The sequence below is a fragment of the Megalops cyprinoides genome, chromosome 10 (assembly GCF_013368585.1).
Source record: "Megalops cyprinoides isolate fMegCyp1 chromosome 10, fMegCyp1.pri, whole genome shotgun sequence".
Classification (NCBI taxonomy): Eukaryota; Metazoa; Chordata; class Actinopteri; order Elopiformes; family Megalopidae; genus Megalops; species Megalops cyprinoides.
In genome coordinates this window covers 23,966,292-24,094,082 of record NC_050592.1, presented here as the reverse complement: position 1 = coordinate 24,094,082, position 127,791 = coordinate 23,966,292, and the positions used below count along the sequence as shown (strand labels likewise).

Below are 127,791 nucleotides of genomic sequence, written 5' to 3'. Positions count from 1 at the left end.
CGGGGACACTTTGGCACTCTCCTTCCGCTCGCTAATTTCAGCAGCAGGAGCCTGCGGTTGTTTGTGTTCCCTGTATCTATCTTGACCTCTGTGTGTGTGTGTGTGTGTGTGTGTGTGTGTGTGTGTGTGTGTCTGTCTGTCTGTCTCTCTGCGCATGTATGTGTGTGAAGGATGCAAGCACTGTCCGCAACAGATAGACGAGGGTGAATTTCAGCCAAACATTTTTCTCAAGTGTGGGTTATGCTGGCAGTGACATTCAGCCACTGAGCTGTTCTGGTCTGAGTCTGTTATTCACATATTTATAAGCTGTCTCCTGCGGTAACTGGAAAAATAACATTCAGCTCATCCTGTGATGGATGTTTATTGTCTTATTTTTTAAGTGAGTACCAGCAATGGAGTAAACACTAGTTAAAAGTAAACACCCAGTGCTCAGTAATAAATTTGTTAGCTAGAAATGATCGCTCCTCAGTCAGGTTGGTATCGCTGCAGACAGATCAGAATGCAGTCCCTGACCATGCAAATGCAGGCTGTATGTGTCAGAATGCAGTCCCTGGCTGTAAATGCAGTCTCTGGCTATATGTCAGAATGCAGACGCTGTATCAGAACATAGCCTCTGTGTATCAGAACAGCAGTAGTGTTGAAATACAGTTATGTTTTCAGGCTCCTAATTAGCTCAATCAGCAAGGCACTCTGGGAGTTTCATCTTCCAATGACCAGATGACCCTGAGTTTGTGGTGCCAGAGCAAATTGGCTTTGTTCTGCCAGGGATAGTGGTAGGTAGGTTGGCCAGGGATTCCTTGTCTCACCACTCCCAGCCACCCGGCAGTTTGTCAAGTGCCTGCAAGCTGCGGCGGTGAAGGTGCATCTATCCATCACTGAGTACCTGTTTCATTACAGCAGCATGTGAGCGTATAGGAGGAATGAATTTGTCACACTTTAGCACTCCTACACAAGAGTAGAGGTTGTCAGGTTGAGACGAGTCTAACGTACAATTGGTAATTCCAGAGCAGGGTTCCATAAAAGGGGAAAAAGCATTGTAAGACGGTCATGTTTTCCACAGATTGTGAGACTAAGCTCCTCCTACCATTTTCTGTCCTCTCTAGATTCCCCTGCAAAGGACTCTGGGAAGGAATCCACAAAGGAATCTGCTAGGGAGTCAGGAAAGCCTTCAAAGGATTCTGGGAAAGTCTCAAAGGAGAAGGAGTCTGGAAAGACCGTAAAGGAATCTGGAAAGGATTCTACACAGGAGTCTACAAAGGAGTCTGCTAAGGAATCTGTAAAGGAGTCTGCAAAGGATTCTACAAAGGAATCTGTAAAGGATTCTGGGAAGGATTCTGCAAAGGAGTCTGGGAAGGCAGCAAAGGTCACAAAGAAGTCCTCTGTGAAGGTCAAGGAGAAGAAGAAGGAACCGGAGGCTACGGACGGCTAACAGGCTTCCGGAGCAAAGCCATGCAGGACCCTGGGAATGTTCTCCACTGTGTGAAGTAGCCTGTCCTCACCCTGGTCCTGGGGGTACCCTGTGCATGCTGGTGGAGGTTCCAGCTGAGCTCTGAATGTGTGTGAATGGGTTTGATTGAGCTGTTAATTTAATACTGGTCTGGATGTGACATCATGCAGCAATTATCTGCTTTTGAGTCCGTTGCTTTGTTACAAATATACATTGTTAGAAGTGTCTTCAGTCTAACAAGATTACAAGTAAAAGCATTCTGATAGGTCATTTCTACTCATTTTAGCCCCTTAAATAAATAAAGACTGGTATTTAACTCAGGTTGTGAAGACAGATATTCATCTCTGTTGATTAAGAGTACAGTAATTATATCTGTGATGGGGCTTATATTAATTAAGCTTAACTGAGTAATTGAGATGGCTGCCCTGAATGTGTTCACGGGGCTAATATTAACAAAAATATCATGGTCAAACAACTTTACATGTAAACAAAATCATCTCTAATAGCACATTACCTTTACAACGAATGTAGAGCACTATCAACATAGAGATGTCAAATGAAGATGAGTATCCAATCAACAGCTCAATCGAACCTAAAACAACCACAGCATGCCCTAAGGACAAGGATTTGGAAACATTGGTCTACATACATATGCACGAACATACACTTTCTCACACACATTCCATCCAGTTCATATGGATCCTCTAATCTGTTTCCTTCTCCCTACCACTCATCTAAACAAAAGACAGACAGTGTTCCTTCCCTCCTCTGCGGGGAAAAACACTGACCACACACATATCTGGATATTTGGGTAAATCGAAGGCCGCTGATGGCAGACGTAGGCCGTTGCCCAATTCCATTCCACTCCACAGAAGTTCACGCAGTGATTCACTCCACCTACCTGCAGTCTGCTCCTGTGCGTGGCTTTTCATTCCACCTGATGTCACTCCAGCCCATTCCACGCTACCTCACTCCATTCCACACCAGAGATCCCCATTTCACCTCACCCATTGTGTTCCACCTCTCTCTGCCCCATCCCACTCCACCACGCCGTACCCCATTCCGTCTGACCTCACTTTACCCCATTCTGCTCTGCCACACACTACCCCACTCCGCTCCACCTCGCTCCATCTCATTCCACTGCAGCTGTGCTTTCCGCTTTCACTGACATCTGTTAACTTACCCTTCACACCTCTCCACTTTCCATTCTACTCCACTCCATTCCGGCAGACTCCACACTGTGCCCCCCCCACCACGTCGCTCCTGTGTGTAGTCTTATCCCTGGCCGTCTAGTCACAGATTCTTTGTTGCGTAACCTGGCGAGGTGTAAAGTAAGAAACACGTAGCGAATACCAGTGTCTCTTAGAGACTTGCTGGATGCGTTAGCAAAAGCTGATGCTTTTGTCGTGACTTTGTTTTTACTCTCAGGTGACTGCCACCATGCACTCTGTTACATGTTTTTGTGTCACAGCTGGAAGGATCCATCTGTAATTGACAGATGGGTGGTGGTGAGGGGACAGCGTGTGTGGTTTTCAGACAGTAACACACAGAGCAATGAACTTGCTGTTCCAATTCGAGGACCTCCCCCTCCTTTCTGGAGTCTCCTTCACTGTGAGTTTATCACCTCTCAACACCCTGTGTTCTCAGCACGTTTCTCTGTGATTAATGACCCCTGCCTCCTCTCTCCCACCGGATAGCAGCGGTCGAAGAGGTACACAGAGCTGTGTCTAATGCACACACACACACATCAGTATACACAGCTGTCTCCGAAATGCTTGCACACTCACACGGGTAATCAAATCATCAACACACAAGCACGTGCGTATGCGCTTATGCATACATCCATACAAAGGCACTCATGCCCACACACTCGCACATAAAAGCTGGCAGACACATGCACACAAAACCAAGCAAAACCAAACCTGAAAGACCCACGCATGGAGTAGAGGGGTGCAGAGAGAAGCCAGAGCACTGATTGGTCCTCCATAGATAGGGGCCGGTGTTTTTTTTTTTTGGGGGGGGGGTTATCGATTAGTACCAGCTAACCGAGCTCTGTGGTTGCCCACTTACAATGCAGCCAGTCTCTCTGTCTTTCTCATTCTCTGTTGCTCTCAAGGGATGGTGTGAACCCCTCTCTCTCGCCCCGCTGAGCTGAGACATCAAAAGCTGTGCCTCTTCCCAGAGACGCGTCGTGAGAGCCCCACGCCGGGAGCTTTATTTTAGATCCGCGCCCGTCTCGGGGCGAAACCCACAGCCTCCCTCTCCGTAGTCTGTCTCCTCTGCTAACCAACCCTTCTCACACACATACATACACACCCGCTGCCTACGTGCCAGCACACTGACGTCTGCCCCAGGCTTGCATGGGGCACCCCCCCCCCCCCCCGCCCCACCACCAGGCTGCTGTGGCTAAGAATATCACCCAGCTCTCCGCCGTGCAGCCTGCCCTCCACCCACTCGGCCACCCCTCTCCGAGGGGTCCCGCAGCCCTGAGCCAATGGGGTGACCCCTCTCCGAGGGGTCCCGCAGCTCTGAGTCAATGGGGTGACCCCTCTCCGAGATGTCCCGCAGCCCTGACCCAATGGGATGACCCCTCTCCGAGATGTCCCGCAGCTCTGAGCCAATGGAGTGACCCATTTCCAAGGGGTCCGGCAGCTCTGAGCCAATGGGGTGACCAGAGTTACCTCCATGGGCCTTCTGTACATACACAGTGCGCTGTTTACCCAGCACCTACAGACTCAGCAGAGGTTGACACCAAACCCCCCCACAGACCCCACAGATCTGCTCAAAGGTGACCTCACATGTCCTTTTGCCAACCTCATACAGGATGGTAGGGTCCATGTTTAACACAGTCTCTGACAGTGTGAGCACCATGCTTCTGACCAACTCGTGCTGAGTGTGTGTATGTGTGTGTGTGTGTGTGTGAGAGAGAGAGAGTGAGAGAGAGAGAGAGCATGTAGCAGTGGAAGGAGAGACTGTCCCTGTCCAGTTTCTGTTCCCCTTAATGTGTGTAATGTACTGCATGGAGATGGCCTACAAACAGCAAAGGAGCCATGTCTGCTGATACTCACAGCTGATCTCTTCAAACCAGGCAAAGAGACAGTGACCACCTTGCTTATGCTCCAACTGCAAGGAGGGAAACAGTGGTGTGTACCATCCCAGAGGTGACACGAATCATGTGACCTCTGTTTTCTCTTACTGTTGCTGCACCCATGAACAGCCAAAGCATTCCTGTTTCCAGTCTCTGGAACAGACCTCAACAGGATCAATCATGTTCTGGCCCCAAAGAGCAAGGAACGTTGTGTGCCAGACCGAGACCAAGGACATTATCTGACTGAGGAACTCTTCTGTGTGTGTGTGTGTGTGTATGTGTCTGTCTGTCCATATTCAATGTTAATGTGTTTAACTTAATTTTTGCATCTTAAGCAGGAAAGACTGTTGTTAGATACGATTATGTAATGTTGCCAGTTAGTCTGAGGTACAACGTACCTGTTAGGTATGTCACAACTTTGAAAACAAAAAGAATGAGTTCCAGGTTTTATTGACATTATTTCTGTAGTTTTGTTCAAGTCTGTTTGTTCAGATTGTTTTCCTGTCAGTGGAAGTAAACATTAAGCTTTTTGAAACCCCTCTAATATATATAAGATATCAGCAGGACAGTGATGGGAGAGATTTTGACGACAGTTGTTTGATTTCAGAATCTTCACTGTCCAGTCAGTTAGATTCCTGCTAGGAGTTAGCCAATGAAAGTCTAATTTACCATAAATGTGGTAATGGTTTTACACATGAATTATTATCAAAACAAATCTTTTGCTGTTATATAAGTTTTCTTTGCCAGTTCGAGTTAATTTGATGTTCAAAATTCCATTACTTATGACCATTATTTTTTTCCTTTTTTTATTCCAAACGATCAGTCGACTCGATGTTTACAGCCACTTTATGTTTCATGTAAAGGATGGGACCAGCTATACTCCAGTGTAAATCGAACCACACTGTGCCACAAAAAGTTTTCAGACCGAGGATTGTTAACAATAAAACACTTTGAATTAGATTTGGAGAAAATAAAAAGCCTTGAGTCTTTTGTTAGAGGTTTTAGGGCAAGACCCCACCAACCCAGCCCCTCCCCCAAAACACACCTTCCAGCTTCGCTTTTAGTGAAATGTAGTATATTTCCTCTAACAGTCCGTCTCAAATGGAGCGTGGTCATTGGTTTATGTGGCCGGGGGCTCAGGGCAGAGCCGTAATGAATATGCCTCCCAGTCACTCACTAGTACTGCTTAAAAGGCTGAACTATAAAGACAAGGTTGACACCACAGCCACCAACTGCAGGCACCGACCTCTCACCTCACGGGGGTCAAAGGTCAGACTCATTTTAGTTCACAGCAAGCGAGGAGTGGCCGGGCCACCTTGTTCTGAGCCAAGAACTGCACAGGAGGCTTGTGTGTGATTAGACAGCTGAAAACCCCCTGACTGCAATGAAGTGCTGCATCTGGCTGGGTGACTGGCAGGCTGTCAGGACTCGGACCATCAGATTCACAATGCTGATAATGCGTAGCAGTGAGACTAGCAATGTTACAGCAACAACATGGACGTGTTGCAGAATTGTTTCGATAATCTGTGCTGGGCAGGGGGAGAGGGAAAACTTTGGGGTAGAGTGATGTACAAATATGGGGCAGATTCTGTGTGATTAAGATAAATATATTTCATAATCTTATTTTTATTTATTATGCCAGATATCAGTGTTGTCCTGACTTCACTCTTTAGGTGGATGAAGACTTAAATAGTTAATTCAAACATGCGCAGATGTAGCACACAACAGCAGCTTTTGATAACTCTAAACTTTAAAACAATATGTACTTCAAGAGTGATGTAATTTTGATGCATTGCAATGAGCACTACTTCAAACTTTTGTAATCGCTACTCGTGCGCCGTGGAATAGTTTTACCCGTAAATGTGCTCTTTGGCGCCATCTAGTGACTGGCGTGATCAAAAACTGATTAATTTTACATCAATGCTTGGTACCAACTTTTTTGGGCGAGTGGCCCGGCGTTACTCGCATATACATAACGCTTACAGTATCTAGCTGCATGTTTCCAGTGTTTAGTAAAAAACACTGCCATGAAGTAAATGAAAGAAAACGTAGTTTGCTTTGTTGACAATTAAATGCCATAAAAATGGGTGGGATCATAATTGCTGCTTTGAAGACTCGCTTTTACTTTCTACAGTTTAACTTAAATGATGGTCTAAAACGTTTTACTGATGGCGAAAAAAAATATTGTAAAACACGGGTGGCAAGTTTTTTTCTCATTGTGTTTAAACTGTGGTAGTAGCTACAACATTGGTGATAAAGTGCAAGACATTTAAATCATATTTACCTTTATATCAGTTCTCAGATACGTTTTCCCATGTGTATGCATACCTTTACTGAAGATGACCTTTAAACCACGAATGATTTTTATTTTTTTGCCTTAAACACATAATTTAACAGAAAACAGAATAGACCATAGTGTGTTTCTGCGAATCTATAAGAGAGCCTACTGTCTGGACGCGTTCAGCGAAGTCCGTGTACGCAGCTGCACGTGGAAACACTCCGTCTTCAAAAAGCTTAACACACTAAAATATATATATTTTTAATACATGGCGATAAAAATAATGAAGCGATCTTTGTGTGTAGTCTCGCCTCTCCAGTTTCTCCGCACTATTGTATTTAACAGACAGATTTACAGTAAAGACACGTGAAGTCCTTGTTGTATATTCAGATTTGTTAGTAGTGAAACGAGATACGACAGCATTAGGTAGGTGGATCTCCCTCGGAGGTATGTATGACTACTTGTGCGGATGGTTTCGTTACAAACGAGCGTCAGACAGTGGGGAGCTATGGGTCAGGTTGATCTCCAAGTGAGTTCGGGTTATTAATCTCGCGGCAACGATTTAAATATTGAGGGGCAGAACTCCTGGGTGGAAGGAGGAGGATCTCCCCCCTGCGGGAATGCTTAACTGGCGCTGCCGCGTTTGTATTACCCTGGCATCGTTCGGTGTTTCGGTTTTTTAAAAGGTAGGACTTCGAGGCTTGTTGCTTGCCATTTCTGCAGCTCCAGCCGAAAGGTTACACGCTCGCTCGATCCGACGGTTCTCTCGCGTCCCATCAGAGTGCGCGGTCCCTGCAGCATCTCCAAGCGGACTGGACTGTACAGTAAAGTTGCACCTGGAACTTGCTGACGCTTGACAACAGATAAAACTTTGCTTTTGGCGCGGCGATGGCATTCCCGACGTTGTCTTTGAGGACATTTGTTTTAATACGTTGACTTCTAATTCATTTGATATAGTTTTACTATTTTGTATGCGTGTGGTTTATAAATAGGCTATACAAACTAATTGATTCTTAGAATTCAGGATTGTGTTTTAAACTTTTTTGCGCTGCTGGGGACATGGACCCAGTAAAAGGACTATTCTCGGAATGAAGATTGTCGCCTGTCGATCCCCGCTGCTTTGTCATTATAATTTCCACGGGTCCGGTCTGTCGTCAGACGCCAGAGAGAGTGCCCTATGTCGCTTTGCATTTTGATAAAGTTAAGGTCAGCAGCTAGAGAGAGAGACGGGGCAGATGAGTTGATGAGAGCACTTTTTTGGAACTTCCCTGCATTTTAAATATTTTTACAACAGCAAATATAACGGAAAAGGACGTGGTTTCGTGGTTTTTCTTCTTTTCGTTTATTTTTCTTTCTTGTCAATACATTTGTTGCCTGGATCGAATTAGGATGCTTTTATTTTGCTGCCTAAACGCATTGGCTATGAGACTTGCCACCAAATTCACCTGCAGTCTGTTCTTCGTGTCTCTGTTGTTCCAAATGCCTCAGTCCATTTCACCTTTAATAACAGGTAAGTTCAAGAAACCTACAGTCTGTGGCATTTATTCTAAAATAAATGTTACATTTTCAGAATGTATTATTGTTGTTGTTGAAATTACTTAGAACGTGAAGGTGTATTTTTCATGCATTCTATGTATGAACTGTTACTCAGTTCTCCTTGTTACTTCGTGCATACCACAAATGACAGAATGCATTCTTAGTACAAGGATGTTTCGATTGTAGTACGCTGTGGTCTTTCACAGGACTGATTTTCGCTCTGCCCGCAGGCTGGGTGAAACGGAGCTCATTGAGCTGAAACATTTACAGCAATTAAACTACCACAAGAACCCGTTGACTACCCGTATTTATTTCAAACTGCCGAGAAGCACTTTGCATCAGTGCGATTGTTAAATTCTGTTTTGGAAACTCAAATAAACTCGCTCACGCTGTGGGGTCAGCGGCTGGTAGCGAACTTTGCCCGTATCAAAAGCCAAACAAGAGCGTTTCTTCCTTGGGGAGGGGGAATTAACTTGATAGCAGTATCAGCTGAATACCATTACAATGGCCATAATCCTTTCGGATCAGATTTCTCTGCAAGCATGTCGCTACCAGGTATTTTAAATATGCGAAGTATCGTTTGTCAATTGTCCTGTTCACCTGCGCCAGATACGTTTGCTGTTTAGTTTACTTTAAAATGTATTTCCGGAGTAATAACAGTAAGAAGTAAAAAAGAAGAAAAAAAAAGAAATGCTCTCAGGCGACATTTACGTCAAAAGCAGGTGGAGGCTAATGTTATACAATATTTATATGCTAACAACCAGGGCATTAAAAGAGGAAAAGTCACCTCAGTTGGAGGCAAAAGTATTAGGTTTCCGACAATCACCAAAGGCTGTGCAGGTTTAATTAGACGCAAAGGCTGTAAATTTAACAGCAGTCTCGGAGTCTACAGGGGGGCAACTGCACCGGTTTTAAATGGCTGTTGCACGAGGGATATGTGAAACGTGGTGAAAAGACAACCTGACGTAATAAAACGTGGACTTTGAATAATTCTAGCATCACGTGTTGACATCGCACAAACACTTGGGTCTGAACCAAGATAAACGAATGCTCTTTCGTAAATAACCCAAATATTTTAAAATAGCGTCACTAATCAAAATGTTGCTTGTCTTCCTCCAACCATTTGTCATTTGTCCCATGGTGATCTGGGTGTGCGCAGTGGACTATTGGTTAACTTGACTGGGGACGATTAGAAAACGTCAAAAAATAGAAATTAAATGATAAGTCCAACCCTCTAAATGTACTGACAAACATCTGAAACATTAAGATATGATAGAGAGATGATGCATATTTAGCAAAACGCACCCAATTTAAAGTTGGTTTTAAACTGCAAGGTGCTCCGGCGTTCAGTTGTCTCCTCAGTAGCTCTGAGACATCGATGTGCCTGGTTTTTTTAGCGCTGGAGCAGCACCGTTCTTTCTGACAGAGAGAGATGAGTTTCAGAAATACAGTCCTTGGAATAACATATTGAAACTCTGCTGCACTTGCGTAAAAAATACCAAAAGATTATTTAAGGTACTGAGGTATCTCCTCGTACTGAGGACACAATGGCAATACATCAATAAAGGTTGCACACGACTGCTGTTCCAGTGTTTTCTTTTTTTAACTTCGTTTTCCTCACAGGTACCGAAGCCAGCTGCGAAAACGAGGGAGAGGTCCTGCACATACCCAACATTACAGACAACCCCTGCATCACCTGCGTTTGTTTGGTGAGACGACATTCCCGTTATCAATCGGTAGAAAGACAAACGCACAGACACAGGCTGTGTTTACACATCGACGCGTTTAACTCGTTTAACAGTGTATGCTCTGAGTACAGAGAATGCTGTCCCCACTGCTATGGCTCTGCAGGTGATGGGTGTGATTAACTGTGCTTTACGGCGCTCTTACAGCAGACTCACTGAAAAATTCCACGGCCGCTGTGTTTAAACTCTGTATCCGCGGTCACAGGGTGAAACGCCAGAATATGCCCTCCGGCTACAGGTTATACGCTCAGTCTACAAATGAAGGGTTACGTTCATTTTGACCGCACGGCACCGCTTCAAAAGACTGAAACGACATCCAGATTTCATTGTCTGTGTCAGTAGGAGGCAGTTAGAAGTCTGAAATATTAACTTCCGCAGCTATATCAAGATTGTACTGTAATATTTTAACAAATCCCCGTACCTACCAATTAATTCATAAATGCACTGCAACCTGTATGGCAATATCAAATATATTTTTTCCCCTGCATATTACGGAACACATTAATGCAGTTTAACACATACGAGTTAAATCCTTTACGAGGATCGATTGAATCAGAACGATTCTGTGGTTAATCTTGACCTTAGGCTGACCTTGGAAGGAAAAGTGACAATTTGTGATATTTGAACTGGGGCATAGCCTTTCTGAGAACAGTGATGATGTTTCCCATCACCTGACACCCGCAGTTAGATTAACTGTTCCTGGTTTTAGTCTGCCATCACTTAAAAAAATCTTGTTTCACAGCGTCGGTGCATGTGTGTCTAACCGATTCAATGCACAGATTCTCATAACCGATTTTGCATGGTGCTTGTTACTGGGATAAGTGAAGGCCTTGTATGGCATTTGGCCCTTGCACCAGTTGACATTGGGTCTTATGGTTTGTGACGTCAGTCACAGTTTGATAACACACTGATACCACGTTAGACGCTATTCCTCTTTACCGCAATGTTTAAACACTCCTCACCTCAGACCGACGTCGGGTCTGGACTGGCAAATACGAACAGTCTTCTGAGAGGTTACAGTTGGCCTGTAATATCATTTTGCTCCAAAATGCTGTCTGAGGGAGGAAAGGGTGAACTGGAAAGTCTCTTCCCCTGTGTGCATGTGTTGCCATGTTTTTGTGGCGGGAACCAGGTGCACCAGGAGCCAAAATGTCACTCATTTGCTGCTGCGCTCCAGCTAATGGCCTCTACTGTCAGAAACTGAGACGCTCAGAGCTATGATCCTGTTTTTACTTTTCCACCCGCTGAAATGTCTTCCACCTTGTTTGACTTTGTACAAAGGCAGCTGAATAGTTATCTTTCCCAGAACTACTGCATTTGCAGTGAGATGTCACATTCTGTATTAGCACTGATCAATACACTCTGCTTTTGTGATTTTGACCTTAATATATATATTTTTAGAATGTATGCTCCTTTAATTAGGTCATTTTTTTTTTACCTCAGATGGATCAAAATCTTGTAATCATATTCTTGAGCCATATTAATTTCATTTATTTTGCACCCTCCCCCTTGCCTTCAGACACCACAAATTGTGTGAGACTGTAGTTTCTCTGCTTCTCACCCTGAGCCGGAGCTAAAGAAAGGTCCCATATCTGTCACTGGCGTTGACTGCACTGCATGCTCCACGGGGGGTGGGTGGTGGGTGAACAGGCCATGGGGGCTGGCTTTTGGGCTTGAGGTATTTGCGGGCGCGAGAGTTTCCTGGCGACAGAACACTCATGGCATTAAAGGGTGTTGCGGTCCGAGTTGTCCGAGAGCTTTTCGGCCGTCCTCTGGACCCCCAGGATTACTTTAATGGAGGGGGCTGGCTCTTTGAATGACCACTCAGGATTATCTCTCCCATCCAGCCGGGGATGGCCAGGACAGTGGCGTCTCTCATTCCAGACTCCCCGGATCAGACAGGTTTTGAGGAGCGCGCTAGCTGAGAACCGCAGATCCCGGAGATTTGACCGTGGGGGGTCGTGACCTGTTTGTTTTTCAGCCTCTGCTAAGGAGGTTTGGAGTGGTGGGGGTTAAGGGTCAGAGGGCAAGGACTTTAGGAGTAAGTGGGTCATACCGCAGAGTGCCTCTTTAGAGTTTTTGTTCTTTCGATCCGCATCCCAGGGACAGAATGTGACTTGGGCAGGAAACCCTTTAAGTCCACTGTGATAACATTCTTAGGTAATACGCAGTAATTCCTCTTATGTTGAGCACCATGGTAACCCTTTATGAAGGCACAGTGGAAACTGACACCCATGCAGTGTCACACAAGCAGACAGTGATAACAGCAAGAGGGAACGAAGAGATAAAAAGGACTGGGCTGTCGCCATCTAGTGATAATAACATATTCACAGCATATGCATTATATATTATGGTCATAATGTACATATGGCCCTGTACGTGACTGCCCTAGGCCGGTTAAGAATAGGATTTATAGCAGGCCTATTGGACACATTCTGCTGAATATCACAGCCTTACATGTTATGGTTACATGACCAATTCGCTGCAGGATTCAATCTGTAGGATCTCCAATAGTCGTGTAAGAGGAGTAGAGGAAGAAACACGCCATCACGCGTACAGTTTGTGTACAGTTTGTGTACAGTTTGTGATGGTTTAGGAGAGCTGTAACTCAGCAGACGGCTCAGAGAACAGACTTGTTGAGATGCCAGGTAATGGTCCTCCGAATACCATACATGCAGAGGACAAGAGCACAGCAAGTGGAGTTACTGTATGATGTCTTATGATGGGGATGGAGATCACACTGACTTGCAAAATGCAGTCAGAGGCAACCAGGCAACCACCTTAATAAGGCTGCTTGGTTGTTATATAGCCCATCTCGTCAGTCAGGTTCCTTCAGTGAAGAAGGATGCCCCGTAGAACATAAGCAATGTTGTGTCCTGCTTACAGCTCGTGGCTGCCTGCTTGACATGTCAATGGAACACAGAACACTGCTAAAATCCCCCCTGCCCACGTCACTCACCAGTCTCCCCTACACAGAACCTGTTTGCATCGCAAATCATCTTCCCCAGTGGGAGATGGATGGGGGGAGTGGCTGGCTCGGCGTTTGACTGGCTCGGCGTTTGACTGACACAGCGTGACGTCACTGCGGGGAGGACTGACACGTTAACACGAAGCCGAGCGGGGCGCTGTTAAAGGTCACCTCTGGGAACGTCACTGTCAGGAATCCGGGACGGGGCGCACAGCAGATGGAGTGAAACCGTAGCCCCCCCACCCTCCTCCCAGCTCTTCCTCTGACCCATTAGGCCGCAGCAGTGCCATTATCAGCCACAGAGAGATTCATGCTCTGACAGGGCTGCTATCATCTGCCTCCTCTGCTGAAATGATGCGCTAATGAAGTCCTTTTATTGACCCGCAGCAGGGCCTTTATGAGGTAAAATCGATGGGCGGGCCGCTTAGTCTGCTGAAAGACGATACCTCCCCTGTCCGTCCGGCCCTATACCCAGCCCTGGCCCTGACCTTGGCAAGATCTGTCAGATGTAGGAGCTGCTGGTGTCAAGCCGCTGCAGAAGGATGCGATTAACATCTGCGCCGGTGGGCCACTTGTGCTGGGGGCAGGGGGGGGGGGGGGGGCAAACGATGCCCCTCTGAGCTCCTCCCTGAGCAAGGAGACGACGGCACCGAGTACGGCAGAGAGAACATACAGTATGGAGAAATGTGACCGGAGCCGCTTTTACCCCTCCCCTAACTTCTTTTTCTTGTCCATCCTTCCAGTGCTGGGATGAGGTCACCCAAACACTTATGGTGCTTTTATATGCGGATTGAGCACCAAACATGCCTCTCACTCAATGAGGCCACCCTGGTTTTTTGTCTGTCTTTAGTCTGATGTGTGACCAAATATGTATGGCTGTAAGGAAATTCACTTCATAAATAGTTGGGGAGTTGTGGCGGTCTATGAACTGAGGATTGCAGTTGTTGTTTTTGCCCTCTGCGCTTGCTGGCCCTGTTTGAGGGGGTGCACGCATAGTTGTGTCCACTCACATAGGCGTGACGCCTCAGTATCTTCCGCCATCTTTTGCAGAGGCTGGTGCCAGGCCGCTCGGTCCACCGCCTCTGTATGGCCCGCGACACAGCTGAGCAGAGCATGTGGCATTCGGGTTAACTGTAACTTTGCTAACTGTATCGTAATAGTGAAGCAGATGCAGTGAAGAATCTGATTGCATTGAGGAACTCCCTTGACGTGCACTGGAGCAGGGAGAGTCAGCCTGAGAGAGGGCGTTGCCAGGAACTGTCATAGACGCCTCCTCGTCAGGCCCGGGCTTCTTCTTATAGATTCTTCCTGATCCCATGAGGTCAAATGAGGTGAACCCCTGCCCTCTGCAGGAATGTTCTACAGGACTTCTGAAAGACCTTCAGTATGCACTAATGGATTAGCCCAGAGAGAACAGACTCCCCTGATAGTGGTCACCATAATAACCCGTGTGGTGTAGAAAAACATCATAAAATGTTGACCACAATACTCCTCCAGTCTTTTCTGCTTTTGTTGCCATCAAGGTGCTAATGTAGTGGTGCTTTTTGATACCTCATCAAACTTAGTTACCTTACTTACTTTGTCAACTAATACATTATTACAACATTATTACAAGTAATAATATACCATTACAACGTTGTTACAAGTAATAGTACATTATTACATTCACTGCAGTGCTTGACCTAATGTAGACATCGCACGCCCCATAAAAATGAGCTTAAGACAGGCGCAACAAAAGTCTTTTAAAATTTGCGTAGCATATGCTACAGGGGAAGCAGAGTAAAAGCTGAAATTTTAATAACATTATGATAATGACGCTTTGCTGGCGAATCAGGGTTGGATTACCAGTGGTGCTCACTGCTCTGTCTTCCTCCTCTGTCAGGATAAGAAGGCAGACTGCAAGCAGGAGAAGTGCCCCCTGGTGGCGGAGGACTGCGCTCTTGTGGTCAAGCAAACTGGAGCCTGCTGTGAGCGATGCAAAGGTGAGAGCCCCGGGGTGAGGTAGGTGTAGCCCCGTATTCAGTGCACGTGGCCTTTATGTGTTGGGTCCGGTCAGCCAGGCGCTGGCACTTTTGCTGCTGGGTCCAGTTGCATGTGTAGCAGAGCTGAAAGTAATAGCTTCTGTACGTTATGGTTAAGCCAATAGTGTTAGGGTAGCAGGTAGCAGAGCACTTTTAGCGCCGATGTCACTCCCTGAGACTTAGGTCAGTTTGTAACCTGACCAGTGGAGACGAGGCATAATATTACTGCACTACTACTGTGTTATGACATTGCTGCCCTGAAAACTTATGTTCAGGCTTCAGACTCATGAGGCAATACTAAACAGCTATTAGCTGTGACAGCAGTAGTTGTGTATCTGTGCCTGGTTTGATTTGTCTGTGGTCAGGCACCGCTCTTGCACTTCATGTAAATGTGTATTTTACCACTACTGCCACCCTGTGGACAAATAATGTAATTAGCATTACATGAATGTCCCTTGGGCTTTGCTCACGTAATCGCTGTGGTGAGTTATTAGCATATTGCTATTTGCTGAAGGTATCTCTAAATTGATTCCTGACCAAGTACACAGTAGTTATGTTGGTGCGCTGTGGTTCGGAGGTGACAGTTTTGATCGGGCATCCATAGCCAGAAGCCACTCGCGCGCAGAGTGGAACTGCGGCGGCATGTCCGGTGTCAGTGCACAGGATGCGGTGTATTAAAACATCAAGCTCAATCCTCACAGCTCTGTGGACCCTTAAGTGTCTGCAGCTGTGAATGGAGGCAGTTACGTCTGAAGCGCCCTTTTCACAGCTGGGAGCAACAGCCGCTTTGTGAGGCGTGGAAATAGACGGCTTTTACGAGCTCCCGCTGGGTCCGCCCCGGGAACGCAGAGAGCCCGGCTTCGGGCTCGGCTGATGCAAGCGTTCAGGTTTGGCCGGGATTAGTCGGGACTCACTTCTTTGTGGGAGCAAGGCCTTTGTTTGCGGTTTGCTTTACGAGTCAAGAGTTTATTAAAAACGCTTGGACTGCACTGCTGCCTTTGAAAGATCCCATCTCACACCCCTCTGTGTTCTATTTGAGTGTTGTTATTGAGTTCAGTCTATCCTCTGTCTCCTGATGTTTCATTAGTTACTACTTGAAAAACAGAAGCAAGTTGTACAACAAAATGTAGTTTGCCCAATTTTTACCTTGAAACTGTAGTAACAATAAGTTTTTATTTATCACATGTGTTTGCTATGAGACTGTATTTCCTGTATTATGTATTCAGTGTGTATGTGTTCAGTATTATTTTTGTTTTGTTTTGTTTTTTGCATATTCCTATTCCTACAGTGTTAGGCTTTATGACTGAACACAGATGGCAATTACTGAATAATAACATCTTGAAAATACATGCAATAATGATAATAACAAATTGTTACTTGCTAGTGTCTTGGTAAATATTAGGTTATAAAATAAAATGCTACCAGAATTTAAATAAAAGCAATAACTGCTGCCCTCACGTGAGAAGCTCCAAGTACATGCAGTTTTACGTCTTAGTTATTCTGGTAGAAAGCTTGAGTGTTGGCTATTTGGAACAATTGAGGTATAGTGCCTTACTCAAAGGAACAGTAGCTGCCCCTCAATGATTGCTGGGATTTGCCAGCAGACATACCACTCTGTAGCCCTCTAGTGCCAAACAGCTGAAGCAAAACAGAGCTTTAGTTAGTAGACTCATGGAAAACCTCCTGAGAAAACCAGGTTTCTGCTAGAAGTGGTGTTGGTGGGCCAGTAGGAGGCCCTCTTCCCTCTTGGCCAGGTAGAAAGCCAGCACACAACTGCAATGATGGGGACACTATGCCACAGGAGGCATTGTCTTTTGAACAGGATGTTAAACTGAGATCCCAAAACACTGTGGACAATGAAGAGCCTATGGCAGCAATGAAAGAGTCTTCAAGGTCAGATGAATCTGGCCACCTAATCACCTGCAGTTGACAAAACCCCCCATCTTCCCTACCTGCCTTGTTCACCCAGGTCCTGGCTGTGAAAGAGAAATGACTTCTCAGTTGACCTTCCTGGTAAAATAAATTAAAAGATAAGACCCACAGCCTTCCCTGCCAGATTCTAGTTTCTTAAATGAATTCTCCACACTCACACAAACACATGCTCATCTCCCTCTGAAACCTGCTTCTTTGTACTGTCAGGCTCCAAAGGCACTACAGGTGATCTCAGGGAAAGGGGGTCTGTGTATTGAGGTTAATCAAAGACCCCCCCCTTCCCCCCTCAGTGAGAGCAAAGAGGCTGTTGGCAGTAGACTGGCCCGCGTGAGAGCGGATGCGAGGCTGCTGAAAGCTTTCGGACAGCCCGCAGGCCCCTGGGGAGGCCCTTTGAAGTCCGTGCATGATGATGGTATCGCCCATGTTCATGCTTCACAGGCAAGGGGGAGGGATCCACTGGGCCCTAAACCCTATCCCCCCACTCCTCCCCCAGGGATGGAGGAGCACTGGGTTTGGGGGGGGGGCACCTTACATCCGTCAGTCTTTTTATGACATCCAAGCACAGAGCAGTGGTGTAGTGCATGGTTTTAGTAGTTCCCCTCTCCTTGTTGTATGCTTGATATGTCCGTACAAAAAGTAATCCTGAATTATTGTTTCATATTTACCGAAATATACATGTGCAAACATGATAAGGTAGAGTTCTATTATTCTTTTTTTGGAACCAGTCCCAGTCTAATGTCAGCCCAGTGATAGCGTCTGTTCTGGCACTGGGATTTTATGGGTTTGATGCCCAGTAGCAGCCAAATGACGAGTATAAAAGAGGACATGTGCATTTGGTTACATACAGGGATTTAACCTGATGGTAAATCTTCTTTACAACAAAAAAGAAAATCAGAATGAGTTCTGATGGAGCAGTTCCTCCAGGTTTGGAAACAATCTCCACTATAACCCTGTTTTAGTAATGAATCCTGGATGATTTCATTTTTAGCACTGCTAGGATTATGTGGAGTTACATGGGATTTAAGAATTTCCTTCTTTTTTCATTTGTATCTCCTGAAGCGTGCGGTCAGTTTGACACAGGGCTGCGTGCAAATGTCACTGTCATAAGTAATTATGAAAAATAGCGGCTGGCACAGTCGCACGAGAGCTGAGGAAAAGCTTGTGAAATCACCATCCCCTGCTCAGAGACAGCTTTTCAACACCTCGCTACATTTAGGATCACTGCACACTTTTAAACAAGAGCCTCATAGAGTCATGTTTGTGGGCAGGAGAGATGGTCTGCAAGACTTTTTTAGGACGCAGCATGTCGTGTGATGATGTCTGCCTGTGAAAACCAATGTTGAGGCAGGACATTTTTCCTGAGCCTTCCTCTGAAGATTTAATCTGAGAATGTGGCTTTCATGTCATACATATCAGTTGTGTCATTGTTGTGGAATTAGGGAAATGGATTCTGCATCTCCCTGCTTTTCCCAGCCATTATGCAAAGGTGTACCAATGATTTTCTTAGAGTAGTATTGGACCCTTGTTTGTAGTCTAAAAACAACAACAGAGTGCCAAATTCACAGGATGATAAAGGGATCACTAATGTATCTGGCTGTGACCAGAGTGAGATTTCTGAGGCATTGCTGATGGGCCCCCAGAGAAAGACCATATCTATCCATGACTTCTGCATGAGAGAAACCACCTGAAATATCTCTAGATCTCCATGTTTGTAGTCTTCTCCAAGCCACTTAAAAAGGAGGTTTCCAGTGATATCCATTGGAATCAGAAAGGTGTGTGTGAGACAGGGCAGTCCTTCACATTGTGGTGTGAAGTGATGAGTCATTATCTCTTAAAAGCTAGCACAGGACCTTACACTGATCTGTCTTTGAGTTTGCAAAGTACTCAAGGGTAGAAGAGGTATTTGGCTTCAATATGTCACCTAAAGGCAAACAGTAAGTGTCAAAGTCATTGTGCTTCTAATAGCAAACATTGTAAACAGTGGACCTTGTATTTCTTCTAACTTCTAACATTTTCTAAGCTGAAACCACTGAAAGCTTGCTTTGCGTGTGGTAGTATGATCACTGGTTTATGGATGCTCACAGTAATACTCAGAGTTAAGACACTATTTCTGAGAGGCAGCAGAAAAATATATGATTTTACAAATGAGTTCAAAGAGCTCCTTGACAGATACACCATCTCATGGAGACAACGGTGATGAATTTGTAAAGGCAGTAAGGGTGTATTGGATGGATAGGGTATGTAAAGGGTTACATTAGTTGCATTCTACATCACCTATCCCACCCTGACTCGGGGCCATTGGAGCGGTAAAGTGAAAATATCTGTAAATTTCTGTGTTGATTGTGATGGTGGGAGTGGGAAGTTGACTAGGGTCCAGCTAGGGTCTTCTTTCATTGTGTAATCATCCACCACAGACACCATTTACATATGTGTGGCATAAAGTGTGAAAATAACTAGATGTTGAGACATTTGTTTATCGCTAGTGGGAGTTTCCCCAGTGTTACTTTAAGCCTTTAGAAATGACTGGTATCATTTTTCACTGAACAGCAAATTCAGACAGACAGGAAAAAACCTTTTTGAAGTACTAACTGATTCCATTGTCTTTGTTTCTCTGCTTCAGGCTGTCAGCTGGAAGGCAAGACCTACAACAGCTCTACGACGTGGAGCACCTCCACCAAACCCTGCATCACCCGCAGGTGTCAGGTACGCCTCCCTCTCATCTCTCTCTCTGTCTCTGTCTCATCTCTCTCTCTTTCATTTAACCCTGCCCTGTAGCAACGATGCATTCATCAACATATATTTGTGAGCTTATAACCAGATATAGTTATCCAGCATAACACAGCAGCCTATGTCCTTCCCCATTGCTGCCTGTTTATAAGGCTAGGTATTTACAGAATGTGTTGAGTACTGAAGTGCCTTTGGCTAGGCACTGAAGAACAGCCACAGTTTCAGTTGTGAACCTAGAACCCTTAAGTCTCCTGTCCAACTTCCCTCTCTACTCTTCCAAGACAGAAAGGGAGAGAGACAGAGGAAAGAACTAGGAGAGAGAGATGAGAAATGAGTAAAAGAGAAAGAGAGATAGAATGGGAGAGAGGAAGGAGAAAAAGTCGGTGGACTGATTTATGACTCAGTGTCACTGGGAGGGGAGCCAGGTGAACCCAGCACTCCTTTCTCCCCGTCTCCCTGGATTTGCCTCTCCCACTGTCCCATCCTGTTCCATTCCTCCTGCCTCCTCCTCTCGGTCTGTGGAGCACTCTGCTGATGGTCCCCGTGTGTTTTCCCCTGATGCAGAGGACCACACCACTCTCTCTCTTGATGTGTTGGGGGGGTGCACAGATGTGGAGTCAGACAGACAGACTGCACGGGGGAGCTGTAGTCTGTAATAAGGCACCCCACGCACACTCCCTACTGACCCTCTGCTCACATAAGCAGAGCCGTAAATTATGGCTTTATATGGAAAGATCAACCCGAGAACAGGAGAAGGGAGAGAATGGAACTGGATGGGATTGTGACATCCAAAATGGGAGTAATTCCAGGAGCAGGAATCCCTTTGTGTTTGCTGTGACTGCCCACACTATAGCCCACCCCACTCTTCACTAACTGCTTGGTGTATCAGGAAATTACAGTCAGGTTAGCCAGGCATTCCTGCAGGTGTGAGTCTAGGGCTGAAGTAGGTCAACCATTGCTCAATGGTGCCATAAGTGACTGAGCGACACCACAAAATCCTCTACGTTCAGTGGTATAGAATTAATAGCTACTGAATCGCTACTATAGAGTGGCACTCTGGTGGAGTCTTATCATGATTGGCTTTGTCAAAAAAAGTGTCTCCTGGCCAGATGTTGGCTGCTGTCAGGATATGGTTCAATCTGACCATACAGCTACATCTCTCACTGTACTCAGTACAGTGTGTCATTCTGCTGCTAAGCGTAAGAGATTGTTCCAGCTAGCACTCTCACTGTTCACAGAAAAGCATGCCACCTATCTGCCTGAGTGAAAGTGAGAGTTATACAGGGCATGCTGTGTGTTGTTTCTCTCACTTACTGTATTCTGAGGTGTACGTGGGCCACTCACTCCCTCATTCTCTTCCTCTCTCTTTTCTACTTTTTCTCGCTGTTTGGAGGGTAATTTCAGCCCAGTCCTGGCCTCTGCAGTTTCTCAGTCTTGGCCAGGTTATCTCAGTGGCTAAGAGTCTGAGCCCCAGCTGTGTGCTGTTGTGTAGGAGGCTGAAGGGGGAGGGAGGGAGTTGCAGCTGTACTCTTTCCCTTTCAGAGCTTCCCGTCATGTTTGAAGCTCATATCTGGCCAACTGGAGCCCTATAGCAGAACCCATAAGTCTGCTTCATCTTCATTCATGCTAGTGAATGAAGATGAACCTGATATGACAGGGGGGTGACACTTTACATTCAGAGGCCTTGTACCTCTGTAATTGTATTTTTTTGTGTTATGGCATGTAACACATGCACACAGTGGTGATCCAGTGATGGTCAATATCAATATGAAATTGTGACAGTGAGCACAGAAGGCCAAGGGTTGGAGACTGGTGTTCAGACACAGATGTATAGGTGCACACACACACACACACACACACACACTGCTGCTGCACTTTAGTGAAAACACAGCTGCGCAAATGGACTCCAGAGCAGTATGAGGTATAATTGGGAGGGGAAAGCCAGCCAATGTGAATATGCTAAGCAGCAGCCGTGGTGTCAGAGGCTTGCGTGCAAAGACCAGTGCTCCAACACGCCAGTCAGCCAGGCAATTACCCCACCCCCAGGACTCACCACTCCCAGGGGGCACCATACAGCACCAGCATCCAGAGCAATGCAATGCACAACAACAAAACATGTTATGGTCTCTTTCTTCACACTTCCACTGGTGTCTGCCTGTTTTTCTCAGAAGAAAAACAGAACAAGGAGTACTGACTCGCATGCGAATGTGTGAGGAGGGGCCGAGCAGACCTGGGGCTGCCGCACAGAGAGAAAGGGAGACATTTTATAGGACTGATTTCTTTAGCAGACACCCTTATCGAGAGTAATGTAGAACTTTATATTCTCTCTGACCCATTTATGTGGCTGGGTTACTCGCAGAAGTCATGAGAGGGCGACGTCGGAGAGAATATGCCTTGTGCAAGTAGCGTTCCGCAAAGAAATCAGACCTACCCGGTTCAGGCCTAGAGACCCGTGTACTTATTTGCTCTCTGCATGTACATGATCTCTCTGTGGAATGGTATGGCTGGCTGTCACACCTCTCTCCATCCCCAAATCAGAGATATCCCGGTCCGCTCCACAATATGTGTGCCATGGGTAGGGTGTGTTATTGCAGACACTGTTCTTAATGTTTGATAAGGCCAAAGGAGCAAGACATAAAACAGCAGGGTCCCTTACTCCCTCTCTCACTCACACACTTGCTCACTCACTTTCACCTTCTCACTCACTGACTAATACAATCACAACATTTTACCACAAGAGCTGTTGAATAGTGCCCTTTCCTTGGGAGTGTCTTCACATGTGCAATGCACATGGCTCAAATGTAGCATTTAGGTGTGACCTTATCGTGGTTGATATGCACAAAACCCAAACCAAGTTGAATTTGATCGTGGCCGGGGTGTCCGTGACGTATCTTCCTTATCTGGCATTATAGCATAGTTATATCATAGCGTAGCGCACAACCTCAGGAAGAATGTGTCTCAGGAAGAGTACTCGGAAAAAGTTAATCACAAGTGACTGTTTATTGTTTTCTTGAGCTGTTGTGTCATGTGATCCAACATGAGGCACTGGTTGGAGCAAAAGTTTTAATTATTTTACTGGTCTCAATAGGCAACAGAGAAGGAGAGAAACCAAAATGGCGCAACTCCATCTGAGCTCATACTCTCTCAGATTATCATGGGAACATTGGGGGAGTGTTGCAGGACTGAGAAAGAACTGTAAATCACCTTTTGCATTGAAGCAAATAGCCCAGAATGTTCTAAAAATCCAATATCTGTTGCTGTCCGCAGAAAATGTAAGTTGCCTGCTAAATAAAGTGAAAAACAAAGAAAAGAAAAAGACTGGTATCACAGGTGATTACTGTGTACCCTGCTTCCTGTGCTCACAGGAAGGTGTCATCACGGAGGCGGAGGTGCAGTGTGTGGTCCACTGCAAGAACCCCAAGATTCACCCTAAGAAGTGCTGCCCATCTTGCCCTGGTGAGTGTGATAAAGCATTAGGCGGTCTAGATTCATTCTGAATAGGAGATGGAATGGGGAGGGATGTGTGGAAGGCCTGTCCATAACTTCCTGTTACTCATTTCAGGCTGCATCTTCGAGGGCCGACTGTACAAAGAGCGGGAGGAGTTTCACCCCGAGGGCCAGCCCTGTATCAAATGCACCTGCACAGTGAGTGCTCTTCCAAACTTCTCACTCTGGTCTCTGTCTTGCTTTCTCTCTCTTGTGTCAACCAGTCATTTCTCTTGTCCACCTAGAGATCCATTCCATCATCTTTCTTAGCACCAAGAGTCATTAATTAATCTGTTACCACCTGTGATTGGACAGATACGTGGACCATATAAATCCAATCACCTTTTTTTCTAGCTAGAGCTGTTACAATATTATAAGGAAACAAATGGATAGAGGAAACATAAGTGTCAGTTCTGGTATTACCCTTACCAGCAGTATAAAACCTAATTTTTCCAGGCATGGAGGAATATTTCAGTATAAATCCCCTGCAGGCCAGACACTCACAAGCTCTCTCACAGACCTCACCCTTCACATATTCCCCCACACCTCTGAAGTACAAATGCTCGAGGAATTCCAAATAAATGTATTAATGACATCACAGGCCTCTACGGGCCCATTTGCAGTGGATTTGTTGGGACAGAAAGCTGTCTAGACAGCTTGATCCCAGCTCATGAATACAGTCCAGATTTCCCTCACGGCCAACACTCCTACACTTGCCTTACGGTAAATGGCGCTCTGTGCACGTTGATAGAGGAGGGTCCCCACTGTGCCAAAACGGCTAGGAAATGAGCCTCCTCCACCCACACCCGCCACACCTGACTTTGGCCTCCTCTTACACCCCACCTAAGAGGGGCCAGGTCTTCTGGTAATGACAGTTGATAGCATGTTGTTTGTTGTAAATATGGATAATGATGGTGATACTGATTACTGCAAGAAAAAACTACCCCCTCTTTTTACTATTCTGTCATTAGGTTTCTGCACAATTTTAGGTATGCTTCAGTCTGTGCCAGATTATTATTAAGGTGCTAGCACGTACCCTCATCTACAGCAACGTGCAAGCCTTCTGTATGCTACAGTCCTGGCCATATCCTTAACTGCATTTTTTTCAAACATAAAATAATAATTTGATGTTCATGTTTAAATTACATTTGTACAGGAATGATTCTGCCCCATTATTTTTGATCACTGTGGTGAATTCTTACATCAGTAATGTAAATAACATGGTAATGTCGCTGCACTGTCGACCAGGGTTGGGTTCTCAGCTTCAGCAGTTGAGCTCGTTGACTCCCCTGGAAATCCCCCGCTTGTCACAATATATATACAACACATACATACACATATAAACACACTTTCTTCTTCTAGATTTATATGGAGGAAAAAAAAGAGGCTGGAAAAGCTGGAAAGAAAATCTCATAATGTCATAAATTTGGTCTGATCGTCTCTGGCAAGCCCATCTCCCTTCCTGCTGCGCTCGGAAAACCCATCCAATCACTTCCAGATTCTGAGCAGCGCAGCTGTGCATACGCGCTGGCCCCGCATTGTTTTCGGCACATTTAGGACTCATTTGTGTGCATGAGAATGTGGCAATCGGAAGAATGTCTTAGCCGCAGAAATATGGATTCCAGGTACGGGCTTTGAATGATGTGCATGTTAATAATGGGAGTTCGCTGGCTGTTATTTGAGGACTCCATCCATCATCTCATCTCTGTTTATTGAATCAGCGGCAGTGGGGGTGGGATGGGATGGCTGTCTCTGGTTGTGCCAGTAAGCCCTCACACAGCGAAAAAATCCTGACATACATCTTCCGTCCCTGGCCCCCCTCCCTTCTATCTGTCCATCCAATAGTGTATTTACAGGTTCCAATTCACAGCCCAAAATACACTGTCAGAAGAGCCTAGCTTCATGTCCAACATCTCAGACTACCCCACCTCGACTCTCTCTATCTCTTTCCACTGTCTCTCTTTCTCCTCTCTGCCTCTCTCTCCTGCTTCACTACCTCTCTGTATCCCTTCTCTTTCTCTCTTTCTCTGTCCCTCTCTTTTCTCTCTTCTTCTTTGCTTCTCCAGCTCTGGCCTTGTTTGACTTGCACAGCTAGCTTTCTTTATCGTAAGCCCTGTGTATGTTAACCGGGAAGATTTACTGTGAGGGAAAACAGAGGCACGGCAGGAAAGGAGGGGGTTAACGCCGCCGCCGTCATCGTGGATCCACTCACGGCTCTCCGGAGCTCTAAATTTGTGGTAGCCGGCGCTGGGAACGGGGTGACCTCCCCTCGCAGGTTAACCCATGGCAAGGCTAAAACTAACAAACGGATTGGTCTCACTCATGGCTCTCTGGCACCGCAGAGTTATGGTATTTTTCTTGCCTGGTTAAAGCCGCCACGGACGTTACGTACTTGTCTCTCCGTCGTAAATCAGGCAAGGTGGTTTCTGCTGCGAGAGCCGGGGCCAAAACGGAGACACACAAAAGTCATATTCCATAATAAATATAAGCTTGTACTACACTGAGCTGATGGACTGTCTGCTCCCCATGTGTCCCCATTTCGTGTTTTCGTGTTTTTCCAACGCTCAGACATGATCTATCATCCATTTGAAAGACATGATGCGTCCAAAGCCCAACATTCCACTAAGCTCATTGGTCCCATTCTTCACTCTTCATCCTCTCCTCTCACCCTCACCCTCTCTCTCTTGCCACAGGGTTGATGGAATCTATGTTGCCCACTGTGGGGAACATGTAATCGGTGCTGCAGTAACTGACAGACAAGGTTGCAGATGTGTCCTAACCTTCTCTTTCTGGTTCTCTTTGAGATTTTGGGCCCGGGTGTGAGGAGTGTGTGTCACCGAGTGTGTAATAAGGGTGTCTTTTGTATTTCTTATCAGGGAGGACGCACCCTGTGCACAAGGGAGGTGTGTCCTGTGCTGTCCTGCCCTTCTCACCTTAGCCACACTCCACCTGGACAGTGCTGCCCCAAGTGTCTAGGTAACCCCCTCTCTGCCTCAGTGTGTCATTGCTCTTTATAAGCTGGGGTCGTTTTTGAAGGGGCTGCTTATGATGAGATATGAAGGTAACAAAAAAAGAAGAGGTAGTTAGTCGTTTAACAAAATGTAAAATATACTCTCAAAATATACAGTACCAGTCAAACGTTTGGACCCACCTACTCATCAAAGGTTTTTTCTTTATTTTTACTATTTGCCACATTTTAGAATAATAGTAAAGACATCAAAACTATGAAATAACAGAAATAGAATTATGCAGTGACCAAAAATCAAAATTATATTTTAGATTCTTCAAAGTAGCCAAATATTTTTTAAGAGAAAGAAATTCATACATCAACTTCATTATTTATATTTGTTGAAGAAACAAATTTCAAGTATTTAAGCATACATCTTTAGATCAAAATGTCTTTGAATGCACGTTCCCATTATCTTAATCAGGTGTGTCCAAACTTTTGACTTTTGACAGCACCTTGAACTTACTGAAGCAATTCTGTATCAGTCCGTCATGGCATTCTGTTTTATTTTGCTTTTGTGGCAGCCCAGAGGAAAGTGTTTGATCTGTCGTTGGGGAACTGTCTGTTCCACAGCGAAGTTTACGAGAATGGAACCTCTTTCAAGTACGACAACTGCACTTCCTGCACTTGCAAGGTAAGAAGCAACCAGAACATGATCAAACAGAAGTGCAGTGGCGAGGTCCCTTTGCATGTGCAGAGCATGCATTTTACCTAACTCAAGCATATTCCATATACATGTCTCTTTCATCAGTTCATTTCTTTTCTTGTAAACAGAGGAGCAACTCTGGTTGGTCAGTTATTTCTGTAGCATAGCCTCCTCTGTGATAGTTCTTACCAGCTTAGCATGTGAGGGCAGTTGAAATTAACCCTTTCGCACATACGGTCACACCGGTGTGATTAGCCCTTTCACGTGTACGGTCAAACTGGTGTGATTACAACACTAGATTAGAAAGATTAGAAATCTAGACTAGAATCTAGATTCTAGACTAGAAAAATTCTAGCTAACGTTAGCTTTGAGGAAACAATGATTTAATGTTACAAAGTGTAGCAAATGCGGCAGTGAAAACTATGATAAGCTTAGTAACACTAATGAAAACATAATGAACCATGTAACGTAACACACACTACATATCATAAAATAAGTCACATGCAAAGGGGTTAATACCTCAAATTTTATTTTTATTCTACTCAAAATGTATTACTGATGTTTTTCACACACAAGGGAAACTGAAGGGTAGACCACCTGACAGAACAGAAATCTGACAAGTTTCCTGTGGAAAAGAATATGCTGACTAAGAAATTATACAGCTGTGGAAATCAGTAAATGCAAACCAAGACCAACAAAGAAAGCAGAACTCTTGCCTGTGTTCACCACCGCCACACACACACTTCACCAACTGTCTCCGTCCTCCTTCTTCCCAGGACTCCACAGTCGTGTGCAAGAAGAAATGCTCACCGCCAGGGAGTTGCCGTGGCAACAGGGAGCAGTGCTGTGATGAGTGCCTGTCGTATGTGAAGGTGGAAGATGTCAAGTACTGTCGGGTCCGGAACAAGATATACAGGGTGAGAGAGGGACCCAGTCCTGACTTAGACTGACCTCGTGTTGGTAATTATGACATGTTGTGTATATGTAATTCTCAATATTGTTGACTTATTGATACTGGGCTTGATTTAAGTTAGTTGCATGCTTACTCTGTATATCATTGTAACCCAAAGACATTTATTTTCCCTTAGTCATTCATATGGAAAAATTGATACTTAGCATTATTTATGTTTAAACAGTATTAAATTGTGTGGTGAAGGAGTCATAATCTTAGTGTTATTAAACACCTCATTACAGAGGAATCTGTGTATAAGTGTACTCTGACCTCTTTCCCCGTGAGTCCAGGTTATATCACATAGCTAGCTGAACTCTTAATGCAGAGAACATTTTTTGGGGTGAGAGACAGCAGGAAGACAGAGGTCAGGGGTCATGAAATAAAGTTAGAGAGGACTGGGGGGGCATGTTAGGCCCTACTGCACCCCTACGCAAGTCCCTTTCATGTTACACACGGAAAGCTCCCGCCACCTGAAGAGAGATTGCTTCCAGCTCTTAATGCACGGTAACCGCGATTGCGCTTGATCTGACATCACGCCAGCCAAGGAACCTCACTGAGAGACACTTAAAACTAAAACCAGAGCCACCTCCATCATCATGTGCTGAGCGCAGAGAGTTATGATCCTTGTGGAATTTTTCTCTATAGCAGGCTTATCTTTTTTATAGCGCGCACTAAAAGATGTTTTAACTTAATAACACCATTATAGAGACAGATGGCCGCTGCCAATTGGATTTAGAATGCTCTTCTGCAACAGTTGGATAATGCTCCTAGGTAAATGCTCCTCTTAGTGTTGATTATGATTCAGACAAATGCTCTTGCTCTTTATTCATGGTTTCAAAATTCATTGCTTAATTCTTTCTTTGTTTAGCAGATATGATTACCTAGTCTTATAATGGCCTACATTATACACATATAATTACCCACTTTAGAGTACCTGAAGCAAGCCATTTGTGTCTCTGTGCTGAGAAATATAACTGCAACGTGCCAAATTTCAAAACTGCAACCTTCTGGTGCATGACAGTTGCTTGATCTCCATTCCATGTTACTTAAGAAGGGTAAGGATTTCTGATTAGGATGATTAATAGGCAGAAAGCTTAGGGAATCACATACAAAATACCAATGACCAATAACATTTTGGAGGAGTGCCCTATTATAAATAAGAAATGAACAGATATGGTCAAAGGGGCTGTGGCCACTTTGCCGTTCACTCCAGAGGGACCCACCGCATCAGTGAGTGAGTGAGGTAATGACTCAGTGAGTGAGTGAGTGAGTTAATTACTCAGTGTGTGAGTGAGTAAGGAGCATTACTGTTTCTAGAGCAGCTTCCTCCACTCACATCTGATAACCTGCAATTACCCCAGTAAAGCAGCCTATCAGGAGGAGTTAGTCGCGGAGGGGTTAACAGCATGCCGCTGTCTCCTTGTCTGTTTCAGGAAGGGGAAATGTGGTCGTCAGTGAACTGCACGCTGTGCGCCTGCATCAAGGGAACTGTGGAGTGCCACCAGAAGCAGTGCGTTCCCATCACAAGCTGTCCTGCGGTGAGCAGCCCCACAAGAAATTGCTCCAAACACTTTCTGTTCTATTACTGTGCTTTTGCCCATTCATTCGCTACATTAGAAATAGTTTTTTTAGAATTGTCTTTCTCATTTACAGACAATAGTCAAATTCACAAAAAACAATCCAAGGAGTTTGTATCGAGAGGAATCAAAAGGGTAATTGCCTCTCTCATACTGGAGTGGTACATACCCCAGTATAGAAAGTCATACCCTGATCTGAAGGTCCAGAATCCAGCTCTCTGACCCCTGGCACACCACACACCGCTGCGATTGTGGTAGCCTCGATGCCCAGTCTCTGTGGCAGACATAACATGGCTGGGCAGGCAGATTGCTAGAGTGGTAGCCAGAGGCCTGCCAGCATTCCTAAAAAAGCGTAAAGCATATTATTTTTAAGTTGTGTTCCTCCAACTTCATCTTTATTGTGCTGCAGCCTGTAAAAAGAAGGAGGGAAACAAATGCAGAGATAAAATTAAAGCTCAGATCCAAAATGTATCAGTGTGACAGAATGTTTCCTCATGAATTTAACAAAAATAAAAATCTGGGAAATATTGTACTATATTGTATGCGCCTAGCTCCCTTCCAACACAAACTGCAAGTACTACTACAGTCTCATTCAATGTGCAGTCAAAAATACACAGGAAATTTTAAGTTTACATTGTGCTTTCTAAGCGGGTGCAGTTCAACAGTAGCTTGGAAAAAGCCCAGCTGTTATTTGTTTCTCGCTTAAAATAAAAAAGATCTGTCTTATTTTGGAGTTATGGGTTGTGACTAACGTACACTTCTCAGCCTACAGATGTGACTTGTTTATGTCATACAAAGCTTTTGTTGCCTTTATGTGATTTATTGATGCCCCGACCAAGAGCATGGTGGGAAACATGTCCCGTCTTTATAAGCGTGCAGACATCTGTGGTAATGTGTAATGTTCCAGACCGGACAATGATAGGATCCAATCCTGCCTTTTTTCCAGCCCTGCTACCTGTAGCATTCTGATATTGACAAAAAAAAAATGTTTTGAGTGACGGATGAAAAGCTGCTTATGTTTTAGATTCTGGGAAGCAATCTCTCGGGGGGGAACTTCAAAGAATGAGGGCTCTTTGTATGTTATGGGGGGATGGGATGTAATACTGGCCTGGGGGGCAGTAGTTTGGGGGTGTCGGGGGGTGTACAAGCCCTCTGATGTACACCTCTGAGGGAAGTTGAAACAAGCTCCCCTCGTCTGAGGACCGTCTCTCGTTTCACAGACTCAGCTCTTTAATGCCCTCCCTCTTATCTGATTGTCCGTCTGTGTGTCTCCCACAGAACAAAATACTCAACCGCACTGGCTGTTGCCCCGTGTGCACTGAAAGTGAGTAAGTTCTTTCTTTACTTTTTAGCCACCTGATTTTCTCCTCTAGTCGAAGGCAGCCTGCGTGTGCATCACCCTCATGCAAGCCACCCAAGGTGTTCAGAGCAGTGCAGGCACCTTGCCCTTAGTAACCAATCCTGCATCAGAATCAATATTTTACATTAAATGGTTGTAGAGTTTGGCAAGTTGATCTAAGATCTCTTGTCAAGGACAGAAACAAGACTTCAATCACCACTACTAAAGCAGGAATTAGCCCTACATCTTCATACTGCTGTGGGGATGAGGTCTCATAAGATCCCGTCCCTCTTACATAGCCATGCCAATCACAGAAGAGGGCTGCGAGTATGTACTTTTGTCCCAGTGGTAGCAGTCTCTGTGAGAGTGTGTGGACAGGGTTAACACCACTGTGAATGTCAACATTAAAGACCAAATCCAGTAACACTGAGACATTTTTTAACAATATGTTATTTGGGCCTAGCCTAAGTATATCCTGTGAAATACATTGTGGGCTTCGTATTTCATTAGTCTCCCAAGAAATCAAAATGTCACCATATTGGTGACCTAGGTAACGGGACCTCCGCCATCAGAACACACCTATAACATGGGTTACCGTTTCAACATGGGAATATTTTAAAAACTTTTTTTGGCTTATAGTATAGTAACGTGTTGGCAAGTACCTGCATATCTCTTTCAAAAAAGGGGGACAAAATTCCATTGCCATTGGACTTTAAGGCACCAGTATGAGTGTTATTGCTACAGATTGACATTCAGATTTAGTGTGATTGTTATTGCTCGGAATAAGCGTAAGCATGGAGCGTGGGTGTGTGATGGTTAAGTGCTGGGAAGAGATTGTGTGTGCTAGTTGTGTCAGAGTTCCTGTGTGAGCGAGTGAGTGAGTGAGTGAGCGAACAAGCGAGCGAGTGAGAGAATGAGTGGTATGTGTTGAACGTGACTCTGCCGTGTTGGACCACATCCTTCAACCTAGCGCGCAGGTCCATCTGTCAGGCTGCCCGCAGACACTTCTCTCCATGATGTAGAGTCTCTGTCACACACACACACTTACATACATGCATGACATATCCCTTTGTCTCTCACAGAACACTCACAAACCATCTGTCTGCTGGGAGATTCCCAACAGCTGCACCGTATTCATTAGTCTGCACTGGTTTAATGTCACACAGCTTGCTAAACCCCCAATATTTCAAAATGAAATAAATCCCCCAAAATTTCAAAAGGAAATAAATATTACTTATAGCGAACCCCTGAATCTGGTATGATATTCAGGTATTGGTAAGGACATCCGTAATTTTAACTCAATTTTCCTGAATATTGCAGTTGGAAACAAGTGAGTGAGATGAACTGTATCTTAAAAAGGGCCTTATGTATATTTGTGTATGTTTGCATGTTTGTGTGTGTGTTTATATGTCTTTGTGTGGGTATGCGTGCATGTTCTCACACGTGTGTATCACTGGCCTCTGACCTCGTCTCTCTCTCTTTCTCCAGAGCCTGGAGTGTGCACTGTCTTTGGGGACCCCCACTACAACACCTTCGACGGGCGCACGTTTAACTTCCAGGGCACATGCCAGTACGTGCTGACCAAAGACTGCTCCCCAGCGGCCAGCTTCCAGGTGCTGGTAAAGAACGACGCCCGCCGTACGCGCTCCTTCTCCTGGACCAAGTCCGTGGAGCTGCTGACACCCGGCCTTAGCATCAGCCTGCACCAGCACCTGACGGTGCGGCAGAACGGCACCCGCATCGCCCTGCCCTACCACGGCCCCGGCGTGCACATAGACCTGGACGGGTACCTGCTGAAGCTCAGCACCTCGGCAGGTGAGCCAGGCCCAGCAGGGGGAGGGACAGAGCTGTCACTGTCTCGTCCTGGAAACAGCTCCACTCTGTAGGCTGCTGGCTTGAGAGACATCATCTTGGTGTGTGTATAACACACACTCAAACTGCCTTGCAGAAAGGATGAATTCTTACAGATTGAAGAGTTTGGTATAAACTGAACTTCATTTAACTTCATTAGTTTAAAGGTTTTAATTATCTTTTAACACTTTGAGGAGTATGATCATACCAGCATGATTGCAACTCTGGAATAGAATGTCTAGCTTCCAATGATGCAACAATCAGTGTTTGAATCTTTTTACAAACATTTTGCAGAAATTGTAATTCTTCACGGTGTGTGGACATGTATGTCTTCAATGCAAGCAGTTCACTTTTGGATGCATACGTTTACACATTAACAGAAGTACCACCACACCGAAGTATTAAAGTATATAAACTGGGAAATATAGGCTAGTGAGCTAATGCCAGAAGCCTAATTTAGCTAATCCTGGGCTGACAAAAACCATTGTATTACTTGACTGATAGCAATCAATTAGTTCTCAGTGTTCAGTGGTCAGTACTTTGTGTTGGGTTCCCACCGTGCTCAGTGATTAGCACTCAGTGTTGGGGGCCCAGTTCATTGATTACTGCTCAGTGTCAGGAATTCAGTATGCATTATTCAGTTTCTGGGTGGTGAGGTAGCCTGTGCTGACACGTCCATGTTTCTAATGACAGGGCTGGAGATCACCTGGGACGGGGACAGTTTCGTGGAGGTGGTGGCTGCTCCCCACCTGAAGGGCAGCCTGTGCGGGTTGTGCGGGAACTACAACGGGCACAAGCGGGATGACACCATCGGTGGCGACGGGCACTTCAAGTTTGACGTGGACGAGTTCGCCGAGACGTGGCGGGTGGAGAGCAATGAGGTGTGCAGCCAGCCCCGCAGGAAGCCCACTTCCTTCCTGTGTCCCGGGACGGTCAAGGTCAAGTTCCGCGCACACAGGGAGTGCCAGAAGCTCAAGTCCTGGGAGTTCCAGAAATGCCACCCTGTCGTGGATTTCACCTCCTTTTACAGGTATGTATTCTCTAGCACATGTACACATGTATGTCTGTATGTGCCTGTTTGCATGTCATGTGTTTGTATACGATCTCAAGAGTGGGATTGCTGGTTATAAAATAGATTTACCCAGCCAATACACAACTTTCTCACAATGTCCCTACTACATTGCAGAAACACAGTCACAGATACTGACGGCTGTGAATTCGCAGTAACATTGAATGTCTTAGCTGGATAGAGGGTAAATTGCACTTGGAAAATTTCAAATGCCTCAGAGTTAGAGGTATGTTAGCTGCTATCAGGGGTGGGCTGTGAGTGGCTCAGCACAAGGGCAGGCTTGCCTGGTCTCTGGTGGAAGATTCTGAGTTATGGAAAGGTACTGGAGAGACGTGGATCTCCAAGGAGATACCAGTGGAACACAACAACAGGGCCTCACCCACGACACGTTCAGCTGGAAAATAAAGTAAGAAAAGAAATTAAACTCAAAACAGATCACTGCGGTTAGGGCGGAGTAGAGAATCTGCGTGACTTTAACACTGACCGAGCGGCTTGTTTTTGTGTTTTTTTCCTGGGGTTTGAGAAATCCATCATTTCACTGTTGAGCAGTGCTGGGCTGTGAACAGGCTTCTGTATTTTTAGACCGGCTGTTTCAGCAGAACTCCAGGCCACGGAGCAGGCCTTCATCCCATATCCCGCTCTGACTGCGTGCAAAGGCCTTCTAAATGCATCTGCTACCCACTGGCTACCCTCTGGGAGGGAGCAGCTCTGTTTCTTAATCTGAACCTCTGGCCTTTGTCTCCCATCATATGGGGAAGTCAGGGCCTACAGTCACGCCACCTAGCCCTGCCAGACCCTCCAGGTGACTGCTGGGTAAACCAGCCTCCATTAAACAGCAGGACGTTACCCTGAAGGGAGCAGCTTCACCAGAATGATGCTAGTGAAAAACACAAGCGAGCTCAATCCAAAGTACCTGAGCCGAAGTCAGTGTTCAGTGGGGTCTGCTTGCACCCCTTACTTATAGGTCCTCTGGCTGACCCCTACCTGCTATATTTGCATTCCTGGTGCATTCCTTCAGCGCTTCCATAGTGAGGCTGGACATTGCTCTGACCCATTCTACTGTGCACAGAAAAAACAACCAGACAGGCAGGAGGAAGAGGTGGGGGCGGGTGCCGGAGACTTTTCGTGTGAAACGGCGGGAGAGGGAGAGAAGGCATGGCTCAGACACCCCAGTGCTTTATCAGAATGACACCGGCAGGAATTCTCTGCATTTTCTGCCGCGCTGGGAAAGGGACAGTTGGCCTTGGACCGGTTTCAGGGAATGTGATGAAATCAAAGCAGCGCCACACGCTTGAAGGGTGATAGGAGTGGAAATCATTAAGGGTGTCTCTGTCTCTCCGTCGGCGGCCTGGAACAACAAAGAGATTCTCAGTGAGCTTACACTGGTGTTCCTTCTCAGCATGTGGCGTTTGACACTGTCTGACTCCCCCACCCACCCACCCACATACACACACACACACACACACACACACACATGCACACACACATATGTGGGTGGTTTGTTGTGGTGAGTAGAGAAATAGAGAGACACAGGAGAGACAGAGAAAAAAGACAGCAAGAAAGACAGGAAATAAAGGAAGAGGGGCAGATGAAGAGAGGTGTGTGCCCTCTGCAGGAAGGGAGAGAAACAGAAGATTGACAGATTGATATGAATATACAGTAAGTATGTGAGCGAGAGAGAGAAAGAGACAGGGAGAAGGAGAGAGAAACCCCTTTTTTAATGGGGTGGAATGGATAGAATCCAGCCTCCTTAAGTCCTGACTCATATTGCATCCAAATGTAAGATATGTATCTGAGCTTTCCTGTAAACTCATAGCTGGTGAGTTTACAGCACTCATTTCTGTTTTCTTTGTGCATTTGTGTGTATTTGTGTGTGCTTGTGTGTGTGCTTGTGTGTGTGTGTGTGTGTGTGTGTATGTTCGGTCACATGCATGTGAACTGCCCAGCATCAGTGATATGCAGGTTTCCTGGTCTAGTGAATGGATCTTTAGGTGCAATAAAATGGAGTGGTTATTTTGCTCTACACACTCAGCAACTGTGCTGCCAATTGTTTTGTCAATTCATGTAGATCCACTAGGTGGAGACACCGCTGCACATTACATGTGGTGGAACACCCTTAGTATGGGCCAGTTAAATTTGGTTTTGACCTACACTGTATGGGTTTTATAACATAGTATCAATTTCATTAATCCCAAATGACAACAGTAGAATTACAGGAAATCCCATCAAATTCCTCCTTCAAGCCACTCCAAGGGGATTGTTTTCAGTATGACCACCAAGATAATTACCCAGTCATCTGGGTGAAGGCACTTTCATTAATTACCTGATAACCATTATCCTGATTAGGGGACAGGAGGCACATTCAGAACCTGGGATTTGCCGACTGCCAAAAGGATGAAGGTTGGTCTGTAGTTTGGCCTGCCTCTCAGTGTTTGTGGTGCCAGGACTCAATCTCTGCTGCTTCTCTCCGCGTTTCACCTCAGGTCCTGTGTGACAGACATGTGTGAGTGTCCCATCCACAAGAACTGCTACTGCGAGTCCTTCATTGCCTACAGCCGCGCCTGCGAGAGGGAGGGCTCACCTGTGCTCTGGAGGCCAGAGCAGACCTGCATGGGTGAGGGGCACCAGACCTAGCCAATCGCACCACTCCACAGAACAAAACCAATCACAACACTCAAAACAACAGACAAAACCAGTCCATCTTGACACTCCATTTAAGAGACGCAGCCAATTATAAACCCGTAGAGGACAGTCATAAGAGAGCCTGTTTGTCTATGTCTGTTCACTGGCTAGTTCCACAACATTAATTTTACAATTATTTGACAACATTCACATCACGTGTAAAATTTTTGGAGAAAACTTTCAAAGTTTAACTTTGAATTATTATGATATTACTTCCTAATAGCAATTATAAAAAGAATTGCTTTAGTTCTGATGTGTTATTGCTGGTTTTGATATATTATTATTATACTCTGTCACTTAAAATGCAGTGGGTGACCACTCTCTATAGGTCACAGCCATTGCTGACCCAGTTTTTCCTTGTATCCCGCATCCAGCCACCCAGTGTAAGCACGGCGCCGTCTATGACACCTGCGGACCGGGCTGCACCAAGACCTGTGACAACTGGAACGAGATCGGACCCTGCCACAAACCCTGCGTGGCAGGCTGCCACTGCCCCGCCAACCTGGTGCTCTTCCAAGGGCGCTGCATCAAACCCACTCTGTGCCCGGGACGGTGACATGAGCTGTCCCGGGGGGCAGGAGGGTGTGGGCTGAGCTAGAGGGGTGGGGGTACATACACACGGGGGAGGGAGGGAGGCCTGGGATTAGGTGTGGAGTCTGCTCAGTCAAATACAGACAATGAAGGACAATAAGACCAAGAGGACTCCAGAGAGTGCATGCAGTAGATGTTTAATGACAACAATTATGTTGGGACTGCGTCACTGAAATGTCACAAATGAGGTGTGCGTCAATTCCTGGGTTGGCACAGCCCCTCCCCTACAGCCCCTGCAGATGTGGGCTGGTGAGAAGCTGCAATACCACTCCCCTCCAGCAGGAGGTACTATGAATTCTTGCTCACTAATAGTGTGAGGAAACGGAAACAGTGCCAAGGAACTCTTCTTCATGGATGATGCAGATGGCCCGTTAGAGAGGACCTGCATGGTGCTGAAGGGGCTGGGGGTCTACAAGAAGGAGGAAACGTTGGCAGCATATTTTAGTTTATATAAAAAAGAGAATAATGAAGGCTGACTAACTGGTAGCCTGCAGTGGTCAAGCCAAAAATATGCACCGGGAATATAAAAACAGACTGTAGAAGGACATTCTAAACCAGAGCTCACAAACATATGAAAATGTAATACTGTAAACTAACAAGATTTGTGTAAAGATTTCCAGACAGCTTCATTTTGTAATAATATTATTTTTGTTGATATTGTTAATTTATATATAGTTAATTTGTCACAATGTAGCAAGAGCCAAAATCATGAATTTAATTTTGTTAAATGATTTAAAGGGAAAAAGATATTTATGTTATTTGTTGTTTGATTGTTTTTTTATTGTGTTCTAAGAGACCCCCTGAATTTGACTCCATTGTTGCAATGGCACAGAGAAATGTACTGTATTTTGGAATGCACAGTGTACAGTGAAGTCATTATTTCCGAGTTGAAGGTGATCTCTTGTATATGTATATGTATATTTCATTTGTCTTTGTAAGTAATTATTTAAGAGCAACATATATTCTTTTCATGAAAATTTACTGTTGTCTGTTTAATGTCTACCATTGTGTTTAAATGAATTTCACACACGTCACTAGCCTGAAGATAAGTCAGGAGGAGATTAAATTAACTTGTCATTTATCATGCATGAATTCCAAATGCAAACACTTATGGACAACTTTACATAGCCAGCTTCTCTCTATCAAGATATCAGCATAATTTCATACACTGTGCAACAACTGAATTCTCGGGAACACTTATGTATACCTAAGCATAATGTAAGTTTGTAAATAAGCCACATACAAGGTCAGACTTTCCACTTATCCTGATTTCTTTAGTCTGGTATTCAAACAAACCCTCTGGACAGAAGGGAGTTCCATCACTACCCCAAATCCATCTTTTCACAAAGCACAATAAAATAATATCAGTAGACTTGAGGCAAACCTCAGTACCCAAGAATAGTTTTGTCCCTCCAGAGTGAATTAAGGACACTAGAGACAGCTGTGACACTAAAGGAAGCACCTGGCTACTGTTTCCTAACGGTAGTTTATTCCAGTTCAATATCTTTCTGCAGACGTCATACCGTGTGTGTAGAGTAACTCTTAGGTGCAGACCTCGTCCCAGTTTCCTTGGATTGAAGCAACTTTCACGAGATCAGGTAAATTCCCTGGACAGTCAAGGCCATTTCACTAATCTGTAATGCTGAGACCACTAAACTGAGGGTCATAAACTGGTCATTTTTAAAGACCGGTGTGGCTTAATCCATGACCTTCTGCTGTCTGAATGTACTCTCAAACTCCATGACATGACAATGTATTAGTCTACAGTGTCTGAGGAGATTGCAACCTTGAAATCTTAGAGGGAAAAGAGACGAAAATACTGATACGCTCAACATTTTAATATTACGTGCTTAGATATCATACATTGCTGTTTTCCAAAGGACGAATTTGGAACGTAGACGTAAAAGACTCTCATCTGAACATCGTATCTATTTCAGCAAAATTCTACTTAAGTGATGCCACTGGTTTTAAGACCTTATTCACACCGTTTAGTTAGGTATTAAAGCCAACATCTTCATTTTAGTGTAATTTTGCTGCACGCAATTACTCAACAACAATCTTATAAACCAGAGACACATCATTGGTTATCCCGAAGTAAACTCACATATTACAGACGTTTGATTTTCATTGACACCGTAGCCGTAGTGTTCCGCAGCCATGTTACAGTCACACTAAAGTTTCGTATCGTAAAATCGTCCAATGACAGGGTTAACGTGCACACAATATTGACTACATTTCCCAGGATGCCTTGCAAGCCGGTAATGGGAAGTGTGCCTCATACAGATTGGACGTGCGTGCTTTTCTACCTCAGCTGAGAAACGCAGGTAAAAATTTATACATTACAAAACGTTAGCTGTCTAATAAATCATTTTCTTGTTTTTTCCTAAATGGAGATTTCGGTTTAGAGACAGATGAGCAAAGCGGTTTCTCCCCTCTTTTTTCAGGGTGTGCTGGAGTGCAATGGAAAGGTCGTGGTTTGCAGAATTTTCGCTATTGTATCTCCAAGCCAGATAGATTAAAAAAATCACTCGACCACATTCTAACGCTCTCTGTCACGCACGGAATGGTTTTCTGATTAACTTGTGTATTGTTTTGTCTTTTAGAAAATGGTGGCAGTTTTCTATCAATAAAGGATTTCTGTCATTGCCTGGAAATAAAATGGCTACGAACTAAGGTCATAATAAACACGGCAAATTACAACGAAAAGCATTGTACCTGTTCAGGATGGTTGCAGTGGGTGGTTTATTTTTAGATTAATAGTAATTCGTAATGTTTAAGAAACATTACAATATGTACACTGTTCTTTAAACAAGCATTCACCTTCTGGTTTTTGTCATTATATGAGGTACCAACACAATCAGGAATGAAACAAGAATATCAAGACCTGATTTTGCAAGCCACAGGCGCTGAGGCATTGTGTATCGGTGATACCATTCAGACCCTGTGGAGCGGCTATGGCCAGATTGTGAGGGTTCACCTGGAAGGCAGTGACCGCCCCTCGGTTGTTGTCAAGCACGTGGTGTTTCCCCACGAGTCGGCTCACCCTGGCGGCTGGAACACAGACCTATCTCACCAGCGGAAGGTGAGGTCATACCAGGTGGAGACGCACTGGTACCAGCACTACTCCACCGACGATGGGTGTCGGGTGCCCGTTTGTTTGGCTGCCCGGTCGTTCGGGGACGAACAGCTGATCGTCCTGGAGGACCTGGACGTGGCAGGGTTCGACCAGCGGAGGACCAGTGTCAACGGCACGGAGATCAGGGCATGCCTCCGCTGGCTCGCCCAATTCCACGCCCGTTTCCTGGGCGCCTCGCCCGAAGGGCTGTGGCCGATTGGGACCTACTGGCACCTGGAGACACGCCCGGACGAGCTGGAGGCCATGGCGGACCGGGACCTGCAGGCAGCCGCGGGCAGAATTGACCAGATCCTCAATGACTGTCGCTTCAAGACCATCGTCCACGGCGACGCGAAGCTGGCCAACTTCTGCTTCTCGACGCAGGGGTCGGAGGTGGCGGCAGTGGACTTCCAGTACGTGGGCGGAGGCTGTGGGATGAAGGACGTGGTCTACTTCCTGGGCAGCTGCATGGACGAGCGGGAGTGTGAGGCGCGAGCGACCGAGCTGCTGGACTACTACTTCGTGGAGCTGAAGGAGGCCGTGAGCGAGGAGGTGACTTTCGCGGAGCTGGAGGCAGAGTGGCGCGAGATGTATGCCTTTGCCTGGACGGACTTCCACCGCTTCCTCCTGGGCTGGATGCCCGGCCACCGCAAGATCAACAAGTACAGCCGTAGGCTGGCCAAGGAGGTCCTGCTCAAGCTCTGAGGTCCCGCTCTGTGTTTCCTGATAGGTTGAAATTGCAGTGAAGGCTTTGATGTTTGTGGGGGGGAAAGCTGGCAGACTAACCAGCTTGAAACCGCTCGTTCTGTGAAGTGTGAACACTGGCTTATGCCATTGTCATGACAACCACTATTTGACCCTGTGGTTACATCATTCCTTCTTGCCTTGTGAACATAGAACTGACACACTTTGAGGTCATTCACCCATGGCACTTTCATCAAAGACCCAGAGACTCAGATGAAGATGTTATTGTTTGTGTGTGTCTGTGTAAATTCTACATGACCTGTCCATCCACATGTAGTCTTTGTCTCCACAGTTACTGCTGATACGAACTGTGTTTGGATCTTGTTGTCTTATTTATTGACAAGTGTTTTGTGTTCATAAAAACAAACCCATTCTTTGGTGTGTTATATATTGGCCCATTGTCTAGTGATTCAGTGTGTTACCATTCAAAAGGAGGTGATACATTGTGTTTATCTCAATGCTGAAATATGCCACTAAACTAATTAAAGAAAGGAACTGTAGAATCTGATGCAGTGAGAAGGGATAGTTGCTTGCTTGCACAGTGTGAATTTGGTGGGTTTGGTCATAACTTGGTCACTGGCTGTGACAGCCTTCTTCCTAAAAACTCTTGTATACAGTGATTGATAAGACAGGTTGTCTCATTGTAGAGAAATTATGTCAACATATCACACAACATACCATAATACTGTCCAAACAGACTTATGGGGCAGTAAAATCAACTTGTAAAAACTGCTGGGGAATCTCACAGCTGGATTGCAGGTTTGATTTTTGCAAGGAGGGCTGTGAGTAAATACATAGTAAAGAAAATAAATTGTATAATGGACCTTTTGCCACTCATTTCTTTTCCAGCAAGAGATCAAGAGTGAATGTCACTGAGAAAACAATTAGAACTTTACAGTTGGAATAAACACATCAGCTGTTGCATCATACAATACCTTATGCAATCACAAATGAAAATGTCATAATCGTGACAAAGCACCATGAGAGATAACCCAGCACAGATAATGACTATGGTTTCTGCTCTGACCTCGAAAAGACCGACTCAGTAAGGAACATTCCCTGGGTCTTTGAAGATGGGTGGATAAGAAAGATTTTGTTTCCTCGTGGCAACACAGAGGGCAGAGAATTTAGCATCTCATAGCCCGAATACTATATTGTATTTCTAAGAAGTAGTTGCAGCTATTTCCGTGGTATCGTGCAATCCGCGGTAACAAATGTAAGCTTTTGCATCATCCTCAGGTCTCAGGGCGTCGTAGCAGAAAGGTGACATCAGACTAGCCAGTTGATTAGAGAGAAGGAGAGGTAAATGGTTAAGACAATCCACTAGTGGAGTTGGGGCAGCAGGTTTAGAATTTCTGAAGTAAAACGCACAGTTCTGCATTTTGTTACCTTCAAGAATCTAACTAGTGAACTGGCTCGTACAATCAGCTGATTGCGGGCGCCCAGTGAGTGTTCGTGGAAAGAACAGAATGACGCTGTTTCCGGTGTTTTTACACCCGACTCCATCTTGCACGAAAACAAGTCGAGGGGGTAGGATGTGGCTGTCAAGGAACTAGAATGAAAATAAAACGAAAGTTTAAAGCTTGACAGGTGAGTATTTGTAGAACCGCTGTGATGACATTTTCTCAATCAACGAATTAACGCCTGTTCCAGGTCAAATGTGTATTGTATTGAGCTATCTAGCGTTAACACGCTGGTTTGCTGGAGTACTGTGTTAGCCAGCTAGCTGTTTGGCTGCCTAGCGAGTGTTTGTGGTTTGCCAGCGTCGATCTGTATCGTGTTAGCTTTTCTGGCTAACCGCCGTATTTTTGAAGATTTAGGCTACTTTGTTGTCAAGACTATTGTATACCTACCACCCGTATAACATCTAAACCGTTGGGAAAGAAACAGCTCGCTACCCGTGCAAGCTGCCTTGCTAATTTCCCTGTTAGTGTTAGCTAACTAGTCTACATAACTGCAAGCCTGCAGTCCGTGAATGTTAGCTTGATAATGTCCTTTTTAGTGTTACTAAAAACTACTACTCTACATAACCAGCAAACTAGCTGTCGTGGAATTGCCAAATTAAATAGCTGCAACGAGCTGAATGTTAGCTGTCGCGGTGCCGAACAAAAATGCGTTATTTTGTTGACATTGTGGATAATGTTTGTTAGCTAGGTAATTATTGCGTTATTGCCTGAATAAACAAACACTCGTAGCTAACTAGCAAGCTACAGTTAGATTTTTATATGTCTATATCTTCTGTAGCAAGGTAGTCTAACTGGGTAGCGATAAAGCCGCATTTCATAGGACAGCTAGGGAACTTGCTTTCTTAGCGAGGTAACAGTCAGCTGATAGGTAACTAGACATGTCAGATGTTTGACAGTGTTCCAGTTTCTTGCTCGTAAGTGGGCCAGGATTCATTTCAAGGAAGCTACCTTGATTCAGTGGCTAAAGTTAGCCTGCTAGACTAGTTCATTAGGAAAATGCCAGGTCCAGAGTAAGTAGCTAGTAACCTTATTTTTAAAAAGGGAAGAGTAAGTGGTCAGCTAACGTTTGCTACCGGTTGCAATCTGAACAATGTAACGCTGATCTTCTGAATTAGCTAGCTTGCGACATAGCGTTAGGTGAAACATTCAGGCTCCACCAATTCATTGGCAATGAGTTGTGTGTCCACATGTACCAAACCGAGGGCTGAACACCCCGTTTTACTTGCAAATTATGGAAACGTAAGATGTTCAGGTTCATCAACCTTTTAAGTAAATTCGTCAACTGTAGATAGCCAAATGATTTCACGTTGCTGTGGAAATGCCCCCCTAATGAGCTGTGTCATTGAACATTCACTATTATTTTAAGTCCTTTTAGTATTGTCTTGTTTCTAACTGTAGTTATATAGAGTTCAGTTTAATATTGTAATGATGCACTTGACCCTTTGATTCTGTGCCTCTCCCTTTCAGATATCTTCACATAGCAGACCAAACTGCTGACAGGAAATAAAAGTCCCGAGTGCTTGTGGTATCAGTGGATATTTTTTTAACCAATGAGAGAACTCTCTACTTCAAGGAGAACCCCAGTCACTTCCCTCTCAGTGTCTGTTGCCACCATTGGCACAGGTCTCTTGCCTGGTCACAGTGACGTTGGAGAAGATCCGAAGGAATCTTCCAAAATACAAGCCCCCACAAGGAAACCAGGGCAGCTGAATAGGACTGTATGCTCTCCCACTGCTGCACGTGGGACCTCTTACTATGAAATATGGACCAAGGTGCAGTTGACAGTCCTGTCACCCTAGTCATCAAGGCACCCAACCAGAAGTATGACGATCAGACCATAAACTGTTTCTTGAACTGGACGGTTGAGAAGCTGAAAGCGCACCTCTCCAATGTATATCCTAGCAAACCGGTGAGTAGTGCTTCGTTCCACAGGGCTGGTGTGAGGGTATGGGTTTCTATGGTGATGTGGAAGGGTGTGACCTCAGGTTTAAGTCTCCCTGTGGATACTCTGTCCTGCAAACATGTCACCTACTCTCTGTGTATCTGTGCGCGCGAGACAGTGCTCTGTGTGCAGGCCAGCACGGTTTTATGTGGCAGTGCACCAGAGCTGTGTGGGCTGTGTGGGCTTTGCAGCTGGTGGCTCTTCCTGCCTCTGCTGCAGTGCTGAACACATATAGAGACGGCAGCAGGTCTGTGAGCATGCACTGCTGTGCTCCGCAGCACTGCTGAGCACGGCACAGTACAGCCCAGCAGGAAACAGAACTGCCAAGTACAGCGCAGCACACGGCAGTGCACTGTGAATAGACAGGTGATCTCCAAGGGAGTAAGTTTACGGCAAGATCTTCACTGGACAATCCTGTTTGTTTGTGTGGGTTGATATTGTAAGTTTTAATGGAGTGCTTCGGTTCCAGAGTTTTCAGGATGGTGTTTCCACTGGATCCTCCTGGGCTGTAAGCCTGCTGTACCCGGCGGGTTCTGAAAGTGTTTCCAGTAGTGTTGTGTTTTATACACATCATCAGTAGTTCACAATAAAAATGAACTACAGATGTTATCTCATACGCTGCACAACGGATATATCACACATGTTAGATATAGTTGCGGTCGCTCCAAAATGGTAAAAGTTGAAGCATGCGCTTAAAGATTTATTCCTTCAACTAAGCTACGGAAACAAATTTGATGAGCAGACACTGTATGTACTAATATATGCAGTATCGGTAGATGCAGGTGATAAAGATTTTCCTTGTGCAGCAAAACTTCAGCAGTGCATGAGTGTCACTCAGTTGAACTACCGTATTAGGCACTTTTCAATGGCAGATATACTGCAAAGGCAGGTCAGTGCAAATCCTGCCTGTGGAAACTAAACTACCAGGCCTTTTTTGCCCATAGAATTTAAAATAAATGTTCAGTAATATTAACTGTATGGTAATTGATTCCTTTATATGAAGTTTAGTTGGTTTGCTGAGATTTTGTGGAGTAGTGAAAATGGTGAAAGAAATGCACTAATGGTGAATGGAATGACCGTGTTCAATTTTGTCCCTCAGTCTTCAGAAGCGCCCACAAGGGAGTTTGAAGTTGAGTGTGGTAATCTGGGTGTCAAACTGTTAAGATCACAAAGGAATGAACATAAAACCTTGTAAATACTGTTCTCCAGCTCGTTATGATGAATGCTTATGATTGCAAAATTACCTTAGTTGGAGTGCATGCTAATTTCATGTCCTCTAATGAATGAGCACTAAGCAGCCGACAGAGTGGGTCCTTTTGTGTGTAATCCCTGATGCCATAATCTCTGTCCAACAGGCAACATGGTTACACAAGCCTTTTAAACATGGAATTACCCATAATATCTCCTGGGATATTCTGGGTAACATTCTTCTCCTGCACTCAACCAAGCCTACACTTTTTCTATTTCTTATTTCTCTAGGAAGTTTATAGTTTAGTGTTTAATAAAGATATATCTAAAGACTATGTAACATAGTACAACACTATACATCTTATATTATGAAATATAAAATGTAAACATTTTACTGTATGTATTAAATTCTGTATTAGTCATTGGCAATGCATAGCTGTTTAGAAAGCTGTTTGAAACAGACTGGTATGATGATATAAAAAGAAAGGCACTTTTGCTGCTGGTCTTTTGCACATCTTCTGTTATTGTACATTAGCACTTAACACCACTAAACTAACAGAGCACTCCAGTGTGGAGAGGGAGGGGGGCTGAGAGCAGAGCTGCCTTACTAGCTCCATTCTCTGTCTAGCTTTGCTTTAGACCCTCAAGCAATTAGTTCTTAAGACCTGTGTCCGATTTCATGTTGATTTTAACCCAGCCCTCCCAAAAGCACATTTTTGAGTGTTTAGAGGGCAAGTCTTTATTCCAGACAAAGTACAAAAAACAATAAGAACAACAGTGTATTGCATTTATGCATGTGGCACCTGTCATTGATTTCAGACCACTTTGCTGTGTTCTGAGGGAGGTGGTAACCCAGCATGTAGCACCTACCAGGATGATGCACAGCTGCCATTTTGGTTTTACTGGTTAAATTATCTGACCAGACTGAGAGAAATGGCCGTCATCTGAAGACAGTGACAGACAGACATCACTGCACTGATGATTCCAGAGACATTTTCTGTTGTTGTCTTTCTTTTTTCTGCCCAAATTCTTAATTACATGATTCACTTATCTATCACATTAAATTAATGCTGGTGATTCAGTCTGAATGGTGAGATGTCGAGTACCTCGAGCATCTGGTCACCTGCGTGAATTTAGCAGAATAAGTAATCCCATTATGTAGTTAAGAGCTCAGATGGAAGAAAGTGCACAAGCATCTCTAGACTTCAGGATCAGGGTGGCCTACCCACAGACCAGAAAGAAGACCGCCCCCCTACTGACCTACTTTCAGCTGCAGTCTGCTTCCCCTGGAGGTCTCCCATCCATATACTTGGCGAACAAAACCTCACCATGGAAGGGCTACAACGCGGTGTGGCTGAAGACACCCTCTGATTCAGACATACTTTGATCCAGAAGGAGAGAAATCCCACATTCTGTTCCAAATGGGGGAGGCAGAGAAAGTAACCTTTAAATCCAAAATGTGAACCAACAGAGAAGAAGCAATGAAGAGTAGAGTGAAGCAATAAACATGGGCTGAGAAAAGGTGTTCTACAGTGGTGTGTGGAAATGTGGTTTAGCTCAGAGAGAGCATAGGCAGCATGTCATACAGCCCTGCTTCTTTCCCTGCTATTTGTCTATAGGTGGTACATCATCATGTTCTTCATAATTGTCACCATCTTCACAGTCATCATCATCATGGCTGTAGCTGCTACAGCTAGAATGACAGAGGATAGACCAGTTTTTGGAATGTGACAGCAGACAAAGATGCTTTTAAAAACAGGCCCCGGACCTTGAAGGTTACAAAATAAATGCACTCCACAAATTCCTCCCCCACCTTTCAAAAATATAAAACAGCCCCCTGAAATGCTGCCATTTTGTAATATCTTTCTGTTCAAGAGGAAATTAGCTGGAACAGTGGAATGTACTCTCATGATAACAGCTAGCTATAGCTGTTTTTTTAGAGAAGCATATTTCACTCCAGGGATAAGTAGTTTTTGTATTTGAAGTATTTCTTCTTCCCATCTTCATTCCACAAACCTGCATTTATATTTATGCTGTTTGAATCTCATCGTACAAAAATAGCATGCAAAAGCACCTTGTGTTATGGAGCAATCAGCGAAGCTTTAGTGTGTCTGTCTTGTGTTTGTGTTACAGTCATCAAAGGATCAGAGACTGGTGTATTCTGGACGGCTTCTCCTGGATCACCTGCAGCTCAGAGACGTCCTAAGAAAGGTATTTTCACTCCTCTCATTTACACTCTTCTTGATCACAGAAGGGTACCAGGACATCATTAGACTACTTGGATAATGATGCTGGGCTCTCATGAGTTACTAAGTGCGATTAGTGACACAGCAGAATGGAGACATAAGAGCTTCACCTGTTTTTAAGGTATTAAATGATTTGTTTCTGGCAGCCATGTCCTTTAAGAGCATGATCTGGCATAGGAAGACCCATGTGTAGACCTGTTAGATGAGTGAGTTAAACACAGCCTCCAGCACAATAGCACTTCTGGCAGACTAAGCACTATAATGAGGTTGGCATTGTTATGGAATTCCAGCTGGTTCTCTTAGACTGACCCCATTATTAGTGCCAACAACGGCATCAACACAATTACAGAAATGTTTACAGCCATGTTGCTCTGTCTTCATAAAGCATTTTCGGGATAGTGAGTGAGTTTTTTCCTGTTAGTAATCCTGATTAGTTATTTAAATGACATACCTACTTAGAGATTGATTAGTAGATGAGTTAATTGTAAGGTCTACAAAAACATTTGGGCAAAATCTTTTTGTAGTCCCCATCCCCTTCCTCCCACAGCTCACAGAATCACAGAACCCTGAAAATTGGGTTCATAAACAGTTAAAAAGTACATTGCGCCTGGCAGTTACCCATTAATCTCCTCCACAGTGGTGTAATGAGACATTTAAAAGCCTCTGGAAATTATGTGATTAGTTCAGAGAACTACAACTGGTTCGTGCTTTCGTAACACCCGTATGAATAGGGGCCTTGTGAGTGAGTGCAGTCAGTGGAATAGCTGTTTCTGATGCCAGCAGCAAATTCACAGGTTGGAGATGGATACACTGATCATCTTTTTTTACATACTGATCCTTTTTTCTATGCCCCTCTCTTCCAATCAAACAGCAAGATGAGTATCACATGGTTCACCTGGTATGTGCGTCCCGGAGCCCTCCAGGGTCCCCCCGTCCCCACGGCAGTGTTCGAACACATGTGACCTCTGACCCCGAGCCTTCAGTGAGTATGGCTTGCGGATCCAAACAGTCATACACACTGTTCTCTGTTTATAAGAATCAACGTTGAGAATCGCTTGCTTATGATGATTACAGTCTATGGGACAAACCCACATGAAATGCTCTCACGAATGATACTGCAATGGATAATTCTGATATTTGAAGTGCATCTTGTTGAAAAGTAACTGTGACGTACTATAGTAGTTAGCGTTACAAAATCCAGTGAAATGGGATGAAATGAAATGCTTGAATTGTAAACCTGTAGTAATGGATGGATGTTGATGCTGCTTGGTTAGATACTCTATTACTGTGGTGTCAAAATCAGTAATCGGTGGGCCATGCATATGCTGTTGTGAATATAGTAATTATCTGAGTGAATCCCTAGAAATATGTTGTTTCAAACTATAAGTAATTGATTGGATTGGATGATTATCTTTGTGTCCTTTGCTCATATAACATTTTGCTGCGTAGTGTTTTGGAAAATGGTAGGTGTCTTTATGGACATGGCAGTGGACATGCCAGTGTAGCATAGTGGTTAAGGAGCAGGACTTCTAAAAGAAATGTTGCCAGTTTGATTCCCCGCTGGGGCACTGCTGTTGTACCCTTGGGCAAGGTACTTAACCCACAATTGGCTCAGTAAATATCGAGCTGTATAAATGAATAACATTGTTAAAAAAAAAACTGTTAACGATGTAGGTTGCCCTGGATAAGAGTGTCTGCTAAATGCCAATAATGTAATGTAATGTAGCTCACAGAACCCACAAGGCCAGTAGGATTGGCTGGAACAAATTCAATGAAATTGAATTTGACATTGACAGTAAACTACTAAGCATCGATGACCACTACATGCAGACATGGCTCTGCATCACTGCTTCTTCTCATTTCCTGGACATGCCAGTGATTGGTGCATTTGATTTGTCACTCAGAGTTCAGACAGCACGGACTCCTCATCCTCAGCCCCGCCCAGCCCAGACAGCCAACCGGCCTCCACAGCAGAGAGCTCTGATGGGCTGAGGCACCGAGGAGGCCACACCCATCACCCAACCTCCCCCGGCTTCATGCAAGGGTGAGTTTCTTTGTCACAACAGTTGCAATGTTCCTGCAAGTAGTGCCCATTTTTGTAAGCCTCTTGGGGCCTTACTTGAACAACAAAACCACCCCTCCTCCGCACCTCACCCTGGACAAAGGTCAAAAACCAGCAAGAACGTGGCATCTCTGTGACAACCATGCGTTGCATCTAGAAGTGCACCCTGGACAATAGTTTTTCCTCATCATAAATGTAATTTTCAGTTTGCCTTTTTTTCAGTAATTTTCAGTTTGCCTTCACTTTGCCAAAATTTCCAATCTGCATGTATAGAGAACGTAACATTGGAATGCAGTTTTAGCTTCAAATTCAACACTGTTCCCCTCCCACTACCACCATGTATTCTCTGACACAGAATATCTCCTCCAAGTAGAGCGCACATATGTTTGCTTGAGAAGGGACATGTATGCGCAGGTGTATGCATGCGTGCGTGCGCTAGAAAGACATCGCTCATTACTGACTGCTCTGTGTGTTTCTCCCTCAGGCACTTGGGGAACCAGCTCCCCCTGCAGGGAGGCATGCCTGCAGGGTTCCCTGCCTACCCCATGTACAACCCCATGCAGGTGCTGTGGTGGCAGCAGATGTACGCACGGCACTACTATATGCAGTAGTAAGTCACACTCTTGCATAACCTTACTCGAGCTGTGTAGTGCAGCAGCTACACAGGGTTTTATCTCTGTCTTGTGCCTTCCACTTGTGTAGCAGAACGGCTCATAGTATTAGTGAAGTCACACCCTTACAAACACACTTTCAGAGAAGCGGCAATGCACATAGTAGTAAACCATTCCTGTACAAACTGTTGATAGCAGTGCACACACAGTGGCGAGTCCTTGGAAATGAACTGGAAGCTCCTGTCTGGCCGGGCCGGCAGTCTGTGTTTTTAATGAGTGCCGAGGGGAGGGGGGAGGACTTAATCAGAGTCAAATGCTTTCATTACAGTAAATCATACTCCATTTGTACCAAGCCCTGCTCTCGCTGGCAGTCCGTTTTGACTTTTTTCACAGCAAGATGATCACTTCTGTTCTATGTGCCCTTCTGGGCGACGACGAGAATACTCCTCGCCTTCCACTTCAAAATTCATTCTGCTGTGCCTCAGAGGGTGTACTTTGTTTTCTTAAAGACGCACTGATGTGACACCTCAGCGTAAGGAAGCATCAGCAATCCTGCCACAAGCCTTTTTGGTTCTCATTAAAATCATTAGACAAAGTATCCCTAAGTTGTTGCATCCTTAACCTGTCCCTGCTGACTTGCAGTTCCTCAGGATAGGAAATGAAACAGACTGTCTTTTAGAGCCGGTAGCATCTTAAAGTAATGGGTTTTAAAATTAACTTTAATCCCCCTTCACGAGTACAGTTATACAGAATAGCCACTGAAGTGCAGCAAGAAATCTCTCACAGATTCTCTCTAACGGGGTCCTTTAGCACAGGGAATTGGTCAGTAACGACAGCAAGTTTTCTTCAGACAAGTAGCTTCATTACAGAACATTATATCCTTTAGTTGTAATTTTTAGAAGATGGCCCTACACAGAGAAGTCTAAACTGCTTACATTTTGCACATTGCTCAAGGGTCCCTCCAGGGGTATGAGCCTGCTGTCATCTGGCTGCAAGCCCGGTTCCCAAACCACTGCTCCACGCTGGCAGTGCTGAGTGCTGCATCTCTGCTCACTGACCAGTATGTCTTTGTACTGCTCAGATCTTGGACCGCGGGGTACTGCCAAGGTGGAACTGGTGTTTAGCTGGAAAAGTGTTTTAAGCTACCACGTAAAAAACGCTGTCTTTCTTTATTTCTCCCTCTTGCTTTGTCTCTTTCCCTCACATTCATTTTCACTCTCCCTACCCCTCCTGTCATCTTTCTGTCTTCATTTCCCATTCTGTCTGTTTTCCCTATCTCCCCATCTCTCATTCTCCACTCCCAGTCAAGCAGCACTAGCCTCCAGCAGCACTCCGAGCCCAACCCTCCCCTCCGCCCACTTCCCGCCTCCGTCACCATCCCCATCCCACCAGCAGCCTCCCCTGCCCAACGAACCACCCCCCGGGGGACCTAACCCTGCCCCTGCCCCAGCCCAAGAGGAGCACCCTGTCAACGCCAACATCCAGATGAACGCCCAGGGCGGCGCTGTGCTGAACGAGGACGAGCTGAACCGGGACTGGCTGGACTGGATGTACACCGTCTCCCGCGCCGCCATCTTGCTCAGCATAGTCTACTTCTACTCCTCCTTCAGCCGCTTCATCATGGTGATAGGCGCCATGCTGCTGGTCTACCTGTGAGTACAGCACACCGGCCCCAGATCCGTGCCAAACACAGCCTGACAGGCAGACAAGGGCCAGAGAGAGAGACGTGGCCTTAAATACTACTTCAGAAGGATCAGGAATGTAATGTTTAGGCAGTGTGATTATAATCTCAGCATTATAGTCATCTTCATAAGATTGTTCATTTCATTTGAGTAGCAGATGTTCTTTTGAAGACTGACGGGCGGCATTTCCCATCTTGTGAATTTCCAGCGCAAAAATGAACATGTAGGTTGTTAATGAAGTTGCCTGATGTTCCTTGATGAGGGATAGCAACAACAAGGGGAGTTCAAACCCACAAACCTCTCTTCACTAAAGAATTAATTTTCGCAAACAAGTTTGATATGAAATCAAGCCTTCGTGTGAGCCATTAGTCAGAACTGACAAATTTGATGCTGACTGCAGTTGTGTTGTAGGGTACTCTTCTCATTGCAAACCTCACTGCTAAGCGCCTGTTACCTAAAGTTCTGCCGTTGGTGTGTCTGTTTTTTATCTTAATTCTCTTTCTCTCTTGTCTCCCCTCTCTGTCCTCTGTCTCTTACTCCCTTTCTGTCTCCCACACAGGCACCAAGCTGGATGGTTCCCCTTCCGGGCAGACCTTCAGAATCCCGGTGGCGGAGAGGGCAACCCCGATGACCTGGATGCAGACCGTCGCAACGACATGCAGGAAATGGTGATGCCTAAAATCCTTTACCCCTTTGGACCTATGCTGCTTCACTGTTCATTCACCAGCACTTTGCCAGAAGAATATAGTGAATCAGGTTCCTTTGTATCCCAGTTTGTGATCCCCTTTAGTCCTCTTATGTAACGCCATCTTTTGGAAGACTGGTTAAACTGGGGACCTCTGTCATTATAGTCAAGACCCCAGTAGCACTTACCGCAAAGAGTAAGATCATTCAGGCTAAATTTCAAAGTTCATCTATCTACAAATAGTCACTAATATTCACCTACCATTCACTGGCTGCATAAACCCTTGTTTCACACTCCCACTTTGACTTCTTGGGTAACTACAGCAGTAGGTATATGCCATGTCAGTTTGACTTACACAGCAGTAGGGACAGATAGTTGATGTAGCACCCTGGTACAGACAGAGTGAGGAAGAGCTTTCAGGCACTGCATATGTGCTGACAGCGCCCTCTGTCTGTGTGCTCTGTGTCCTACACCTCTCAGGAGCGCATCATGGATGAGGGGCTGGAGGACGACGATGGCGACAGTGGAGAGGATGGTCCAGGAGACAATGCGGCTGCCAACTACCCGGGCTTTCTGGCCTCTACCTGGTCCTTCATCACCACCTTCTTCACCTCACTAATTCCCGAGGGGCCCCCCCAGCCTCCTAACTGAAGAAGGGGGGATAGGAGACGCACAAGATGCCAATAACATGCTCATGAGACAAGAAGCAGCAAAAAGAACATAATCTCTAGGCTCTCTTTGTGATAAATTAACTATGCCTTGTCAGTGAAAGGCCATATTTTTCTTTAATCTTGACTGGACATTAAATGTTCCTCAAAAACAGTGGCAGGAGGAACAGATATGGATTAAAGTCCTTGTCTTCCAGTTTAAAATGTGAATCAGGCAGTCATAGTTTGATTAGAGAAAACACACCAAAAAAGACTGAGGAACACACACCGAGAGCTTTGTTGTGTAATGTGTGTGTGCGTGTGTGTGTAAGCGATTCAGTGAACTGAGTATATTTTTCTTCCTCGGTGTGTTTAGATAAAAGTATCTATCTACTTATATAAATATATACATCTCAAGACGTAATGAACCAGGTTGCTTTGATTGAAAGAAGCATTTTTGAATAAAAACCAGCTTTGGTTTTATATTGTGGTAGTGCACATCTGTTTGTGGGATGGGTTAAAAAGGGCATAAGTACCATATTCATTTTGGAATGGTGTGGACAACTAGCCTATCTCAAGGACAGATGCGGTGCCTTACTTGACATCAAGCATATATATGATATGTGGTCAGGGCACAAAACAGTGAACCCAGTCCACTGCATTAAGTCCCTTCCTTTGTGTCCACATCCTGAACACAGCCATATCAAAAGGTTATGCGTTACAGCAGGGTTGTCACAAGATTTTCAGATGTGCCATTATATTACAGCAAGCATGAACAACTCTGTGGTTGCTGTTCTCACCTCAAATTAGTGATACCAAAAATGTGAATTGCAAGAAAACAACTGAAAATGCAATTCAGTATAGTTTCTGTTAATTTCTTCTAACAGAAAATGAACTATCAGTTTGCTAATGCTAATCTGAATGGAGTGCACAGGTCAGGCTTAAGCCCTGTGTCTGTAAGGAACGGTATTCATGGATCAGTATCTAAAATAATACATAATTTGAGAATGTTTAAATGCAAAATATAATTTTCTTCCCAATTGTGTATCATGAAATGCATACAAATGTAGTTAATTGAGTTACATGAACTTGTCTTCCTTGAGATTTAAGCCATTTATAACAGACGTTCATAGTACTATTTAAATACATTTCTTAATTATTTTGCTTGAATATGTGCATTTTCATGAAAACGAAGCTGGAGAAAAACCTATTTTTTATAATGAAATAATTGTCATTCTAAGACTAATAAAGGTTTAGTTGAGATGACCTGGTGAAAATCTACCACAGGGATCTCTGCTAAAAGACAGGATGTCAGACTATCATCAAAGAGAACAACAACTGTTGCGTCCAGTGGCCTGACCATGTATTTGGCATAGAACAGGACCAAATCAGTTGAGTGTCTTGTGCTATCAGTTGGGAATGTCACACCATCAACTCTGTTGAAATTATCCACATAGATCTCATAATGTGTTGTCAAAGTTAATGCTACAAGAATCTTATTTAATTACGAACACCCTTGTTTATGCAGGCTTCTCACTGGTTCTTACTGTAACAATTTTCGCAGTATTCAGTGTGATACAACACGTTCTGCCAAACAGGTCAGGTTACATATTCTAGGTTCAAACACCACCTTAAAACAGTACAGTTTAACAACAAAAAAAAGTAGTTTGGCAACATCATTACTGACAGACCTGACAGCAAAAACATGAAATGTTTGAGTCCCTCAACAAACTCATCACACTGGGCTTTTAGCGCACAATGCAATGTTACATCATGTAGGCCTTCACTTGTACCACTATCCCACCTTTATGTCTGGCACTCTGTAACACACCCTTTTATTAACCAATGTGAAACACACCCCTAAATCAAAACATCACAAAAGTCATTTTGTTGTATTTCGCTTAGTGTAACGTGGCTTAGCTTACAATATTTGGTCAGCACTGTCGTAGCACTGTTTTAAATTTAGCATTCATTATTTCTCTGTCCTCGTCTCCTGAGCTGAGTGTCAGAGCTGATAATATTCAATGTTATTTACATAATATTCTAGTGCAAATGCCCATACTAACCAAATTGTGGTGCCTTATTCAAAACAAAAACATGAATAAGTACACTTGGTTGAGTTTTGTCTGCCAAATAGAAATAAATTAAATTATATATAAAATACTTTATAACAAATATAAAGTCTAATGAGACCATTTATTTACCTGAACATAGTTTGCAAGCAACCTGAGTACTAGCCCATTGTAGAAAAACCCACGCTTTTGCTATTTATGTCATATTCGAAAGCACTTTATAGAGCAACCACTAGATGGCGGAAAAGGTCCATCTCAGTACCAAACAAAAATTGGTTTTCTGCTGTTAAGAGTGAATGTTTTTTTTTTTCTTTTACCAAAGTCCAGTGAAAATCAGTACTGTAAATTACACACATATTACGATGGCATACATTTTAAGGGTTTTAAGCTGATGCCTTGTACGAATGCAAATTGTTGCCATCTAGTCCTCCATATGTACCCCTAGCTGAATAAGAATTACTACTAATAATAATATCCTAAATATATAAGACGCAGAGCAGGTACAAATAGATAATGTTCGCACTGGCTCCTTTTCTATTGTTCCTGATGCAAAAAGAGGGAAAAACATAAAACCATAGAAGTATACTTAAAGTCACTTAAATGGAATTATGTGGAATTTAGTAAGAAAATGCATTATACACAAATGTTTAAACTTTGCCAGGGACATATCTGCCAATATTCCTGTCAATGCTTGTTCTTAAAAATGATTTCCTGCTTCTGTTCTCCTTTCCAAGGCCATTGTTTTCAGGCTTTCATTAGAGAAGGGACAATTTGTGGTGAAAGGAGGGGAATGATGTCAGTGCTGTGTGAGAATGACTGATCATAAATACGCTGCTGTAGGTATGTAAAAGGCATATGGAAGACATACTGTTGCATAAACCCAATGCCTTTGTTCAGTAATCAAAATGTTGATGATTATATATTAAAATATTAAGTGATTTTAAGATGTTAAGTGATTTTGAAATACCACAAAGACTTCACAAAAGTGAAGCCTTTGTGGTATTCTGAAGCCTCCCCTCTCTCAGCTGTGAATCCCATCTCTGAAGAGTCCCTTCGTGAGGGTCACTGTGCCCAATCCAAAGGCCATACAGGTGAGGCAGCCATACTGTAAGCATGGCCTTTTAGATCCACTCAGCAATTAAAAACACAGCTTTTAGAGCAACAACAGCTCTACAAAGATGTCCGATGTCACCAAGGCGACCGTATCACTTTCTCTGCCAGTAAGGTTAAATCTGGGGGAGGTCTGAAGGAGCCTCACTCCCCCTCTCATTCCCCGCCTGATGCGCAGAGATATGGAGGTAAGACGGAAATGGGGGAGACGCAGTGCACTCCAGAGTCTCGAGAAAACCTCTAATCAAATGAGGATGGATTTTGTTTTGTACGTTGTACACGTACAATTAATTATTCATGGCAGTGGCATTATTGGGTTTTCATTTCGTTAAGGGGCCTCTAAGTAACTGAGCAAATCAGGTTACGGCAGTGGTCAAGGTTGGAGGACCTTATCAGAAGTCAGATTTCTATTGACATTTGGGTTTGTACAAGATTTTGACATCGTAATAAACTTCACAGGAGCTCTTTTCTCCTGCTGGGCCTAAGTGTCTACCCCCTGACTCCTCTGTGGACCTTAAACAGCAGGTGAGACATCTGAACTGCCATGACTAATGAAAACCCAACCTGTCTGTGCTGAAGTGAAACCACAGACCCATGATGGAAGTGAGAAATAATGCAAGTAAAATTTGTATATATCTAATGAAGCTGTTTGCATTTAGAGGTAATATAGATCCAAACATATAGTTCTTAACATTTTTATAACTGTGATGATGAATAATAAGAGGAGAGCCCAGATTTATCTCTGAGTGGTAGGTCACTTGACCCTGAGCCTCAGAGTGGCAGGTATGAATCTGTTGGACTGACTGATCCTAGGTGCTATACGTTACATTAGCTCTTATCCAGAGCAACACATATAACTTACTATTTTTACAAGTTATGAATTTACACAGTTGGATATTTACTGAGTCCATTATGGGTAAGTAATTTGCCTGAGAGTACAACAGCAGTACTTCACCTGGGAAACGGCAACCTTTGAGTTAAGATTACTTTAAATGTATGAAGTGTAAATAAAGACAATACATAAAAGTTGAGTTGCCAGTAACTCATATTGATATGACAAGCCATACTTCCTGAAGCCCTCTGTCTATTCAGACAGATAAGCCCCAGTAATGCTGCGATTACGCATTTGAAAGAATTAGCTAGCATCGCACTGTGCCTCTTATCCTAACCATTACAGGAAAGAGCTCTCTTTTCAGAAAGAAACCTTTTTTCTGGGTCATCTGCCGCAAGAATTATTTCAGTCAGCTTCACAGCTACAGCACTGCTGCTGCCTCGTATTGTGATGTATGCCCCATTTCTCTTCCAGACATTTTAAACGACCTTAAAAATGTAAAATTGATGGAAATGACATTACATTCAGTTGGTAATCCTTATTGTGTAAATTAGCCGGTGAATTTCCGAAATGGACTCGGGCTAGCTGTCTTCTCAATTTATTCCACGATACCTCGCGGATGCTGTACAGCCCGTCCCTCTCCTTATAATCCAATCAGAATAGTCTTAGATGTTATTTATTTGATTATTTATTTATTTTCAACGGATGTAAGTGATTTTTATCATGGGCTAAAGACGCCCCTCTTTTCCTGGTGAAACGTTCCGCGATCGATCCGTCAGTACGTCAGTACGCGGCTTGGTTGAGAGCGTATTACCTACATCACTCGGACTTGTCACGACGCCAAGTTCATTGAGACCCGGACCCTTAATTGCGTAATTTGAAATGAACGGGATAGGGCTGACCCTATTTTGCCAAGATTCTCTATTTGGGATCCTGACAACTCATCGGGCATTCCTGAACCAACATATAAGGTTTACTTATTTATTTATTAGCCAATCAGATTGTAAGAACACATTGTGTACCGGTGACGTGCAAATAGCGTTCAAACTTAATGTGAAACAGCACATGCAACAGCAGTGTATTTGGGCGTTTGCTTCATTTGCTTGACTGTGCCATTGTTCTGTGAAGGCAGCCGTTTAAATGCAGGAGGAGGAAGAGTTGGATGAGGTACTGTAGGCTATCTGATTGAAGAAAGCTCAGCGTTACGCAATAAACGCAACAAAGGTTATTTGGATAGAATTGCAAAATCTCATGCTCGGTGAGAGATTTAAGTGGTAGATTAGCGGTAATTGCATAATATCTACCATTTAAAACGGAAAGGCAGCGACTTCAAACGAGTCCTCGGCTATCCCCATGTAAACTGCTGTGCTTCAGTTTTTCAAAATTATCAATAACATTTACTACTCTAACAGAGTGTAACTGTTTAAATTAAAACCCCCGTTTTCCACCCACCAAATTTAACGATTAGTGCTCAGCTCCGTTGAAACCTGTTTAATTGTCGTTCTCTAATTGTGTGCGGAGGCCAGCCACACCGCAGCACATTGGTTAAACCACACCTGTTTAGGCCTGACTAGCCTATGACTAAATAAAAAGGTGTGGCTGGAGACCTGCACGTTTAGAAGTTGGCTATGTTCCGCTGTGTTTCTGCTAGGAGCTGGGTCCCGTTTTGTGTTGATTGTCAAAATTTGTTTTTGTAAAATTTTCCTTCTGCTGCTTTTCTTTGTGGTGCTCAAGCCAGCACTGTGGCAATGGCCGTGAACTAATTTTTAACGCAATTCTTTATAGTTATTGTATGTACAGCAAACCATAATGATGCCAAACCCCTTTTTTATTAACAGCTGTTCCCAGTCTTGCCAAATAAGAATGAGCACATTTGAGCCAGTTACGCATAATATGCATAGTAAGTTACTGCAATCCTCTGTCAGCCTAAATACAGACATTTGTCATGACTGCTTATTTTCATTTGCATTATTTGTCATTATGTATATTATTGACATCACATATTCATAGCCCTTAACAACTAGCATAGCTTACCCTTTTTTTAGATATCCATTTTAACAGCTGGTTACTTACTGAGGTAATTGAGGTTGAGCACCTTGCCCTGCCCCAGCTGGGCACTGAACCTTTAAGCACAGCTCTGGTGCCTGTACACTTTCTGTCCCTTTCTGGATAATGACATGTATGAGGGTTTTGTGTGATGGTGCATTTCGTCCAAAGGGGGCACACCCTCAGAGTCACACAGAGAGTGGATGATGGACATGGTGCTGGTTCCAATTAAGGCTGTAATGGCCTGGTTTTTCGGTGGGGCTGGGGTGAGGACTGTTGTCTCCTTTTGCTGTCGAGAACCACAAGGAGGAAATATGTCTTTGTGTTGTTCCAATTCTCAAGCAGGAGTGACCTTTCAGTTAAGAGGAAAATGTAGGATGTTGACATTTCACAATGCTTCTAATAGCACTTGAGAGGAATGTAAGCTTACCATTTTCTTCAGCTGATATGGAAAACAGTGATTTATCCCATTGCATTATTCTATCTCTTGCTAACACACGAGGGAAATTTTTACTAACCCAATTCAAGTTAAGTACCACAGTTAACAGTACAACAGCAGTGGTTTCAGTTTCCTGGATGAAAGGGAGCTTTAGAAGGAAGAATGATGTATTGGTTAACCATGCTGTCCTAAATCTGTAATGGCCTAAATCGGTAAAATCGCATTGTGATGTGTCAGGATTAAAAAATATCGTAGACGATTAACGTAGAACCCGTCTTCCAATCAACCTGTGCTTGAGTGTGTTTACCACATTCAGCCACAAGAGGGTACTACAACTCCCTTTCTCACCAGTAGTTATATGGCGTTTGAGAAGTATAGGGACAACAACTGTCCTGAGGTCAGTCAGAATCATGTACTTGTATTTTTGTAAATTTCAACAATGAACCGAAACGACATCTCTGAACACACCTGTAAGCATGGCCCATATGCCTCATCAACTTTTTGAGACAGTGGCTTTTGAACTGGCTGGCTTTTGAATAGGAAAAGTGTAATTTATATTTTGATGTATTGATGTTTTTATTGCTTTCATTGTACCACAGGATCCCCTTCAAAAATAAGATGTTTCATTTTGAAGAATTTATCCTGCATACAAAAAATCTAAATAAAAATATAGTTGCATGCTTTGTATTTCAAATTTTATATTACATATATGTTGAATGTGTGTATGTACTGTACATTGTGACCCTCAATGTGGAATAACAAGACTCTCCCACATGTGCCTTAATACTGTGTCTGTGAAATAATTTTAAACAATTTCACATTTGTACAACGTCAGAGCAACATTGAGACAATATTATATGAGGTGTGATGTTCCAGTGTCAGTTCAGTCCATTTGACATAAAATATGGATCCATCATATCCCCTGGATTGGTTGCATAATTGGTTGCAAATCTTTTTTGGTCTGATATTGAGACACATTCACACTGGATCTTTTTAAAGGGGTGATATATTTTTTTCATCGTTTACAAATATCTATTTTTGAATGCCTCAAATATTACATAATGCATTGTCATTTTTTTCAGAGCAGAAATAAATATATTGCACTTAAAAAATCAACAACAACAAAAAAAAACTTTTAGATGATGCTCCATGTTTAGGTTACATTATACAGGATATAAAAAAAATACAAACAAAAAATGGTAATTCTTTGCAGATCTGTTTTCAATGTCATAACTATGTGTAACATGGAGCTTTTTTTTCTCCACAAATGCAGGAAATGCTTTCACACTCAAGCTGGTCCATTCCACCCTGAAAGGAGTCAAATGGCAGTTTGAAACAGGATGTTCTTTGGGGTGGAAGCTCAGCTCAAAAGCAGACCAAGCACCTTCCACTATTGCGCAAAAAAGGAAACACATTTGAATTTAATATATGTGCTATAAAAGGGAAAATTAAATGCATCAAAAAATGTGACGAGGAACTGCAAACACAAAAGTTTATCAAGATGGAAAAAATTCAGTCCAGAGTCTGTTTATTGCGATCGTGATTTGATTTTCAGACTGGTCTAGGGGATGTGAGAAGATTATCTGCTGTTCTATTGCATTTTATGTCTCCGTTTAGTGTCTGGGTAGTTCACACCTCACCGACTGTCCTTGTGATAGTATACAAATAACCAGAGACCAAATTAAAGTTGCTGGAGCTTTTTTTCCTAAAAAAAAAGGGTGAAAAATTTTAACTAAAATCGAAATATACTGAAAATTACATTTGACAACTCAGAATTTACCATCATTAACATGTGCATGTACATGTGACATGTAATGCTTTAAAACTGACTTTTTTGTTTGTTTGACTTTTTTTGTTTAAATGTGTTTATTGACTTTTTTGTTTAAATGTGATGAATTTGAGATCACGATAATATTGTATATAACCAGCACTATATTTTCAAAGGAGGCAGGGCCGTTACCTGTTCTCCCAGTGACTAATTAAAATTCACTGAAACAGCTGCTTCACCATTCTCCCTTTCTACGCTCACCCAGCATAACATCCTCAAAATTTCTACAATGCCACAGCGGTGTATAGAGAAAACATTACGAACGGCAGGATTCAAATGTCTTTCTCAATAGGGCCTTCGTCTCACTGGAGGACCTGCTGCTGCCAGTACAAGCTCCTCACCTCCCATCCCCCTACGCTGCTGTTTGTCCATTACGGCTCTTAGCGTCTGCCATTATTTGGTGATTGGATTGTGACGAATTAGCTTGAATGAAACAGGCAGAGAGTGGGGCAGAACCAGCCGTGAGTCACTGCTGCCCTGGGAGAGGACGGAGATCTCATTATTTACAGGTGTGGACTTCCTCCAAGCTGCCTTGTCAACAGACAGACTGAGGTGATTATGCATTAGTCCTAAGGGGAAGGGGGGGTTATCAACACCCTGTTACAGATGTGCAAGGTGTGACTCAAATCAACACATATTCCCCTCAGCATGCTATCAATCACTCATTGCTTTGCAGGTCACCCAGGGTTAACATTAGCATGGCCATCAGAGGCACATACCAAAGCAGTAAACAGTTGCTCAGCTGAAAGAAAATAAATCCTCATTCTGGTGAGTAATTCTGGAAATTATTAAAATCTGTCTTCACATACTTGATGACAAAATCCCTTCTGCTTGGTACATATCCAAATGGCCAGCTATGGACTAACGCTGGGTTCACAGTTTTTAAACAGAAGTAGTTGGGGACTATAGTACAGAGGACTATAGTTAGTTGAATGCAGTGAAGCGGTTTTGAACAGGGCAATAAATCATAGATTCTATGAAGTGAGTAAAAACCATAATGAGAAATAAGTGTACAACACACTTTCTGCAAAGAGGCTACACTGAAAATAAAAATGGGGACAAAAAAGCTTTAACAACAACCAACTCTTTTTGTTGAAATTTCATTTGGTTTGAAAAAATGTAGATTTTTTGCTGCAGACAATAGACTTGAGCATGCTTCCTAACATATGCCACTAAGACAGCTCCTATGTGCTCTGTAGTGCATCAGTATCACTATCTATTTACTTTTATCATACAGCATTATTATTATTGTTATCGTTTATACACAAGTGGGGCTGGAGGAAGAGGAGGAGGAGGCGGCGGCAGTGCTGTGATGGTCTCTGGTGTCGATGGCTGGCCACGGAGACAGGCTCGGTGAAAACACAAAGCTGGCTCGACCCAAATTCATACTTGGTTCAGTGCCCCCCACCTCAGTCTTGAGGTTTTTAAACAATTTATGGCTGCCTTTAAGTCTGTCCCACACAGTTTGGAAAGACCGGTCTGAGAGGCTGAGGGTTTGACTGTGGGCTGGGCAGGGTTTGAGACTGGCATGCAGTTTGCCCCTCCCCCCCGTGACACATCAGGCGTAGTCAGGAGGACTGAGCTACAGACGTCCCTCCAGTGCCACTGTCCAGGCAGGTAGTGTCCGGTGTGCAGTGAGGGGGCAGACAAGCGCCCCCTGGTGTGTCTCTTTGTCACGACAGGCGATTTTGTCTTTGCATTGCACTACTCCTCTGTTTCAGGAGGAAGGGAAGGAAAGACAGCGGGACATGACCGTTCATGGCAGAGTGAAAGCATGACCCACCAGCAAGACTGCAGAAGAAGCTGCCAGTCGCTCTTACGAGAGGGGATTGTGGGATGGCGGTGGAGTTGTCGGCACAGTCTACATCCTGCCAATCCTGTCAATTCCTCCGAGCACTCCTGTCTGTCTCAGTCCCAGACACAGATTCATATCCCGTTTCTGCTTCTTCTCCAGGAGGCCTTCGAGAGGCAGTGCCCCTGGGTCGTTGAGCTGATTTTTTTTTTTCATCAGACACAGTATTTACAATGATGAGGAAGAGGAAGGGGTGTGATGATGATGCTGCTTGTGATGATGATGATGATGATGATGATGATGGTGGTGGTGGTGGGGTGACTCATACGAAGGGGGTCATGACTGTGGAGGAGTGGCGCAGTCCCTGGATGGCTGCGTAGGGCCCCTGCTGGAAGTAGTGGTGGTAGCGCGGCATGTGGAAGGAGGGGAAGGTGGGTCCGCTGCCCTGCATGGTGCCTGCCAGGGCCGAGGGGGTCAGGGGCATGCCCAGCCGGCTGTAGGGGGGCAGGGAGCCCTGGATGGGGTGCGGCAGCGGGCTGGCCAGGGAGGCCGTGCTCGTCCCGATGGCGGACAGGGACTGCGGGTGCTGGAAGCCCGAAAAGCCGGAGGTGGTGGTCACCCAGGAGCTCAGGGAGAGGTTGTCTGAGGCTGTGAAGGCAGAGCCTGAGGGGGAGACAGGGAGGGAGAGAGAGAATTAGCATCACAGGCTCCTTCCACGGTAAAGTTGTGTAGCAGACACATCAGAAACCCTAAAACACCAACCATGACAGTCATACTGAATAACAGCAAATATATGATCATCAGTACAAATCTGTTTCATTACAAGTCACTAGGTTGGCATTAGTTTAGGGTGGCAGCGTAGCATAGTGGTAAGGAGTAGGACTTGTAACCAAAAGGTTGCCAGTTCTGTTCCCTCCTGGGGGCTTACCTTGGGCAAGGTAATTGGCACAGTAAATATCCAGATGTATAAATGGGACACGTAGAAAATTGTTACCTATGTAAGTCGATTTGGATAAGAGTGTGTGCTAAATGCCAATAATAATAATAATGGCCGAATGAGGACTACGGATGCTGGGTTATTCAGATTACATTCTTAGCTGTTACATCACAGGCAGGTGCTTCTGTTTGACGTTACCGCCCTGAGTCAGAGGGTTGCGTCTCTCACCTCTGCTGTGGGCTGAGTGCCCGTCCTCACCCGAGGACTCCTCTTCTCCCGCGTACGTCCGGATGGGCGACCTGGCGTAGGAGTGCTTGTGGATCAAACTCTCAACACTTTCCCTACAGCAAAAACCACAGAAACATCCACAAATATGAATCTCCTCGAACCATACACAGAAACCCAAACCCGAGATGGAAATAATCCATACAGCACCCAGTAAGAGCCTATGCATGTAAAGCATGTTCATGTTGCAGGTAGTTTTATCTCCCTGCAGTGTGCATTGCCTTTAAAAATGACCAGTGAATTTCAGCAAGCATATAACTACTTTCTGTTAATATTCTGAGCTCAGGTGCCATTGCAATCAACTGAATATTGTGTTATTAATGAAAAAATGCATATCACCTGCTTCATTCCATAAATTAAAGTTAAATATGAAATAAATATGAAGTGCATTGTCCTTATATTTAATCTGGACCTCAGTATCTGCCCCCTTTCCCCACATTGGTACTGATTATGGGAAAGCTTCAGGCTCCCTCTGCTTTCAGCTGTTTCTGAATTTCAGCAACAGAGGACAACCGTCACTTAAAGTAAAAAATGTAAGAGGTTTTAAAAGGATCATTGCTCCAATATTATGGTAGGGCAGTTTTTTCTGTTTTTTTTTTTCCAAATTCGTAATCTGTAATTAGACCAATCATCAGGTTCAATTAACACAAGTAACCATGTGCTCAAAGTGCTTGGTGATGCAATGGTTTTAAAGAATGACCTTTAAAAAAATCAGGGTCGACAGTCTCTGTCAGCAGAGGGCCCAGACAGTATTCAAATATGTCCACACAGGCCCTGCGTGAGTCCGAACATTCCCTTCACTGTAATCACCGACACATCTTTGCGGCCCTTCAAATTGTTGTGAAATTCACGTGAATGCTGTTACACGTGCTATTCACCCTGGACTGTAGACATGAGGTCTGTGAGCAGGCTTAGTGTCAGTAGCCATGTTGAATATTCATTAAGAGCCGTCCCCACCCCCCACCCCCCACCTGCACGCTAACAACCTCCAGTAAATTAAATGGTCTTAAATGGTCTGTGAGAGTCATCCCCTAATGAGGTGACAGATGATGATGGCCTCTGGTCCGTCTGCCCCCGTTAGCCGCGGCTCCGTGACAAGCTACCGAGGGATCCCATCCCGTACGCCTCTCCCACTCTCTCTAAGATGGCTGACACGCTGCGGGAGGTAAAACCCCGAGTCCGCTCGGTGCTCCATACGCGCAGACCCCAGCCGCGCAGCACTCGTACAGCCGCGAATCCGCCTCGCTGGCGTAACAGCATTAGCCCTGCCAGAGAGGCCCTGTCAGACAGCGGACAGGACGAGAGTGGCCCGCATTATCAAAGCCATACATTCATATTAGCCCCCCAATTAGGTTAGGAAAGTGCAATATCTGTCAGCATACAATATAAATATGTGTGTTTTTATCAGAGATCTTCTCCCAGGAAGTGCCTCGCAGGGCCGCAGATAGGAGCTGTTTTCAATCAGTTACTGGGACCAATTGAATTACATCATGTTTTAGTGCAGTAACCGACTCCAGACTAATGCGATTTCTGCAGGTCTCTAAAGATCAATTGATCAGATCTAATTCATAACCCCCAAAGAGAGGGAGAAGGTTTTGCTTTTTTTGTCTGCTTTGTTAGGCGGTCTGACTTTTGGATGTTGGTGGAGAGGGCTGGTATGGTTTCATTAGAGTGTTTATCTATGCAATTGTGTTGAGATTGGCGATTTTAGAGGAGGGTCCCTATCTTGTCTTAAGGTTGTAGAATCCTTTGCACGGCCCCTTTGCTGTGTGCTTTTATTTGTATGTCAAAGGGCACTGTAACAGCGTAAGGCTAGACGTATCTCATATAGGAAAAGCATTTAGAGACAGAAAAATAAATGACTTTGTTTCATACTAATACCACAAATACGAGAGTCACTCCATCAGCCACTGGTCATTAATCATAGACCTGATACTGTTATTGGTTGTCTTAAACGGAATGTGCCAAACTTGCAGGCACATAACAGATTCTTCTAGCTGTTTGGCAATTGTTATGTTAGGTAGTGAGTAATTCATGGTTTTGATCAAATGCAGCCCTTTGATTATTCACAAAACTATTTCTGTGCTTACTTAAAGTGCCATCAGACCTATCCTGTCTCCTGCTCCTACAGTATCTGTATCTGGAACCCCTACTCTCCCTGCCAGTAATAATGAGAGAGAGCCATTTTACTTAAAGGCACATGTTGTGTTTTCACAATACTGGGCACATAAGTGTTTTCATGTTATCGTTATTTAAGATTGCTGCATTACAGTCACACTGCCACACCATCACAGGAAGGCTGAGAAAATGCCTGTCGTGATCTGGGAACACATTCCCTCTCTCACTCTCTGCTTCTCTCCCTCTCTCTGCCTCTCATATGGAAGTCACGGTGGTCGGAGCAGTAGCGCCGATACTCTCAGACCCCGCTAATGAACAGAAATAAATAAACGCTCCCCGGCCCTACACTAATGAGAGTATCAATGTGTCCAGTCCCCCAAAACACACGCACACACACGCTTATCTGGTCTGATGGCGGACAGAAATAAACAGACAGCAGTGGAAACAGCATTCCAAGTACCTCTCAATGTCGGTCAGCCTGGAGGAGTCTCTGAATCCTTTGGCAAAGGGGTTGCTGTCGATTTTCAGCTTGGTTATCTGTGAGGCAGGGGGGGGGACCAAATAGTGTGATTAAGGCCCCCTAACTGATACCACATTCTGACACTAAACACAGACTAAACATTCTGATCAGGGGCTACAAAAGGCCTCCAGCTCTTGCTCAGGGCTGCTGAATTGCAGCAGTAAATATTCAGTTTCATCTGAAAAGACTAAACCGGATAACGGTCGTCAACTCTACTCTGAAAAAAATGGGGTACAGCTAAATTTATTTAGGAATATGTAGTCATCACAGGCATTTTTCTTCATGCTGTAAACACAATATCCTGAAAACAGCATGTGTAATGTATTCAGTCTACAACAGAGTATCTGTTAAGGGCTTAATTCAATCTAGCTTCATAATGGTTTGTCTTTGAAAAACAATACAGCACTAATAGCATACAGTATATTAATATGTAAAGCTCAAATGCACGTTTTAACATTTTTCAAACCCAGTGCTATTGTGTAAATAATATGCAACAGAAGCACTTAGCTTTTCTTATCTTTGAAGTTGCATTTTAAGGACTAACTGTTTTGCAGCTCCTTTGAACCTCCCCCTTAGTAACATTCTTTAAATCTGAATTCAAGCCTCAATCAGATGCTTAATGATGAAACAGCAGCACTCTTAAATGAGAAACATAATGTGTCCATGAAGTTTCTGGCCTGTTCAGACCCTCCATTACAAAGTTTTTCCTTGCTAACAGTTGTGCTCGGACTCACCAGCTGGTTCTGGTAGGCCGTCACAGCAGTGAAGACGGTCTCGGTGAAGACGAAGGTGCGGAACTCTTCGGACTTGAGGTTAAGCAGCGAGGCAGTGTGGTCCTTCTTCTTGATTATGTGAACACGGGGCTGATATTTGTGCATGGAGTTCAGGATGATCTGGGGGAGGGTTAGGAAGTTGGGGAGAGAGCGTGATGAGAGACCAGGCCCTAGGCAAAAGCACTTTCCCACCTCTTTCCCTCCTTCAAAACCACACTACACTTTACTGTACCTTTCTTCAGTGTGATAAGATTAAATGCCATTTTGAAAAATGTCACAGATGTCTATTCAGTATTTTCTGAGAAGTGAAGCAACTCAAAGGTGTAGCAAAGTCTGTCTGTCTTTTAATCTGGGCTCTTACTCCTCAGCCTCAGGCTACCCACGCCCCAGAGTTTTCTGCCTCGAGTTTGTATCTCTGTTCTCCTTTTATTTCATAAATATTTCCCTTTCAGGACAGGGCCTTTGTCCTCTTCTTATTCCAAGTCAAAAGTATCCATTTAAACCAGGCACACACACTGAAGGGTATATTTACTTTATTACTTGGTAAGTTTGGGCCCAAAAAAAACACCACTGTATCCAAGTGTATCGTTGGTTTGCATTTTATTCCCTGGAAGCCGCTGAAATGAAATATAAAAATTCAGTGACGATGTAACGTAGCAGTTTAATGTGCGGATCTCTATGTCATGCTTGCTTGCTCTGCGCCTCGCCTTCCTGACGGCTCATTGGCTCTCGGGGGTGACACAAGCAGGGCTGACAGCACATGCACACTCTGCACAATGTCCGTCTCTTTGATCCTGATCCAAGCTCATCATCTCTCCATCCAGTGGATGTCGTTTTTAAATAGGAATGCTTCTTTCGGAGTGTAGACTCCAGCAGGGTGTTTAATATAAAGTTACATTAAAAAGAAGCACAGCAAGGAAAGAACTCCTTGTGGTTGTTTGTGGTGGGTTTTGGAGGGTGGTATTTAAGGCCCTGTGCTCATTCTCATGACGTTCAGGCCTGGCTGTTTGAATTGCTGCATTTGTATGTGGCCTGAATTCTGATTGGTCTAGAGTGGGGACTCGAGATTTCTCAGGCCACAATTTTTTATTTATTCTTATATTTCACTTCAATGCATGTTTGGCTACTGGCCAGTTTTACACATGGTCTAGGAAAACAGAACTACACAAGAATCATGAAAGGAGAGTGATTTTAAACAGCAAAAGAGAAATCTGAGTAAGCGCAAACCTTTTTTCCCCCACTAAAAAGTTCTCAACTGCACCTGTATTTCCAGGAGTATTTCCTTGGAATATTATCAGTGGAAATTTTATATGACGGCATCAGAAATGGGCCTTGCAAAAGGGCTGCTGTAATCATGTTGTAGTTTTAACTATATTTTATCTAAAATATAATTTTAACAAGAAAATAATTTCACAAAAGGCTTGTTCTACTGATCTCCGTTACCTATGAGCTATTCTTTTTACACTAACTTAATTCTGTGCACGTGACGGAACAAAAATGAACGTTAAAAACAAAACTAGCTGTCATTTATTTGTTGTCATAAAATTTTAGAACGTTTATTGTCTGTTTTTATTTACTTGGAAAAGTAGCCTCTGTCGGCTTGAGGTATTTTATTTTTAATTTATTTTTAACATTTTTTTTTCTAAAAAACAAAAGAAAGAAAGTCAGCCGCAAGTAAAATCTAGACTGTTCTGTCGATTAAATCCTGGTCCATGCTTTTCTAACAAAATAATAATATATTAAAATACTATTTTTAGTTCATACCATTATTTCCGGTCATTTTTCTAGGTTAGAAAAGCAACTGTATCAACTAGAAGGATTCCGGTGTTGAACGTAGATGTCGAACGCCTCATTTTTTTCTCTGCTACATATGTTTCACTCGTGTAAAGGCTACTTCACTCGTGTAAAATACTTATGCAGTATTTGTACAACTGCAAATATAAATCGTCATAAACTGCTGGCAATAAACTAGGTGGATGGATAAAAATGAACATTTCTCCATAGCGTCATTTATATTTGAATCCCTTCACTTTCATACAATAAATACTTAATCACACATGCACACGCTCACGCACACAATAAATAATAAAATCAAAGAGCCAGATTCGTTTCCTTTTTGTATGTGTAGTTCATTATTATTAAGCAGTATAATAATAATAATAATAATAATAATAATCGCTGCGTTAAATTTAATGCATTCTCAGGCAAGCTAAGATTGCAGAAACTTCAAAGAGAAATACGATGACCGAAAATCACAATGGCGAAATGAACAAGTACGTACATGGCCGTGCTGATCTAGTTCGTTGTTCGTAAGCTTGACTTTCTCGAAGGACACCATCTGCTTCAGCAACTGTTCTCCAGTAAACGGGGAATCTGGATGAACGTACAACCTGCAATTATAATAATATAAAATATTAACTTATTTACAATAACTGTGCTCAAGAGACGCCTTTATGGGGGGATACAACACAAATTACTTGTTAATACTGGCAACATGTTACAGCTGAATATATTCACCAAAGAAATTAAGGAAATACGTTGTTCAGGTGTATAACAGCAACTTTTATTTAGAATTTTATGACACCACCAATTTAATTAAAAAATAATTTTAATGGTCAAAATATATAAATATATGTTTAAATGTATTTAAACATAATGGGTTATTCAAACAGCCCTGACAAGGTGACAAGGCACTTAGACTGGGTTTCCAAACGAAAAACGATTAGGTTTAACATGCATCCATTCGGATAGTGCTTTTGGTGTAAGGGTGCGCACGGAAAATATATCATGTCATTCATTTTTCATTCCACTTTTGAATTCATTTGAAGAAAAAAAACATTGTATAAATTAATATTCTAACACCTGACAGCGCCAGTAATAACATATAAAAAATCGCCATACAGCAAGTTTGACACCCAAAGCCTCACTTTTTACGAGATGCTCATTTGTTTTGTATCAGTTTCGGCCCATTCATCTTTGTCTCCATTTTAAACAGGAATATAACGGTATAAATTACGTGCCTAAAGATGCAGCCGTGCTTGTTCAGTGTAATTCCTATGTCAAAGGGTGTATTTATAGCCACCCAAACAAATCTCTGCACATTCTAATGCAGACTCTGTTTTATCAGTTGCTGAAAATATTGGCTTCAGATTACACACTCTGTTATCTTTGTCTAAATTCAAGATTTTGAGCCGTGGCGTCAACCAAATCAGCAACAAATATGTCAATTTGCCAAAACTAAGCCGCTGTCTCTCCGTATTGTTGACGTAAAACACTGTCACAAGGAAACAAAGAGCTCCTACAGAGATAACAAAGGAAATCGAAAGAAACCACACACCGTGCTGGCAGAGGGGGGTCCGCTTTCCCAGCCACGAGCCAAGATGACCTATGGTAGGCGTATCGGTATCTCTTGTTGTCCACGGGAACAATGTCCATCAACACTATATATTTGGCGTCCGGGTCCACCCCGGAGAAAGACACGCGGATAGTTGGGAACATTCTTCTGTTAGGGACGGGAAAGAATGACAAACTTCAAAAGCTGTACAACCAGCAGAATACACTCAAAACAAACGGAAACTAAAGGACTATTATAATCGGAGGGAAAATAATACTCTTATATGAGAATAACATAAGAATATAAAAATGCCACAGTACAGTGTCAAAATACCTTCTGAAATAGAGCAGATAAGAAACTACTCTTAAAATGAGTATCATCACATAAAATGTGTGTATCGTGGAACATGTAAAGAAAATCTCGATTTATATTATTATTATTATTATTATTATTATTATTATTATTATTATTGTACTTCACTCTTGCATTTGTATTTGTGCAATTCATTATCTAATATATTTTTAAAACAATACAGGCATGCCTTTATATGGTATAGATTTATATATTTTTTTTCTTGCTATAAACTCCCATCACAACAGAAAATACACGGTATGTGAATTCGAACATTTCCGTAATTAAAATAACATTTAGCATAAATGAACTGATTTGTAAAATGTTTGCTTTTTAAAGCAAAACTCGTTACTATCGCATTGGGTAATTTAGTCAATATCAAACGGGTGCAATACTTATTATACACCTCAAAGGAAATAAAAATGTACTATCAGAATTGTTCAAATCCATATTATTATTAGTTATAGAAATAAATTATTAGTTATAGATCAGACGATGAATCCAGTACACCTATAATGCATTCGCTCTATTTGTTTTCTTTGAAATGTTTACTTATATGCTATTGTTTTATAATATGATGTAATATTTCACCTGTCTGGGTCAGTTACAGTAATTACTGAAAATCTAATTTCGGACGTAAATGTGAAGCAAATTACTTAAAATAACAGAAAGCTGCAATGCATACTTCAACCACATAAAACTGAATGCAACAAAATAATCTGAAATCACGGGGACAATTCTGCCCAGTAAGTGAAAGTTAAATTAAGATAATAAACAAATCTTGGAGGCGCGAGCCTCAGTGTCTCAAAACGATCCGCGTCGTAAATATTTTCGGTTTCTTTTTTAATGGCGTGACAGCAAATGGTTTTGTTTACCTCCCGGACTTCGTAATGATCATTTCTGTTCCGAGCTCGTGGAATTTATCCCAGAGTTCCTTGGTTTCCAGGCTGCAGCTGATTTTTGCCATCTCTTCGCTGGGCACACTCGGGGTGGTGGGGATGAGAGGCTCCGTGCAGATCGGGGGCGTGTTTCCGCTGAAGTCCCCGTGGGCCTCCAGAGTCGACAGGTCTGCCAGGCTCTGATTGCAAGACGACTTCTCCACAAATTGCTCTGGGAAGGACAACGCCGCACATTTGCCTCTGTGTTATATTATGACAGTTTACGCGCATCGAGCTTTGGAAAAAGGACAGGACATGCTCGTGCTTGATAAAACAGAAATGAGCGTCCAACATAGCAATGACACATTAGTGAGGTAGTAATCATAGGTTTTCAATGAGTCTAATAAACTGAATAGTTCACAGCCAAACAGATAATAATAATAACAATAATAATAATAATAATAATAATATCTCCTAATTAATAGTAGCGCTTAGCACCAGAAATATCTATAGTAGTGATATGAATTGGTTTGTCGTATTGAATTAAAATGAAGTTTAATAAATATTAAATATTCTGAAAACTCCGGTTCCATTTGAAAAAACTTTTTTTTTTTTTACTGAAAATGGAATATGAACTCACAAAATTTGAATATACAAGTACCTACGCAGTGAGATAAAAAAAGTCCAAATACTGTATTTCAACTAGGTCAAGTTAAACTCATTAGCTGAAATTGATTGACTGAACAAGCAAAGACGGTATAAAATTTCACTGCTCACATTTACTGTTAGCTTTTGGAAAACTGCAGATAATTCGGTTAAAGTACGACACCAACATTCCTTTGAAAAAGATGTCAGCGTTATTCAGACCCATTCGTTTATTGAGCCTTGGACGATTTTATGATGTGTAATCAGATGAATGGCGGCCTCAAATATTTTGTCATTCTTTTATTTGGATATTATGCTGTATACTTCACCGTTCAAGTTAACAATCGAAAAGAACCCAATTTTCCACAAGACCATGTTCATGTTCACAATCCAAGAGCCTCTTGAGCGATTTGACAGTGATGCATAGCCTACAACAAATACCGCAATATAATATTTAAGGACTTCCTATTTTATTCTAGAGTAAATTCTGCCTTGATTCTAAGGCCCCAGATTCCATTCAGGATTACAATCGAGAAATGCTATCCTATTTTCTATATAACGTCTAAATAGTTTTATTTAAAGATTAATACTCTTTTCCTCTACAATTGACAACTGAGTAAAATTAGAGAGAATTAGCCCTGCGCATATTGAGGCACGTTGTAAACAAATATTAACGACAGTTAGTAGGCCTGTACCAGCAATGCATTTTCATGGTAGAAACTCAAGAAACAAACAGCATCATAATTAATACTTAACGCATTGAGGACACGAGAGGTTCCTTTTGGCCCTCTTTAACTTAAATATCAATCATCCATTAAATGCGAGATGTGTGATGTATTGAGTTATCTCCTTTTAATAATACAGTTTGTTGTTTTGCATGTAAATGAAGAAGTATGATAGTAGTGATGACATACGTGTGTAAATGCGAACTGTTCTCTCTCCTATACCTACCACATGCGAAAATCTAAACCCAGTGATTTTCAAACCCATTAATTTAAGTCTCTACTTGTTTTAACACTTCTAAATACTTTCCTCACAACAAATTGAAATATTCCGTAAATGTAGCCAAATATGGTCTGTTGTGGTCTGGACTGTTGTGCTTGAAAGTGCCTTTACTGTTTTTTACTTAGATGACACTCACTCTCACACCGCATCTACATCACACATCATCTAGGAATAGACTAGCTAAGTCTGATAAAAATCACTCCAAGTTGTCAAACAACCTGTGTTATGGAGGACATTTGTTGTTTAAATTATTACTGTATTTAATGCAGACTACTTACCCAGTGGTTTGATGGTGTTTTCTTCTGCTTCCTTGTCCTTGGTTTTCCCACTTGACATGAGAGCAGCAATTGAAAACGCGTTCGCCCGAGAGGAGAGCTGGGGCTTCGGGGAGGACGTGTACTCCATGCCGGAAAGATTCTCTTCAGTTGCCGCAGAACGCAAACCGATTTCGTAACGCCAGCTGCAGCGTCAGGCAACCTCTCACCAAAACCGTGTAAGGAATACGAAGACTGCCGAAAATCAATTCAGTTCTTTTTTTAAACTGACACGTACATGATACAAGTTGAGGATATTAAAACTGATTAAAAACACGGTTCAGAGTTTGCCACGGTGAAGTCATAGTTTGAAACGTTTTCCCCTTTTGTCGACGTTGTTCTAGTCCAGGAGCAACCGCTACATTGCAGCTGCCGGACACTTGCACTGCCCTTAATTTTAGTTCCCCCTGGATCGCTATCGCCCACAGCCAATCGGCGTTTTGGACACGACGTCACTGCTATGCTGTCCTGCGAACTAAATCTGAGAACTAAATCGCAGCCATACAGCCTATTAAAAACAGCTTTTCTTCCTATTCCAATAATTAGGTAAAATTTGAGAGCATTCTAACCCTGATCCGACACTTCATGCCACGCTACACAAGGAATCAGATTGTTTATAGTGTAGACAGTACATCGAGTGACAAGGTTTGCGTATGGCAATTAAAGAAACACAGTGCATATCAATGAATCCCTATTTTATTACGTTTACAAACTTTCCTTTTTTATTTGCTCTGAAACTGATAGTGTTTTTTTTTAATATAAGATTTAATTACATCCCATTTAAACATTTAAATCTCATTTCTGTTTGATTGTCATTTTATTCGGTGTGTGTATTAAGATAAAGGCGATCTTTATTCATTGGCACTTCTCTGTGTATTTGGCCATTAGCGCGACGTGTAGTTCAACAATTCCTAGTCTGTTTCATTTTACCGCGCAAGCCCTTCAGTATGTGGAAAAGAGGTGATATCTGCATCTTGCATTTAATGGTGCAAGATATGTCTAGAACAAAAAAAAATGTAGACATAAAAAGCAACATGTCGTCACGTCAAATAATAGAATTGGACAGATCCTGTGTTCACAGTGTTTTTAAAAATATAAGAGAGATTCACAATATACAGACACATTCAACCACGCTAAGACTAACTAAGCTGTGGCCCAGGTTCAGTCTAAACACATAGCGTTTTGCCCTTAGTTTTGAGTAATGGATTTACTCAAATGTTATATTTCTCATACTTGCACGACACAGTTCGACAACCACTGAAACGAACGATGAAATGGGTAAAGTACAAAATAAGCGAATTATAAACGTTACCCAAATTTCAGGGCAAAACACATTCCGGTTATATTGACTGAGGTGAAGCTACATGTCACTTGGTTTCAAAAAATAATTGCAGCAACTAAGATATCTTGGGCAGCCTTAATGCTCAGACATAACTGCGGAAACATTTGTATATGGTGTTATTCAATGCTATGTGAGGAAGACTAGCGCCGGGTTAATCCCTTCTATGATACACACCACTGCACCCTAATCTGGTCGCGCTCCCCTCCCCTCAAGTGATTGCTGGAAAAAGAGAATGGGGCACCGGGTTAAAACTGTAGGCTACGTATTTTAACTGGCTCATGCAGAAAAAAATGGTTCATCTACGCGATGGGGTCCACCGTAAAAACAGTGTTATGGGGGAAATAAAATGAACCAATACTATGGCGTGATAATGCCGTTTAAAAACGCACAATAACTGAACTACTTACAATTATCTACATAAACCGTTTGCAACACCAAACAGCAAAGCGAAAATGCTGCCTACCATTGGTCTATGTATGTATATACGTTTTAGGTTTTGAAGATAACGTAATTGTCTGATATTTCTACTACTGCTGCTGCTGTTGCTAATAATAATAATAATAATAATAATAATACCAATAATAATAATAATATTTAGGAATTAAATCATGTTCAAAGGACCTGATAATCTGGAGGTACTCACAGCGGTAATTGTTTCTAATCGCACCGACGGTTTTATCCAGCATTTTAACATTTTTATTTTCTCTTTCAACTTCCGATAAGACACGAATCCTGTCTAGACGCCACCTCAGGTCTACGTGGGCGTCCTTTGTTTGTCTAATTAATTATCCCGGACCCCACGGATCTGCGGCTGGAGTTCGCGCCACGGGCGGAGGCACGTGCATGTGAGCGTTCGGATGAACTTGCAGCTGACCCAATTTGGCTCAAAGCTCCGCTTTAGATGAGAGCAGGTGTTTCAATAATTTAATATTTTTTTCGAACCGTCCATGGATAACACATCCATAGAACCTAACGTTGGCAAGGTAAATGTTTTGTATTTAGAAGGGATTTATTCCTGTTAGGTAGAATAAAGGGCTCCGGTTAAATATTCGTGAAAATGTTTCCTGACTTTTTTTTTTTTACTTTGACATGGAGGTTCTGGTTTATTTGATACTTGAACTGGTATTTAAAGTTAATAAAGTTTCTATATATGTACAATGCAACCCAAAAGAACAATTCAAACAGCAGTTAAAAGTCTCAAAAAATCAGGACACCCCCCCCCCTCTCTTTCGCACAACACACGGTCATCTTCCCCAGATCCCATTTTCGAATATCCAATTCTACCACTTGTCGCACTTAACGCCGCACGTCTGCTGTATATAAATATATATTTAAAAAGCGCTGACTCCAGTGTTTTCGGGGTGAAGAATCACCTCTCATCCTCAATGTCACTCAGACGGAGAGACGGAGGCTTATATAAACAAGAGCTCGAGATATACAGCTTTTTAAACCCATTAGGTGACTCTGAAATGCAAATCCAATGCCGCAGATATATAATAAGGGACCTGGGTTGACAAATTAGATTACCTTCCAATTGCCAGTGGATAATGTGCTAAAAGCTTTCCCACTTAGTGTAACTCCTTACTGAGAATTATTCACACATTGGGGGCTGCTGTACCGGCGGCTGAAGGCACTTCTTAAAGACACAGCAAACCTTGAAACAAATTAGAACATGAAGGTCACTGTCACGAGCATCGAATGACACGCGGCGCCGCACATTTCACCCAGAATATTCACACGCGGTACACAAAGGTTTGAATATTATATAAAACATAAAAAGACCAGGAAAATGTCGAAAGCATCATAGTGTAACGAAAATGAAGAGCGTGGTTGTATTTTATGTTAGAATGAACAAAAACTAAAACCGAGCAACATCACCCTTGTTTCTAAATAACAGACAGAACTAAAATGAGCTGATCTTTTAATGTAAATCCTATATTTCACTTTACCACTTGATTGCATGCAATTAATAGCATATAAATTGTGGTGTGGATTTTTCTTCTCATTTCAGCTGCGGTTTTGCTGGTGGAATTATTTAAATGTTTATGAAAGTGTTGGTATTATTTTGAAATAATTCACTCCGACAGTTTGTGTCTGGTTAAACTTGTCGGACGCGATGGCGGTTTGAATGTGTCAAATGCCTTTAAGATTAATGGAAACCCACATGGAATATATACTGGACGTGTTAAATTCTCCAACAAGATTATGGTCAGCTGCGCTCGCAGGCCCTCTAAGCTGATTTTAAAAACAATCTATGAAGGTCCAAAGGTGCATCCATTTCTTCTTAAATAAATGCCTCACGCCTACATTCGTTCTGACCACATCACTACGTTCATTCACGCTGTGCTTGAGTATGTTAATCTTCACATTTTACAGACATGTGCAACGTGCATTAAGCCTGCGTTTCAGTCCTCTTAACTACGTGTCCTTCTCTAAGAGCTTGATTAAAACAATAGTGCCAGATTTTTAAATTATTAATTCCAGATAATTTTCCAGATAATTCCAAATAATTTATATCATATTGCTCGAGGGCAAACCGTATACATCAGTTTGATCCTTTTATTAACTGCAGGCCATAATAACAGGTCATAAGTCACTGATCAATGAAAAATAATTTACAGGTGAAATATAGTTTGTATGTAATTAACATCGATTATATTAAAACATAGTTTATATGCTTTCAGAAAATATTAATTTTGTGTAATATTTGCATGCCTGCAGGCATATTTTAACACAACCCCATTCGGCAGAAAGGAAGATATAAAAACATGCTGCACAAGTACATAAATAAATGAAGAAGCCGTCCTGGGCACTTTGCAGACGCTATTTTCAGATAACGTATAATGTAAGATATATTTGGTATGATTTATAGAGCTCAGGCCCTGCCTTGACATGTGGTTGTCTGAAGCTGCTATTGTCATGTAGCTGACCAGAGTGCAGGTGGGTTTGCAGCATATTTGTTGTGGACTGTCTCCTGACTGGGCTCTATCATGACTCTGGTAGGGTCTGCTCCATTTATAACTGGAGTGGACGGACCCTAGGTGTCACACTGAAAACCAAAACAGCATCGTGTTGTCAGTTACACTAATTATCATAATAATACTACAACAATTGTACAGGGACTACTACAGCTACTACAAATATAACATTAAAGGCATTATTATTATTATTATTATTATTATTATTATTATTATTATTATTATTATTATTATCATTATTATTAGACTTCAAGGAACACATTGCCTGCTATATCATGCGGAAAAGAAGCCAGACCTTGGCTCATAGTGTGATGGTACAAAACTGTATTAGCCATTCAGCTTCTAATCACTGCGGTGGCAAAGAGAAGGCGCTAGTAATGTCAGTCCCCAGTGACAACTCTGTAGGGCAAAGAAAAAGGAAGAAGAAATAACGACAAGCTGATTAAATTGAATCTCCAGCTAATGCAGCGGTAATGAAATGGCCGTTGTACTTCTGCCTGACACCTGATCCGATCCGTCCACTGGCGAGTTTTATCAGATTACGGTGCAAGGGTAACTCGCACGTGGTTTGACGATTACCACCGAAGCTCAAATTGAAACACAACGGTCATCTTTAATCGAACACACGCAATGCCATGTAAATCACATTATAAAACGCCACATTTGCACCATTAATGTATTTTAATTTGTTTTATTAACATTCATGAACTTTTTTAGTTATTGTCAATAGTCAAAAGCAACTAAGTGTTATCCGACATAGAGTGATATTTTCCGTGATTAACATGCGTAGGCTATTACTTCAACATAGCATAGGTATTACGATTACTCAAAATACTTTATAGTTATATTTTATACGTACAATCTTAGAATATAAGATAGAATGTGTTTTAATACACTATACCACGCGTAAAACAAGAAAAATAGTCTTAGCCTCATAAATTTCTGTCATTTAGTTCATTTTAAAAACGTGTATATCAGCAGTTAGCTACAAAGCTATCAAAAGCAATCACATTTTTGGAAGACAATAGAGACAATAATAAATAATCTCACCATGTCTAGGCTACCACCTTGCGGCTCAGGTTCGTAATGAGAGGATGTCGCATCAGCCTCCAGCCTTCGCTACCTCAAACCTCTGAAAGGAACCTACTTTCCAGCTAGCGATGGAACAGCCTATCAAATCCATGCAAACTTATGAAGTTGAAAAGCATAGGCTACCTAGGCGAGCATACTATGCCAACCCTGTCCTGCGTAAAAAAGCACCTTTTTTATTTCAAAATCTCTAAAGCTACAGTTTCTACAGCGTCTTGCCAAACATGAAATGGTTTAATAACTTAAAATATTACTTGAACAATGCATTGTATTCTATGCCATATTTGGACTCTTTTTGCACTTTTTCCACCAGAACCTATTAAAACTGTCGCGTTGCTGCGTTGTCTAAGGAAAACCTGTTTGAGAAAGTGTTTTATAACGTGTTGACATATGAGAATTGTTTATTATCCTGAACGTAAGTATGTTCTTAAACAATTATGCGTGTGTTTTGTTCCATATTTTCCTTCCGAAAATAAGCAAGATCCTTATCGTCTGATCAGCATAATTCTCGGAGTTCTAACTGGAGTGGCCCTGCAGCAAATTTCAGTACATTTAATGAAGTTAGTTTGTAATACATCATTTATAAGGGAACAGAAGCCGTGGTCAGAAAATTCATGTTGAAAATTCAAAAATGTCATTTGGCTCTATTGTCCCATGCATTTATTTAGTCCTATCGACGAACATGACATGTGCGCTTATTTGACCTATGTGAAGCAACATTGAAATTTACGCGACGAGACCCACTGGGCGTCATTCACAACTTGTGATGCTTGTGAAACAACGGCGATATTTTAGCGCCGTTTTTTTTTTCCTAAAGGGTATTGTCTTGTTCAAGAACAATACAGTTATATAGCCTATAGACGTAGTGTTTAATAAATCCACGAATTAGCGTTCTACATGTTTACAGTAATATTGTCAACTTGTGCGAGGTTTAAATCAAAATTATGTTTAATTACGTAATTTTGATTTAAAGACGTAAACGCAGGTCCTCAGGCCTCGCGGAGCTGACAGGCATATGGTGACGCGGCAGCAGCGGCAGAGCCAGCGGCCTCGCTCATATGACTAATTAGACGAGCTTCACGCTGGGCTGTTCTTTTTGATGCTGATCCCTAGTGCTAATTGCCACGTCCGTCCTGGGCAGAACAAGGTTAAGTTCAAATGCAACACCGTGTAAACGTCCCACTCCCTCCCCCCGCCCTGACCCAGGGAATTTCAGGGGCCCACAGCGGACAGGTCGGGAGGGCCGCTCATTCGCCTTCATTGAGGAATTAACGTTCAACAGGTCAAACCGTTCAGAGGGAGAACAGGGTAGGGGGGAAGTCACCCTTTCCTCAGATTAGACTCATTAAGGACAGAAATCATAACAAGGGGGCAGGTCTGGTCCAGCCAGCACCCCCTCCCCCCCAACCAGCAAAAAGTATGACTTGCCTCCTCCTTGGTTTCATATTTCAGAATTAACTTTGTTGTCCTTCCAAGAGGAAATTTGTCCTGTTGTCCCATGGCAGTTGCTTTACTAAAATGTAAGTGTGGATACAATGACCAATACATGCCAGTAATAGCGGGAGACTATTAAAGAGTACAGCTATTGTATAAGTACAGCAATACATGAACATATACAGTTAAGGGATTTGCATCAAGAGGGTTTGTTCAGGGATTGGAGGGCCAGCTCTTACTCTTTTCTTCTCCATCTATGCACTCTTGGCTTGGCTGAAGCAAATGAAATTGCCTTCAGTTTGTAAACTGGTATTTGTTTGTAAGTCTTAAGGCTGCCATTGCTGAAAGCCACAAAAATACAGAATACAGCTGTGGTCACACATCTTGCTCAAGCTGGCCTTTCCAAGTGGGAAGACTTGCTGGTAGTTAGGCTGCAGGAACACCAAGGTTGGTATTTTTCAACAATTAATTGAAAATGGCCATGAATGTAAAACCACCAAAGTAATGCATGACACTAAAGGGTTATCTCGGTTTCATGTCATCAGGCAAACCGGGGAGCCAGGACAGCAAGGATAGTGGCTTAGTGATGATTTCTTCTTTATTTTATTTACCCAAACAACAAGCCAAAAAAAAGTAAAAAAGGAGATAAACCAAAATAAGAGAAAAGGTAGGCGTAAGTAGTCTGTAGGCCCCTGTCATAACAAGGACTGCCTACTAAAATATGTCCTTCACTCAAACCCGTCTCCACCCCCGTCTAAAGCAATGGGGTTTTAAACGCATCGGTTTAAGCGTAACATAAGTTTTCGTAAGTAGCGTTAGTCCATCTACAAAAAAACAATAAACTAATACAACTCCAATAACTTGTGGATGACAGATAACCCGTGTGTAGTTAAATAAATTGTATTAAATTTCCACATTTGAAATTTCATATTGAGGATGGTTGCCACCCCCCATAATCAATTGTGGAATGTGCCAGAAGAACCGTGCAGCTGCGTAGCGGCCACGCTCCCTAAACATGGCTTAGCGCAGTTACCCAGCACCCTTTCATCCGTCGCACCAGTAAGTAGCAAGTTATTCAGTTAAATATTCCCGCAATGCATGAATTTTTTAGAGCAGAACATATCTGGGAACAAGTTCGTTATCGCGTATTAAAAGAAAGCAAAGCTCTGCACTCGTGTTAACAGCAATACACCTGAATATAACATATAAGTGAAAACGCAACACTGTGCCTTTACAGGTAACTTTGCAACTCATTTGTTTTTCACGAGAAGCATTCCTAACGATTTTAACACATTCTGTCGCAGTTTCAAAACAACGTCCGTGATTCACAGGTGTTCCGATAATTTATGTGTAAATGTAAATACGTGTAATCCATTTGACCACGTGAGCGCGTGAACGCATGATGGAGGGAAACGACACCATCACACGGTATTTTCCATCTTCTTGAAATGAACATGTCTGCATACAGTTTATATATAATTATGGGAAATTATACATCAGACAACATGTAGCATGACATTATCAGTGCTCAACTATAAGGTATTTATGGATTATAACATAATAACATAAAATATTTTATGTGTCAGTTTGCAGTATGCATAATCCTTGACACAAAAAACATTGCTTTGAGTGACACCTGAGTAATATATTTTAAACCCTTGTCGAGTTATTGACCCTAAGAAGAGCTTTGTGAAGGAGTATAGCACAGATGCACCCAGTTCTACACAGCAGAAAGCAGTGACCTTCAGGGTTCCCGTAGGAGAGCTGAGTGGGGCAAGGCCTCTGCTTCTCCTTCTCTTGCACTGGCCCATCTGTGCTCAGACTGTGAGACTGTGTCTGAGGATGGGACGTCCGACCTTGTCCCCTTCTTCCTCCGTCCCAGCCTTTCAGGCCCCTTCTGTCCGTACATGAATATTGGACATTCTTCTGGTTGAACAAGTGTAAAATCTTTAAATGGGAATGTTTGACTTGACACGTCCCATGAATAATTGAGAAGCTTGGTGGTAAAAAAGTGTACTAATGTGGTTTAACAGGCGTTCAGTCGGATGGACCCAGGGCACTCCCCAGGGGTCGCACCCCCCCTCCCGGCCCCTCCAACCGAAGTGTGGCAGACAGGCGAGGGAAGAGGCCGGTACGTGCAAACCCTTTTCGCAGCATCACACAGGCCCGTTCCCCGTTTTAGCAGCGCTGCCTCGGTGATAAAAGCTACATGGAATGTGGTGAACAGGAAACGAACAAGGAAGTAAATCTCTGTTGGTTTCGACCTCGCCAACATCTTTTTAAAATGTGGCTTAATTGTGTTTTGGTCCCCCGACGCCACCCCCTTGGTGCCCTGCCTTCAGCATCCCAGGTGATCACATCTTAAAATGTGTCAAATGTGGAATGTCACCCCCACATGCTAAGTTGTTTGGTTCAACTCTGTGTCCTTTGACTTTTTTTTTACTTTGACTTCTGATTCTTTACTCCACACTTAACTTCAACAGCTTTTCACATTTTTTGGACTCAAAGATGAAGGGCTTGCAGAAATAATATGAGGTTGTTTATTTGTCTGTATTTGGCTGTGTTCTGTATTTGTGACTTTTGAAGAGTAGCCTCTAGTTTGGACAGGCATTGTAAGCAGTGTTTCCACATAGGATCACTCTTTGATGTCTTACAGCTATGTGCATTACTTTATAGTGGTGTAGTTAACCAGGTGAACAACCTGGACACTCTCTAAGAAGCCAGCATCTTTCAGACACCGTAGTTCCTCACAGGAGATGCACTCAGCAAAATGAAACAACTTTTGAAAGGGGACCAGCAAGATATTTTATTCCATTTTTCATTGTTTCTTGTTCTTCTTTATTATTATTATTAATAATATTATTACTATTGCTATTATTATTATATGCGAGTAAGAGTCCGCCCCATTGGATGTTGTCTTTTTGCGCTTGGGGAGAGGGTCGGCAGGACGTGCAGCCAGGGTTGCTGATGGTGAGGGGTGAACCAGCTGGGGCCCATGCAGGACTTGAAGGGTTATTCAAATACTTTGGGGGGGGGGGGGGCTAAATGCAAGCGGGGAGTCAGAGTGCTAACAGCCATCCCAGCAAGAAAAAGCCAAAGAGCCTCATGTGCAAAGAGCTCAATTAGTACTGCTGACTTGAACCTTTATTCACTCCCAGATCCCCCCCAACCCTTCCCACTGCTCAGTCAGAGCTGTGTAAAGGAAGCTTTGGGGGGCTGGGGTCCGAGAGCAGCAGCCTCTGATCTGTTTACCTGCACTCCCGCCCTCAAGGCCCCGGTGGTGCAGAGAGGGCGTCAGCACCTCTCCAAGCCACACCACAGCCTGTTTTTGTTTATTGTTGCTGTTCTTGAGGACGATTTCGGAGGAGGGGTTTGCGCTGCGGTGCTCACAAAGAGCGAAACCTCACAGTGGAGCTACAGTGCATTAGATAATACGTGAAGACTAGTTAGAAGTGCAGCTGTGTTACGGACTGTATTTTTTTCATTCTTACACTTTTTTTAATTTGAGCAGCCACCAAACTCACAATGTTCAATAAGTATCAGAAAAATGTAGCAGTTGTTTTACGTCCTTACTTAACGTTAAAGACAAAAAACAATGCAGTTATTTGAAGGGCTCAGGTGCTAATGTCTTTTACACCTGTTAGAGCTATAAGGAGCTCCAGCATTAGCTGCCCCAGACCTGTGATTACGTCACTGAAACACAACCTACGCCCTAGACGTCTTTTGAGAGAGATGCACAGTAAATGCCATATTAGACCTCGCACTTCCCAAGCAGAGATCAGCTGTCCTGTTTATGGGGAATGTTTTTGACCCTGTACTCCTTCTACACAGGGCTGACAGTGTCTGAGTGGGAAGATGAGATCCTGTCTATCTTTTTCTCTCTTTCCCTTGCACAGGCATGCACACACACACACACACACAAACACACTGTGGAATTATGGGGGTTGCTGGTTTAATGGCTTGCTTGGTTTAGGTCGCATGGAGTTAATTTCCTTCAGGCAGGATTTGAGCTTATGGATCAGGAGGTAGGACCACTTCATGGGTAACAAAAGCAGGATTAAAAACGTCGCTAAAATAACATTGTTGAAACCGGCCGCATGAAAGGGGCATTGTTTCCTCCCTTGTTGTTGACGTTTGCTTCTCTAAGTCTTGCCTTGGCTGCTGTGGGTGCCTTGGTCATGTCAGACACTGCTGTGCTTGATTGATTGATTGATTGATTGACTGATTGATTGATTGACACAAGGATGAGAGAACGTCATCTAACGAATGATCAGATCAAAATCTGTCTACTTTTGTGAGGTGTTTTCTTAGTTGAACTTTATTTTTCCGAAGTCTTGTTTGCTAAAAGTTGGGAGGGATGACTGTAAACTCCTGTCTCCTCCCAGTTAAAGTTCTGCCTTTACATGTTTCCTGTTCACTCCAGCATCATTTGGTCTCTATGAGCTATTTTTTTCTCTTCCTTTTCAACAGTTGTAATATCTGATATTGGTTGATTAGGGTGGTATAATTAATCTTTATTCCCTTTCATCGCCTTTTCAACCACCATATAAAAATATGTATCTACTTGTCATCAGCACTGATGTACATGATGATCGATTGTGCTCTGTTGCCCTAATATTCATTGGATTTAGAAATTCCGTTTCTTGTTCCTGAAGGGTCAATTCCAAGACGTGTGTTTCCGCCCAAACATTTAGGCAATTGGGTAATCTAATTACTGAACTGAACCAATTTAACCAGTCCTGCCACTTCAGAGATTGTTAATAATTTAGCTGAAACACCTGTTAGCCTGCAGCTGTTCTGCTCTAAGATTTACCCATAGTCACTCTTCTTTTTGCATGCTTATTTATTTATTTATGTATTTTGCCATATAATGAAGAAGCCACTCTTTGGTAGAATATATTCAAACACTGGACAGTTATCCCATGTCAGTCAACATAAATTTTGAAAATAAGATTTAGTTCCCTTAAAATCACACAGAGACAGCAGGTGCTTTTTATGGGTAGAACAGCATTGACCCACAGGATTCAGACCCCACGCCTTCGTGCTTTAACCCCTTCGTCACTGTGCTGCCCATAAAGTTCAAAGCCAAATGCTACTTAGAAGTTTCCAGTGGTAACAAGGCTGTCGTTATTGTCCCGCAAGTGTGGTGAAACTGGCGGAAAGTTCTGGAACGCAGTCAGCATGTGACTGTGGGAGAGATGCTTGAGGGGACGGAGCAAGCGCCAAGGTTCGTGCGAGTCACAGCGGACGTCCCACCCATGTCACTTCGCCGCTGATACGCGGGACATTGAACCCGTGTAAACGTTCCCCTTTGTCGGTATTTGCCAAATTAAAACCGTGCCGGTGGTTATGGATCGGGAGGTGAGGAAGGGGGGCGTGTGTGTGGTTTTTCAACAGCCTGACTCTTCCCAAATTCCCCCGATGAAGTGCAAGGGAGTGATCAGTCAGGCATATTAGGGCTCGGCTGAGGGGCGGGAGGGTTGAGCGGCTGGCCTGCTCACACAAATCTCATTAAAGGCAAGGTAGAGAGGAAGGGTTGGAGCATTCGGCGGGGGAGGGCAACCGGCAACAGCGGAGGGCTCCCTCGTGCCTCCAGCCGAGCGGAAAATCTCTGTGAAATTAGTTACCGCAACGACAGCCTTCAGGAGCTTTCATCCAGCGCAGCAGGGGTCTGGCATGAGGCCCCGTGCAGACCACCACGCCCCCCCCCAGTCTCTCCCCTGCTGTTGCCCTTGTCCATTACCGGCCGCCTCATGGCCAGGTAGCATCGCACTTGTCGCCCGTCCCCTGGCGACCCCGCGTTGGTCATTTAACTGTTAAACAGCCCCGATGCATTAGCACTTCACCGCAAGTGTGAAGAAAACATCCACCAGAGGACACACATCCAAATACCTAAATGGTGTGTGTGTATGTTTGTGTGCGTGTGGGAGACAGTCTGTGTGTGTGTCTGTGGGTGGGGTGTCTTTGTTTTATCTTTATTTACTCCAAGGGACGCCCACGTCATTCCTCTTTGCTCTGTGTCATGAGAAAGACTGGGAAAGTATGTACTGATATAGATACCATGACTATTGAAATATCATATGCTCATTACATCTGTGTATGTGTGTGTGTGTGAGGGGAGTACATCATCATTAGATCATTTGTCACATCTTCTGAACAGTTGTCAGGTGTCAATACACGTACTTTCATACCTTGTTGGACCATGATATATCCTTGAGGAATATCAATAGTTGATATTTCTGATGAATATTTAAGATTAAACTTGGTTGAGATTTACCATATTATGCTGCCATTCTGTTTTAGCAGAGAAGCTCTATGCAATTATAAATATGAACTGCTAACAGTGTGTTTTGCCATAAATTGTGTCTTTTTAACAGTTCAAAGGAATTGATATCTTAGTCCTTGATTCAGTCTAATCACGACACACTTTCCTTTTTTAAGTATTTGAGAATTAAAGAATTCAAAGTTCACTTGAATGTTAAATTTCTTTTCCTTGGTAATTTCTATAATTATCAAACTCAAAATGTTATACAAATACTGGAAAATGTAAAACTTGCTTAAATTCATTACTCATGGCTGAATAAAATTGGATTATGTTTGATCAAATATTTTGTTCAGTTGTATTTAATTCTTGACAGAAAACAATTTCCAGTAATCTTTTTAGGTTTATTTTACTGGTAATGTAATAAAAATTAGCATGTTTCTTTTGATCTTCATCAATCTATTGATGAGCAAATTTAATTAAATGGTAGGTACATAACAGTTTAGAGCACATTACTGAAAAGACAGAAAAAGAACAGATGTTGACCACATCACTAAAAAACGAAAGCAGAATGTTTACATTTGCACAACAATCTCTAATTAACTACAGAAGGTCAAAAAACAATGTGATCAGGAAGTGAGGGTTAAAGGTCATGGGTCATTGAATTGTGACATCAGAGAGGAACTCGGCTTGATGCCCAGGCAGGATGACGGTGATTAGAGAGATGTGAACAGAGAGACTGAAGACTACAAGATGAGACACAAATACAGTGCACTACTGTATTATATCCAAGTACATAAAGAAACAGTACTAGCCCTCAAAATCTATGACAAAATCTTGGTTGATTTTATATGGGGATTCCAGAACATTGGGTACACAGTATGTCTTGCTACAAACCATTCTTGCCAAATAATGTGCTGCCACAGTCATCTCCACAGCATCCTGTTATCCCCTCATCTAGAGACACACTGTTTTATCTGAAGGCTGATTTCATTTTCCTCTCACCCTGTAAATGGTGTCATTTAGGGTGAAGTTACCTTCACTCACTCCCATCATAGACATTGGGATGGCCTTTACGATGGCTGTCACATCACTTATATCTAGCACTTTAGAGAGTCAGTAGGGGAGCGAGCCAGTTTGCAATGCAGCCTCTGCAACTAGATCATTACAGATGGGACTATCTACTGTGTGCCTAGTGTGGCCAGACGTATGCACCCTTGGGGGTAAATTTCAAATGTATATTTACTCTCCCCAGGGAATATCTGATACTTGCTATAGTATCATAGCCCTGGGGCCCATAAGGTTGATATCCTTTAGATGTTTACAGTGAGGAAAGAACCTGGACTAACCCTGGGAAAGGATGCCAGCCTGTTCCATTGACCTTCACAGCCCCTGGCGGAGGTATCTGTTGATCCTTATAATGGGTGAATGGATGGATGGATGAAGTAGTCACTGTCTCTCAGCTGGCTCTGCTGTTAGCTGGATGGAAACTTTTATCTGCCAGTTCAGCCTAAGCCCTTCCCCTGAGCTGAGCTTGGCACCTTTGGCCCTCCCTGTGCTTACAGGGATCTGGAGGTGGATTGCTCAGAGAAGACCTAGATTTGATCCTGTCTGTTTCAGGGTTAATCCTGCATTCCCCAGGCCCCTGCTGTAAGCCAGAGCTAGGATGCCCTGCTACAGTTGGTGTCTGTGCACTGTGTGCAGGACTCACTAGGTGAGGGAATGACCTGGCAGAGGACACTTTTCATTCTCGGAATGAAAAATGGGAAAGCGCTCAGATGATTCTGTGAGAGAATCAAAGCATGGGAAAGGGTTTGGTTTGTAGCAATCATTTACCACCTGGACCGATAAAGATCATCTGCTTGGCATGTTCTTTGTCTGTTTAACTGGTTTCTGAAAATGCGTACACATATTGATCATTTTATTTTGAACAATCCAATTCGAGTACAAGTCTAATAGCATATATTTCACAATGTGAAAGTAGTAAAATTCAATGTGACCAAACCATCTCAGTCCCTCTGGTTTCTCCACCATTTTCCTTGCACCATTTTACATAAAATAATTTTCCAGTACTTCCTGTGTATCAGCATTTTTCATTATGTGGTGTGGGAATGATGAGGCGGTGACTTCTCTCCTTTTTGCAGCCAAGTAGGGGAAATTTTAGGGAGGGATGAGGGGGATGGGGGTGTGAGGGGGTTGGACAGGGGCATGGCGGCTAGGCAGGGGGTACAGGGTGGGGGGCGTTGACAATCACCGGCTATGTCTGAAGACAGTTAGCATCCTAAGATATGGAATGATGAGATAAGCAGGGTGTTGGGTGTATGGGGGGGAGACGGGGGTTGAAGAAGGGGTCGGAATTGCCCCCCCTCCACCCCCATTCTCCCCAAACAGCGACGGAAGATCAGAGCCAGACTCTCAGCGGAGGATGCACTAATGGCTTGTCCTCACAGATTACAGTAGGAAATGGCCTTCCTAACTTGCACAGGCCACACACCCCCAACCGCCTGTCAATGCCCTCCTCGACAGACTTTTTTAGTGTATATATATCGCCTTGCGTTTCTTATCCAGTAACGTAATGAAATCAGTGTGACAGAGCGCAATGACATTCTACAGAGCACGGCATGGTTATTGCCTAATAAACCCCCCCTTTGCCCATATTATGAATAAGACGGGAAATGCATTACGCAATAGTTTTGAAAGCGGCAGCCATAAAGTTAGGCTTGAGAAGATGACCCTATGGTGTACTACACAGACAAAATACGGGAAATGTACTTTAATGGGGAAATCTGGCTTGCTAACTTATTTACCGGTAACTTTTTATTACATTAGGTTCAATAATTTTTTGAGGCTCTAGTTGCATCGATTTTTATAAAGTTCTGTCTGATAAGACATATGCTGTAGTCAGAAGTCATCTATAGTTGTCACACCATATGTATTATGTCAAGGCTTTTTCTCTCTCTAGTAGCCATTACTCATGAGGATGATGTCACTCATGTTTTCATGCTCGATAATGACTTTTTAGGTAGTTTTTTTTCCACAAAAGTTATTTTGAGCACTGCTTGAAATGAAACGAAGGGGAACATTAGAGATATCTCTGTCCCTCTCTCTCCCTCCCGTTCTTTTTCTCCCTCTCTCCTTTCCCTTTTCTCTTGCTCCCTCTTCCTCCCTCTGTTGCCTCTCTCTCTCTCATGGGGTGCACGCTGGCTCCCAGGCTGGCCTTATCAGTGACGGGACGGGGGCCTGGTGCAGGCCTGGAGACAATGGCTTCCCCCTAGGCTGCGGGACAGCTCCTCCGTGGAGCCAGGCCGGGCTGATAAGTGGGGTCCCAGGGCTCACAGGGAGCCGGGGATATCTGGGACCCCTGAGTGACTGGGTGACATATTCCACTGTGGCCCAGGACTGATAGCCGGGGGAACCACGCCAGGCTGGGATGGGGGGGTGAAGGGGGTGTTTTCTGGGATAAGGAAAGAGTCATGGTGAGAAAAAATAAGGGCAAGCTAATGGGGATTTTATTTTGGTGTGGCCCTGATGTCAGGGGATTTGTACTTCATATGCAAAGGTACAGGCTTAATAATAACACTGATAACAGAAATAATAAACTTTATTCATATGGTACCAATATTGACACTGCAGCCCAAACTACTTCACAGCATTAGTTAGATTAGAATAACCTAAAACGAATGATAATAACAAAATAAATGCTTAGAGTGAATAATAATAATAAAAATGAGACAGAAGTGGAGAAAAATATTTCCCCTTGCAACAGGTGATACATAGAAATAGATGTGTATACATACACATATATAGTGGGTAGACAAAGGCATTGGCCTTGGTTACAAATGGCAGCCTTACAATAAATCAGCTTTGTGAAGCTCACAGCATACAGGTTTTATAAGGACTGGGTCCTTCAGTTCCGCATTCATTTTTGAGGCTGTTGTTTTGTTGTTTTTAGTCTGTCTACCCCCGTTTGCAAGCTTGAACTTATGACCACTGTTCCTCTTCACTGATGCGGTTTTTTGGTTCTTGTTTGGCATATGCTGTCATGATTATTGGAGCTGTTTCCATTGACACATTAAATAATTTCTCATTTCTGTGACTGATGCACCTGCAGTTCAGGCACCAACTATCTGAGCTCTTATTCAAGTGTTGATTGTAACACATCTCTCATAGCAGAAACATATTGGTACTTAGTACTGGCATTAATATAGACTCCTTACACTGTCAGGGATTTGTTAGTGAAATGTTGCTTTCGTATGCTTATAGTCATATTTTTAAAGCATATTGAATGTGGTATTCTCTTTTACAAATTTTACAACTAGTACTGTTAATAGGCTAAGTCTTTTCTTGGAACAGCCTGGCATACTATGAACTGTATATTGTGACTTATTGAACCACAAGGTTGCTTTTTATTTTTTACAAATTGCCCTATTTAAGTGTGTCTGCTAGATAGGCTGCAGTTTTTAAAGTAGTGTTATCTTTCTAAAGTAATTGGCCTTGATAGGTTATCTAGCCTAACAGTCTTGTACTTGGTGTCATAATTAATACAATCTACTGCAATATTTATTTCCATGCAACCAAAGCGTGAAGGTTGTGTTTGATGTGGTTATAGTGGTGCTTTATTTGGCTTGGAGTCTAACAAAGGGATCGCACCTGGCCATGGTCAGAGATTGTTGACCCTCCTGTGTGGATCATAAACAGGGAGAAGAAAGGGGTTGAGGAGGAGTACCATGAACAGCTGATGGGCAAAGGAAGTGTGGTTTGGTTAATTGCGTAGGAATTGTCTATGAATTCTTATCCTGAGTCTTTGTCTGGAACTTTTAGTAAATAATAATGATTATCATCACTGCATTAACATATTGTGACACTATATTGTGAGAGTTGCTTGGTAACAGAAAGCATAGAATACAGGCAGTTTGATCTCCAGCACTGGAAAGAGGAACTGTCAGATTTGCTGGAGAAACAAACAAAATAAAATAAATAATAGAACATGTTTTGTTCACATCACAACTGTCATGAGATGATCCAGTATTCACAAAACAAACATATCAATGTATCTTTACACAGTTCTTTACCCCCCCCCCCCCCCCACCACCACCACCACATTGTAATCTATCAAATGCGTAGATTATACTGTTCTGAACACAGTATTTAGTATTTCTCTGATGTAATAAATGGAGACCTACTCATCCATCCAGTTGTTCTGCCACAGTGTTCCCACGATCAGGTTTGCACAGTGACAGTGGTAGTGCTGTCCATCTGTGACGTGACCCAGAAAGACAGCGACAGTGTCACAAGAAAATTGGTTGATAAACTCAGGTCTGGGACACAAGGAGCTGTTAGATTGTGATGTGAGTCTCCATTTGTTCCTCACTTCCGCAGTGATGGCAGTACTGTGGTGGTCCTCACACCAACAGTACCGTCTCAGGACCTGTTTTTACTCAGACTAACCACAAGATTAAGACTGAATTTTTCACCATAATTTTTGTTAAATTCACTGACCATAAAATTCATAATATTATGTAATTACTGAAGCACTTAATTTTGTAAGGTCAAAGTGCAGGGTGAATAAACATAGTCTGGATCCCTGTCTCTGAAGATACTCTGAAGATAGTGGGCGGCAGTGTAACATAGTGGTTAAGGAGCAGGACTCATAACCGAAAGGTTGCCGGTTCAATCCCCGCTGGGACACTGCTGCTGTACCCTTGGGCAAGGTACTTAACCCACAGTTGCCTCAGTAAATATCCAGCTGTATAAATAGATAACATTGTAAAGAACTGTAACCTATGTAAGTCGCTTTGGATAAAAGCGTCTGCCAAATGAATAAATGTAAATGTACTCAGATGCACAAAAAATGGCAGCAAGTGTTTTTTTTTCCTAAATAACAGGGTACGGATGTCAAGTGAGGACTCATGTCCTTCATAAACTCTGATTGATTCATTTATGTCTGTGTGTCTGTCTGCCCTATGGTGCTTAAATTCAGCCATCTGTGCACTTTCCTCAGGTTGAAGCTGACTTGAAGCAACTTTACCTTACATGACATTATTGCCCTTTAGCAGACGCTCTTATCCAGAGGGACTTCAGTTACAATTTTTACGTTACCCATTTATACAGCTGGATACTTACTGAGGCAATTGTGGGTTAAGCACCTTGCCCAAGGGTACGACAGCAGTGCTCCAGTGGGGAATCAAACCAGCAAACTTTAAGCTGTGAGCCCTGCTCCTTACCACTATACTACACTTATTCTCCTTCAGGTATACTGACATTCAAATTTGAAGCAGAATACAGTCCAGTGGTTCTTTACCTGTGCTATCAGTGTGGGAAACTGGGACTGAGACTAGGACAGCAGGCAGACAGGAAAGGGGGGGGGGTTACATAGACTGGGGGCTGGTTTGGAGCTCAGGAGGGTCTGAGACTTCTTGTGTGCCTGTTGATGGATTTGTGGTGGAGAGGTGGGTTTGCTGGTGAGCCGGCCAGGAAGATCCTTTCTCCCTGCCCCTGATAGCAGGCACTTGCATTACCTCCCCTGGGATGGGTCCCGGAGACCTGGGTCACAGTCTCCCTGTGGTGAGATCACTGACTCCACTGCTATCAGGCAACTGCGCCCACCAATACCTTGGCCAGCAGGGGATACTGTTTAAGGAGGGCCAGCAAAGAATGGCCTAATATGGGTGCCAGTCTTACCTACTGCTCAATGCACACCTTAGGATTATGCTGACCTACACAAAGCCTTCTCTCCAAGTTTATAACATTGGGGTGGTGCAAGATCTTCGCATTAATTTTCTTATTTCTGGAGCTAGGAAGACCAACCAACCCAATTAGATGTCAGTCAAAATACAAATGTATTTAAATATACACTACATCAACATGTGCTTGTCAGTCATTTATATCTTATATCTATACTGTGAGAAGACTCTGAAGATCTAATTTTGCACGTGCTGTCTGACCTGTCATTAAAAAGAAGGGTTGATGACCTTGTACTTTGCCAGCTGGCTAATGCCGCAGCGGCTTCCGCGCATTTGGCTTGCATTCATAATTGTGCTCTAAAGCGTAGAGGTAATTAAGGGAAGTCTTTGGATCCGGGCCCAGATCGGAGAGGGGCCCCCAGAGATTGAGCTGAGTGTCGGTGCTGTAATCACTCCGCATTTCCCGCTTCTCGTCTCAGGAATGGCTGCAGCGCCTGGCTTCTTTTTCCGGAAGGTCCGGACAGGTGACCGCCAATACCAATCCAATTTCAGCGCTTCCCAGAGAGAGGGTGATCTGTCACTTTGGTTGGTGTCACTGGAGCACAATTGGAAGATCATGAGTGAACATTAGGGGCTGTTTCCCAGACCATGGTTGATTCTGATCTAGATATAAATCACATGTGTGGCCAACCACCAAGTTCCAATAAAAATATAATGGGGATCAGTGAGACCCCCTGATGCCATGCGAAATCAGACCAGAGTGGCGTCCCATCTGGGCCGTAGCTCTTGAGATAGCAGGACATGCCAGGGGATGAAGGAGATTGGTCAAGGGGGTGCTCTGCTGATGAAACCTCAGTTTTGATGCGTAAATGGTTTCTTGATGGGTGGTATAATATTTGTTTTACATACAGCAGCTTGAACAGGCTACAGGAAACTTGGGTATTGGAAAGAAGAGCATGCACATATCCAGATGATCTCCTTTTATTACATCTGTATTTCCAATGCAGTGTGGTTCTTCACATACCCTCACATGGCAAGCCGTAGTGAGACCTATTTAACCTATTAGCACCATATAGCACAGGTAAAGAACCTATTTGACCTATTTAAAAGCAGAAGTGCCAGTGAGTTAAAGGTGCCAGAGCTTCAGTGGTTATTTTGTAAATTAAAATTTTTTTTTCTTCTCCAAACAGTAGCTCTTTTTTCAAGGAAGAAAAGCTGAGGAGGCCGGCGTGTTTACTTGCTGCCACGGCCGGCCGCCATGTTTGTCTGCGGCGGTATCACAGCTCTCAGCGGGGAGACGCTGAGCAGAGCCCCGTCCGCCTCTCACACACTGATAACGAGGCCCGTGGAGCGCCGCACGAGACCCAGGAGAGTCTGAGCGCTGGGAGCCAGAGGCGGAGCAGCAACTGGGAGTACCGCGTCCGAGGAGGGTGGGGGGCCACTTGAGAGCTTGAGGAGTGAGGTGGGAGCTGACTCTGAGCTGGGGTGGGGTGGGACGAATGGGGTGGGGGTGCGCAGACTGGAGCCGGGTGACGGCGAGGGAGCGAGGGGGGGAGGCAGCGCTGAAACTGGGGCTGGATGGGGGGGGGGGGGGGGGGGGGGCACAGTGATAAGGCTGTAGCTCAGACCAGAATGAGGCTTTAGCAGTCCTGATAGGAGACCAGCTTTCCTCCTCTCTACTTTTTCCAGCAGTGTGTGTGTGTGTACGTTTGTATCACTGTGTGTTTGTGTGTCTTTTTGTCTGTTTGTGTCTGTTGCAATGATGATCTGTTCATTCATATTTCATCTATGTTATAACTGCTTAGTGTAATTTTGGAATTTAATCAGAGATAAAATAGAACATTCTGAAAGTTTCTGATATCTGATTATATTTAAATACTGAATTATTGTTTCAATAATGAGTTGATATTAAATGTGTTATTAAATGTGTTATTTTGAATCTGCATAGTATACTTTTTAGGTACATATAAATGTGTGAATATTTAGCAATCTCCATTCACAGACTTTCCTGTAGGCCTGCAGTTACGGCCTGTCTATTCTGCTCCAGACACCCCCGTCTACCCAGGCCAGTTTTATCTTGCTGTCGGAGCGTCTCTGCTCGCTCCCATCAGCAAGAAAGGGCTTACAAGTGCGTTTTCATTTTCCGAATTTGTCTTCATTTGTAGATAACGGGTGTGTGTGTGTGTGTGTGTGTGTGTGTGCAGGGGGGGCAGAGAGATTGACGGCGCTACGCTCTTGATTAGAGCCTTGTGTTTTCTCACAGCATTTCGTCAGACTGTCAGCTCTGATAATGTGGTTGGGGGGGGGGGGGGGGGGGGGGGCTAGCTGACGACAACAACCCCCTGCACCCATATTCAGATAGCAGCCTTCAGCAGAGAATGGAGCTGGAGGTGAACAGGCCATGGGGGGTAAGGTGAGGTGACAGTTTGAGCTGAGCAAGGAGCTCTCTGTCCACAGCCTTCTCTGATAGATGTCTGAGCCACCCTGGGAACTGCAGGATGAGAAGGAGAGGAGGGGGGAGGGACACAGAGAGAGAGACATCAATCAAATAATGGTGATTTCTCAGGAAGCAGTATGTGATATTTGTTCATCTATTTTCAATAGAATGTCTCACAGAATAATGCAATGTAGCACAATTTGGGAGCTGTATCCTAGCATGAATCTAATTTTTGATGAACTACCAGCCCATCCAGGTGACATAAAAAAATCTGTGGATTTGTGCAGCTTATACTCAGAACTGAGGCTGTGAGCAAGCAGGCCTTAAGACTCCATTAGAACATTTTAGGAGCGAGAGACATCTTCAGCACAACATCCAATGCATTTAGTATTATACATTTTTTTCTCATTGGCAGTGTGATCAGCTTAAGGCAGATATATCTATCTTCCAAAAGACACCTATAATGTAGGATAGAGTTGAGGCTGAGATACACCTAGAGAGTTAGTTATGGGTGTCTTACAAAACTTGATGACCCATAGTGCCATTGTGTTCCAGTTCAGCCCCATGGTGACTTCAGGGGCTGGGGATGGAAAGGGATGGTAGCTCTGTGTGAGTGCGCATGTGTGTGTGTGTGTGTGTGCATGAGTAATTGGTGAGTCTCTGAGCATCTGGGTGTCTCTTGACCCCCACCCCCAACATTCTGTCTCATGTTAGGACGGGAGAGTGGAGTTTAATTAAAAGGTTGACAGACTCAATCAGGCTTCACAGATTGAGGTGGTGGTGGAATATGTGTGTGGTGTGCTTAAGGGGGTGGTGGGGATGGGTTGGAATTAGATTACATCCCCAAATAATGTTATATTACACAGTGCTACGAATGCCTGAGTTTGTAACAAGTGATGCCCCCAATGGTGCCGATGCCCATATTGCTCTCTCTCCTTGTCTTTAGCCAGTAGAGAGCAAGATGATAAATGATATACGGTATACATGTGCACTTAAAGAGGATTCTAAATTATTAACAGGAAAAACAAACATGCTATCTCATCTGATTTAAATACCAAATCACTTAGTAAGGACCCAATCAATGTACTGTAATCCCACAATAAAGTTTACCAGGGTCAGCTTTTGTTTTACACATGCATGCAGCAACATATTTCCTTTTTCCAAACAAGATTATTTTTTTGATTTACATTCTTTAAATCATCAACATTAATGCATGTGCTTCCATATTGATGTTAGATTGACATACCAATTTATGTCGCCATAAATACTGTGGTTCGATCTGCGGCAGGAGGATCTTGAACCATCTGAAAAAGGAGAATCTGGATCACTCCGTTTAAGACATTAATCCCAGATAAAACATTGTGATTGTTCCATGGAGTGAAGAGCATCACATCTGTATAAAAAACACACATCTTTTGTATGACTGTGCAAAATGTAGTGTCTATTATGAAAATTAATTTGTGACATTTGTGTTCCATTGTGACATCTTTCATTCCCTTAGTTTGCATTCATTGTTAGTTTGAATTGTGTATATGTAGTGTGCACTCTTTTTTAGTGTAGAATGCTGTGTCAAACAAAATTTGATCAATTGATAGACTGTTAGTGCAATGGCACATTTGCACATTGGGGGGGAGTCTGGTCTCACGGTGGCCTCGTTCTGTGTGTGTGTGCTTGTAATCAGTGTTTAACTGATGGAGCACCGCAGCGTCACAGGGTGATTCAGCTGTGTCCCCTCTCAAAGTGACACCTCGCCTGACGCACGGCCGTCATTGACGCATGGCAGGGACACGCACACCGTCTGGCCGTCGCTCTCTGCCTCTGTCAGTAAACAAGGCCCCGTTGTGCTGGTTCGTTAGCGGTTAATGAAGTCAGCTGGTTGAGATTGGTGCTGCGTGTACTGAGAACAGATGCCTTATGCACTTGTGGTGGAGGAAAAGGTGACATCAGAGACTGTGATGTGATAGCCCAGTTCGCGTCACTCTTTTTCACCCAACACAACCGGGATGTCTGCTTTCAGAATGGGGATCAGGTGATTTATTTGGGTGGGATCTGGACTTCTGATCTGGTGGGGAAAGTAAATTGTGATAAAATGTAATGGCTGTTGTTTGGCTGTGGTTGCTTTTTTCTCACTGTTTGGTGGTCTCAAAATAAGTGTTCTGTCATTGAGTAAGGAAACTGTGTCACATATCTCAAGGGCTAACAAGTAAAAACAAGTAATAGCAATTAGTCAAATGGCATATATTTCCTCACCAAGGAGATACATCAGAAAGGCAGAATTACAAATATAAAATGTGAAAACCCTCCAGTGCTGATCTGTTACACCGGCGTCTCGAGGCCCTCAGCTTCACATGTCTGCCACATAGTGATGTGTGCTGATCTGTTACACCGGCGTCTCGAGGCCCTCAGCTTCACATTTCTGCCCCATAGTGATGTGTGCAGTGGTCACCGCTCGATGCTTACAGGTGTGTTCATGCGTAGGTAAAGAGGATTTCTCCACATCACTAAAATATCGACAGGTCTTCATGTGGAGCTGTCCTCCTGCGACACAGCTCAGGTCTGTGGCCTACATCCTAGGGTCCGTCACAGCTCAGGTCTGTGGCCTACATCCTAGGGTCCGTCACAGCTCCAGCCCAAAGGGCTCCGGGGGTCAGTTTCTCTCTCACAAAAATCAAACCCAGGAGAACCAGCTGAAGGAGTCAGCTGTTTGTCAGCCAACGACCAACTGTTGACCATGTGCACGCTTGGAGCATCCAGTCACTGTTCCTGGATTTGAGAATAACCCTAGGTGCCCCTTCCAACAGGCTCTTTCCCTCTGTTTCATTTTCGAGTGTTTACAGGCTTTTCCCCCCAGTCAGCCTAACTTGACTTTAAAGCTCCAATCAGATGATAAGTCAGGTAAAGCACTGAGGATGTGGAATAACCCGTGGGTGCCCATTAACCCCGGGGATCTCTGGGAAGGGTCGGGGTCATTACTCTGAGTGGCTTGTCCTGGAACGGCATGTGCAGCCATAAAGCGCTCCATTATGCAGCCATAGATAACACCACCCCCCTCCCCTGTGCAGCAAACATCCTACTGGCCCTGTACTTCTCCCAGAGTCAGATAAGGCATTAAAAATAATCTGCCTCCTTCTCTGTCTGAAGTGGACAGGAGCCTTTCTCTCTGCCTTTCTTTTGCTCTGTTTCTCTCTCATCAGTGGCATGAGCGAAGGGTGCCTGTCCCTCAGGGGGTACTGTTCCCCCTGCTAACAGAGTATTCAGATTTTGTATTGTTTCATTTTGTTGTTTTGTTCACACCTCACTTGCCCCACTTGTAGGTGGGTGTGTGGACATTGGTTGGTAATAGAGCCATTGTTTGACTGTCCACACTGTGTTTTCAATTGAATTTGTGCAACAAACACTTACTGTATATTACACTTTTGGTTCAAATAATTGTTCTATGACAAAATTTCAGTGCCTTGTATATAATAACGGATGCAGTAAACTAAAATATTTCACCAGTAACTTTTAGTTGATGTTGGGCTGAAGAAAAACATGAACCACTCATAAACTTCAAGGCCCTAATATAATCCAATGCAAGCACAACAGCATACACACACACACACACACACGCACACACACACACACACAGTCACTCACTCCCGGCATAGATATCCCGGAACAGATATCTCTATTCAGCATAGCAGATAAAGACATTACTCTTGTGTCGACAAATAACACCCCCATGTCCTGCTGCATTGTGGGTCTTCTCCTCTGAAAACACCCCTAGTCAAAATGGCAGGCATTTCTCAGTTTTTTGCTCCCTCCAAAGCTGGGTGTTTGTGTGAAGGAGAGTAATTGGAAGCTTCGTTCACCTCTTAGCATTAAAGTGGCCACTCTCTTAGCTCTGTACGAGAGAAGCCCTGTCATTTCTCATCAGGCGTGAGAGCAGCCATGCCGTCTGCCTGTTCATCACCGCGGAGTGGCCCGTGTGGGGGATCCCGATGAGAGACAGGGATTAACTGTGGCTCCTGGCTTCAGATTCCCATGGCTGCGATATGTAGGCCCAGGCTTTGCGTTGTCTGGTGAGTTAAGCCCCCCCCCCCCCCCCCCCTTCCAGGCTCACTAGAAGATGGTCCTTCCTCATGTGTAAACAGTCCTGCTGTAGAAGAGATAGAGGAGAAAACAAAAACATCCAAAAACCACAGAGCAGGTTGCACCCATCCATTCTGCTATGTTATAATGTCATCCCGTGTAATACATATGTAATACATAAGATTAGAGTATTCCATGTTTTTTTATCTTTGTGTTGTGCATTGCAAGTTCTCTGACAATTTCATGGTGAAGAGCACCGTAACAAGATGCATTAGCATACATTTGGTTCATTGACTGTGGTTTTATTTTTTTACCAAAAGTTGTACGGTCAAAGAAACTGGAACTCATGCTCATGATATCATGTTTTGGCAATTTTTTTCCAGTTTTAGATTATGTGGTGTTATTAACATAACACAGCCTGGGTCACAATGAGGTGACAGTGCTAAAATCCCTTATAATATTATACAGAAATCCTAACACAATCAGTTAATATCCTGCCAAGCTCATTTCACATTTTTCTGATGCAGATAACAAGGTGGAAAAAATAAAGGCACAAATGGCTATTACTATTATCATGCTTATGTCAAAAAAAGTGCAGAGAAAAATGTACAAAACAATGGTCGTCACCAGGGTAACTGCTGTGTTACTCCCTTGCTGAGCGCTCAACAGAGGGGTCAGAAGGTCATCACCTGGCTGATGTATGGCAGAGTAAAGTTTTAATCCTGCTGGCCTGCACTTGGAAACGAGTGGCTTTTCTTTTTTTTTGTTTTTTTTTTTTTTTTTTTGGGGGCGGGGGGGGGGGTTGTGGGGCAGAAAGAGAGAGAGAGGGAGAGAGACAGACAAAAACAGTCCAGGTCCTGGGCATTACAGCACGACTGCGGTGTGAGACTTATCATCCCGTGAGCGGGCAGGCCGGCATCGCAGCGACCCCGTGGGACTCTGCGCGCCAGGGCCCAGCCAATAAAAGATAAGTCGGGAGTGAGTCTGAGACGTCCTTGCAGGGCAGCGCTCTGATCGCCCGACTGTAAAGATACGGGCGGCGTCGTAACGGCAACATGAAAGGGAATCCGGCGGATATCCTACTCAGGCCTTCCAGGCGTGCGGGGCCTGCTGGGATAGGTCTCCCGGCGACGCCCCTCTGTGGCCGCAGACAGTCTGACGCTGGGCTGGTGACTGTGGCCCTCATTCTCTGTGACGCCCTCTTAGGCCGTCCCTTTCACCGTAGGCGGCGCCGGCCTGACTTTGCAACACTCATTTTTTTGTGCATCACAGAGACCCTCGCACATCGCTCCAGCCCACACCACCCTGCACTTTTCACTGCTACTTACTTCTCTAGGTCTGATCTTGGCTAGTGTGTCTTTGAGGCATGAAAATTTGTCTCTGAAATGAGAACACCTCAGGAAACAGTCATCATCTCACTGCAGGTGTACTGTGTTTTTGACTACATACTCTGGAAAAGGCCTGTAAGTGTTATGAAAATTAAATATAATGAATGAGCGTGGTTGGACATAAAGTGTTCATAAGAACATAAAGTGTTTGGTTGGATTTCTGTGTATTTATATCTAACAAACACTTTCCCTAAGTTTTTTTCAGAGCACAAGACTGGGTGTCCTAACCCCAAAATAAAATAGTAACACAAAAACATTCCACATGGGGAGATTGTTCTCAATGCCTTGTCATGTTCCTCAGCTTAAGAAGAGGCGCTGTGAGGAGCCCGGTCCTCTGAAGGCAGGCAGGTCTCTGGACACGTGTCGCTCACAGCCCAGGACAGAGCCCCTTCTGCAGAGATCAGGCAGAAGGAGAAATGATGGGAGGTTGCGGGGAGTCAATCTGGTTACAGATGAAAATGCAGCAGCTATTGATCTGTGGAGCTGGCATTGATTTCACCCCCCGGCCCCCCCCACGCCCTATCCCCTATCTCTCCCCTTGTGTATGCAATAGAGACCCAAGCCTATTGTTTACTAACTACAGTAGTGACATCCATTACCCTGACCCAAGAGTGCTGGAGAAGGCACCCCCCCCCCCCTCCACACACACACACGCGCGCATGCACCCGCCCTGGTCCCGTTCACTGTGACAGCTGTCAGACTAATGGGTCCGGCCTGACGTTCTAATTACCGCATTAACCAAATAAAGGGACCCCTTTTGTCCTCCGCTGTATCAAAGAGGCAGGGGCAGCAGGAGACATGCTGGTTAATACAACAATCAACCCCCAGGGCCCCTTACCCCCCTCCCAAAGTCCCCTCTGTGGCACGCTTCCACTGGGGCCTTCACTGGAAGACAAAAAAGAGCCCCCGGGACAGACATCACACACTGTGTGTGGTTCTTCCCCAAAATGAAAAGATTCCCATCCCCTTTTTCCACTGTCCAGACCCCCATATTTTTGTTAGAGATTGCCCAAATATGTTGTTATTTCACTTGTAAATGTCCTGTCACGAGTGTTGTGCACAATGCGTTTATCCGCTGACATCTTCAACAGGTGACCGTGCCAACCAAGAGCCGTCACTTACACTGCTTGTAGTTTTCCTCCACTTTCAAGCAGTCATATACACACAGAGACTGAAGTGGTGGCCACTGTTGGCAGTTATGTGACATGTCTGTGACAAAGCGTCACCTGTCCCCACAGGTCCTGCTGCGGTTGGGACACGGCTTGGCACAATTCATGTCTTAGTCACTTTTGTAAAACATTTTTTCCAGCTCACCTTTGTCAGTTTTTACTATTGCTCACACTGGAGTGTTACTGGTGTAGTTGACATGTGGCCTGTAGTGGGTGTATTTATTATGCTCACACTTATTTGTATGATTGTGTTCATGATCTTCTTGATGATGTTGTTGTTCATGATGATGATGTTTATTATTGTTATCATTTTTTCTCATGTTGTAGGACTTGCTCCTTTGTTGTTTGTGAGGCATGGAGGAGACAGGATGGGGTATGTGGGTAGGGAGCCTCCACCCCCCACCCCCCCCCCCTGCTAACCCCCTCTTCGATTAGCTTTTTACCCCCCTCGCCTGTCAAGACTCTAGCATCTCAAATTCAGTTAGCCCCCAGCCTGGGCCAGAACCAAGGCCCTCCATCGCCACCGCTAATGACAGCCAGCTGAAGGCACACTCCCGGGGCCCCAATCAAATTTGCAGGCCCGTAACTGGATTAGGCCAAGCAAGGAGGGCTTTTATATCTCTCTCTCCCTCTCTCTTGTTTGTGCTTTCCTCTCTGGGCTGCGTCATGTGGCGGAGTGAGTGATGGACAAAGCAGGAGCTGTCAGCGTGGCCAAGGGCTCGGGGACGGAAGGGGGCCAGCCCTCCCGCCCGCCATCCTCACGGCCGCGGGCCCGAGTCAGCAGAGTTGGCCGCTGAGTGAATTGCGGCAGGTGACAATGTTTTGTTTGCAGGCTGGCACTCTGTCTGAAGGGGATGTAGAATTATGGGAAGAGGGGCAGGCTTGCGGGTGGGGTTGGGGGGGGAGGCCAAGCGTCGGCAGGCAAAGAGCGAAATGTCACTTAGCTCATTCCCGCGAGGGTACCGCTCCTCCGCTCCTTTTCTTTGTGGTTCAACACTGAACAAAAAGAGCATTTTTTCCTTGGCGGCGCTTCAAGAAATATAGGAGATGTCACGGGCACAAAGGGGCGGTGAGGCGAGCTGGTGCTGCAGGACCTAAATCCCCACCCCTACCCCCTTGCCTTCCGTAGGCACAGCACATGGCACGTGTCACTGCCAGCACTGGCTGTATCAGCTCATAAAATAATGTTGTCATCACAAGCTGAACTGGCAGTGATTTACCAGGATTTTTACCAAAGGATTTGGCCAGCATGCTTCAGACAGTTTTCTAAGGCATTGAACAGCATACTAGGAGGCTTACAATCCAGCAGGTTCTCCATCTCTTTTTACAGGGGGATATTACTTACGTTAACAACCATACCTCTAGGTTTTGTGTAGGCAGCCTGAATGCTGAAACCAAACGTACTGATGTTACATGGATTGATTCTTGTCATTGCCGTGGCTTCAGGCCTGTCTCACAGCACTCCACCATGAGGAGGCATTGAGACGTTGAGAACTGGTCCCACACTGTCACCTGCACCTGGCTTCTGTCCGTGTGTCAGAAGATGAAGCTGGAGTCGCATGGCCCCCCTCTCTGGCTCAGATCAAAGAGCGTGGCAGGCAGATTAATTAGCTAGGGAGTCCATTAGGGTCACAAAAAGTGCTGTTAGACTCCGAGCCTGATCACTGCATTACCAAATCTTAGGTATGGGAAGCATCAGAGATAGCAATCACAGTGAGACCTAGTCTATGCCACCTGCCTCAGCTGTTGAGAATATTAAGAAAAATCACCCTGAATATGAGGAGTAATTCTGAACTTTACTTTGTGTTGGTAGGACGATATTGCTTGCTAAGAGTATGTTGGGGCTTCCTTGTTCAGCCAACCCACCTGCATCCAATGATAGGCAGCACTCAATAGAGATGACTATGGATGGACCAGACTGAGGATAATCATCATATGCCCAGAGGCATCATGGGAAATATGTTAAAACTGGAAAGAGCTAAGAGCTGGAAAGTGACTCTAACCAAACCAGAGATGAGCCTCAGAGTTTCCTTAGCTCCTGATCGAATCTCCACCTAATCCTTGTATGGTTCTCTTGTGGTTGTTTATCAGAGGTATATTTGTGAGAAAGGAGGCTTGTGTGTGTGTGTGTGTGTGTGTGTGTGTGTGTGTGTGTGTGTGCGCGCGCGCGCGCGCACGTGCACGCGCGTATGGGTGCATGTATGTCAACCTGTGTAACCTCACATTATCCCTCAGCTGACAGCAAGCTAGTCGGCACGCTTGTCACCCCCCCATTGTCCACGACATCATTCCCAGCCCAATATAGCCGCCGCTAACTGGTCGTGGGAATTGGCAGAAGCAGCTCGCCATATCACACGTTCACACGGGACACTGTCATCTTGCTCAGCCGCCACCTTTTCACTGTGGCGATAACCACACTGGGCACGGCAGCTTGGCCTGGAGGCTTTGCAGTCGCCGTCACCTGCCCAATAGGCTAACAGCACTGACAGAGCGGTACGCCATGCTCAACCCGCTGAAACAGTGACCAACATGGTGAACACTTTCAGTCAAGCACGGATTGTTTTTGCCCCTTCTTCTGGCAGGTCAGTTTAAACACATGATCCACAATTCCAACAACATTTACTTCTGAGTTCTGAAAACTTAATCATTGAGTTAGTCCAAAACATACAAAAACTGACAAAAAGTCAAATTTCTGTGATATATAAAGAATACTACAATATTGCTGTAACATTGCATCCTGGTATTGGATTGTGATACTTATGATTTAGAATCATCTCTGCTCTGCTGAAACCTTTTGAATGCGCTTTTGTATATCACTGTGGACGAAAGCATCTGCTAAATGACTAAATGTAAAATGGAAATGTAACATTCAGCAGCAAACTCTGATCGTTTCATTTGTGATGTAACTGGCACTTGCATAATCATTGTGGGAAAATGCTTTTAAAAGCCGCTCCCCCTCTGCCCCCGATGCGCAGATGTGAGTAAAACTCTCACCCCAGCAGACTGCCTGTCTCAGCCGCGGTGAAAACATGCAGCGATGTCAGCTTGGGGCTCCTGTTGATAAACACTTCAGCGGTTGTCATGTCAAAGCCTAGGCCCTCAGACAAACTCAAGACAAGCTAATCCTGGGGCGGTTAGCTTCATCTCTCTCTCTCTCTCTCTCCCTCTCTGTCTCTCTCTCTCTCTCTCTCCCTCTCTGTCTGTCTATGGAGTGCTAAGCCATTAGAAAAGGAGGATCAGGTCTGTAATTGTGCTACACACCAGAATTGCCTGAACGGCACCAAGTGCTAGAAAACAGGGAGTCTCGAAAAGAGGGATTGGCCCGTATACCGGGTGATCTCGCATTGGAGCCCAAACAGTACAGAGGCTTTTGCTGCCAGTAAGACGGGGCCTCTTCCTCGTCTGCTGTGATTGGCATAATGATGTCATAAGCGTAAAGCAGGTGTTGACAATCCTGGTCCACAGCCCCTCAGGTTTCCAAGTTCTCTTTGAACCAAAAGTATTGTCAGTACTGAAGGGGAGGGGTTATATTGGCTCAATTAAGGATGCAATTGGATGGAAGTTTATGGTAGATATTAACAAACTGGGTTTGTAAGTTACAGCTTTTATTCTCAAGGCCAAAACTGGCAGATAGAGCACTGCCAGTTGCACCAGTGAGAAGCAGGGTACCTGGATGGCTTGTGTGTGCATCCAGCTTTATGTATAATATTCATAATATATAGGTTTTGTAATTTCCCCTGGATACTGGTGTCTGCCAAAATTTAATACACTGTTTAGGTGCTCAGATGGATTGTGGAACTTAGCAATGTGCCCTGAGAATAGTATTTTATTCTGCTTTGAGCTTGTAGTGTGATACTGTGTTTGACTTGGTCAGTCCTTAGTCTTCACCTGCCTATCTAACGGAACAAGGGTTTGCTGTCTGAACCCTAGATCCTGTCTACTTTACATTATTCATTTTGAAATGATCAGTTAAATAGCTCCAGTGTTCATATACAATCGATGTGTATAGCAGAATGTGTTTTTTATGATTAAGGTTGGAGCAGCCTGTTTCTAAAGGTACAGTTCAATGACAGCTCAATGAGAGTTCCACAGCTAGGAACCTGCAACCACTGGGTTAGAAGCCCTGCACCACCACTTCACCGCACACTGCCCCACCCGCCTGACTATCTCACATAATCCCAGAGAGAGATGCCTGGGGATTAAAGGCATATCCCAAGGCTGGTCTCTGCTTTGTCTCTTCCATTGGCTGCTTTGTCTCTTCCATTCCCCCCCCCCCCCCCCCACCCCCCACCATTGGTGGACTGCTGAGTACCTGCAATTCCTGCATGGCGATAAATACAGAGGGGTTTAACTTGGTGTAAACACGTCTTCTTGTACCAGAAGGTTTTACCTCTAGTTAAGGGGAAAAAAAGATGACGTGCGCTGACAGTTGGACTATATCACCCACTGCTTTACTGCATGTTTGTGGCTGTAAAGAGCAAACTCCCTGATGTCTGAGCACAGTGATGTTTCTGCCAATGTGTTTGTTCATTACAGCAGGTGGCAGAGACCCCAGTTAAACCTCAGTCCCACAGGCTGAATTATAAAATGTAAACATACTTTCTTGTTTTACAGTATTAACATACAGTATTGACTTCAGCTACATCATAACCTGAGAGCATATAATGTTGAATATGCTCTCAGTTTATGATGTGCCGTTCAACCTTCCTCAGAAACCCATGGTGCCATTTGATTTTCTTGCTTCCAGAAGCTATTTTAGATGAACTCTGAGAATGGTACACCAGCCTCGCAGGTTAGCCTTCACTGTCTTTGTCATTTCAGAGGCTGTTCATGAGAAATGGTGCTCTAATAACCCTGACCCATCCCCACCTCGTCAGACACACAGGCGATGAAACCATTCCTTTAGAGGAGGCCTTAAATCAGCAGAGGAGAGGGATGGGGGGGCAGGGAGAGACTGGTTCTCCTCTGATCAACAGATCCCCCCGTTCCGGCAGCTCCGAGGCCCATAAGCCTGCTCCCCGTCAGGGCTCTGAGAGCTGGGGGGGGCACAGGTAGGCCAAGACCTGCTGACCCGACCTGGGATGGCTGGGGGATCAAGGCGAGGCTACTGCTGGGCCAGAGCAGTGGCTATAAATTCAGTCAGCTCACACAGACAGGTCAAAGAGTGCACGCAGACTCTAACCCCCATTTTTTAAACAAAGTGCACTCCCCTACTATTGGCAACACAAACTTTTACATTGCATTATTGGTATTTAGCAGACAATCTTATCCAGAGCAACTTACATAGGTTACAATTTTTTACATGTTGCCCATGTATATAGCTGGATGTTTACTGAGGCAATTCTGTTTAAGTACAGCAGTGCCCCTGCGGGGAATCAAACTGGCAATCTTCTGGCTACGAGTCCAACTCCTTGCCACTATGATACACTGCTCCCCCTATTTAGACAGTGAGAGTGTGCACCCACTCATGGTCATCAAACGAGCCCAGTATTACTGTTGGTTCCTATTGGAGGTGTATGGGAGTAACACACATGCCCACAGAAATATGGTCAGTGTTAAACAGCAGCACAGCTGTGAGCATGCTGAAGTCAACCCACCCTTTCAGCCTTTCCATCAGCTGATTGCTGACAGAAACATATATGGGCCTTGTCATTCTCACACTTTCTTAGGTGGAGTGGTTAGAGTTGGGTGGGGGTGGGGAGAACAGGGGGCGTGTGAACTCAGGACAATCTCGGAATGCGCCCTGGACTTCCCCTACACCTCCCCTCCGGCCGCCAGCCTTCAGAATGCCTGCGCAGGCTGGCTCCTGATTGGTGGAGCAGGATATCTGGTGCCAGTTTGACATGCAGGGGATTTGCGGCGGATTAGAGGTTTACCGTTTGTTGATTTCATGAATGGCTTATTAAGGAGCTAATGGAGGCTGTGACGGCGTCTGCGCGCCAGCGCGTCTCCTGAAGGATGCTGCTATCGCGGTGGAGATAGTCTGCTCTGTGAGGCCCTCTCCACAAAGAACACACGTGGGTCTGGTGCAAGATCCATGCTGTGGCCCACTTCATGTACAGGTATCTCGTCAAATCAATCATCTTTTCTTCTCTCCTTTAGCTAACCATTTTTTGTTCAGTTGAAAAATCACACGCTTCAAATATACTGAATGACCTACATCCACCATGTTTCTCCCCTGTCATCCACCTAATAACTGAATGACTTTCTAAAAAATAATAATGATTTTAAAAAAATGTGTTTATTGAATGTGATACTTCAAGTTTATTGAACTATGCTTGAATGTGGTCCATGCTTCTGTAAAAAGAAAAAAAAAAAAAACAGAAAAACAGATTGTTAATTTTTACTATCTACCCAAATCAGATTGTAAAAACCTGTCTTTCTTTAACAGAAAATGGATTGTTTCTGATTCATGTGGCCTGTGCCGTGTGCTTTGTGTCACTGAATACCCCTTGCTATCAGCAGCCAGTGGATTACTGCAGAACACAAGTTGTCACCTCAGCGTTGTTGCCATGGGTCTGGTGCAGTGCCAGCCCTTTACAACAGAGAGCTGCCAATTTCCCTCCAAAAATTACTTTTTGTGGACAGGAGTTACTAGGAATGCAGCTGGGGGTGTCAGAGGAAGAGATTGTTGGTGCAATAGCACACCGATACTTCTGGGAATTCTATTATGAGGTACACTCATATGTATATATTTATTTATGGGTAACAGTAACTAAAGGAAGTTGAGTTATTTATCCCTTAAATGTGTTATATTGCCAGAATGCTGTAGAAATGCAGAAATGTTACCGCATACAGGCTTGTTAATTACAGAACTGAACTGGAACAACAGCAGAAGTGGCCCATCCCGACTGGAGCACTGTCAGGAACTCCTCGTCCCTGTCCCCGCCCCCCTGTGAACATCTGTCAAATTAGCGGTTTGTTCTTTTGTGTTTTTGAGCCAGATGAGGGGGAGATAATGCCCCTCTCTCCTCTCAGTCCGCTGACGTGGCCGTGAACGACACTAACTGGCCACAAGTCATGTGTGATTAACAGGAGTGATCCATGAATCACATTACGGCTGCCTTTCTCTCTGATGAGCTGATGGTTATCAGAGCAGGAGCTAAAGTTTATTAGCTTTCTGCACACCCCACCCCCCCACCCCTCCCCACCTCCCCCTCACTCCTCCTTCATGCATGCAAACATAATCTGGATAGTGCTTAGCGCTTAGCACTGAGTGTATTATTCAGTACCCCATTACGTTTTTTTTTTTCTTTCAAGTCAGGCACCAAAGACACAAGGTCTTGCAGCCCTTACCTCGTGCTTATTACCTGATGCATAGCAGCTGTAGCAGCAAAATAAAAAACATCCTGAGTAGAGACTGTGTAGACCAGAGACTGTGTTTCTCTCCAATATCTTATTTGTTCAGAGTCTTGCGACAAGAAGGAGGTCAAACAAATTCTTGATAACCATTACATCATGGATAGGTTTACCCAGCTCATTCTGCAGTATCCTCAGACCTGGATCTCAGACCTGTGTCCCTCTGTTTCAGTGCACAATGGCATGATTTACAGTATATCACACTGTTGCTCTAGCTTTCAGGGGGTGTAATTGCTCGAACCGTGAGGCTGTGGGATTTAATCCCAGGCTCTGAAACATAGTAGATTGAGTAGGGTTAGTATTACATTTCAGAGGCCTTCTCTCCTCAATCCCACACCCTAGTGTCTGAGCTCTGTGTAAAATTCCCTCTCAAATACCACCCAAAGTACCCTTGTGTGCGACGCATCCCCAAGCTCTTCATTACAAGACCTGCGTAATGCGAGGCATCAAAGACGCTCAAAAGAAAAGATGACAGCAAGACACTCCAGGCGGCTTACACTCTCATGTGCAGCACACTCCCTCCAAAACCAGCAGGCTTTTAAAGGGCTTTATCCACCTCCCACCTAAGGCTCTCTGATCCCTCTCTTTATCACCACCGTTTCTCTAGCCATCTCCCCCAAGGCACCAACAGCAATGACGATATTTTCTTTTTTGTAGGGTTTTTTTTGTTACTGTACAATGCTGGTATCCATGGTTTTTAACTGAAAGTAAATTAAAGGAGGGGGGATGAATGTGCATCCTGGTGCGGGTTCTGACGTGCCCTTCATTTAACCCGTCGAGACTTCGCGACCGTTCACCCCGGGCTCCGAACGACGACAGAGCAGAAACCCCCGCGTCACCAGGCTTACCTGTTAATGCCGCCCCAAATCCCGGGTTTGAGATGACAGAGTGCCTCTCAAAGGGCAGAGGACGGCAGCCCCGCTCTCCTGCATTAACTCAGCCTCCGTGCTCAGGCCCCTCGGCACCATGGGAGAACACGGAGGCGGCGATTACGGCCACGCTCTCGGTCAATGGACGTCTCCCATTGTTGGAGGTGACAAGCACGATAAAGGGCTATGAATGGCACGCAGGGGCAGGTGGACTTGTATTCAGCCATTGCTTGGTTTTGATCATCGGGGCACAGTTTGTGGAATATCAGTTGATGAAGGAGAAGATAACTGTGCTGAATTTAGTTTCACATGCTAACTACCATGCATGCACTGGTTGGATGGAGAGAGGTTTTTTGTGAATCCTGATTATCTACAGATGGATTGAATCACTACCAAATCAGAAATGATTTGGAATGACTGGCATCCAAATGTGTAATTTGTCCTTTAATTGTCCTTGATTCAGTAAATAAGCAAAAGTGCAGTCTCTCAGAAAAACAGGTCGAAGCTGATACTGTATGTGAAAAAAATTTGTAACTTTTTCTGTCTTGTGGTTGGTGGGATAAAAGATTTCAGTTATACTGTATATATTCTGGGTATCCACATGTTAGTTTCACATTATTTTATTTCCTTTCCAAAGATGAAATGCTGTGTGTCAATATCAAGTAGTGAGCTTTGGCATTCCCTACCCAAGTGCTTTGTTTTGAATTTGATAATTCTACCTCCATTAGTTCCTGGCCATACTTAGTGAATCAGTCGATGGGAGTGAATTATCTCTTCTCTGACAGAATATTAACGTTAAGTATTGACATCAGCCACAGAAATTGAATTTATTCTTCATGAGGTATTAGCCACTATTCTGAAGCATGACGTTGTCTCTCTCTGCCAAAAAACTGCTCACATTTTCTAAAGCTGTTTTCACACACTATATTCAAACACTTTTTTATAGTGTGCTATCTATCTATCTATCCATCTATCTATCTATCTATCTAGTTAGCTAGCTGGGTAGCTAGCTAAACTAACAGCAAGTGACAGGAAGAACCTGCCTTCTAAGTAGTTGTCCGCACTGGAGAAGCTAGGCTGGGGTCCAGGGTGTACACGAAGTGTGCAAACAGACCACTGAGCTCTGCTGCTCACCGCCTTTGGGAGGTGCCTGCCTCTCCTCAAGTTCACCAGGCGGTGCAGGGCAGAGCGGGCCGTAAAGCAGGCTGCTGATGCTCTGTGTTTTTATGGGGGCCACGGAGCACGGCCTGGGGTTAATCAGGAGTCAGGGGTTGAGTTATGGGAGTAACATGGGAGCCCAGACAGCACTGCCCCTGAATGGAGGAGTGACTCCTTCTAGTTCTTCTTTTTCTTCTTCTTATCACTCGTATTAGTGTAATTATCAATAGCATTGCTATTAATAGTAAAACAATAACCATATTTTTCTGGTAATTTTCTCTTTGAGTTCAGACAGTGTTGCATTCCTCACAACCAACCATGGCCAGTACTGAGAATAATCAAGCTTTTTTTGTGTGTATTGATAAAATTGAAGAAGTGATTATTTTCTTGGAAGACATACATTGAATTCGTGACTGTGAATTGCTGTAGGATCTCTTCCCATTTCTTTCTCTCTCTGTCACTCTCTCTCTCTCTCTCTCTCTCTCTCTCTCTCTCTCTCTCTGTTCCCTGAGAGCTGATGACATCATCATCGTGGGCCTTCCCAGACCTGTAATCTCAAAGTGACTCCCTTTTCTGCCCTTGGTTTTGTTGTTCTTTAACGGCAGACAGCTTGTGTCAGACTGTGATTCTGATGGTCCTCCCCCACTGTAAGTGATCTGGGGATCTGGGCTTGGACCGCAGGGGCCGGGTCTGGTGCTTCTCAGCTCAGCTGTTTGTGGAGCCAGGCTGGAGATTAGACTGGCTGCACCTCTCTATTATTGTGCTCTTTCTTTAAAAACTTTTCCTCCCCCCGTCTCCCTCTCCGGTTCTCTCTCCCTGTCCCTCTCCGTGTCCCTGTTTTCCAGACACACACCTCTTTTTCGGCATAGCCCCTGTTATCGTGGTGGCGCGGGCTGGGCTAATTCCATTATCTGTGCTTCAGGGGGAGCAGGGTCGCGATGGGTCACAGCGGGCCGCTTGAAGTGGCGGTGGCCGACGCAATGGGCAGCCCCGTGATACCGTCGTCGCCAGCGGGGCTACTTTTCTTCCCAAGTGAAGGAAAAACCCTGCGGTGGTGTTATGGAAATGCAAAAAATGACGTTATTTGTATGCTGGAATCCCGCTGGCAGGCGACGCAGACGTGGCGACGAGTGCACCCTTCGGTTGACGTCTTGGCGTTGGCACGGTGCCGGGGGCTGACGCAGAGGGGGGATGCTGGAGTGCTGGGCCCTGGCTGGCAGGATAAGGGGAGAGGACGACGGCGCCACGCTGATCCTCGTTGTCATGGCACCGATACCCTCTCCAAAGCAGAACCGGGACCCCAGACCGCCACGGGGACGGGACATCAAGGGCATCCTAACCCCTGTATCCTCGCCCCGTCTGCGCCCCCTCTCTGCTCCGTCTCTGATAACGCTGGGAACAAAACTGCAAAGACGGGAAACTCAGAGCTGAGAAAGAAAGGGCATGAGATTCTGCAGGCTGGAGCACTGATCCCAGCGGACCTCTGTCTGCAAGACCTTACCACACACGGGCCAACCTAAAGCTAAAGTATACAAATTCAGTGGTGAGATGAACACAGGCTGTTAATGATTCATCCACAGGGCTCTCCAGGTTTCTCTGGGTGGCAATGTGGCAGTACTGGGATTTGAACTCCAAACGCTGCTACTCCGAGATGGGCCTGTTTGCTCCTGGGAATATGCAGCGCAGTAACACCGAGATGAGAATAGACAATTTAAATGAAGCCAACAGATGACTCTGGTATTACACACGAACCCATTATCACATATGAAGTAGTACTGAATGCTGTTGATATGTGAAACTGTGCTTTTACCTGAGTTATTTTTTTACAATAAAATAGTGATCCATAGAGGGAAGTTTGCATTAATGAAGCACACTGTTAAGCCACATGCTGGAGGAGTCCTCTATTCCCCCCAGCCCCCTACAAAGGATATAACACTTTTGGGCATGTTATGGATGAATTTATGTGGCATAACTGTGTGATGTTTTATAATATAGCAAGCAGGCAAGCAGGAGTATAAAAACATAATGTTTGGAGCTAATAAGACATACAAGCTCCAGGCATCATTTTAAAGCCTCTTGTAGCCAAACATGTATTTCATGTATCTCACATCCTATAATTACATCCTAGTATCTTGCCTCTTTACCACAATACTGGCAAATCTATGGATTCTTGTCGTTTTATTCAGTGAGAGTCTTTCCAGTTGGGATGGCCTCGGAGTTCCACCTGGCTTACATCGCTCAGTCAAAGATCTTGCATGGTGATGCAAACCTTTCCCTCCTCACTCAAGGCCTGCACATGCAGGTCAGTCCACTCCTGCATAGTAAAATCCGCACCTGTTTTAGACAGATGGGTAAGATAGTCTTTTTGAAGCAAAGGCCAATTCCGTTTCCTCTTCCTGTCTTTTGCGTGAATCCGAAGATGAGAGGGGGTGCGCAAGGGGAAGGGGAGGGCTTCCCAAGGGGAGAAATCCTCAAAAGTATTGTTTGTGAAATCTAATATGTGTGTGTTGCATTTACTGGCTTTGTGCTGAGCAGCAGAGTTGTCCCCTCCCCCCCGCCCCCAACAACTGTGTCTCCTCTGCCCCCTCACGCTACTCTATTAATGCTCCATTAGTGAAATTAGTGCTGTAATTGTGAGGGTGACGGGGAACGCGGGCCACACGAACAGAGAAACTCTGAAACGTCTTTAGCAGGCCCCACCAGGGCCCGGTGGTATTACTGCGGTCCTAATGGCCGACGAACTGTCGTCCCATTTCGGAAGATTAGAGGGGGTGGAGGGGCGGGCGATCTGCCTGAAAAACTGTAGGCCTGACCTTTTTGTTTAAAGTGTTTTAAAGTAGCTGGCAGAAAATGTGCACTTCTTGATAAGCTGCAAATTACTGAAAGCTAGCTTAGAGTAATCCCCACTTGTAGGGGCCGGGGATCGTTGCTCTAGCAACCTAATAGACTCCTGTGTTCTGAGGCCCGTCTCACTTCCTGCCACCTCAGCTCTTTGAGCTGTAGCATATTTCTCAGTGCAAGGAAGGTTCTCTCTCTCTCTTAAACTCCCCCTCTCCTTCTCTCTCTCCCCTCTTTCTATCTCCCCTTTCTCATGCTTGTAAATACTGCGATAAATGGGTATGCCTTTCACATTCATTTGATACTAGACAGCTGCAAGGAGTGCGTATCACAGTGTTTATACACACATGAATTTATTGGAGCAGTTAATGATTTTTAAAATACACGTTTTTCACCGGCTGACATATTCAGAGATTGCTATCTGCTGTGCCGACAGTTACAGTCTCTCTCTCCCACTTTAATCTTTAGTCTAAATACGGAGCACTGTGTGAAACTTTCTCTTGCAGTTTTCTGCTGTCTTTTTAATGGTTGATTGTCAGGCCTATTATCTGATAATTAGGTTAATCACGGTGCTCCTGTTTTGTCACTCCAACAATCGTTTAGCTTAGCTATCATTCCCAGCAAGCACATAACATTCTGAATATGTTGCTGCCAGCCCACGGTAAGGTTAGAAATTCATTATCTCCCATCATCTGAAACGTACTGCAGACAACAAACTTGCCCGGCAGGTGCACAGCACTTCTGTTGGGGATGTTCCACATGTTCTCACACCTGCTCCAGACTGTACTTCTGTGCCAATACCTCAAGCTAAAGGGGGGGGTGGAGGGACTCAATGAGCACCTAAAACAGTTCATTAGGTCTGCTGTTCTATCTGCCTTAAATCCCATAATTGTCATTCTTGTATACTTATCATGCGATGGATACAGTATTGTTCCTGCACCTGTCTTTCATTTTAAATGTAACTCGCACAAAACTAGAGCTAACAGAAACTTCAAACATAAAACTCCAAGTGTGTCCAGTGGAGAAAAATGATTGTGAATATGGCACTTTTGTTGTTGTTTTTGTTTGTTCTGCTTCTGGCTGTGTATTGAAGGTTACAAAAGAAAATCTCATGATGTCCTCCCGCTGAGATTGGGTACTCGCGATGACTGGTCCTTTCACATCACAAACTTGTGCCCCCGCCCCCTACCTCTGCCACCTCAAGCCCGGTTGCTTCCAGCACCCGCCCACATGCTACTGGTCATCAGCTCACACAGGGCATCTATTACGATGCCAACATTTTCACTTTAAACAAAAAAACCTTGACCCTGGCAACCACTGCAGCAGTACGAATTTAATCAGCAGATTTGTTTAAGCAGCAACGCTCTGAAGCACCACCTCTCCCCTGCTGCACACACACACACACACGCACACGCACGCACGCACGCACGCACGCACACACACACACACACACACACACACACACAGAGTCCCCTAATGAAGTGGAGCTCTGGCACCGTGGCCTCTGTGGGTGGACGGCTGTGAAGTTGCTAATGAGAGCAGGGAGAGTGGGGCTGAGACCTGGCGGGTGATGAGGGACACCTCCACAGAGACAGGAAACTTGACCAAACACAAAACACACATCTAATCAAACACCTTTCCTAGTTTTTTTGCATCTTTGAACAGCTGTAGATGCCTTTAGCATGTAAGACAATTTAGCTGTGTTTGATCTACACTTAACGCAATATGTAGACAATGAAGTGAAAACTGTTATTTTAACATGAATGATCTCTGGGAAATTTTGAGTGTGAAAAATTAGTTTGGATTTTTTTTTTTGAAACATACATTTTGAACAATACTATACTCATGGGACTGTTCTGTGTTTCTCTGGCCCCAGTGTGTACTAGCTTATCTGCTTATTTCACATGCATGTCTGATGTCTTTGATGTGCTTCTCTGGCATCTGCCTGTATGATATTTTACTTTGCCTTGATTTCTGTGGCTTGAAGGAACTTGAAGAGGTCATGGGAGAGTGAGGATACATGAACCTCCAAAAAGGGATTTATTTTGTCAACAGTGATTTACTAATTTGTACCACTCAGTGCTTTTCCACAGTAGGCAAAATATTCAGATCAATTCATACAGGACTGGCAGCAAGCACATGGTAGCTTGGGGTAGCATGGTAGCAGATGGTAGCACATGGGGTTCATGAAGTCTTGCCTACCACTAGTTCTTCAAACTGCCAGGATAGGACAGCAGTCTATCAACTCTACAGTTCAGCTCCCAACAACCCCCTGATGTCAGGCCAAAGGGGCTGTCTTGTGGCTGTAACAAAGACACTGGTTGTGATTGTCCAGTTTGTGTGAGGAATGCTGGGAAGGAAGGTCCTCCAGCAGCCCCCCCCCCCCAGTTCACTGAGCCCTCACTTTTCCGCATCTATAAAATGTGGCCAATGCTCAAAAGAAAGTTGGCCGTTTTGAGGCTTCCTGCCAGACTGATTTCCTCGGGCCCTTCCTGAATAAGACAAGGACAGCATGGTTTCTGTGAAATACGGTGGCGTTTTCCCGCAGCCAAGGGGGAGAAGCATGGCCTAAAAATAGGAGGTGTGGGACAACAGATTTATTCTGTAAACACCCGGGTTGGCACGGCGCGGCCACAGATTATTCATGGCGTGTTTTTACTCGCAACACTCCGCATCCAGGTATTGTGGCCTGAGGGGGCGAGAAAATGAGGGCCAAAACACTGTCGAAACGGCGGATCCGGGGAGTGATGACAAAGAGAACTGAGTAGCCAAACCGTTAGATAGATGGCCTGACACTGCTTTGGCCCAGTTTTTATCACTTTTCCTCCCAGTTTAGCTGCAGTTAGTTGTTTATTTATATTAAGTTGGAAAAGCGTGTAACCCATCAGCTCTTAAACATGTGCATGGAATTTTCTGTGATTTTCATTTTGTGTGGGAAAGGAACCCAGACACAATCTGAATATAATAGAAGAACTTATAGATATCTTCCAGATATGGAACTTTAAATATATCTGTTAAAACATGAGGGTGTTTGTAAAAAAATGAGAAGAAGAAAATATATTCATTTTCTAGTTTGGGTGAAGTCATTTTTTCTTTTAAGTAATGGAACATATTTGTTTAAAAGATATACTGTCACTGTGTTGGCCCTCGTGTTATTTGCTCTCTTTGCGCTTATTTGTTCAGTATCAGCGCAGATAATTGTAGCATAACCCCTCGGTCTGACCCCCTGCTTAGCCTGTAGCAGGTTTTAACACCCTGTCCTTTGCGTCTCTCCTGCATATGGCACACATTAACAGAGCTGTGGATATTGATGAGCACATAAGAGGATTATCACAACACGGGGGTCACCATATTTATACAGAAGTAATGTGCACCGCGCCTTGCAGATTGAGAGGTGTGAACTCCCCCCATAGTTCGATACGATCCATTAGTCGCCCCTGCCCCCCCCCCAACCCACACCTGCACTGCGTAATTAAACGTGCAGTGACGGGCCAGGAAGATGGGGCGATTATTTCCGAGCACGATCCCCGTTCGCTCCACAGGTGCTTGAAACGCGCAGGCCCCGATTGATTGATTGTCTCCTCTGCCAGGGGGCAGGGCAGGGTCCTGGGGCAGGCCTCTTTGCTTGTTGCAGGCGTATTGATTCTCGATTAATCCGTCATAAGTGCAGTCGATCGCGAGTTTGTTCCTTTGCGAGTTCTGCCTACGAAATGCTGAACCAAAAAGAGCTGGGGGGTAGGTATGAATATAGCGTGTGCATATTTGTTTGGCAACACAGCTGGTTTGTTTCATAGTTTGGACCTAATACAGTTTTCTGTGCCACAGTCATTGCTGACAGACAAGCTCAGCATGTGTAAAACAGCAGAAGAATTTGCTTACTCTGCATCTTGAAAACGTCTCGTGTCTGTACCGAGCATTGCGCTGCGTAGCACAGCCTTAGAGTGGAGACGGCGCCCGCCCAGAGAAGGGTCCATGTTCGCAGAGAGCGTCCGTGCCAGGCCCTTGCCCTCCTGCTTCAGGGCCCTCCCCTTGTAGCCAGTAAATCTGCCATGCGCATTCCTGCAGTCGGGCCCGTTCGTGTGAGATTAGCAGTGTTTATACACCTCTCTGAGTTGCCCTGAGGGCTCAGCATCCACCCGCGGGCCTGATGTTCATGACGGAATCCCTGTGAAGTGCACCTCCGTAACCTGCGGTCTCTCTGTCAGCCGTGAGAGCCACGCTCATGTCTCCTCATTGACGCTAAGCAGGACCTGCTTTGGTGCAAAGAGTAACGGCAGCCCTGAACATCACTCAGCCGCAAGGCTAATTTTTTCCCCAGGCAGACTGCAGTGTGGAGCTGTGAACCAGGGGGTTGTGGGTTCAAATCCTCAAGGTGTGATGCTGCTGTTCTTAACCGTTAACGGTATTAAAAATGAAAGCCCTGTGGTGAGCAGTTGTTGGGGATAAGAGCCAAGAGTTACTGTTTGGTAATGGAACAATCCTGGTAAATGACAACAAACAGGATTAGCTGGGAGAGATGGTGTAGGCTGGGGGTGGGGGGTACTGTGATGGAAGTTTTAACAGCTATCTCATCACTTTAGCAGGGATTGTATAATGTCAGAATTGTAGTTTGACCTGATACCTCCATCTCTCCCAATGGGACAGCAATATTTGGTCTAAATTTATATACTTTTTAAACCATTATCAAGCCTGATTTGCATAATATGCTATACATGATATTATATTGTATACACATAGAAATATGCAAATATGAAATATGTCGTGAACTCATTCTGTGTATTTCAACCAAGTAAAGACCCCTAACCATGACACTAACACTGACCCTAACCCTAACCCTGACACTCAAATGGACTCCCTCAAAGAGTTTTTATTCCTTCACATGATATCAATGTTAGCTAAACACAATGACAGTGATTTGCAAAAAAAGCTTGTGGTGCAAGTTGCCTACAGCAAAAGCTCAAGCTCCAGCCTCCAGCCAAATTTACATGGGTAAGGGAAAGCATCTGCACTCTGTGGTGAAGTATTGAATCATGGGATACCAAGTGAGGGCAGGAAGAAAGGATGGAGCAAGCAGCTGTGTCAAAACAGAGGAGATTCCCGTCTGGTCGTTAACCGTGTCCGACCGGAGCAGACTGCAGGAGGAAGGAGGGCGGGCAGGAAAAGGGGAGCGAGCGTTCCGTTTTTCACGCCCTCAGTGTTTTCGGTACGATCGCAGCCAGACCACTTCCTGCCCTCCGTCAAACAGCCAAGAAGACATCACAGCTCCAGCCACTAACTTTACCTAGCCTCAATATGCAGCAGGCAGAGACTGTGAAAAATCTAAATAAAAGTGCATTTTTTTAGGTGAATTAGAAGATGAAAGTGCCATCTAATGTAATCACTTTAAATGTTTCTATCCAATGGAAACATATTTTTTGTTTAAGAAAAGTAAAAGTGCAACTTCAAAAAAAAAAAAAAAACGCACCAATTAGCCAATTTAGTTTGACGAATGGATCCACTTTTATATTACTGTGGGGTTTTTTTTGGTCAGGAAAACCATTACATACTCTCGTTTTCACTCTAATCTCCATATCGCCTTGCACTAAGACTTCGCCTGCCATTCCCGTTCAATATCCAAAAGGTTGTGAAATGGCTTTGTTCCCAATGTCCAAGAGCAGGCACAGGGGGGAGAGATACAATTCTTTCATGGGGTTGTAATCAAATAACTCAATCCCTATAAAAGCAATTGTAAGGTTATTATCTTCTTTGGTCTTATATTTTCCGAGTGGCACTTAGAGAGAGGAAAGAGGAGCAGGGCTAATCTCATATTTGGCTTTCTTAGTCATCAGTTTTGCCGCGTTGTCCGTGGCGAATGTCATTGTGGTCCCCTGCCACTGTGCATTCCCTGGGCGGCGCGGTGACAGCGGTCAGGGTGACCTCTGAGAGCAGGGACCATGCCTAGCGGGCCCAGGGTGGGACTGGTAATCACTCTTTGGCACCGCTTTTGAGGATGTGGGTTACCCTGACACCCTGGGAGTGGGGAGAGGCAGTCATTTAGCACCTTGACATTATTCATCCCGACAAATTCATTGCATGGCAGTGAAGCTCAGCATTTCTCCTCCCACCCCGAGTTTTGGAATTTCCAATATGACCACTTGCTGGAGTCAGGGCTGCATCTTCACCCACCAATACACTCACCCATGACAAGCACTCTCTTTCACACTACAAGCCGTACAGTGATTTGCACAGCTCTCACTGACAACAACCTAGTAACTGCAGGTGTCTGACAGCCTAATAGGTGGCAATACACACAACTCTGTATGATGTAAACCCACCTTATCCCAGTGGGATGATGGCAATGCTGTTGTTGTGGATTACTGGTCAGCTGATGTCACAGCCCAGTCGTGAGCTAGTGATGTGTGTGGGGTATAAGGCACAACCTACACTTGCAAACAGTACCTCTGCAGACCAAGCCACTTGAGAGCTTAGAGGTGTTTGATTTTCTTAGTTGCTCCATCACCTAGAGGTTTGAACCCTCAATTTAATTTAATAAAAAAACAGTTGATTGGAGTTATTGGCTCTGTCTATAAATGTATCACATATACAGGAAGTCCTGTTTATCCTCACACACTTTGTTGGATAGAAGACTTTATAATTCAGGGTTAATTTAGCTTTCTGGAAATGTGTCTTGATGTGACCCCCCCCCCCCCCCCCCCCCCCCCAAGAAAAAAAAAAACCCTTCACTAAGAACTAAGAAAAATCCTGTCACTCGTGTAAATCAAGCTACCTCCCACTCTCTCTCACCCACCGTTTACTTCGAAAATCTGGCACTGTTGATTTTGTTGGTTGCAGTCTTCAACCGTCTTTACTTCTCAAGGGCAGAGGCTGTCACAGGGCCTATGCAGACGATTAATGTCAGAGTGTCAGACTAAATAAACCTGGGTCCGGCGGCTTATTTGCGCAGTGTTAACAGCTGATCACAAAACCAAAGAGCTACAAGGAGCCAGAGCTGCCACCCAACAAGCAGGTACCCAAAGCCGATGACCGATTCCCACATGCCCAAGAATTTGCCAGAAAAATATACACTGGACACACACACACCCAACCTCCACACCCTCCCAAACCCTCACACACACACACACAAACCCACATACACATACACACACACACATACTCACACACCCCGAGAATGGCCCGGACCGTATTGATCTTCCAACATAGGATTATACAGTCTGGCTCTATAGGCTTATAGAGCTTTTAATTCCCTCACAAAATAGATAGACTGACTTTGGCTCTATACATATCTGGATCAATGCAAATCTGCTTAAGCCGAACCGGTTCAATTTTAAACGAATTCCATCAGCCATAAGTAAAAGTTTCTTGGGGTAATGTGATTACGGTCCCCCCGACCGAGTTCCCTTCCCCATGAGCAGTGAAATGTATTTTTGCGCCAGTTGCAATCTCGCTCTGTCGGACCGAGTCTATGCGAGAGGGGGAAAATCTGACAGAAACGGCACCTAGAGTGCACCTCCACCGCCGCCCCGCGCCCCTCGATCCTCCTTGCCGTCGCCTCTCATCTTGGCGAGAGATGAGATGGTCCCACTCGAGCTCGGCGCGGCGGTTTTTGTTTCTGCGCCGCGTCTGAAATTAAATTTAATTCCGCAAGTATCATCTAAAGAGCGGGCAGCTGCCGTAAAAGCCTCCACTGATGGAATCAGCCCCGTCAGAGTGGCAGGAGGCGCTCACTTTCTTCCCACGAGTTCTGCCGCCGACCCCCCTCACTGAATTCCTGTGTTCCTCAAAACTTGAATCTGTGCTGCAACTTTGCACCGAAGCTAACACACTGAAATGGCACTACTGAGTCAGAACATTTCTGTAGACTGATCTGTGATTCATGTCAGTTGTTTTAATTGAGTTCCAGGGAATCAATCAAATTGGTTGATTATCAATTTTTATGCAACTCTGAACATTTGAACTGCAGACGGAGTGTTGCTGATTACAGATGCAATTTTCTGGGCGGCAGTGTGGCATAGCACTGGGCTTGTAAATACATTAAGGTGTATACTGGACAATATGTAACAAGATGCCATGTAACGTGAAGCTATGTAAATTGCCTCTGATAATGGCCCCATGCTAATTAGTAATAATAGTGATAGTAACCAGCAGCATTTAGTCATCGCTGGTAAGACTCACAGACCAGAGAGTCCATTGGTAAAAGGAGCAGCGCTAGTTCTTACAATTTTGTGCATTTTTGCTTCCTAATAAGTACATTCCTTCAGTAGCCACTAGGGAGCACCAGCTAGGATTACAGCAATCATCATCTTTCCAGGTCCAAGTTTTGGATGTGTATGCAGCACTTCCATTTCCATGTCCATGTGACCAAATGCCAGCAGTGTTTTTTGACTATGTTTAAAATATAATGAACGATATTGTAATATATTAAAAAATATGTCATTTCACACAGGAATATACTGTAAATATAAGTAAAATATATTAACACAAATCAGAAGTATACTTAGATAATAACTTGGACAATTTAAATATATATAGCTAAAAATATAATCTCTAAAATATAAAATTTCTGAATATTTACTTTTTTGTATGGGTACTCTTTCCACCTGACCCCACCACTGTCCACTGGAGGTAATAGGATCATTTTAGTAAAAAAAGATTTAAAAAGTAAAAAGAGATCAATTGGTGAAGAGCTTAGTCAGTCCTATATTATCTGTTTATCATGTTGCGGTTTTGAATATAAGCTGAGAATACATGTTTCTGCTGTCTCTTTGTCTGAGTATTACACCTTGGCTACAGTCTGTATCCATGATCTAAGAATTATTAACACTATTATTCTAGCTTTTTTCTACCTTACAGCTAATTCCAGAACCTTCCACTGTCGAAATCAAAAATTTGTTATTTTCGCCTTTCCTTGATTCTACCTTCTTGTAGATTTTTTTTTTTTATTGCCTGGATTTTTCTGTCGTGAAATTAGAGAAAACATTTGCTTGCCATCACTTTTCCCAAACTTTGCACAGAATCATCAACAAAAGCATGACCTCTGGTAGCCCTGCTGTTTGAGGGCCTCCCCCCCCCCCAGAGTAACGTAGCGGAACATAAGCGACGCTTTCCACAGCGACGAAGCCTGCATGAATCAAGTCATCGCTACCACATGCCCTCGACCCCCGGTCGTGACACGGACAACCCCGCCGTTTTCTGAAAGCCGCCAAGACACACAAATAGCCGGAGAATGTTGCCCCTGCCGGCTTTGCGAAGCAAAATAAACAGGGATGGGCCGACGGAAAAGGGCTGCCCGAACCCCGCCTCCTTCCCAGGACCAGGTTCGAACGCAAGAGAAAGAGAGAGGGACAGAAGAAAAAAAAGGTTGTCATGACCCTGCCCTCACCCCAGGTTGCCTTTTGTTATGTCTGTGTTTTTCGGGGTCCAGGGTGTGCGCTCCCATTTATTTGTACTTTTTATCCTGTCATGTTTTTCTGGGAGCAAACAGGCAGAGAGAAAGGCTAGAATTCTGCCCTTCCTCTGTGCTCCTCCAGATGACAGTGTCTAAACTCCCCTCAAACCTAGGGCAAATATTGTTGTAATATTGACAGTCCTGTAAGTCTTGTTACATGCTTGAAAAAATAATCTCCTTAATTACTCATTTCCACCTTGCTATGAGACTGAGTATGGCATCTAATGTTGTGTGTATTAATAAATGATTTTCATTCATGGATTATTACAGTAATGGATTCTGACTATGCCTACACCAGCACAGGTGATTCCATGCATGTGATCTGCATGTGGGTGTGGTTGAAACCAGTGATTTCAGGGGCATAACCGCAGGTGTAGCCACCTTTGCGCTGATCATGGGAGATTCATGCAAAGCAGATCCTCATCTTCCAGCTTTGTATGATGTTGTTGGTCTAATCTGGTCCCTTTGAGAAGACTTCTGAATTCCTTGCAACTACACACACATTAAAAACAAACAGCTATAAAAATATAATGACATGCTGCCAGCAGATAAAACCTCATTTAGGTTGACAAACATTTCACTGCATTGTGTGAATCAATAGCAAAAAATCAGACACCTTTTCATGCCATTTATTTGTTTCAGCCTGTTTCAACAATGTGCTGTTTAAAATGATTTGTTTACTTACCGGAAGTCTCCATAATTGTAAAAATATCCACAGTAATGTTAGTGGTCATTGACGCATCGTAAACTAACAGGGCACCATCACTCAAGCGTGTAAAATTCACCCCTGGAGGACTTCATCAGGGATATTCCACCACCAGTACTTCTATTCAGTGGTACAGCAAGATCCCCTCCAATCTTAACACTATCTCCCCCCAGAGGCAGAGGGGCTTTACTGCAATGTGTGATTCGAGATCTCTTGACAAGTTACCTACACTAACTCATGTGCAAAAGAAACTGATAGATGGAAAAATGTATATGTTTGTGAAAATGTCAAAGACATTTCTCAATTTATTTTTGTCATCTGTGTCCTTGAAATCAGTAAGATAGACTCAATTCAAGGTATTGATTACAAGTTACTGTTAAGTAAAGACCTTTCATTATTATTATTTTTGGATCACGGTTACTTCTTATTACACATTTCTTTCACAGTAAAGTTACAGCAGGTACCATGCGAGGTCAAATACCATTGATTTGTTTTAAATGAACGTTCCACTAAACCTGGTTGAGCCCAGCTGGAGCTAAAACCAGCATATATGAAGAGGAGAAATGAGAAACATTGTGGTGGATTGTTTTGCCCTAACAATCTATCTGGTTTTTCATTATTTAGCAGGGAAAGCCTGGCACCTCACCATTTTTCTTTCCGGCTCAAATGTCAGTGACTCAGTCAAGAGTCTTTTCCCTGAGTGGAAGAGCGGTCACCATGAGTCTTGTAGCCAGTAGCCTTATAAAAAGCTACATGCAAAACAACCTCAATTCCAACCCGTTGTCCTCTACCCTTGCTCTACAAGAATATACTGTGATATCAAAGGGCCATAAAAAAGACTTCATTGTATACACAAGTATTCCTCTCACATCCCAGTTCCCTTTGCAGCTTGCAGTGTACCTATGTAGGTTGTCATACTGGATCCAGAGTTTGAAGAGTGAGTATGTGTGTATGCGTTATGGAGAGGGTGGAGGGAGGAAGGTATGCAAAACCCATATGAAGCCCTCCTGGCCCTCCAGTTACAGCTGTTTGTTTGTCTTTGGTCTGTATGCAGTGGCCTGGCCCAACCCAATGACAGACGGCACCCCACCCACCTCCCCCGCCCCGTCGCCCCCAGTTGCTCTGAGAGAAACACGGTTCTGTGTAGCCCCTGCGCCTCTGTGAATGGCAGCAGTGTGTCCTCCTCTGGCACTGACAGAGAGATAGAGAGAGCGTATGAATTAATAAACACCTGCTTTCCTCATGTGGATCTGTGGCATCTCTTGCTCCGTAAATGGACCACAAGTGTGTTTATGCTGCACCATTAATGAAAGTAAAGTTTTATAGCCATTCCCTTTTTGCCTTTACATTCCACAGGTATACATCTCACTTCGTTATTAACAATGCCAGTATACATGTGGTGTAAATGTGCTGCCTGTGTATGAAAAAAATGTATTCACAGAAAAAGTGCTCTACCCTTGGTTGCACAGGAAGCATTGCCTTTTCTTTGTCCAGGTCATCGCTGGGCTGGTAGATGACATCCCCACTGAAGCAGACAATGGTGCGTTGAAGGTTCCCTTCTTTGCTGAGTGGCAAATCGTGTCTCATCGAATCGCGGTATTATTCAACAAACGCATTAAGCCCCGGCCCTCCTCGGCAGAGAGCGGATCTTTGCCAAGAGGCTCCTGGCAAACCTAAAAAGGTGAAGCTGAGGTGAACGGGACATCACCGCTGGCATTTCCATTGTTGTGACTCTCCACGTAGTCCAGGAAAAAAAAGAAGGGTGTTTCACAGTTAATCTATGCCAGGACGTTCTCAGCCCTGTCGCCCGGGGGGAAACGCCGAGGCCTTTGATCCACCTCAGCGCTAAACCACCCAATTCAAGTGATCACTCATCTGAGCCGATTACTGAGATGCAGCTGTGAGACAGTCAGTCACTCAGAGGGGAACGGAGAACACAGAAAATGGGCCACGG

General features: G+C 44.1%; 4 protein-coding genes across 6 annotated transcripts; 3 read left to right on the top strand and 1 right to left on the bottom strand.

The window, feature by feature from the left end:
• Positions 1-7,311: 7,311 nt before the first annotated feature.
• bmper (BMP binding endothelial regulator) lies at positions 7,312-37,561 on the top strand. Its single transcript, XM_036539230.1, has 15 exons — positions 7,312-8,323; positions 9,973-10,058; positions 14,945-15,044; positions 19,636-19,718; positions 23,108-23,198; positions 23,305-23,387; positions 26,105-26,204; positions 26,760-26,869; positions 27,658-27,798; positions 29,267-29,371; positions 30,689-30,734; positions 32,238-32,564; positions 33,294-33,630; positions 36,153-36,283; positions 36,726-37,561. Exons 1-15 carry the CDS (start codon positions 8,203-8,205, stop codon positions 36,905-36,907), a joined length of 2,043 nt encoding a protein of 680 aa, XP_036395123.1. The 5' UTR covers positions 7,312-8,202; the 3' UTR covers positions 36,908-37,561.
• A 1,651-nt stretch (positions 37,562-39,212) lies between these two features.
• Positions 39,213-41,430, top strand: pkdc (protein kinase-like domain containing). Its single transcript, XM_036539720.1, has 2 exons — positions 39,213-39,266; positions 39,788-41,430. The coding sequence occupies exon 2, from the start codon at positions 39,806-39,808 to the stop codon at positions 40,760-40,762; it is 957 nt and encodes a 318-aa protein (XP_036395613.1). The 5' UTR covers positions 39,213-39,266; positions 39,788-39,805; the 3' UTR covers positions 40,763-41,430.
• Positions 41,431-42,306: 876 nt separating this feature from the next.
• On the top strand, positions 42,307-53,757 carry herpud2 (HERPUD family member 2). The gene is made up of 9 exons (XM_036539009.1): positions 42,307-42,391; positions 43,735-44,176; positions 47,531-47,608; positions 48,515-48,625; positions 49,548-49,687; positions 50,190-50,315; positions 51,621-51,968; positions 52,558-52,666; positions 53,164-53,757. The coding sequence occupies exons 2-9, from the start codon at positions 44,030-44,032 to the stop codon at positions 53,332-53,334; spliced, it is 1,230 nt and encodes a 409-aa protein (XP_036394902.1). The 5' UTR covers positions 42,307-42,391; positions 43,735-44,029; the 3' UTR covers positions 53,335-53,757.
• Positions 53,758-63,771: 10,014 nt separating this feature from the next.
• tbx20 (T-box transcription factor 20) lies at positions 63,772-74,754 on the bottom strand. Of its 3 annotated transcripts, XM_036539767.1 has the most exons (9): positions 74,574-74,754; positions 72,643-72,877; positions 71,420-71,584; positions 70,364-70,472; positions 68,044-68,202; positions 67,250-67,326; positions 66,180-66,182; positions 64,615-64,727; positions 63,772-64,112 (listed from the first exon to the last, which is right to left on the bottom strand). In XM_036539767.1, the coding sequence occupies exons 1-9, from the start codon at positions 74,698-74,700 to the stop codon at positions 63,772-63,774; spliced, it is 1,329 nt and encodes a 442-aa protein (XP_036395660.1). In that variant the 5' UTR covers positions 74,701-74,754. The 3 variants fall into 3 exon arrangements, with proteins under 3 accessions (XP_036395660.1, XP_036395658.1, XP_036395659.1); XM_036539765.1 differs by lacking the exon at positions 66,180-66,182 and having other exon boundaries at positions 67,220-67,326; XM_036539766.1 differs by lacking the exon at positions 66,180-66,182.
• Positions 74,755-127,791: the final 53,037 nt, after the last annotated feature.

Coding starts and splice junctions, on each gene's coding strand:
- bmper (XM_036539230.1), top strand. CDS start 8,203: ATGCTTTTATTTTGCTGCCTAAACGCATTGGCTATGAGACTTGCCACC. Junction 8,324..9,972: donor CATTTCACCTTTAATAACAG/GTAAGTTCAAGA, acceptor TTTTCCTCACAG/GTACCGAAGCCAGCTGCGAA. Junction 26,205..26,759: donor GTGCTGCCCCAAGTGTCTAG/GTAACCCCCTCT, acceptor CTTTTGTGGCAG/CCCAGAGGAAAGTGTTTGAT.
- pkdc (XM_036539720.1), top strand. CDS start 39,806: ATGAAACAAGAATATCAAGACCTGATTTTGCAAGCCACAGGCGCTGAG.
- herpud2 (XM_036539009.1), top strand. CDS start 44,030: ATGGACCAAGGTGCAGTTGACAGTCCTGTCACCCTAGTCATCAAGGCA. Junction 47,609..48,514: donor TCAGAGACGTCCTAAGAAAG/GTATTTTCACTC, acceptor CCAATCAAACAG/CAAGATGAGTATCACATGGT. Junction 52,667..53,163: donor GCAACGACATGCAGGAAATG/GTGATGCCTAAA, acceptor TACACCTCTCAG/GAGCGCATCATGGATGAGGG.
- tbx20 (XM_036539765.1), bottom strand. CDS start 74,700: ATGGAGTACACGTCCTCCCCGAAGCCCCAGCTCTCCTCTCGGGCGAAC. Junction 72,878..74,573: donor AAACACCATCAAACCACTGG/GTAAGTAGTCTG, acceptor TGTCCTTCCCAG/AGCAATTTGTGGAGAAGTCG. Junction 67,327..68,043: donor CGGCCTACCAGAACCAGCTG/GTGAGTCCGAGC, acceptor CCTGCCTCACAG/ATAACCAAGCTGAAAATCGA.